Raw genomic sequence first — 144,179 nt, 5'->3', positions numbered from 1 at the left:
AGAAGAAGAAGAAAGGCCAACGGCAGCTCAGCAGAGCTGTGTGCTGCGTGCCCTCGCTGTTTCAATAGCAGAGCGAGGGCCCGACCGGGTGGAAGGTGGGTGGTGGCGGCGACTCCGGGTGGGGGGACTGTTAGCGACGACGGTGTCCCTCGCAAATGCGCAGTAGAGACCCTCTCTGTTCCGCCCCTGTCATCATGTATTGACACGGGGGCGGGGCAGAGAGGGTCTCTACTGCGCATTTGCGAGTGAGTACGACACTCGCCATTTATATATATTGATAAGCAGCATAACATGTATTGTATTGTTTTGGGATCTTGCCAGGTACTTGTAACCTGGCTTGGCCACTATTGGAAATGGGATGTTGGGCTTGATGGACTTTCGGTCTATCCCAGTATGGCAATACTTACGTACTTATGCAATGCCAGCTTCCTCCCACAACTCACTCAGACCCCGATGCTCAAAATTAAACGCAGGCACTAGAGGCCATTAGTGCCAGGCTACAACCCACATTTACCTGCGCAGAATGTTAAGAGCCCCGGAGCATAGGAACAAGCGAGCATGCAGACAGCACAAGTAGCATATTAATGTAGTCAAGCTCATGAAAATGAGGTTATTTTGAATTCCTCCCCGATGTTCAGAAAAGAGCGCCCAAAACAAAACAGTCTTGATGCTGCCAAAAATAACGCCAGGTCAGAGCACGCAATAGGATGTTGGAAAAGAGGATTTCTCATGATCCTTTCTTCACAATCTGCCAGTTTTGATTGCTTTTGAAAGCAGAAGGAAGCCTGTGCAAGCTCTTAAGTGCTGCTCGTGAAAAATGAATATGTACAAGTCACAGCAAAAAAAACAAGAAAACAACAAACCAAGCGGAAGATATCCAGAAGGACCAGACTGAAGCCACAGATGTTGGAAACCAGAATAATTTATTACGACCCAACACGGTCCGTGTTTCGGTCGAAAAGGCCTTCTTCAGGGGTCTAAAACAAAAATATAACATATATAATAAAAACATGAAGACACGTATCATATATAACAGTGGAAAGATTCACTTCAAGTCACAGCAAACCCAAGAGTGAAAACGTACATTGGCGTATTTAAATATAAGCGTCCAAGCTAAAAATAATTTTAAATGTTTACATTTACACCGCAGAAAATAGACACCAATGTGTGCTTCACGTTTGGGATTTTGCCAGGCGCATGCGCACAGGAACCGAGCTTACCGTGGAACTCCTCTGTGCGTGTGTCAAGCACAAGCCTCCCGCCAAACTCCCTAATGCTCAGTGCTATGAGTATGCCTATATTTGCATCTCATTAGTGTTGAGCATTAGGAAGTTGTTTATCTGACTGTTGTGGCAGTAGTTTTATGGCGCTGGCGCCTCCAGCTTCCACCCCTCACATACAAAAAGATCCATTATTTACAGCCAAGCCACAAGATACCACCGTATCTGCTCTGACCCAGGGGACAGAGACAGACACCTTGAAATCCCGACTGCATCCTTCGAACAGAGAGGCTACAACCCCAAAATAATCTCCAAGAATATTGCCTCCTCCCTCAAAACACCCAGGGAAAATCTGCTACAGTACAAAGAAAAAAAAAGCCACAGACAGAATCCCCCTTATAGTGACATACAACCCAGAGCTGGAAAAATTAAGAAAAATCATAAAAGATCTGCAGCCTCTACTCCAGGAGGATGAATTACTGAAAGAGATATTCCCATCCCCACCAGTGCTGGCCTTCCGACAGTCACCCAACTTAAAACACAAGCTAATTAGAAGTAAGCTCCCAACACAGACTCAAAAAGAAAAGAATGGCACACATCCATAGGCGCCCAGTATAAGAGGCTTGGAGAGGCTAAGCCTCCCCCCTGCTGCAGCAGAATGGATCAGCTGTGGAGTCCAGCTGCTCTGAGGGGATTAAATTGTTGATTTACCTCCATCCTCACAGCAGGAGCTGCAGTGAAAGCCCTCTAGCAGTTGTAGAAATTGGTTTATGGTTTGTTTACCTTACTGCTGGAAAAGCAGGGGGGTTGGCTGGAGGTGTCCTGGGTTGCCAGGGAGATATTTAAGGAGGATGACTTCCTGATTTGCACTGTGGACAGATAGCAGCAGAACGGATACTGGGCCAGCATGATCAGAAAAAAGTCACAGACAACAAAGGTAGAAAAGATCATTTTATTTTCATTATAGTGTTTGGAATATGTCTACTTTGAGAATCAGGTGCTCAACATTAAAAGTTTATATTTATTTATTTATTTATTTATTTACTTACTTATGGCATATTATCCCACATTAAACATGAATTAGGGTGTTTTGTGGCTCTACATGAGAATTGAGATATTATGATCCTGTGTTTCATATTGTTGATGGTCTGCATTTTCCATATGGGTGGTATATTGGTGTAATAGGTCTGCCCAGTGTAATATTTATGGTACAGTAAGGTTCTGAGTGTGTTTTTGGACAAAGTTGTGCATAGTGTTTTGCAGTTGAGCGATTGTGGTTAGAATATGCTTTGAGCAACCACTTTATTCTTTGACATATGATACATATCTAATATCTAAATTTAATAAAAGGTATTAATTGTGACTTTTATTTTTATCTATTTATTTTTTTCTGCGTATTATCAGACAATTATGGATTTAAGCTCCACCCCTGGCCCCACTCCTAACCCCGCCCCTTTAGCCTCCCCAAACAGTTGGGCCATAGACCGCCTATGCACACATCCTTGCAATATATCCAGCTGCAAACTATGCCAAAACATTTCACAGGACCCCACAGTCATTCACAAAGGAAAAATATTCAACATTAAGGAATCTTTCACGTGCTCATCTTCCAATGTGGTATATATCATTCAGTATAAAAAATGCAATGAAGGCTGCTACATTGGAGAAACAAGTCAGATGCTAAAGAAGAGATTTAATTTACATAGACACCATATGAAAAATGCTAATACCAATAAAGATGTCACGCCTGTGGGGCAGCACTTTACAAAACCAGAACACTGTACCAGTGACTTCATGGTAAGAATCCTAAAAGGGAACTTTAAAACAATACAGGAACATAAGACCTTTGAAGTCAGAATGATTAAATATTTTGACACCCACCAGACAGGACTTGACAAAGATCTGAGTTTTCTAGCCCATTATAAACCATAAAATTGTACTGCTTTGTCACCCTCCTGTCTCCATGCATATCTCCCTGTCCCTCATCCACCCGACTCTTCCTGTCTCTCACCTATCCACCCCCATCCTGTTAGACTGTCACTGGAATGCTTTGATGTTTCACTTATATATACTGTCATCCACCAACATTTGCTTATTTGCAATCTGACGAAGAAGGGCAACCTTCGAAAGCTAATCAAGAAATGTATTATGTCCAATAAAAAAGGTATCATCTTATTTTCTTTTCCATGTTTTATTTTGTTTGATTTCTATTGATTACCTTTAAAAGTGGACTAACACGGCTACCACACCTCTCTATTCATGGCGCTGTTTGGAACAGCACCAGAATTTTGAGCACCTGGGCCTCAGCCCTTGCTATAACAAGGATGGGAGGGCAGGCGCAGAACAGTGTACCTGAATGTAACTCACCTTGAGCTACAACTGAAAAGGTGCAAGCAAAATCCAAACAAACAAACAAACAAGAGGCCGAGCCACCTGGTTGGCACCCCCCATTTATCGCCCATCTGCTGCCCACCTCCTGGCAAGTCAAATCCCAAGGGCAAGTGGCTGCCACTCCTTCCAGGAAGAAGTTCCCACCCTGGGGAGAGATAACATCAACCAGTCACTCTTACCTTCCTGGGTGCTCCAGCCTAGGGGCTCCCTTTGTAAACTGTTAGTGAAATGATAAACTAACATGAAACCAAACAGGTAAGGAAAACCTGTTTGAAAAACTTACTATACTGGTTACCCATCCACTTTTGCATGAAATTTAAAATGTTAACTTTGATTTATGATAAGGGGGCTCCTTTTACAAAGCCACGGTAGTGATTAGCAGTACACCAGATACGACAAAGCCCATTCAATTCCTATCGGCTTTGTCGCATTTGACACACAGTAATCACTACCGCGGCACTGTAAAAGGAGCATGCATGAGGTCTTTCAAAATAATGTGTACTCTGTCACAAGCAATGGCGTAGCCAGACACCCAATTTTGGGTGGGCCTGGGCCCAAGATGGGTGGGCAGAAGAATCCCGCCCCATCCCACAGGTGATTTGGTCTCTCCTTCTCTCATCTGCATGCTATATGGTCTCTCAAAACATCCCCTCTCCTGCATATCTTTTAAATAGCAGATTTTTACCGGCAGTGAGCAGCAACTAATACACTCATGTTGGCCCCACAGCCTTCCCACTGACACAACTTCCTGTTTCCGCATAGGCAGGAATACGTCAGAGGGAAGGCTGTGGGGCTGGTGTGAGTAGTATGTATCAACTGCTGCTCGCTGCAGGTGAAGATCTGCTATTTACAAGGTATGCAGGAGGGACAGTTGTTGGGAGTTTTCAACTGGTGGGACTTCGGAATCCCTGCAAGCCACATCACAGGTGTGCTGCTACTGGGTGGGCCTGAGCCCAAAGTGTGTGGGCCTGGGCCCACCCAAGCCCACCCTTGGCTACGCCACTGGTCACAAGTGTTAAAGACTGACCGTCCTAACAGGGCCCTGAGATTAGAAGGAACCAGCATCTTCAAGAGTTCACTTTGCTGAAACTAGAGCTTTTTCATTTACAGGTCCACAAAAAGGGAACAAATTGCCAACTTAGCAGATATCTTTTCATAGGTTCTTGTTCCTATTTAGTATTGTACTCGTTTAAAGATTGTATATGTGAACTTGTTATCAGCCTAGGTACTTAAGTAGCTGAAGATCAAGAAAAGAAATCTCCTATGGAGAAAAGTACAGCCCGACGAAGTAGGGAAGGGACGAAGGTCAACCAAAAACAAGTAGAACTCCAGAGGTAGATAGACAAAAAGTCTTTATTAACAAAAAAACAAGTAAGATGGATTTGACACAGTCCCGTGTTTCGGCAATAGTATGCCTGCTTCAGGAGTCTTATGTATCTGTAGTACTGTCACAAAATCTTTTCACAGAAAGGATACAATACAAAAAAACAATGCTACAACAGTTAATCCTTATCAGCAGAAAAAACGCCAAGGTATTGTTGATAAATGCACTGTATATCCAGGTTTATTTCAGCAGACAACTGTCAAACATTAAAAAAAAAAAAAAAAATACACTGACCGTTGCCAGCTGAATACTGATAAACCCTTAAGAATAAAAACTCTGTGTAAACACTGGTCTGCTTATCCACTCCTGATGTCATAATGCAGGTTCCTTCATTAAGACAAGCAAAAAAGGAGGAGCAAACATCATGTGACTGTGAGTAACGAACCAAATAGTGAGGTGGAACCAAGGAGGATATCAAACTGCTGTGTTTTCAAAATGGGTGCTGAGACTTCCTGAAATAGTCTTGCAGGTCTGGACAAGTCTTGTGAAACTGCCACAGGGAGTCTCGGCCAGGGGCGTAGCCAGACGTCCGTGGGAGGGGGTCCAAAGCCCGAGGGGAAGGGGCACATTTTAGCCCTCCCCCTAGCGCCGCCCCCCCCCCCCCCCCGCTGCCATTGCCGCCCCCCACGTCTTTTCTGACCCCCCTCCCACCGCAAACCCTCCCCTGCCGCCGCCTACCTTCGCTTTTGCTGGCGGGGGACCCCACTCCCCGCCAGCCGACGTCCTCTCCGTCCTGGTCCTGCTCTTGTTGCATGCATTGCTGACGTCCTGCACATTGTACATGCAGGACGTCAGACTCAGAGAACAGAGTTCTGTTCTCTGAGTCTGACGTCGCACGTACAACGTGCAGGACGTCAACAATGCATGCAACAGCAGGAGCAGGATGGAGAGGACATTGGCTGGCGGGGAGTGGGGTCCCTTGCCAGCAAAAGTGAAGGTAGGCGGCGGCGGGGCTGGGTTCGCCGGGAGGGGGGTCCAGGCTGGAATCTACTGGGGGCCAAGGCCCCCTCAGGCCCCACGTAGCTACGCCACTGGTCTCGGCACCCATTTTTAAAACACGGCAGTACAGCACCGGGCAGAATAGCGGCAGTGGGCAGGAAAAGAGTGTTGTTCTTTTCTGCCCCCACAGAGGCCACAACACTGTTTCCTGCCCGCTGCGGCTATTCTGCCCTGTGCCGTACTGCCGTGTTTTAAAAATGGGTGCCGAGACTCCCTGCGGCAGTCTCGCAAGACTGTCGAGACCTGTGAGACTACCACCGGAAGTCTCGGCACCCATTTTGAAAACATGGCGGCGCCAGGCAAAATAGCGGTGGTGGGGAGGAAAGGGTGGGGTTCTTTCCTGCCCCTAAGGAAGCACTAGACCACCAGGGCTCTTCAAGGTAGGCACAGGAAGGGCTCACTGAGGCTCAAGAGACTGTAGTGTGCAGGAGGGGGTGGCAACAAATGGTGGGGAGGGGCTGTGGTGGCAGCATGGTAGCAGGCAGTGTCTCAGGGGTGGGGGCCCAATGACCTTTGCTGCCTGGGGGCCCAGATCACAGTCAGTCCATTTCTGCTCCTACTTTATTTCAGGAGAGGCGACCTGGCAGGAGGGCAACTTCAGGAGGGAAGGGAAAAGACCATAAATAGAAATTATTTTGGGGAGGGAAGCATTAAAAAAAATAAGCGAGGACCCACAAATGTCTGTTTGCCTAGGGTCCGATATAGTGTTAACCTAGCCCTGTGGGCAACATTCATCTTCTTTCAAAATGACAGAAACCAGTGCATTTTTTTCTAGCAAAAAAGGTGCCGGTACTCAAATGCCAGGCCACCCTTCAGGGGTGGGGTGATCAGTGAGGGACCCACCCCACCATAGCCAGGCCCCCCTGCAGTGTGTACAGAGCCTGAGCTCTTTCATTAAAACTTGGTGGACCGTGGGTCAATTTTAGCAGACAATGGAAAAGGTGCCGGTACTCAGTACCCCCAAGTACCTCCTCAAAAAAAGCCCTGACAGGAACAAAGTTCAAAGGGGGGCGTGGGGGGGGGGCAGGAGCAGGTGTTTCATTTCATTGCCTAACGAACATAGTAACATAGTAGATGACGGCAGAATAAGACCTGCACGGTCCATCCAGTCTGCCCAACAAGATAACTCATATGTGCTACTTTTTGTGTATACCTTACCGGTGGCGTTCCTAGGGGGGGGGGCGGTGGGTGCGGTCTGCCCCGGGTGCACGCCGCCAGGGGGGTGCCGCGCGCGCCTGTCCTCCGTTGTTCCATGCTTCTTCTCTGCCCCAGAACAGGTTACTTCCTGTTCCGGGGCAGAGAAGAAGCATGGAACAACGGAGGACAGGCACGCGCGCGCGCAGCACCCCCCCCCCCCCCCCGGCAGCATGCACCCGGCGGGGGGGTGTCCTTTCGCCGGGGGGGTTTCCGCGCTGCATCGGGGGGGGTTGCGCCCGGGGGGGCGGGGCGTATCGGCGATCCGCCCCGGGTGCCATCCCCCCTAGGAACGCCACTGTACCTTACCTTGATTTGTACCTGTGCTCTTCAGGGCACAGACCATATAAGTCTGCCCAGCACTATCCCCGCCTCCCAACCACCAGCCCCGCCTCCCAACCACTGGCTCTGGCTCAGACCATATAAGTCTGCCCAGCACTATCCCCGCCTCCCGCCACCGGCTCTGGCACAGACCGTATAAGTCTGCCCAGCACTATCCCCGCCTCCCAACCACCAGCCCTGCCTCCCACCACCGGCTCTGCCACCCCATGTACTAAGCTCCTTATGTTTTATCTTGTTACTTTCAGTCGGTTCTCTTCTCCACTTTCTGAATGATTGTTTAACGAAGCAAATGAATTCGTGTTCTAATGAAATGAAAACAACAAAAACCTCACGTCTCTAAAAGCTAGCTAGAAACAAACGAGGGCGGGAGGCTTGCTAGAGAATAGAACACTAACAAAAATTGGGTAAAGAGGGCATCTTTGTCTTTGTGCATGGCTGGAAAGAACTAATGAAGAGCTTTACATAGGCGATGACAGCTCACACAGACTAAGCAGTAAGTGGCTCTGCTTCTGTTTTTATAGAAGTGGACGCTAGTAGGGCTGGATTGTGGAGTTTACAGGCAGCGTGAAGAAGATTCCACTTCTCCGCCTACAAAGTGCACGAATCTGGCAAAATGTTTAAACGTCATACGGTCATCTTCTTGCAGAAATCACCATCTAACAAAGAGAGAGAGAGAGAGAGAAGCTGTGTGTCCGGGTGTTCAAACAGGCTTCTCTCTTCGTCACCAAAAAAAAAATCCATCCTGCTGTTTTGTATTTCTGTAGTCAAGCTCCACTCCAGATGTTCTTACAGTTAGCAGCACACCCAATGCCATTTGCATCCAGAGCACTTCAGTCTGGGTTACGCCCTCTGCAAACACAGTCTCTCTCTCTTTTTTTTTTCACTGCAGAGCCAATGGAGAGACGTTCAGCTCCCTGAGCCCCAGGCTTGGCAGAGCGGGGTCGTGTCTGAACAAGGAAACCAGTGTGAGAACATCTAGGACGGTCAACTGCAGTTCAGCAAACTTCCAGGTGGTAGAGAAGTTATGTGACAATGCAGCACTAAATAGCTTTCATTTTCTGAGATATATATGAATGCCTTTTATCCGAACTGTTAAAAGCTTTCTGGTTCATTTAAGCAGAAAAAAAAAAAGTCCAAACAGAAGTTCAGATTATAGAGTGATGTAGCGGGTCGTAAATCTCTTCTCCCACGGTGTTTGTGCCGAGGCCAGAGGTGCTGCAGTAAGCACATTTCTCATTTTTACCAATTTCAGATTTTTTTAATGCACATAGCACTAGCCCGCTCACCTGCTTCCAAAGCTCTTAAGTTGCAAACAGTGGCGTAGCCACAGGTGGGCTTGGGTGGGCCAAGGCCCACCCATTTATGGCTCAGGCCCACCCAACAGTAGCACATGTTTAGTGGTAACTGATAGGAATCCCAAGCTCCGCCAGCTGAAGATTTCCCCCTGATGGTAACGAAAACGCTACTCTCCATGACACCGGCACCTGCGCATGCTCAGTTTTCAGTGCATGCCTGCTGCCAAGGTGAAAAGAAGCGCTTTCCCACCAGCTGAGATTTTTTTTTGGGGGGGGGGGGGAGAACACTTGGTGCCCACCCAATTCTTGCCTGGCCCACCCAAAATCTGTTTTCTGGCTACGCCCCTGGTTGCAAATGCCTTTTGTACTTGTTTTGTGAACAGGGTCGTTTCCCATTGGGTAATGAGGTCTATATGCTCATTAATTTTCCATTTCATTTTATGGGGAAGGTATTCCAAGCTTTTGGCTTCATTTTTCAGGGTTCCCCCCTCCCCCACACTCACCCCTTTTTTATTATGTTTTCTTTAGATTTTGGTTCTACTGCTTGCTATTTGCAAATAGCATGCACTAAAAGCAAAACAGTGAATTCAGATTTTTTTTTTTTATTTCTTTTGCTCAATTTTGAAACGTAAATGCAACCAAAATGTTCATGTGCCTTTTATATTTATTTTTGTTACATTTGTACCCCGCGCTTTCCCACTCATGGCAGGCTCAATGCAGCTTACATGGGGCAATGGAGGGTTAAGTGACTTGCCCAGAGTCACAAGGAGCTGCCTGTGCCTGCAGTGGGAATCAAACCCCAGTTCCCCAGGACCAAAGTCCACCACGCTAACCACGCACACACGTAGCTAATGTGCAGGTGCACCGTGTGAGCGAGAGGAAATCGCTTTAGGACGACAGAAAGTGACAAAAACGAAATTATCCCTCAGTGACTTTCTCGGAATGGGTGAACATCATCCCTGCTTATTGACTGAGCAGAGGGTAAAAGTGCTTTTGGAAGGTTACAAAATGTTTCTTCAACGGAAAACAACATGTAGGACCAGCATTTTTCAAGCAGTGGGCCACGGAAGTTGGGCTACATTTATTTATAGAATGGAGAGTACCTTTTAAAGTTTTCATGTCTCTAGTGGTTGGCAAATTTCATGAAGCCTGCTCTCTCCAAGAAGATTTTGTGACAGAAGACGGTATGATGTAAAAAAGTTGAAGCCGTCTCCCCCATGCAGCTGTCATATTGTGTGACCTCAAACATTCACACAGATGCTAATGAAAACAATTGCAAACTTGTGAGGTTTATGATTGCCTATGTATGTGGGTTTGTTTGTTTTTTTAATTTAACAGCCTTTTTATTTATTTGAAAGCTTCCCATATGTAACCCGAGATTTGGGGGGGGGGGGGGGTTACCTGGGGGGGGATCCCCACAACTAGGCCCCAGGCTCAGGCAGAACTGGGGCCTTTCTTAAAGCTGCCCCTACAATAAGTGAGCCTCCCATGGATCAAAAAACAAGTCTGCCACTCCAGAGCACCCAAACCTGCAGACCGTGGCTCACGACCCAGAACTCCCCCCCCCCCCCCCCACCAACACAACAAAAAACTTTACAGAGGCAGTCATAAACCTCACAAATTTTCTATTGATTTCAATAGCATCTGCAAATGTTTTGGGTCACACAATATGGCAGCAAGCTCCACCCACTGGCTACAGTTCACAAAATGGGCTAGATAGGCTCATGCCATCTTCTGTCATAAGACCTCCTTGGCTTGCTCCAACCCCAGAGCCTTCTCTCTGATGCAACTTTCTGCTTCCGCATAGGCAGGAAGAAGTCAAGAGAGAAGGCTCCAGGGTTGGCACCAGCAGGTTGTATGAATTACTGATGACTGCCACCAACTGCCAGAGACAAGAAAACTTTTAAAAGATATGTGGTGGTGGGGGGGGGGGGGGTCAAGAGAGATAAAGGGATATTGCCTGGTCCTCAGCTGGAGATGGGACAGGAGGGACAGATGCTAGACAATTGCGGAGTGGAAGTAAAAAGCTGGACCATGTGGGGAGGGGAGGGAGAAGGTGAAATGCTGGACCAGGTGTAGGTGCAGGTGTGGGGAAGAAGGTAAAATGCTGGTCCATGTGTGGGCGTGTGTGTGTGTGGGGGGGAAGAAGATAAAATGATGAATTATGTGTGGGGATGGAGGTGGGGAAGAAGGTAAAATGGTGGACCATGTGTGGGTGTGGGTATGGGAATGGGAGAAAGAAGATAAAATGCTGGCTTATATGGGGTGGGAAGAAGGTAAAATGGTGGACCGTGTGTGGGGTGGAGGTGAGGAAGAAGGTAAAATTGTAGACCAAGTGGGGGATGGGGAAGAAGGTAAAATGGTGGACCATGTGTGGGGGTGTGAGATGGGGAAGAAAGTAAAATGGTGGACCGTGTGTGGGGTGTGAGGTGGGGAAGAAAGTAAAATGGTGGACCGTGTGTGGGGGTGTGTGCCTTGACAATTTTAGCACCATGTAAGTGTGCAGTGAAATGAAAAAGGTTCAAAAATCTCTGTGTTAGGCTATTTAGCCCGCCATAGTTAGAGTTTTGGGAACTGAGGAGTCCAATACTTGCAGGTGGCAGTAGACTGCATACACTGTATATAACGTGTTCTCTGGGGAAAATTAAGGGATTAAGCAACCCAAATTGTTTTCCTAGTCCATTAGGCTCACCACAGTTCAAAGAGCAACCAAGTCTTCTCCAGACCCTTATTACATGTCTTAGTTTACCATGTGCTGGGGCCGTATTTTAATAATACAAAGCTACCACTCATAGGGCATTTCTTCCTGTTTACTGATCTCACCCCAATCTAGAAGCATCACAGAGAATTAATGGTCTCAGTTTCTTCAAAAAAGTGTTCCATCAATATCCATGAAAATATAATTATAATTACTACCTATAAATGACACTGAGTCAGACAGGATAAAGTACCGTTTTAAGACCAAACCTTCCTATATGGATGTGTGTTTGGTCTCATAATGTTTGTCCAACTACAGAGAACACCATGCAGGGTGTGGTGATCTATTATACGAATTGTTTAAGTAGTTGTAGTCATTTGAATATTTCTTTTGTCTACTTGCAACTCAGACCGATGATTTAGCTATTATAGCTTCTGAAAACCACACCCTACCATCAAATAGTGCTTATATTTAGTGTCCAGGACTACATGCAAATGTATCCTTAAGTACAAAACACAGTAATTGACAAGACCTTGCCTGGAATACTGTTGAGTTTTGGAGGCTGTATCTTATTAAGGATATAGTCCAGAGAAAAGCAAGTAAAGTGGTACAAAGTTCGCAGCCAAGCCGTACGAGATAAAACTTGAGGACCTAAATATTTATACCCTAGCAGAAAAGAGGATGGGGAGATATGATCCATTCAGGGGCACAGCCAAGGGAGGGCCTGGACTCATCCACGTTCACCTCAAGATCACCCAGCAGTGGCACAGCATTCCTCTCTGAGCCCCACTACTACTACTACTTATCATTTCTATAGCGCTACTAGACGTACGTAGTGCTGTACACTTGAACATGAAGAGACAGTCCCTGCTCAACAGAGCTTACAATCTAATTAGGACAGACAAACAGGACAAACAAGAGATAAGGGGATATTAAGGTGAGGATGATAAAATAAGGGTTCTGAACAAAGTGAATAACGGTTAGGAGTTAAAAGCAGCACCAAAACGGTGGGCTTTTAGCTTAGATTTGAAGACGGCCAGAGATGGAGCTTGACATCCCGGCGCAGGAAGTCTATTCCAGGCACATGGTGCAGCAAGATAAAAGGAACGGAGTCAGCGGTGGAGGAGAAGGGTGCAGATAAGAGAGATTTACCCAGTGAACGGAGTTCCCGGGGAGGAATGTAGGGAGAGATGAGAGTGGAGAGGTACTGAGGAACTGCAGAGTGAATGCACTTATAGGTCTATAGGAGGAGTTTGAACCAGCTGAAGATCCAACAGTCCATCATCCTCCTTCAGAAAACTGTGACAGCCAGCAGCAGCGCTCTGAGCCACCAGATGCCAACCCTGTGGGCATGCTCATTCTTGCAAATGCTCAATTCATGTGCAAGCACGACGGGCCAGCTTTAGTGGTTCGGAACAGTGCTGCTGACTGGTACAGTTTTCTGGTCAGTGGGCAGCTGAGTCTTCAGATGGTGAGGCTTGGGGATCCCCACCAGCTAAGGTATTTTATTTTTGAGTTGGGAGGGAGCAGCAAGGGAAGAGGTAGACATGCTCATCCAACCTACCTGTTTGCCCACCCAAAACTTTTCTTCTGGCTTTGCCAGTCATACAGACATTTAAATGCTTGCAAGGTATTAATGTATAAGAAATAAATATTTTCCAAAGAAAAGAAGGTTCTAGAACTAAGAGGTAGGATATGAAGCTAGAAAGAGCAACATCAGGATATATATATCTTGAAAGGATGATAGCCTCCCAGAGAAGGTGGAGAAACCAAAATGGTGGTAGAGTTCTCAAAGGCAAGGAGTAAGTACAGAGGATCCCTTAATGGCAAGATGATGGAAACCAAGCCGTCAGACCATCAGTGACCTAACTTTTTTGGCTTCCACTTTACTGGGCAGACTAGATGGGCATTTCAGGATTATCTGCCATCGTCTACCTATTATGCTAGTATATTAGAATGGAAATGAATGAAACACATCAATGTTTTAACACTGCATAGCAAAAAATGATTTTTTTGTTCTAACTTTAATTTCAATACGAAGAGGGATTATGCCTACAAAATAAAGGCCTCATTTGCTAACGTGCATTAGCCAGTTAATATGGGTTAACTAACGCAAGCCCCTGTACCCTTGATAGGGCCTATGTACTAACTATGGTGGCAGTCTACCAGCCGTAGACCTGGTGTTAATGTGGGCACCTGCAGCAGGGACACATGGAACTTACAATATTTGGTAAATTATGCATGCAGGCGCCCATCAACCGTTTAGAGTTAAGAACAGTTTGCAAGGCTTTTCTGGCCTTTCAACACATTCTACAGACAAAAAAAACCGCATTCTCTCAGACAACATGACAATGGTGGCTTACATAAACAGGCAAGGAGACACTCTCAGTGCTCCTCTAACAACAGAGGCTTGTCGGCTCATTTATTGGGTGGAGACGCACTTGCAGCAGATCTCAGCAGCCCACATTGTGGGAACATTGAATGTTCAAGCAGACTACCCTCAGCAGGAACCCCTTGGACCTGGGGGAGTGGGAGCTGTCATCAGAAGTCTTCCACCTGATGATCCTTCAGAAGTGGGGCGCCCCAATTCTTGGACTTACGACTTTCTGTCGCAACGCCAAGGTCCCCAGGTTCTTCAGCAGAAGAAAAGAGTTTGGATCAAAGGGTCTAGACCAGTGGCGTTCCTAGGGGGGGGCGGTGGGTGCGGTCCACCCCGGGTGCACGCCGCCGGGGGGGGGGGGGTGCCACGCGCACCTGTCCTCCGTTGTTCCATGCTTCTTCTCTGCCCTGGAACAGGAAGTAACCTGTTCCGGGGCAGAGAAGAAGCATGGAACAACGGAGGACAGGCGCGCGCGGCACCCCCCCCCGGCGGCGTGCACCCGGCGGGGGGGTTCCTTCGCGGGGGTGTCCTTTCGCTGAGGGGGGGATCCGCGCTGCACCCGGGGGCGGGGCACATCGGCGATCCGCCCTGGGTGCCAGCCCCCCTAGGAACACCACTGGTCTAGACACTCTTCTCCAACCCCGGAACAAATACATAAAGAAGATGTGACTCCAGCCAGGGTTGGAGAAGAACATCTAGACCCTTTGATCCAAAAGCTTTTGAACTTATCTTTTTAGGCAAGGCTGACTGTTGCTGTTTTCATTGGATTTTAGCTCTATTGCGTGTTTGTGCCTTTTGGGAAAATAGGTATGTGTCCCTTCTCTTGTTTATTCAAATTCATTTGGTACAAGTTTCTATGAGTTGCCACATTTCGTAGTATCATAGTTTGATTTTTTATTGGTTCTTATGAGTTCTATCATATTTTGGCTTGATGGTCTGTTTACAGTTGGCGTGTACTAGTTCGGTTTAATGCAATATATCTGTGTTATCTTCAGTTATGCTTTTTTGCATATTATTTTGTTTAACATATTAGCAATGTTCCTTATGAGTTTCTGCTTTGTTAAGTAACCATGCTTTAATAGTATGTCTCTAAACCTTATACCTGTATGTTAGCCTTATCTTCTATAGGTTTGCTGTTTGACCCTGCCTCTAATAATGTATTGGTGGTTTGTTCACAACTCATGTTTTATGTATATTTTTTAATAGTTTTATTGTATGTTTTTATATTTCATCACACAGCTGTTTTAGCACCTGACACAGCCTCTAATGAGGCAAAATGTGGCCACATCAGGACATTTTTTTTTATAGAGTGGCACAAATAAAGCCTATTTATCTTACTAAGACGTGTATTCGGCTCTCCTTTGGACTACAAACGATTTAACTGGCCAGCAGTCGGCTAAATTGCTTTGAATATCGGGCCCATGGTCTTTATCTGCTGTCATATTTTTTTCTGTTTCTATGTAAAAAATCTGGAGCCAGTTGCCAACCATACTTATAACTCATGTTTTCCCCAATGACTTTACAAAATACAACAATTTCTTGAAGCGGTAAGAGTCTATTTTTATGAGAGGGTCAAGTATTTCATCTGTGTACCTGTGTACCATGTAAGGTGGCAACCAAATAATATAAAGAGTTGAGTAAATTTATAGCAGAAATGGGTATATTTCTTTTCACTGTGTATGTTATTGTTGGCTTTTTATATTGAGTTTCTCATACAGGGTTAGACGGCACTAGATAAAAAGTCCTTATTAGTTAAGGGTTCTTGTAATAAAAGAATTAATTGGATAGGAGCAAAAATACCTCACAGTAATACTTCTAGCACATGGAATCTACTTCATGTATCTTTGTTTTGCAATATTTTGTAGATTTTTTTTAAATTTCTTCATCACTTATATAATATGCATGTCTACTTTTTTTTTTCTCAACTGATTTCACCTTTCCAGTTGTCTTTTATTTCAATTAGATTAGAAGAGATCATCTTTGATCAGAGGAAGACATTTTTATTTATTGGGCTTTATTAACCTCCATTATGAAAAGATTCTCATTTTATTTTGTAACTCAGGTCCTTAAGAGTCCCCTACTGATGTGTCTTTCATTCTCCACCAGATACAATAAATGGTCATTAAATTTGGGCAATGTGAGGCCTATCCTCAAAAGCCTAATGAGCAGGAAAGATAGCCAGTAACTTTACCCAGTTAGTTTTATCCAGATTTACAGTTGAACCTAGCCAGCTTTTACTAAGCAGCAGTTGCGTTTTTAGCTTAAGGGTAAACACTGCGATGCCCATTATATTCCTACTACTAATTATCATTTCTATAGCGCTACTAGATGTACACAGCGCTGTACACATTATATGCAGGTACTTTCTCTGCCCCTAGAGGGCTCACAATCAAAGTTTGATACCTGGGGCAATGGAGGGTTAAGTGACTTGCCCAGTGTCACAAGGAGCTGCAGTGGGAATCGAACCCAGTACCCCTACACTAAACCACTATGAGCATCTTGGCATTTACCGTCAGCTGATTTCTACCATGAGATAAAAATGCTACCGTGGCTTAGTAAAAGACCCTCTAAGTTTACAGTACTTATCAACTTAAGCCACTGGGCCAAACCAAGATAATTAAATCCTGTAGAAGCATTAAATTATATAGAGCTGTTATGTAGCAAGTGTTTCAATAAGTCCAACCAGTGGTTATTCCTTCCCTCCCCTCCAAAAACCCAGAATGATTTCACAGTTCATGTACTAAAACAGTGATTCATAACCCACTCCTCAGGATACATCCAGCCCCAATTAATATGCATGAGAAAGACATGCATGGTATGCAAAATGATCTCATGTATACTCATTGTGGCTATTTTGAAAACAGGATTGATTGGGTGTGTCCCAAGGACAAACTTGAATACTAAAGTAATATATTGTGCTTGCAAATTACAAGACTTCAGTGTTTAATTAATTTGTCTGACTCTTTGTCAGGTTGGCAGCATTGGACTGGACACTACAATTAAAATTGTCAGTGCCTTTTTTTTTTTTCTTTCAAAACCAGGGGAACAGGTTCTTCTCTGGCAGATAAAGTCTGCAGCTGTACCAGGTGCAAAGCAAAGCAGGATGCAAGATGCACTGCTGTTGCTGCTGCACTGACCTCTCTTGCCTTGGAAAAGTATCTTCTAGAACTGAGCTATTGCTTTGGGTCGCTGAGCTGCGCTTGAATTTACAGAAGCATAGCCAGCGGGGGCCTGGACCCCTGTACTTTGGGCTCAATCACCCTCCGCTTTAATGGCTGACGGGGATGCCCGAGCCCTGCCAGCCGAAGACGTCTCCTGTGTGAGTCCCCATCTGTGCTGTCTGAGCACTACTACTACTACTATTTAGCATTTTTATAGCGCTACAGAGCGTACGCAGCGCTGCACAAACATAGAAGAAAGACAGTCCCTGCTCAAAGAGCTTACAATCTAGTAGACAAAAAATAAAGCAAGTAAATCAATTAATGTGTAGAGGAAAGAGGAGAGGAGGGTAGGTGGAGGCGAGTGGTTACAAGTCAAAAGCAATGTTGAAGAGCTGGGCTTTCAATCTAGATTTAAAGATGCTGAACTGAGCACGTGCGGGAGTGCTGGCATTGGCGGCTGCCAGGATTCACTCAGGAGATCTCTTCAGCTGCCGGGGCTTCGGCATCCTCACCAGCATAAATGTCTCCCTCAGTCTATTTTTGCCCCCTCCCCCTCAGAAAGGATTTCTGGCTACAATACTGGCTCGAAATGCACTCATTTCAGAGGAAGGCTACAGCAGTATCTTCTTATCTCACTGTTTAATTTTCCCGATTTCGGAGCTGAACTGATATGTGCTCAGTGTTTGGGCACAGCTTTCTATAGTCTTCTAAGCTACCGGTTGAATGTTGTCTCTTGGTCATACTGTACATAACTTTCCCATGGATTAAGGATGTTTACATGCCCATTGTTCTGGGTTTTCAGTTAATGCCACCACTAGGAAATCAATCTCACAAGTAAACAAAGCTTTCCCTTCCAGTCTGTATAAAGCCACGAGGCTGTTCCGAAAGCCCGAGAGGACTCTCACTGGAATTTTGGACTGGCTGGTTTTCAGAGGCTCTTATTCTTCACATTTAAAATCAGTACACAGACAAATATCACCAGATCATTTCTTTTCAAATTGTGGTTTTACTCTTTTAACTGACAGCCTCTTGTTTATGTGTCTTCTCTGTCAAGTCTTGACCAGATTGTAAGTTTCAGAAGTAGGGCCTGTCCATTATGTGTGTCTCCACAGCGTTAGATACATCTGATATGTGCTGTGCTAATGATTTAATACGGCATTTTATACCTCTTTAACCAGTTACCCAGAAAGCTGAAAGGAAAACAATTCAACAACCTTTAAAACTGCTTTTATCACCTGCAGCAACTATAAAATTTCTCTCCATTTATTCAAAAGATGAGCCTCTGCCTAATGGTCCATGCCATGATAACATCAGGACTGCAATGTCCTGTACACTGGTCAAATCCAAAAAGAGTTTGCACCTGCTCCAACTAATTCAGAATGACCGATAGAAAATACACTAGCTCCCAGTACCTTACAGAGCTAAATTTATAAGTACATAAGTATTGCCATACTGGGAAAGACCAAAGGTCCATCGAGCCCAGCATCCTGTTTCCAACAGTGGCCAATCCAGGTCACAAATACCCGGCAAGATCCCAAAAATGTACAAAACATTTCATACTGCTTATCCCAGAAATAGTGGATTTTCCCTAAGTCCATTTAATAACGGTCTATGGACTTTTCCTTTAGGAAGCCGTCCAAACCTTTTTAAAACTCCGCTAAGCTAACCGCCTTTACCACATTCTCTGGCAACGAATTCCAGAGTTTAATTACACGTTGAGTGAAAAAAAAAATTTCTCCGATTCGTTTTAAATTTACTACATTGTAGCTTCATCGCATGCTCCCTTAGTCCTAGTATTTTTGGAAAGCATGAACAGATGCTTCACATCTACCTGTTCAACTCCACTCATTATTTTATAGACCTCTATCATATCTCCCCTCAGCCGCCTTTTCTCCAAGCTGAAGAGCCCTAGCCGCTTTAGCCTTTCCTCATAGGGACTAGGGCTCTTCAGCCTATGCTTGATTTTCAAGGTCCTCAGACAAAATGGGCCAAACTACTTAAAGAAAAAATTAGCCCTCTAAACACCTTTGAGACCTCTGTGGTCCTCAGGGAGCTTCATTATTTGTATCCTCATCAAAAGAAATTGAACAATGTGACACCCATCAGGAAGCCTTCTTAGGGGTAGCCCCCCCCCCCCCCCCCCAGTCTGGAGCTTACTCCAAAGGAGCTATATCTAGCTCAAAACTACCTCTATTTCAAGAAGAAGGTGAAAGCTTTTTATACATGTGGAGATTGACTATCCACCCACTCCACATCTGGACAAGTTTGCTGCACAGACCAGTACTTCATATCTTATTTAACTATGCATATTATTTGGTTTCAGTTTAGCCACCCAACTAGTTATCCCAGTTGACTTTGTACTATCCATCTTGACTCTGTGGAGGAGTGGCCTAATGCTCAGTACAGTAGACTTTGAGCCTGGTGACCTGGGTTCAATTCCCACTGCAGCTCCTTGTGACTTTGGGCAAGTCACTTAACTCTCCATTGCCTCAGGTATTAAAACATTAAAAAAAAAAAAAAGCTTAGATTGTGAGCCCTGTAGGGACAGAAAAAGTACCTGCATATAATGTGTACAGTGCTGTGTACATCTAGTAGCACTATAGAAATGATTAGTAGTACTAATATAATGTTTCATTGTAGTTTAGGAACAGCATTAGCTTAAGTTCTTTTCCAGGACATCATTTCCATTTTCTGTTTCTTCCCTCTCCCTCTCTTCTTCCCTTCATCTCTCTCTGACATTGATCCTTCTGTTTCATCTTTTTTTTCTCCCTCTCATAAACCTTTCGCCAGATTTTATTTCTTCTTTGCCCCATAACCCTCTACTTCTTATTTCTCTAGTCCTCCCTTTCCACCTGCCTCTGATTTCAAACTTTCAGCCACTTTCTAATTTGCCATTTCTATGTGTTGTACTCATACCCTACTCAACCTCATCTACCTCTGTCTCTCTTCCCCTCACCAACCCTGTTCCTTCCCTGTCATTCATCCCCACTCAACCTCCTGACCTCTTATTAAATCTTGCCACCTTTATCTAGGCTCTCATTCCCCTTTTTAATTCCATTTCCTCTCTCTCTCTCACCTGTTTGAAAGACTTGCTTCCTTCCTTCCTTTATTTACTAGCCGTTAAGCCCGTTAAAATGGGCGAGATTTCCAGCTACCCTCCTCGCTGCCGCCGCTCCCTCCCCCCTCCGTATCAGGCCCCCTGCACTGACCTGACAGCGCCTCTCACCTTCGTGTGAAAGCGCTGCAGGCAGCAGCAGATCGCTCTGCTGCTGCCTGCAGCGCTTCCACACAGAGGTGAGAGGTGCTGTCAGGTCAGTGCAGGGGGCCCGATATGGAGGAGGGCGGGAGCGGCGGCGGGGATGGGGGGGAGGGTGGAGGTTGGTGCGCGCGATGTACGTTTCCAGGCGGCAGTGTTCGACAGTGACTCCGACTCCGTTTCCCTCTCTGTTCCGCCCTCTGACGTCATCACTTCTTGACGCGAGGGCGGGACAGAGAGGGAAGTCTCTACTGCGCATTTGCAGGTCAGTCGGTCACTTGCCGTTTATATGTTTGATATACCCTCTTCTTGGTAGAGACCAATCAAGATGGTGTATGTAAATTAAGAACAATACAAATCACATGAATAGAAAGCTATACAAATAATTAAAATAATACAATAAACCTCCAAAGGTGGAAAAAGAAAACTTTCCAGATCCTTTTTAAATTGAAGGACGGAGTTATCTCCTTGGTTGCTCACTTTCTTCCTAGCCCTCTGTTCCAGCCTCTGACTCCTCATTTCTTTGGCTGGTAGGGTCTGGGCCGCCCAACAACTCTGACTTTGGCCGGCGAGGCCTGGAAAGCCCTACTAATAGCTTTGTTTCTTGACATGAAATCAAGCTCTTTCCTCTTATGGTATCATCAGATCTTCTGTTGGCAATAATCTGAGTGTCCCAGCAGTACACAGAATAGAATGTGAACACTAGAATCTCGCTCACTAGAGAGTTAACTTTGCCCTATTCAAATGTCTTTCATTAGGGGCAGCCTCTTTATTTAATGTCACATTTTGTTGTTATCTTACTAGCAAAGAACACTTTTAAATTAAGCACCAGAGCAAGCCAACTGGTAGGCACAGAGATCAGGTATTTATTTATTTATTTACTGAAAAGGTTGAACTAGGTGAATTAGCTAAAGCTGACTGAATGGGTCAGGTGAGCCTTTTTCTCTATGCAGCCGAGTCTTAGTCAATGCAAATATTTGAATCAGCCCTCTGGATATTTACTACCGTACAGGCTCAAACTTCATGTTTGATTTGGAAATTAGGAAGCAGAGACCTAGACAGTGCTGAACCCAAAAATCCTACTTTTACAAAGTAATTCAAGTCACCAGAGATCTTATAATGCAGCCACATTTAACATGGGCTGTTCAGTGGCTCTGGGACCAATGCAGGCCATTCCCCAGTACCCTGTCAGTCAGATTTGCAGGATATCTATAGCAAATGTACACAAGCTATATTTGAATACGTCATCTAGTTCCCAACCCAATGTATGTAAATATCTTAGGCATCTCAAAAAAGATATAGTGGAATTAGAAAAGGTGCAGAGAAGGGCAACGAAAATGATAAAGGGGATGGGACGACTTCCCTTTGAGGAAAGGGTAAAGCGGCTAAGGCTCTTCAGCTTGGAGAAAAGGCGGCTGAGGGGAGATATGATAGAGGTCTATAAAATAATGAGTGGAGTTGAACGGGTAGATGTGAAGCATCTGTTTACGCTTTCCAAAAATACTAGGACTAGGGGGCATGCGATGAAGCTACAATGTGGTAAATTTAAAACGAACCGGAGAAAATGTTTATTCACTCAACGTGTGATTAAACTCTGGAATTTGTTGCCAGAGAATGTGGTAAAGGCGGTTAGCTTAGCGGAGTTTTAAAAACGTTTGGACGGCTTCCTAACGGAAAAGTCCATAGACCATTATTACATGGATTTTGCTCACACCTTTTTTCAGTAGTAGCTCAAGGTGAGTTACATTCAGGTACACTGGGTATTAGGGAGTACACACTGAATTGATTTAGGACTAGATTCAGTAAACAGTGCCTATATTTGGGCACCAAAAAAGTTAGCGCTGAGCGCTATTCTACAAACGGCACTCCGAGTTTGGCATTGTTTATAGAATAGTGTGTAGTACCAGGATTCAGGCCCAAAGTTGGGTGCGAGGATTTACACCTACTGTATCCTTGTGTAAATCCTCGTGATTAAATTAGGTGTGTATCCCCCAAATTCTATAACACTGTGCACGTCTTTAGTAACTGTCTCTGACCTGCCCATTCCCCCTCCCATTGCCACACTGTCTTTTCAGATACATGCTAAAAGATTTGCGTGAACATCTGTACAGAATAGTGCTTAGCAAGATGCGTGTGCAAATTCAAATTTCACCTTGAGCTACTACTGAAAAAGGTGTGAGAAAAATCTAAATAAATAATAATAATAGTAATGATGGGCTGTCATTTGCAACAATGTTTCCCATGTCATTGCATGCCACTGAAATGAAAACATGACATAAATGTGTTTTTTCATTTGCCAATAACAGTGCACACGTGCTCAAACCATCACACGTGCACACACAGGTATGCACTATCAGGAAAGAGCATACACTCTTTCCAAAAGTGTGTTCCCTCTTAATAATTAGTACACGTTCTTTGCAAAGGACGTTGCTCCCATAATGAAAAAACGGCCAGGAAAACCTGAATAAAATGAAAATTCCCCAAAACATCACAGGAAAATGACATGAAACAAAACTTTTCTGGCTGCCCATGTAAATAGGTCCTATAGCATAATATCTTATCTGTAATACACCACATGTTAATGCATATTTGCATGTGCTGAAGTGGTAATTACCTTTAACAGAATCCAGATTAGCATGGAATAAGCCCAGAGGATCCTTATTTATGAGGAAGTGAAGGTAAATCTGGGGATCAAGCATGCATTAACTCATATCCCATGCATCAGCATGCAACATTTTCCATCTTCAGAACAGGAATAAAAGTGGGGTTGGCATTTCACATGACAAATGTAAAATGAACAAAGCTGCCTGATGGATTCCATCATTTCTATTTTTTCAAAATGTGCAATAGGTACTAATGTATTTCTTCTTCATTTACAAAAATAATAAAGCACACTAACACCCCCTTCATACGTGAGCATCTGTTTTCAGTTTGTATCAAGTTTCAAAAGACAAGCAAGAAGGGACAGGGAGAATTGGCAGCTTGCAGATGACAAACAGCATAAAAGAGAAGAATGTAAGGGGCCCTTCTACAGAGCAGTGGAAAGCCCAATGCAGGCTTACTGCTCACTCTTTTGGGCCGGCCGAACGCAGCCACCGGCGGTAGTCCCGCCCCGAGCGCACACCATTTCCGGGGGAAAATGAGGACGTTATAATGCCTTTGTATCTCTCCATGTTGCGACCGCACCTTGAATACTGTGTGTAATTCTGGTCACCGTATCTCAAAAATGTTATAGTGGAATTAGAAAAAAATAAAGAGAAGGGTGACAAAAATGATAACGGGGATGGGACGACTTCCCTATGAGGAAAGGCTAAAGCAGTTAGGGCTCTTCAGCTTGGAAAAAAGACAGCTGAAGGGAGATATGACAGAGGTATATAAAATAATGAGTGGAGTGGAACAGGTAGAAAAGAATCGCTTGTTTACTTTTTCCAAAAATACTAGGACTAAGGGGCACACAATGAAGCTTACAAGGTAGTACATTTTTTTTTTAATCAGAGAAAATATTTCTTCACTCAACGTGCAATTAAACACTGGAATTCACTGACAATGTGGTAAAAGCAGTTAGCTTAGCAGGTTTAAAAAAGGTTTGGATTTCTTCCTAATAGATAAGTCCATAAGCCATTATTAAGATGGGAAAAAGCCACTGCTTATTTCTAGGATAAGCAGCAAAAAATGTACTGTACTATTTTGGGATTTTGCCAGGTACTTGTGACCTGGATTGGTCACTGTTGGAAACAGGATACTGGGCTTAATGGACCTACAGTCTGTCCCAGTATGGCAATGCTTATGTTATGTTCTTATTTGTGCAAGGGCGGCCCGGAGACAGAGTCAAGGCAGGACCGGAAGTTATCTTTATTGAGAAATTATGGCAAATCTTAAACTACTTGTGTTTATTGCTGAGAAGGGTTTTGTTGGGCTCAATTTGATATACCTTCTTGGTTGAAGATCCTAGTTTTTGAGGGGTATTTACATGATTAGTCAACCTTTTTGAAAAAGGTAAAAAAAAAAAAAAAAGAATTGTTTGTGAATAAAATTATTTGTACTGGATATTTTGATTTTTATTCTTATAGTTTATTAAAATGTGCAATACCGTGAAAACCAAACAAGTGGATCAGAGTGGACAAATGCTTCTTCCAAACAAAGTATGGGAACCGCACTAGAGGATAAACTATGGAAGACCAAAATGAAGCAAAGGTGCAGAAGGCCCTGCTTGGGGGAACTGAGTCAGGATAGGATCAAGGGAACCGGTGATCAACCTCGTAGATTTAAAGAGTTTAGTAAAAACAGTTATAGGACAATGATAAAATTCCCCTCACTGTTCTGAACAGTGATGAAAAATTAGTGCCTGAACAGCGCAGGGAATTAAAGCCCTGATGATCAAAACTAACAGCATGCAAATTTATGCACACTATTAGTTTTGATCATCGGGGACTTCTGCGGGAGGATTGTGCCTGGTATACGCCCAAAGCACAATCCTCCCGCAAAGCAAGGAGGGGCTGACCTCCAGACTTCCCAACCCCCCCCCCCCCCCGGAACATAGGGAAGCCCCACCCAGTGCGTCCCAGGATGCACTGGGCAGGACAGAACACTGCCATTTTGGAGGCGGCGCTGGAAGGAGAAGGGAGTGTTACCCCTCCTCTGTCTTCAAGGTATGGGGGGGTTCGAGGGGTGCTAGAACACTAGGAGGGCTGGAGGTCCTCTCTGTCTGGGGGGGTTTGGGGGGCCTGCAAGCATGCAGATGCATGCTGGACCTGAGTCCCCATTCCTCCCCAATGCTCTCCAAACCCTAACACCAGCTCCGAGCTGGCAGTTTGCCGCAGGAGTGGTGCCCTTATTTGGCTCGCTGCCCGCTGAGCATTGGGGAGGAATAGTTAAAGCCCTGATTAGCTTGCATTTGCATGCTACTTGCAGTCAGAGCCGGCAAGCTCATTGTTTCACATACTCACCGGCTCTGATCATGGGGCAGGATCAAACGTGGGCATGAGTGAATTACAGTATTACCATGAACCACATCAGGAAGAATCCTGTGCATCTTTGGAGCAGGTGAAACTGTTACCATTTTGATTTAAATTGTGAAAAAGGTCCAACCAGGTGAAGCACACATTACATTTATCTGGGACATGATGGGGGGGGGGGGGGGGGGAGGACAGATGGCCAGGACAATCACCAACCAGATTTTCTACTTTTCAAAGATCATGGGGGTGGTTCCTGGGCATTGTATCCTTTGTCTCCTGCAAGAAAGAGGCAAAGAGGGAATTAGGTTCCAGTATCCTCCCTGTCAAGCTGGCATATTCTATTAAGTTACAGGTTGGCGTGGCTCCAGTTTATAGACTCCTGAAGCAGGTGCTACTGGTAGATTAGGCAACTGGAAAGTAAAACAATAAAAGTTAGCATTTGATGTATATTTCTAAATGGTCTATGCCATATGATTCATTGTCATGCTGTGCATTCACATGTAGAAATAAAAAAAGGTGCCAATACTCAAATGCTAGGCCACTCATCAGGGGTGGGGTGATCACTGAGGGACCCACCCCACAATCGCCAAGCCCCCTGCAACCAGTCACAGAATCTATGACAAGGCAGAATTGGTGTGTAGAGCCTGAGCTCTTTCATTAAAACTTGGGATCCATGGGTCAATTTTAGCAGACAATGGAAAAGGTACCAGTACTCAGTACCCCAAGTACCCCCTCAAAAAAAGCCCTGGCATATCTTCTAAAACTTAAAAGCTAAGTTTATGCTAAGTTTAAGCTAGTTTAAGTCACATTTTCATATATTTTGTACATTATAAGAAATTAAAGGTATAGAAGTGTTTTGTGTCTGATGAGGATTAAGGAGAGTCATGCGCTAGTACGCATGTGAAACGAGTCATGATTGGAATTCGTTGCCAGAGAATGTAGTAAAAGCGGTTAGCTTAGCGGGGTTTAAACAAGGTTTGGCTGGCTTCCTAAAGGAAAAGTCCATAGACCATTATTAAAATATACTTGGGGAAAAATCCACTGCTTATTTCTATACCAGTATTTGTTTACGTCAGTCCCTCCCCTCCCTCCCTCCCTCCCCCTAGTCCTTTCCTTTTCCGCTTTCTCACCACCTCCTTTTCCTCTGCTTTTGTCACTCCCTTCTTCTCCTCCCCTTCTCTTACTCCCTTCTCATTCAACACTATTAAATGTTCAGGTCTCTGACTACCTCATGTGCCATGGGCTGGACTATAATTCTTAGAAGTAGAAGGGTGGAAACCTCCTCCAGCACCAGAACAAGTGGTGTGGGTCCCTTCTCATCTACACCAGCAAAGGAGGAAAACCTCTACCACTCTTTCTCTTATAACAAGACACAGTCCAAGGCTTCTCCTCTCTTTGAATGGTCTCTAACAGTGGCTTGGCTGGGTGACAAGTGCTTGGCACAGGGCCAGCCCTGCCACTAGGCAAATTTGGTGTCTGCCTAGGGTGACAAGATTTGGTGGGTGGCAGATGCATCCCTCACCTCTTCCCTGACCCCTATCCTGTGCCCTGCATTTCTCTCCCCCCCCCCCCTTTCCTGCCTCCACAGCTGCCAACATCCTACCTCTTCCTAGACTGGGGCCAAGCCGGCTCATGTCCTTAAAACACAGGCCCACAGAAGACGATGAATGGGGTAATGGGGTAATGGGGTATGCCAGCCACCTGGGAGGAGAGGAAAGAGAAAAGGGGGGATACTGGCCACCTGGAGGGGGAGGGGAGGGAAGAGGAGATGCTGGACTACAGGGAAATTAGGGCCTTGAGACACCTCAGGGGAGAGGGAGGGATGCACAGCTGAATGTTCACCTAGGGTGTAAGAAATCATCGGGCCGGACCTAGTCTGGTAGATATCTCTCTCATAGCTAATTTCCAGGGATAAGTGATGCCTTTCTGAAATCTGTAGGTACTTTGCACTCACTGTAAAATTTCAAATTGAAATTACATGCCTCCAATGTCTTCTACTCCGCCATCCAAAATGATGAGCAATTTATCAGTGGGTTAGATTAAGGCTGCCAACTGGATCCAGATTTGCAGGACAGGGTTGATCCAGTCCTGGGTTTACCCCAGTGCATGCTGGGGCTTGTACTTTTGCTATTCTTAGGTAATGCAATGGGGAAATCAGAACTACAAGTCCCTGCATGCAATAGGGTAAATCCAGGAGTGGATCAACCCTATCCTGCAAATCTGGATCCAGCTGGTAGTCTTAGGTTAGATTGAAAGCTGGACTTTGTATCTTTAAGAAGTGTAGTCTCTGGAATGTTTCACAGTACCTGCTTGACAAAAAAAAAAAAAAAAAGGTGCTCTAAAACCTCAAAAGTCAAATTATAGGCCTGGTTGAAATCCCAGGGACTAGAAGGAAAACAAACATACCAGGAGAGAACATGCCAACAGGGTGGAGCTGCTCTACAACTGCCTAAGCACAACACACAAGTCGCCAACTTTGTACCTCCGTTGCTGAAGCCTGTGGGAATTGAACGTCAACTTTAGATTCCCAGAGGAAACCACATGGGCTTCAATGTGAAAGAGAGACAAAAAAAAAAAGCAAGAGAGCAAAAGATATCGAGAACTGTTTACACTGCCACTCTGACTACCCTGCATAGGGTTACCATATGGCTCCAGAAAAAGGAGGACGGATTGAGCCAGCCGGGTTTTACTTCCATTGCTTTCAATGGAAAGCAATTGCGCCAGCCGGGTTTTACTTCCATTGCTTTCAATGGAAAGCAATGGAAGTAAAACCCGGCTGGCTCAATCCGTCCTCCTTTTTCTGGAGCCATATGGTAACCCTAACCCTGCACTTTGAAAGGTTTACGAAAGAAACGGGCAGATTAAAACATTTAAAAAGGTCCTCTGCAGCAGGGAAAATGTGCCAACAGGGATGGGAGTTCTTCCTGAGCTACAAGGTTACCCACTTCCAGGAAGGAGACTCTGTGGCCCAGTCCTGATTTTGGATTTATATCCCAATGCATGTTGGTATTGGTAGTCCCTGATACTTTTCAGTGTAATCACAGTGTTGGTACCACTACTACTACTACTACTACTATTTAGCATTTCTATAGCACTACAAGGCGTACGCAGCGCTGCACAAACATAGAAGAAAGACAGTCCCTGCTCAAAGAGCTTACAATCTAATAGACAAAAAAAAAAGTAAGTAAATCAAATCAATTAATGTGTACAGGAAGGAGGAGAGGAGGGTAGGTGGAGGCGAGTGGTTACAAGTGGTTACGAGTCAAAAGCAATGTTAAAGAGGTGGGTTTGTCAGAAATCCAGGACTGACTTAAATTTTTGATCCTGGAACTAGGTAGCTTGGCAGCTTTGCTGTTCACTAACAATCGTTGGGCAAAATTAACTGTTCTCCCTGGCACTACTTATCCTGTCTTCTATTTATTGTACCTTTCATTGTTTCAACAGTGAAAATACCACCTATGTCTAATATTGTTCCTCCTCCCCCTTCTGTTACAGGGGTGCAGACCGTGCAGAGCTGCTGTTACTCAGTTCCAGGAGGGAGACCTTTTGGCCACTTCTGGTTTTAAACTTACATACCAAAGCAGTGTGGTATTTGTAGTCCCTGACTGTCAGAAATCCAGGGCTGGCCTAAAGTCTCCCTCTTGGAACTGGTTAACTAAGCTCTGGGGGGTGTTCATTGCTGCCAAGTCACTCAGCTCCAGAAGCGTGTCTTTTTGGCCAGCCTTGGTTTTGAACTTACATCCCCAAATAATATGGTATTTGTAATCCCTGATTTTACTCACTTTAAAATTGGTGCTGCAGGTCCCATAATGCATCAGGTTGTAAAAAATCCAGAACTGACTTGAAATCTCACTCCTGGAACTGGGTAACTTTGCATATGGGTACTGGAGGCACAAGTCCATTTAGGGTCTTGTAAATATTGAAACAGCAGAGATGCAAGTTACCCAACTCCAAATGATACCTGGTAATCAGACTTACTCTTCAGTATAAACCAGAGTGTTACTTAAGTCTTACTTAAATTTCCACTAATTCCATACTAACAACTTTGATGAACTGGTCAGAAAGGGCAGGTAAAGACTTCAGAAGCTCAGCTATATAATTATTGCACTGAGCAATACCATCACCACTCATAAAACCCTTCCATCCTCCCTAAACCACTTATTTTTTTTTTAACTTAATTATGTTATTCAAAGTCTCTCCAACTTCTGTCACTCATATATTCTATTCAGCTGGCTGTGACAGTGTATAATTGCTTTGGCAATGTATATTTGTGTAATGGCAACTTAGCTTGCGACAGAAGACTCCGATCGATAGTATTGAAGGTGGAATATGCCGAAATGAAGTGGCAGTCAGTGGGCAGCATATGTAGCAGTTTTTGAACGACAGCTCCTGAAGAAGCAAGAGTGAAATGGAGAAACTCTGTCTCACCCAGATAGCAAATGCTGGACATAGCCCGATATTGAATATTCTATTCTATTTCACATACTTATAGCTCGCTTCCATCAACTAAGAATCTTAGTGGGTTACAACAAACATTTAATACCTAATCAAGAATAGAAATCTCAGTATATTACTAAACACTTAAATATTTTTCAAAAAGATAGCTTTTTAACACTTTACAAAATAATATACTGAAATAGTTAATACTTGCTCTTGTATTTTTTTTTTTTGTTACATTTGTACCCTGTGCTTTTCTGCTCATGGCAGGCTCAATGTGGCTTACATGGGGCAATGGAGGGTTAAGTGACTTGCCCAGAGTCACAAGGAGCTGCCTGGGCCTGAAGTGGGAATTGAACTCAGTTCCTTAGGACCAAAGTCCACCACCCTAACCACTAGGCCACTCCTCCTCTGAGTGACAGTGCTATTTATTTATTTATTTTATTTATTTACTGCCTTTTGAAAGAATTCACTCAAGGCGGTGTATGACTTGGAAGGGGCATAATCGAACAGGGTGCCCAAGTTTTCCTGAAGGCGTCCTCGCAGGACGTCCCTGTGAAGGGGCAGGGAAACCCTTATTATCGAAACAAGATGGGCGCCCATCTTTCGTTTTGACAATACGGTCGGGGATACCCAAATCTCAACATTTAGGTCGACCTTAGAGATGGTCGTCCTTAGAAATGATCGTCCACGGTTTTCGGCGATAATGGAAACCGAGGACGCCCATCTCAGAAACGACCAAATCCAAGCCATTTGGTCATGGGAGGAGTCAGCATTCGTAGTGCACTGGTCCCCCTCACATGCCAGGACACCAACCAGGCACCCTAGGAGGCACTGCAGTGGACTTCAGAAAAAGCTCCCAGGTGCATAGCTCCCTTACCTTGTGTGCTGAGCCCCCCCCAACCCCCCCCCCCAAAACCCACTCCCCACAACTGTACAACACTACCATAGCCCTTAGGGAAGAAGGGGGGCACCTACATGTGGGTACAGTGGGTGTGTGGTGGGTTTTGGAGGGCTCACATTTACCACCACAAGTGTAAGAGGTAGGTGGGGATGGGCCTGGGTCCGCCTTGCTGAAGTGCACTGCAGTACCCACTAAAACTGCTCCAGGGACCTGCATACTGCTGTCATGGAGCTGTGTATGATATTTGAGGCTGGCATAGAGGCTGGAGAAAATATTTAAATTTTTTTTTTTTTTTACGGTGGGAGGGGGTTAGTGACCACTGGGGGAGTAAGGGGAGGTCATCTGGTCAGTTCGGGCACCTTTTTGAGTCTTGGTCGTAAAAAAAATGGGCCAAGTAAAGTTGCCCAAGTGTTCATCAGGGACGCCCTTCTTTTTTCCCATTATCAGCCGAGGACGCCCAAGTGTTAAGCACGCCCCAGTCCCGCCCCTGTGACCTTTGGTCATCCCCTTGATGGAAAGCAGTTGAGGATGCCCAAAATCGGCTTTCGATTATGCCGATTTGGGCGACCCCGGGAGAAGGACGCTCATCTCCCGATTTGTGTCGGAAGATGAGAGAGAGAAAGAGAGAGAGAGAGACACACACACTATGAAGTTGTATAAGAACTTAAGAGTACCCATACTAGGTCACACCAATGGTCCATCTAGCCCACTATCCTGTTTTCCAAACAGTAGACAAGTCAGGTCACAAGTACATGGCAGAAACCCAATTAGTAGCAACATTCCTTGCTGGCATCCCCCATGTCCATCACAATAACAGACTACGGACTTTTCCTCCAGGAATTTGTCCAAACCTTGTTTAAACCCAGATACGCTAACCATCTAACTTCCTCAAGTGTCCTCTAGTCTTTGTACCTTTGGAACGAGTAAAAAAAAAAAATCGATTTACTTCTACTCGTTCTACACCACTCAGGATTTTGTAGACCTCATTCATATCTCCCCACAACTTTCTCTTTTCCAAGCTGAACAGCCCTTACTTCTTCCATTAAAGGCCTGGTTGAAGAGCCAAGCTTTCACCTGCTTCCTGAAGTAGAGAGATAATCTTGTGTTAAGCGGAGCCTTTCAGGGAATGCATACTAGCCCGATACTTCAATACACTATCAAAGATTCTGTTATAGTGAACTCCTTTGGCTGATGAAAAGCACAACAATAACGTAGAATGAAAACGAGAGCTCAGCCTAAAAGTTGGATAGGGCTATTAGATGCGTAAGAAATAAAGGACAGTTCCCTTGTTGTAGAATTCTAAAGATAACACAAGCATAAAGCCACCGTCAGCTGAACATTTACTCCAATGATTCTACAAGTGTCCACTTCTATTGCAGCTACTTTGCTGTATAGATAAGATTAAAATGAGCTAGAGAGCAAACGGCCGTACAGGGAACAGAGGAACGTGCAATTAGCATATGTAATGCCGTACTGCAATGTGTTCCACATAAACGGCGCTTAAGAAAGGATAAGGCGTAGGAGGGAAATGAGCAAAGAGAGAAAATGTAGGATATTTTATTGTGGCTTTTCTTGTGATTAAGGCCTTTGCTCTTCATAGCAGTGTGATATGTTCAGTGGACACAGTCACTGGAGTGGGAAGTAAACAAACAATATACTTACTGTTCACGACCCACTGTCATATAGAAAACATTCCTCTCCTCCATTTAGGAGGAGTACAATTTTGTCTCCCCTACTTAGGCTGCACGTTATACTTTTGCAATTTTGAACATGTGTGGCTAGTTTACAGAAATGTGCATTTTTAGGATTTGTTGTGACTAAGGGAACCAGATGTTTACGTTAGCCTTCCTCACTCAGACAAAAGGCAAGGGGTTAGGGGCTGCAGAGCAGATGTGATGCACCTCAGGACCTGGGCTCTGGTACTTGCAGCCGAAAAAGTAACTTCTAGTGCCTAATTTCAGTATGCAATGATTTTAAGCTACTCTGGGGGGGGGGGGGGGGGATTCTTAATAAGGTGCCTAAAGTTAGGGGCTGGGATGTGGAGCACTCGGCGCATATTCTGTAACGACAATTACGCACACAATTGCTGTTATACTAGCCTCACAGTTGAGCATCCAACTTTAGGTGTGGGCACTAATGCCCACTGTTCTGCCCCTGACAGCCCTATACTAGTCTCTATAGCAGTGGCGTAGCTACCTGGGGCCAGGGGGGCCTAGGCCCCTGTAGATTTGGCCCTGGACCCCCCTGCTGATGACTCTCTCGACCCCCCTCCCGCCGCCAACCCTCCCCTGCCGCCACCGTGGGCTACCTTTGCTGGCGGGGGACCCCAATACCCGCCAGCCGAGGAGGTCCTCTTCTTCCCACGAAGGCTTCATTCTGTTTCTGACGTCCTGCACGTACAACGTGCAGGACGTCAGACTCACAGAAACAGAACGAAGCCTTGCAGATCAGCCTTCGCAAAGGTAGGCGACGGCGGGGAAGGGTTGGCAGCAGGGGTAGTCAAAGTTGGTGCAGCGGGGGGGGGGGGTCAATAATGGCTGGGGGAGGTTGGCGGCGCTGAGGGGGGGCTAAAATATGCCCCCTTACCTCGGGCTCTGGACCCCCCTCCTGCCGAAGTCTGGCTACGCCCCTGCTCTATAGCATAACTCTATGTGTTTAATGCCTTTAATGTTCTCACCTCTTATGATTTTACTGCTATAGTCACTTCCTGCAATGAGATGTGAACAATGCATTGTGTGTAATGTAGCCTCATATGTACTGAACCACTCGTGTTTGTTTGTATAAGCTTCACTACTAGTGGTCTATTCTCCTGCAAAAGCCTCCTCCCTTGATTCCTTTGTTTACCTACTGTCATTTCCTGATTATTCCTACTATCTTTGTTCTGATGGATCAACAGAGTATGACCTTTCTCTCCAATCAAGGATGGCCCTCTATGACCAACTCTGCTACCTGGTCTCAGGTTCCGTCCCTCCCTTCCTTCATTCATTTATCTACTGCCTTTTTGAAGGAATTCACTCAAGGCGGTGTACAGTAAGAATAGATCAAACATGAGCAATAGGCAATTACAGCAGTCAAAATATTCAACAATACAAAGTATGTCAACACAATATGTAATAGAACATTATAATTGATAGTGAAGGGTAAGGCAAAGTTGTAAACATATAGATGGGTAAGAACGTAGGAAGAGTTAGAAAGTAAGGTGACTGATTTGAAGACAGTTGCACATGAGGACACCCCTCCTGGTCTTGTGGTCTTTGCCACTGCTTTTGACTCCTAACCCTGTCCTTTTATCCCCACCTCTTTATTCCCTTGCCTCTTAGTTGTTCTGTCTGTTTACCTGCCTTATTTATATTGTAAGCTCTTTGAGCAGGGACTGTCTTTTTGTGTATGGTGTATAGCGCTGCGTATGCCTTGTAGCACTATAGAAGTGATAAGTAGTAGTAGTAGTTCTTCGTCACCTCTCTGTCTCCACGAGCCAGACATTTTCCATCTTGACTCAGATGCACATGTCCCTGCTCTCCTGCAGTGAACTTGTCTTTAAACCTCTCTCACAATATTGCACAAACCCAGCACCCCATCTCTGAACTGCTTTCATCTGCCCGACAACTCTCCCATCTCTGCCATGAAGCTTCATTCTCTTCCAATTTCCACTTCCACCCACTAATACAGCTTTCAGAACTATGAAATCTTTTGCCTCGGGGCAGTAACTTCTGAGAATCTACCACCTCTGAGTATATTAACTACATTTATTCAATAAATTTCAGAAAAGAAAGAGACTTCTGGTGTATGCTGATGAGGTTATACTTCTTGGATATTAATATTATGGAGGAGTGGCCTAGTGGTTAGAGCACCAGTCTTGTAATCCAGAGGTGGCCGGTTCAAATCCCACTGCTGCTGCTTGTGATCTTGGGCAGGTCACTTAACCCTCCATTGCCTCAGGTACAAACTTAGATTGTGAGCCCTCCTGGGACAGAGAAATATCCAGAGTACCTGAATGTAACTCACCTTGAGCTACTACTGAAAAAGGTGTGAGCAAAATCTAAATAAACTAAAGCTTTAAAGATATTACACTTTAAGAAGCCTTGACACCCACCAAATGGCTGTTATAAATGTGGTGCCTAGCTGTGGATAGTTAGATGCGTAACTACTAGTATTCTGTAACACGTGCGCAGAAGTCTTGGTTTTGGCTTTTATCCCATACCTGCAGCTTTAGGATATGGTGCCCAAATTCACGAGTAGGCAGAAACAGAATATTAAAGTGACATATAAACATCATCTAGGAATAATTTGAGATATATTATGCCTACTGAACAAATTGTTAGGGGGCCCTGTTTACTAAGCTGCGAGAGCATTTTTAGCGCATGCTAAACACTAGAGACACCCATATATTCCTATGGGTGTCTCTAGAATTAGCACACTAAAAACGCCAGCACGCCTATAGCGAGACTTAGAAAACAGGGCCCAGGGCCTATATTCCCGTCCCCTGTTTTTACGTAAATGCTCGTTCGCTTTGTACTAAGACAAGTTTAGTGAAAGATTAATTGGGGGAATCTCAACCATGTTGTGTGTTTATAATCGAGACCTAGTTACATTCTTCATCTGACCCAATTTTAAATGTACATGTCCTGTGGAATATAAGCTGGTTTAATTGACCCGAGAGGGGAAACGGGGAGGAGGCACTGCTTTAATATTTTGAGATGTATTTACATTCACTTTGTTGGAGTCATTTATGTCTGCTGATTTGGAAACTTTGGCATGTAATTTTAAAGATAATTTTATAGCCATTTTATTGTATTGCCTTCCAGGTCTTTGGCAAAAGGCAAAGGATACTTTTTATGAGTTGATGTACCCATACATACCTCCTACCCACCCCCACCTTGCTAGACTGTCACTGAAATGCTTTGAAGCTTACTTATATATACTATCAACTAACACATTTGCTTATTTCCGATCTGACGAAGAAGGGCAACCTTCGAAAACTAATCAAGAAATGTATTAAGTTATGTCCAATAAAAAAAGGTATCATCTTATTTTCTTTTCCATGTTTTATTTTGTTTGATTTGTATTGATAACCTTTAAGAGTGGACTAACACGGCTACCACACCTCTCTATTTAACATGTAGAACCCCAAAGAGTAGCAACATTCCATGTAGAATCCCAAAGAGTAGCAAGATTCCATGTAGAACCCCAAAGAGTAGCAACATTCCAAGTAGAATCTCAAAGACTAGCAAGATTCCATGTAGAAGAAGGGCAACCTTCGAAAGCTAATCAAGAAATGTATTAAGTTATGTCCAATAAAAAAGGTATCATCTTATTTTCTTTTCCATGTTTTATTTTGTTTGATTTGTATTGATAACCTTTAAGAGTGGACTAACACGGCTACCACACCTCTCACATTCTCAAATAACCCATAATAGAGGACATCATTTAGATTTATTACATTTTACTGTTACTGATACATTATTTTCACCTATACAATTAATTCGGATTTCTTGGTCTCCTATTGTATGGTCAGATCATTATATGCTTAATTTTACAATCAATTGGGAGCAGAGTAGACAACGGAAATTTAAGCCAAGGGAGAAATATGTCTAGAGGGAAAATTGATTCAACTAAATTTTGCTCTCAGTTTTATCAATTTTCAATCGCTGATTCTCCTGTAAATTTTGAAGTTAGTTGGGAAGAATTATGTGTGAAGGTTTTAGATGAAATCATACCTATGCATACAAAGACTAAGAGCTCTTTTTTACTAAGGTGTACTGTAAAATGGCCTGAGGTAGTGTAGACATATGTTTTGGACATGCACAGATCCATTTTTCAGCGCACCTGTAAAAAAAATGCCTTTTTTTGGCCATAAATAGACGTGCGGCAAAATGAAAATTGGTGTATGTCCATTTTGGGTCTGAGACCTTACCGCCACCTATTCACTTAGCGGTACGGTCTCATGCGTTAACCAGGTGGTAATCGTCAATGTGCGTACGATGCTGTTTACTGCCTGGTTAGCGTCATGCGCCGGAAAATAACATATATTTTCAGGTGCGCGTAGTGGACGAGCGTAAAAAATTAAATTACCGCCCGGGCCACTAGGTAGCCAGGAGGTAGTTCCAAATTGGCGCACGTTGGGCGTCCTTAGGCGTCTACGCAGCTTAATAAAAGGGCCCCTAAGATTATATGCAAGCGTAACAAATGGTGTTCATTCAGAACTGCTCGAGTTAAAACAATTACGTAGGAGATTTGAGAGGATTTAGATCGAAGTGTAAAAAGAGAGTGGAAACAGGCAAATGTTATTTATAAAACTGCTTTGACTACTAAACGAAAGTTGTGGTATTCTAAGCTAATAGGAACTGATGTATCCAATGTAAAAGCTCCTTTCCAGCTAGTTACTAGATTATCTGATACTTCCCATCTCGTTCAATTAGATGATGATGTAACTCCTACAGCTGTCAAGTTGGCAGCTTACTTTCAGGATAAACTCTTAAAGGCTAAAGCCTGATTTTCAAATTCAACAGAGCTTTGAGGTCAAAACTAGTTCTCCTGAAATAGTGGCTGATAGGATTTGGATGGATTTTCTGCCTGGACATTATTTAAATCATTATTCTATAACAATTCTAAATCACACTGTTTATTTGGATCCTTTTCCGCCTTCTTTGATGAATACACCTCCTGTTGAGTTTTTGTTTGTCGTTTCATTGGAGTCAATATTTGCTTATCATTCCAGAAGATTGAGAGAAATTATAATAGCATCTAATACGAAGGATTTGAAAGAGTCTAGTGGTTTAATTTCTAACTACAAACTGGTTGCATCAATACCTTTTTTTGTTAAATCAATGGAGGATTTAGTTTATAATCAGCTTAATTCATATTTGATGAAACATGATATTCTCCATTTTATCCAATCAGGCTTTCAAGTACGGCATAGTAAAAAAACAGTTAGTGTCTATTTATGACACTGTTCAACATATACTATGCCAGAATGGTAGGGGTTTAATCTTACAGTTCGATCTATCATCAGCTTTTGATTTGGTGGATTATGATATTCTGCTTTCCGAACTTAATCAAATAGGTACAGATGGTAATGTATTGAAATGGTTCAGAGGTTTTTTGGTTTCTAGGTCATATAAAGTGGAACATAGTGGAACGTTATTGAATAGTTGAAGAAATCCTTGTGGTGTCCCACAGGGATCCCCCTTGTCACCTACACTATTTAATATTTTTTTACATTCTTTGGGCTTGGAACTTACTAGAAAGAGTTACAGCACTTATAGCAAATTCCAATTTATTCATCTTTAAATTCAGTATCATCAGTTGTTCAAAGATGTTTAACATTGATTGGACCCTGGATGTTACGCTATCAAGTTAAACACTGATAAGATCAAATTTTCACTCTTTGATAGGTTATCAATAGAAATCAAACAAAATAAAACATGGAAAAGAAAATAAGATAATACCTTTTTTATTGGACATAACTTAATACATTTCTTGATTAGCTTTCGAAGGTTGCCCTTCTTCGTCAGATCGGAAATAAGCAAATGTGGTAGTAGATAGTATACAGTATGTAAGAGAAACATCAAAGCATTACTTTGACAGTCTGACAGAGTGGGAGGGTGGGGGGTATGCATGGAGACATCAAAGCATTTGATGTCCCCATGCATACCCCCACCCTCCCAAAGTAATGCTTTGATGTTTCTCTTATATATACTATCTGCTACCACATTTGCTTATTTCCAATCTGACGAAGAAGGGCAACCTTCGAAAGCTAATCAAGAAATGTATTAAGTTATGTCCAATAAAAAAGGTATCATCTTATTTTCTTTTCCATGTTTTATTTTGTTTGATTTCTATTGATAACCTTTAAGAGTGGACTAACACGGCTACCACACCTCTCTACTCTTTGATAATAATCCTGACCCTTTAGTTGGCCATATAATGGTGGACCAAACTAGGCATTCGCCTTCCTCTGTAATATGTTGACTAGAATTTATCCTTTGACTCTCAACTTAATGCTTTGACCAAGAGCTCTTTCTTTCTTCTGAGGAACTTATGACGCATAAGAAAGTATTTTGAATTTGAGCAGTTCAGATTATTGGCACAGTTGCTTTTGTCCAAATTGGACTATTATAATCTTATCTATCCGGGTGTGCCTAGACAAGTTATCCAGCAGTTGCAAACAATTCAGAATACTACAATCTGATTAATTTTTTTAACTATAGAAGCAGGATAAAATTTCTCCATATTTTGCTGAATTACACTGGTTGCCTATATAGGCGAGAGTTATGTTAAAAGTTCTTTTGCTTTTTATATAAGATCTTAAATGATGAATTGCCAATTTATATAACAGATCATATGGAATTTATCTCCAATAATAGGGACACAAGATCATTTCATAATTCATAAAATGTTCGATAGACTTCTTGCAGTTCAAGCATCAAAGTTCTGAAGTAATTTTAACATTTGTTTTGCTGCCCAGTTGTCTTTTTTTCTTATTCAAGAAAAAATATGAAAACATCATTTTAAGAAATTTGTTAAAGTTAGCTCTTGAATAAGATTCTGGGTTATGTTTTTTGTCTTTTTTTTTTTTTTGCTTCTCAGGCGATTGTCTTTGTTTTTTTGTAAATTTGTAAACTGCTTAGAACCTGAAGGTATTAGCGATATAGAAGTACATTGTAATGTACTGTATTTTGCTCCCTTCTGACAGGAAGTTTACCTTGGAGGTGGGACAAGGCAGCACTTTATCGCAGGACTGTGCTTACAGAGCCCATGCAGCCCTCAATCTTGTTTAAGCTTCAGGCTGGCATGGGAGAAGGTGGGAGGCCCGGCAGGGGAAAGGTTTTAATATGTGCCAGACGCATATGGCCACCCCTCAAACTCTGCCACTCTAGGCTAATGCCTAGTCTGCCTAATGGCAAGGCCAGCCCTGGTCAGGGAAAGATCCCAGTGAGAAGGGAGCCTTTACCTGCAAACCAGCCAGAAAGCTAAAGCAGGAGAGAGGAAGACCAGATGGCTCCCACTGACACACCCTATAGCTGAGACTCTTTTATATTTTCCACGTCAAGCAGTTTCCAACATTTGTAGCGCATGCAGTCTTTCCAAACTAATGCTGGGGTTTACTAAGCTGTTAATGGGGCTGGGTGTGCATTAGTGCCATCACAGCCCATTCAAAGTAAACGGGCTGTGACAGCAACGCTGTGCGGCTTTGTAAACCAGGGGCGTAGCCAGACACACAATTTTGGGTGGGTCTGGACCCAAGGTGGGTGGGCAGAACCCCGCCCCATCCCGCAGGTGATTTGGTTTCTCCTTCTCTCACCTGCATGCCATATGGTCTCTCAAACATCCCCCCTCTCCCGTATACCTTTTAAATAGCAGATTTCCACTGGCAGCGAGCAGCAACTAATACACACTGCTCATGTTGACCACAAAGCCTTCCAATTGATGCAACTTCCTGTTTCTGCATAGGCAGTGGCATTCCTAGGGGCAGTGGCATTCATAGGGGCGCTGACACCCAGGGCGGATCACCGATGTGTCCCGCCCCCGGGTGCAGCGCCCCCCCGGAACAGCGCGACCCCCCCCCCCTGCGAAATAACCCCCCGAGTGCAGAGCGACTCCCCGGCGAAAGAACCCCCCCGGGTGCACGCCGCTGCGGGGGGGGGGGGGTGCCGTGTGCCTGTCAGCTCTTCGTTTCCATGCTCCTTCTGCCCCGGAACAGGAAGTAACCTGTTTCTGAGTCTGACATCCTGCACGTACAACATGTAGGACGTCAGACTCAGAAACAGAACAAAGGAAGAAGAGGACCTCGGCTGGCGGGGGTTGGGGTTCCCCGCCAGCAAAGGTAGGCGACGGCGACGGAGGGTTGGCGGCGGGAGGGGGGGGGTCGAGAGGGGCGTCGGCAATGGCGGGGGGAGTCAGAGGCACCATGGCTAAAATGTGCTCCCTCACCTCGGGCGCTGGACCCACCTCCCGCCGAAGTCTGGCTATGCCCCTGGCATGCATAAATCTTTCAGATGCACTTAGGCCTCTTTTACAAAGCCGCACTACCGATTCTCGGTGTGGCAAATGAGAGGAAGCCTATTCAATTCCTATGGGCTTCTTTTACAAAACCGTGTGGAAATCACTAGTGCAGCTTTGTAAACAAACAAAAAAAAGCCCTTAGTGCCCCCTATTGAGGAGGCACTAAGTGAACCCACACTAACTGTAAAAGTGATGATTAGCACGTGGTAAGTACAATGCACTCACTGCAGAATTCAGTCCACACCTATTCTCCGCTCATGACCCTCCTAGTTCCTGCTCCTCACACAACATGCAGTTAACCTGCGAATTAAAGTACACTGTCCAGTAACAGCTGCCTTGCATGTGAGGAAGCAGGTAACGTGCTAATTTGCATATTAACTGCTTAGCGCATGTTAGTAAAAGTGCCCTAAATGTCTTGCACAACACTGGTAACACAACTGCTACAGGCTGTTTTACAGCATGAATATTGCAGGTGGTGTGCGGAGTGTGAACCAGGGCTTTCTCTTCGAACTGTCCCGCCCTTCAGGAAACAGGAAGTTGCTGCTACTACTACTAATCATTTCTATAGCACTACTAGGTGTACGCAACACTGTGCACATTCTATGCAAGTACTCTCTCTGTCCCTAGAGGGCTCACAATCTAAGGGGCCCTTTTACAAAGCATCAGTATACGCAACGCGGGCTTACCGCATGCTATCCCAGAACTTCCGCTGGCCCAACACAGCCACCAGCAGTAGTTCCTGCTTGAGTATGTGCCCATTTCCAGCGCGCCTGAAAATATATTTTTTAATTTAATAGTGTGGCACTAATTCAGCAGTAATCTGGCATCGCCACGCACTGCCCGGTTATCACTGGGTTACTGTGGGAGCCCTTAACACCACCTCAATGGATGGCAGTAAAAGCTCTCCTCCGCATTCGTTGCCAGAGAATGTGGTAAAGGCGGTTAGCTTAGCGGAGTTTAAAAAAAGGTCTGGACGGCTTCCTAAAGGAAAAGTCCATAGACCGTTATTAAATGGACTTGGGGAAAATCCACTATTTCTGGGATAAGCAGTATAAAATGTTTTGTACATTTTTGGTATCTTGCCGGGTATTTGTGACCTGGATTGGCCACTGTTGGAAACAGGATGCTGGGCTTGATGGACCTTTGGTCTTTCCCAGTATGGCAATACTTATGTACTTATGCATGGCCACGCAGTAAGAGTAATCTTACCGCATGGCCATTTTTTTAGGGGCATTTTACCCGCTGGGGTAAAAAAGGCCCTGATGCACAGGGAAAATGGCCTTGCCGCTGTTGCAGGGCCCTTTTTCTTGCAGCTTAGTAAAAGGACCCCAAAGTGTTTTGTTCCTGGGGCAATGGAGGGTTAGGAGACTTGCCCAAGGTCACAAGGAGTGTGCAGGTTGCCACAATCACAGCCTGTTGCAATAACCATTGGCCAGTGCAAGCTGCAGGCAGCCTATCAGTGCCGCCGCTGCTGCTGGTGCTGCACGGTGAAGACTAGAGGTGATTTTAAGGTGCAGGAGGAGGGAGAGAATTACAAGAGCTTTGCAGGGCCAGGAAGAGAAGGGAGAGATGCAGAAGGGAGAAAGGAAGAGATGACAAAAGTGTGTGTGTGTGGGGGGGGGGGGGGGGGGGGGGTTGTACACAACACACACACCTTGAATGGTTACAACACTGGTACATTCAATTTTCAAATGTACACATATTTCGCCCCCACTTGGCTGCTCACGAAAACAGCAGGTGCAAGAGGCAGAAGGTTTAGCTACGTTTCAATGTAACTCATTTTCAAAATGAAGTAATGCAGGTGATTTTGCTTTGAAAGCTGGCTGTAGTATGCCCCATGGTGACCTTGACTATCTGATCAGGAAACAGCGCATACTGCGTAGCCACCCTGGATCTAACAATTCTTTCTTTTGCCAGCTGCAGACTGCTGGAAAACCAAAACAGAAATCCAAAAGTGAAAAAAAAAAAGAGACAGCCTTAATTTTTCTCACAAATTCACAACTGTACGTTTGCCAAAACAAATCGCATTGAATCAATTGAACTTGATTTAACATTTTGACGATTTTTAGCTGGTCTGTCACTGGTTAAGTGCTAGAATTGTACATAGGCCCTTGGCCTACGCAGATGTTTTTCTGAAGGCTCACTGTGGCGGTCCTGTTATATGCCAAATGTCAACGTGTGTGACTACATTGTCTGTTCAACAAAGAGAGCCCCGCTCCACCCTCTCAGGCCAGACATCCTGAGATCCATATTTCCAAGGGTGTTTGATACAGTTGCAGTCTTTCATCATTTTATTGGGGGGGGGGGAAGAGTTGCTTTGTTACTATTATTTATCTTTGCAGATTTTTACCTAAAGCAATCGAAATCAAACAAAATAAAACATGGAAAAGAAAATATGATACCTTTTTTATTGGACATAACTTAATAAATTTATTGATTAGCTTTCGAAGGTTGCCCTTCTTCGTCAGATCGGAAATAAGCAAATGTGGTAGCAGATAGTATATATGAGTGAGACATCCAAGCATTACTTTGACAGTCTGACAGAGTGGGAGGGTGGGGGTATGCTTGGGGACATCAAAGCATTTCATTGATATTCTAACAGAATGGGTGTTGGTAGGTGAGAGGAGGGTAATAAACAGAGAAATACAGCTTATGGTTTATAATGGGTTAGAAAACCCAGATCCTTATTGTGTGTCAAAATATTCAATCATTCTTATTTCAAAGGTCTTACGTTCCTGTATTGTTTTAAAATTACCTTTCAGTATTCTTACTGTGAAATCACTTGTGCAGTGTTCTGGTCTTGTGAAGTGTTGGACCACAGGGGTGGGGGCTTGACTGGCACCGGCTATTTTCATGTGATGTCTGTGCACGGCTACCACACCTCTTTACCTAAAGCAATTAATTCTTACAAGGTTATTTTTAATCATTAAGAAATATCTGTCCTACAAAGAAGAACCTTCAGTAAACTGCTCCATTAGTTTCACCTTGCAGACTGCTGGTTTTGTTTTGTTTTTCCAAATTCTTACCTGAACTTTTCTCAGCAGCTTAGAGAGCCCTGTCCTAAATTTTATTAAGCAGTCTTTACAGTAACCAATATTGCCTGATCCATCTGATGTGATGTCTGTGTTATTTTTCTGTGCAATATATTATGCACTTAACTATTCTATCAATTGAAAGTTGCACTTAAAAAAAAGACATATTGACCACCAGTGTTCTCTCTAAGGAGCGGCCTGCTGCATGGAAATCTTTTTCAAGTGCCAAAAATAGCCCAACGGCCCACAGCCCAAAAAGAGCAGCGGGGGTATCCCTCTGGGCTATCTAAGGAACAGGGGGGGAGGTCCTCCTGAGCAATCTAATTAGTAAATTTAGTATTAATTATTTAAAAAAATTATTTCTACTCATAATTTCACTGAATATTCAAAACAGTTTCTCTTATGACTTTTTTCAGTCTTCTGTAAGCTATGAACTCTTTATCATAAAAATTAAATATCAAATAAATACATTAAATAAATGCTTTAAAAGAGGCCAGAAATATACATTAACATTTTTAGAACCAAATACTAAACAAATTTTAAAACATACAGTGGTGGAAATAAGTATTTGATCCCTTGCTGATTTTGTAAGTTTGCCCACTGACAAAGACATGAGCAGCCCATAATTGAAGGGTAGGTTATTGGTAACAGTGAGAGATAGCACATCACAAATTAAATCCGGAAAATCACATTGTGGAAAGTATATGAATTTATTTGCATTCTGCAGAGGGAAATAAGTATTTGATCCCCCACCAACCAGTAAGAGATCTGGCCCCTACAGACCAGGTAGATGCTCCAAATCAACTCGTTACCTGCATGACAGACAGCTGTCGGCAATGGTCACCTGTATGAAAGACACCTGTCCACAGACTCAGTGAATCAGTCAGACTCTAACCTCTACAAAATGGCCAAGAGCAAGGAGCTGTCTAAGGATGTCAGGGACAAGATCATACACCTGCACAAGGCTGGAATGGGCTACAAAACCATCAGTAAGACGCTGGGCGAGAAGGAGACAACTGTTGGTGCCATAGTAAGAAAATGGAAGAAGTACAAAATGACTGTCAATCGACAAAGATCTGGGGCTCCACGCAAAATCTCACCTCGTGGGGTATCCTTGATCATGAGGAAGGTTAGAAATCAGCCTACAACTACAAGGGGGGAACTTGTCAATGATCTCAAGGCAGCTGGGACCACTGTCACCACGAAAACCATTGGTAACACATTACGACATAACGGATTGCAATCCTGCAGTGCCCGCAAGGTCCCCCTGCTCCGGAAGGCACATGTGACGGCCCGTCTGAAGTTTGCCAGTGAACACCTGGATGATGCCGAGAGTGATTGGGAGAAGGTGCTGTGGTCAGATGAGACAAAAATTGAGCTCTTTGGCATGAACTCAACTCGCCGTGTTTGGAGGAAGAGAAATGCTGCCTATGACCCAAAGAACACCGTCCCCACTGTCAAGCATGGAGGTGGAAATGTTATGTTTTGGGGGTGTTTCTCTGCTAAGGGCACAGGACTACTTCACCGCATCAATGGGAGAATGGATGGGGCCATGTACCGTACAATTCTGAGTGACAACCTCCTTCCCTCCGCCAGGGCCTTAAAATGGGTCGTGGCTGGGTCTTCCAGCACGACAATGACCCAAAACATACAGCCAAGGCAACAAAGGAGTGGCTCAGGAAGAAGCACATTAGGGTCATGGAGTGGCCTAGCCAGTCACCAGACCTTAATCCCATTGAAAACTTATGGAGGGAGCTGAAGCTGCGAGTTGCCAAGCGACAGCCCAGAACTCTTAATGATTTAGAGATGATCTGCAAAGAGGAGTGGACCAAAATTCCTCCTGACATGTGTGCAAACCTCATCATCAACTACAGAAGACGTCTGACCGCTGTGCTTGCCAACAAGGGTTTTGCCACCAAGTATTAGGTCTTGTTTGCCAGAGGGATTAAATACTTATTTCCCTCTGCAGAATGCAAATAAATTCATATACTTTCCACAATGTGATTTTCCGGATTTAATTTGTGATGTGCTATCTCTCACTGTTACCAATAACCTACCCTTCAATTATGGGCTGCTCATGTCTTTGTCAGTGGGCAAACTTACAAAATCAGCAAGGGATCAAATACTTATTTCCACCACTGTATGTAAAGCTAACATTGCATGAATATTATAGATTTGTTACAACTATCAACAAATACTTAAAAAAGTAATATTGGAAACCACAAACTTCATTAATAAAAACACTGGGAAAACATCATTTACAAAAAGTGTTTCTCAGTGCCAGATGCTGAAATGAGATATGGGCTAGCGCTGGTTCAAATATTTTGATACACTCGTCCTTAAAAAAAAAAACAATCCCTCAAATTGCAAGTCAGTTGCTGGAAGCAGGCAAGACTGACAGGCAAGGCATCAAGAGGAAGGCAAGGCTTTCCTTTAATAGTCCCCAACCTGTAAGTTCAGGCATCCCTCGCGAGTTCCCTTGGCATGCACCTGGGAGCAGACACACGCCTACCTGGAAGCCAGCGGCGGTCGATAGAAGGAGCAGCAGGGAAATGGATCACTGTGGTATCCTACTGGATGACTTGAGGTGCTTCAAGCCATCGGTGGAGGGGAAGATGGGAAGAAACAAGACATTGGTGAGTAAACGTTAACCTGAAGTGAGCGATGCTCCAGGTCTGTATGAGCGATTGCTCATGTGCTCACCTTAGAAGGAATACTGGTGACTGGAAGAGGACTGTGTCAGAGTTTAAGAAAGCATGGGACAAGCATGCGGGATCCCTTAGGAAAAGGAGGAGTTAAGGATTATGGAGGATGGGACATTTGGCCTTCATCTGCCGTCATATTTCTATGTTTACCTCAGACACAGCAACTGAAGCTAGGATGGGGAATACATTAGAGACAACTGAGAGCGTGGGGGCATGAGTGGATGTAAAGGAAGCCTTTAGAAATTGAATGTACTCCATTGTTGCAGTCTTTTACTGCGCTGGCATCAGTGCATGTTTTTGACACTCACGGAGGTCCCCTTTTACCACAGCAGGTAAAAGGCTGGTTTTGCAGCCATTTCAGAGGGAGCCCTTACCACAGCGTGCAGCATTACCCGATTACCGCCGAGTAAACACCGGCACTACAAAAATTAAAATATTTTTGTAGCACTGGAAATGGCACGCACTGGAGTAGGAACTACTTCCAGGTTGCTGCGGTAGGCCGTTGGTACTTCCTGTTTAGCAAGCGCTTATTTAAAGACCCCCATAGTGACTAGATAAGTGGATAGAGCCTACGGTTCTGCCCCCTGAGGGAAGAGTCAGAGCACCCACAATTGTGCAGCAGAGCCAGTGGATGTCCCAGTTCCAGCATGGCCACCCCTCAAATGAAGACACTAGACTGATGCCTGGCTTCTGTTTCCCCATTCTTCCTCCTCCCTCAGCAGTATCTCCCATTTCTGTTGGGAGTTTTCAAGCTGCACATCATTGTTTCCAAAAGGAGAGTGAAATCAAACTCAAAATGACTTCCAGCTCCTTTCAACGCCATCAGCTGAAAGCTGAGTCACTGCCCTTCTGTCATGTGCTTTAGTGCATTTGCACACTCATTGCACTGTGAGCTGGTGAGCTCATTATTTCACGCACTCGTCAGCTCTCAGAATTCGACGCTAGCAAATGTGGGCGCTAGTCTGACTCTATTGGCCTCTAGTATTCTGACGCTCATGGCCTCTAGCGCCCGTATTTGCTTCTAAGCAACGAGACCTCAGTATGAGGAGTTTTCAGAGTCAGTTTACATGAGTAAATCACTTTGAAACTTGAGAGCTATAAATCAAAGACAGCTCAAATGGGATTTAAAAGAAAACACGGATTATACACAGATTGACCTTTGACCTTGAGAGCAGTTTACAGTTGTTTTATAAAAACAGTCCTTTGTGTGTGTTTTTTACATCATATTTGGCCTTTTTGTTCAAGTCCAAAGAAAAGAATATTAAAGCCACTCATTGGTTCTTGTAATTTCAACAAAACAAGATGCCAGGGTCAGTTACTATTTGTTTAAAGGTCTCTCCTCTGGATGCTCACATGCAAATTTCACTCAAGCAAAAAAAAAAAATGCATATTAAGAGGAATTGTCATCTCATTTTTTGAACAAGAGGACAGTGCCAGGCAGACTTTGTGTCCCGCAAATGACATGACAAATTTGGATAGGCTGGAGTGGGCTTTGACTGCAACTCCAGTAGTTGGAATATAAGGACAGAGCCAGGTGGACTTCTATGGTCTACGTCCAAGAAACACCAATGAAATACCATGATCAATTATATAAGCTCACATTCATTGCTGATTTTAATCTTGACTTGATAATGAATGTGACTGTTGGGCAGACTGGATGGACCAATCAGGTCTTTATCTGCCGTCACTTACGATGTTACCACGTAACCTGCCAGTTGATAAATTTAACTCCACCCAAAATCTGAACTACAAACCTGACTGCCTGGCAAGTTTTAGCTAAAACTGATTTGGCGCTGATGCTGTAAGGAGTGGAGGAGTGGCCTAGTGGTTAGAGCAACTGTCTTGAAATCCAGAGGTGGCTGGTTCAAATCCCACAGCTGCTCCTAGTGATCTTGGGCAAGTCACTTAACCCTCCATTACCTCAGCTACAAACTTAGGATTGTGAGCCCTCCTGGGACAGAGAAATATCCAGTGTACCTGAATGCAACTCACCTTGTGCTACTACTGAAAAAGGTGTGAGCAAAATCTAAATAAATACATTAGAACTGTGCACTGATGGCTTTAACACACAGCTTCCTAACACAAGCATAATGTCAAATTGTGCACAGATGCAGTAAACAAACAAACTTCTGTGTTTGTACAGCGCTGCGTACACTTTGTAGCGCTCTAGAAATGTTAAATAGTAGTAGTAAGAGTTACACCTAATCACACTGACCACCCTTCAACATCTTCTGTCCTTCTGTGACTGTTCTCTTGTGCTTGACTGCTTAAATATTTTAAATTTAAATGCTTTACTTTTTGTCTATTAGATTGTAAGCTCTTTGAGCAGGGACTGTCTTTCTTCTGTGTTTGTACAGCGCTGCGTACACTTTGTAGCGCTCTAGAAATGTTAAATAGTAGTAGTAGTAGTGAATGCAAATACAACTTGTGCACCAATCCAGGAGAGCAGATGGGATGCATGTGCACATGGTTCTGTAATATTGCTATGCTCATGTCTGAGCCGAAAACCAGAACTGGCACACGTTTGTGCATGTGCTGGAATATTATTCTGTACATGAAAATTTTGCAGTGCCGGTATTCATGCTCTTCACTTCCAGACATCTCTGCATGATCTCCAGTCTATCTAACAGCAGCTTACCCTGCCCATCATGAAGGTGGGAGCCACACAGACAGTCAGGAAGCCAGGATAAGTGTGAAGGAGAGAGCAGGCACCAATGACAACCAAAGCTCAGGATGTCCTCTAGTCCGACAACAGCTCTGAGTTTTGTCACAATACAGCTTCCATAGCATGTTGTAGGATGCACTGTAGGCTGACACTTCAGGGATATAGTTTTTAAAGGGTTTCTCTATCGTTCCCAGATGGTGAAAAAATCAAGACTGTGTCTTTTGATACCTTCTTACTTTTACTTTTCCACTATGGTTAAGAAAACGGAGAAAGAAGGAAATACTACAAATAGCCCATTTTAGAATTTTTCTGCAGGGAATGGAAGTTGGTGTACTGCCTTTCTGAGGTTGTAATCAAAGTAGTTTACATTATTTTGTACCTGGGCAATGGAAGGTTAAATGCAGAGTCACATGGAGCTGCAGTGAGAATTTAACCCAATTTTCCCAGGCTGCTGCACTAACCACTAGGCTATTCCTTTGTTGTGTATTACGCTATTGCCCAAATAACCATCATATTCCCATTACCCTTCATATTTTTTCCAAAAACAAGACAACAATACCTCTTAATATGCATTTTTTAAACTTCTTATTTCAAACCTTAAAGCAGGGATACATTTTCAAAAGCTTATAGTTGCCTCCATATGTAAAATAAGGAGTTTGGGAGGTATGTTGACTGAATTTATTTATTTACATTTTTATACCTCAGACCAGATTTGCTCTCTACGCTTCACGATATAATAATTAAAAGTAATTTACAAAACATAGCTATCATCAGAAACTAGCCCCAATCCAGTCCCACCTACATTTAATCATAAGCATGTTTAAACAAAAAATGTTTTCAATCTCCTCTTAAACCTCACCAAATGAGCTTCACAATGAAGTCCCTCAGGAAGAGCATTTCACAACTGAAGCACCCTTACTGAGAAAGTCCTCTCACCAATCATACTTCCTTCACAATAAGAACATACAAAACGCATGCCCCTTGAAAATGTAGCCTGCAGCTCAGAACACAATCCTGGATCTTACTTGCAGATAGGCCTTGACCTCCTGGAACCTAGTCTTAAAATGCCAACATCAATACTTTAAACTGAATACGGTATTACACAGGTAACCAGTGCCACTTAGCTGTCGCCATCTTTGCTGTTAAGAAATGTCTGCCAAGCTGGCCCTGAGAAAGATTGTAGGGTAAAATACTCAGAATTTACAAGGAATGTGGGGGGAGAGAACGTCTCTGCCCTAGTTATCTGTTAAATGTGGAGGCTGGGGGAGAGATGAGATTGATAAGATGTTTTTTTGCTGTTATAGGGGTTGTCCTTGAGGAAGCTCGTGTAGCGAGCGAAACATGTCGGGCATTTGAACCCCTTGGTCCGACTAATGAAAGTCTTTAAAAGATAAGTAAATTAATAAATAATTATTGAAGGAGTTGAAAATAATGTGAGAAAAGTGTACCGGTGAAGATGATTGACGCTTTATGATACCTCCATGTAATTCCTGTGAGGGTGGTGGATGGTGAGTGTCACTGAGGTCACTTATGAGAGACTGTTAAAGAAAAATATATATATATTTCTACTTATCAGGAAGTTGAAATTTTGGGAATTACTCTATATTTATATGGAAGGATGGTGGATGAACCTTAACTGGATATAATGATGTTTGAATGACTTAGCTAACTCAGGCATAATCAAACTTCAATAGTCCTTCCACAATAACTGCTATAGTCTGAACCAGCCCTGGGTCCCTTTCTGCAGTAATCTCAACAGAACAGTGTTATAGTAGTCCAGATGGGGTCATATCAATGGCCATGCAACCACAATTAAGTCAAAACCTGCACTAAATAAGATCATAACTTATGAAGCATTCTAAACACCAAAAAAGAACCCTGTTCCAACTTCTAATCTATTTATTTATAGACCTCTTAACAATTGGTTCAAAGCCGTTTACAAAAGAGAAAAGAAGAGAAATTATTACAAAGCTAAATTAGATATCACCCCCAACTGAGAGTTCATTCACACTCATAAATATCAGCCCAGCTGCAGAAACTCACTCTTTTTTTTTATTACTACATTTGTACCCCACGCTTTCCCACTCATGGCAGGCTCAATGCAGCTTACATGGAGCAATGGAGGGTTAAGTGAGTTGCCCAGAGTCACAAGGAACTGCCTGTGCCTGAAGTGGGAATTGAACTCACTTCCCCAGGACCAAAGTCCACCACCCTAACCACTAGGCCACTCCTCCACTGTTGCTACTATTTGAGATTCTACATGGAATGTTGCTATTCCACTAGCAACATTCCATGTAGAAGTCGGCCCTTGCAGATCACCAATGTGGCTGCACAGGCTTCTACATGGAATGTTGCTAGTGGTTCCATGTAGAATCACCAATAGTATCTATTTTATTTTTGTTACATTTGTACCCTGCACTTTCCCACTCATGGCAGGCTCAATGCAGCAATGGAGTGTTAAGTGATTTGCCCAGAGTCACAAGGAGCTGCCTGTGCCTGAAGTGGGAATCGAACTCAGTTCCTCAGGACTAAAGTCCACCACCCTAACCACTAGGCCACTCCTCCACAATCATTACCCCAATTTGGAAAATCTGGGGGACTTATCAAATGACTTGTCTTAACCAAAGCAAAACAGTTTTCTTCAAATACAACTTCTACCATAAATCTGCAAACCGTCCCCTCTGCACCTCCATCCACAGGAGATGTACCCCATGGAAACAGTAAATTTACAACTGCTTCTTGCCTTGAGAGTGCACTAAAAGAGTAACAAAGAGACAGCACCTAATCTCGGAATATTTTGTTTTAAACTTTTTCTCCATCGCTAAACTCTAAGAAACAAGGAGTTTCTGAAATTGCTTCCATCCCTGCTAAAACATTTCACACACAACTGAGAACAAAATGTCAACTCCGGTGGCCTGCTCTTTCAGTTTCATTTTCAGACAACCTTGGATTAACTAGTTGGAAACCTATTGATCCTGCCTCTTTCCCAATCCCCCCCCCCCCCCCCCAAAAAAAAAAAAAAAAACCAAAATTCACCAGTCCTGGTCTGATCCACCTCCCCACCCCCACGGCCAACCTTGAAGCTTCTAGTGGTCTAGGTTGACATACAGGCAGGACTTGATGTCCAATCACTCATTCGCAGCACAGCAGCTTCTTCAAAATGGCCGTCACCTCTTGTAGCAACTTTTTTGCTTTGGTTAAGGCAAGTCAGTTGATAAGTCCTCCAGATTTTCTGAATTGGGGCAATGTTCAAACGGGTGAGTTTCAGCAGATCTTAACAGGGAGCGTTATATTGTGAAGCTGTTGCTAAACTGGATTCCTCCTAGTTTCTCATTTCTTTATGGCTTGCTGATGATAACTCTTTAGTTACAGGCTGTGCTATCTGAGGGAGGGGTCAGTGTGTGTTCCTTGCTGTATACTTTAGTCCCTGCAACAGGGGTGTAGCCAGACAGCAGATTTTGGGTGGGCCTAGTCAAGAAGTGGGTGGGCACCAAGTGTTCTCCCCCCCCCCCCCCCCCCCCCCCCCCAATGTGATGAGGCCAGTATCAGCAGCTTAGGAAGCTTAGACTGCTGAAGTGGAGAGCAGTGTTTTCAGCACCATCAGGGGGAGGTCTTCAGCTGGCGGAGCTTGGGATCCCCACTAGCTAGCACTAAATATGTGTTGCTGTTGGGTGGGCCTGAGCCTTAAGTGGATGGGCCCCGGCCCACCCAGGCCCACCTGTGGCTATGCCACTGCCCTGCAACAAGTAGCCCCTGACTCAGCTGCAGAGACTGTGAATAGATCCCTTTGGATTAACAGATGTGTTGTTGATCTTACCAGTAGGGGTCACTTTTGAGCAACAGCTGGGTCTCTGTCCCCAAGCCCGTTGATTGTAGCCTCTATGGCTTCCTGTATTCAAAGTGCCCAGTAATCCACAAAGCCATGCATACCTATTTTACTGAAATCAGATCTAGGTCTCCATAATAAAGCAAGGCATACTTACTTAACTGCTTTTACAGTATTTTAGAATCCTTTTCAGAGAAACAAGAGTACATTTTTATAAATATTTTCAATAACTCCAGGGATCTATGTTAATTAATGTTTTCTATTTGTGTGATATTTTACACAGTGTCGAGATTACCCACTTATACCTGATAAGCTTCTATTTCCTTTTAAGAGTTTACAATGGCATAGAAAATAATCACAGTACTAAATTTGAAAAAAAAAAATCTTTAAACTTTGCTTTGAGGAGTAGAGAGAATCTTAAACTGTGATGTAATTCATTGCAGAGCAATTAGGCCAGAAAAATTAAAGGCAGCCAAAAGTATCATAAAAGTTTGTTACCGATATCCCCAATGTGGTTTCTGTTAACTGGGTGTGTGTTGTGCATGTACCATGCCAGAAGCTATAGTTACTTTAATTTGAAAATAGTATTATTAACTTTTCTAAGTTGCTATCAAATAAGGTAGTATGAGATGGGAGTTTTGTGTACCTTCAGGGCTGTGACTAGGGCTGAGTGAGAGGGGCAGCCAGCCAGGGCACCCCCAGGAGGGTGGAAAACAATTGAAATGCCAGCCTGGCCTGTCAGTGGATAAAAATCCAGAAACGTGCCTACAACCAGGCATCAGAAATAGATAAAATATTCAAATTCCTCTGAAATTGACTCCCTTAATCCTCGGGGGAGGGGGAGATACACTATCTGGCTGATGCTCAGAACCTAACGCCTGTGTTAATCTGCACAGAATGTTCAGAAGGGCACAGGAAATAGCGTGCACACCAGAGATGGCCACAAATTGTATTTAAGTGTATTCAAAAAGATGTTAATGAGGTCTTTGGTAATTCCTTCCCAGTGCTCAGATAACATAAGACACAAGCATCGCCACACTGGGACAGACCAAAGGTCCATCTAGCCCAGCACCCTGTCTCCGACAGTGGCCAATCCAGGTCACAATCACCCAACAAGATCCACGGAGCAAAGCATTTTGTACTGCTTGTCCCAGGAATAGTGGATTTTTCCCTACGTCCATTTAATAACATTCTATGGCCTTTTCCTTCAGGAAGCCGTCCAAGCCTTTCTTAAACTCTGCTAAGCTAACCGCCTTAACCACATTCTCTGGCAACGCACAGAAGGATTGGATAGCTTCTAAAGCTGAAATATTAATGCCAGATCCAGAGCAGTGTTGTTCTGATGGAGAAGACTTGTTGAAGGTTTACTGGTTGGAACTGACAATTCATCTTGTTTTAGAATTTAAGAATTAAAAAAAAATGTGCTTTTAAGAATGAAACTGAAAGTAAAAGCGTGTGTGGCACGTGTGCGCTTGCCATGAATCTGTCAAGTACTGGATTTGAAACGTGCAATTGTGTACTTTTTTGTGCACCTCTACCTACAAAAAGAAAAAAAAATATGAATCAGGCACACACAAATGCCAGTGCATAATCAGAGCACGCAAAGAGACTGGTATGTATAACAAGTATTTCCACACTTTATGGCATGCATGTGAGCCAGAGAACTGCATTGCTCTGGGCTGTATCAGTGTATGAAAGGAATGCACATGCACTTCTCCCACTGCGCATATAATTTGAATGGCATTAGTTTTTAACATTGGAGAGTTATTTTTCAGTGCTGTTCCTGCACTATTTCCTGGGTGCTGTTCGCTATAGTGCGCTGGAGTTCGAGTATCATCCTACGTGTTAGTCTGGAGTAGCAAAAGTGACAGAAGCTTTGGCATCTAATTAGATTTTAAGCGCTCCAGGGACAGGGAAATACCTTGTGTACCTGAATGCAGCTCACCTTCAGCTACCACCTACACTTTTGTAGGTTCAATAAACCGAAAAGGCTATCGCCAATCCAGCAGAAGACAAAGAATATAGTAGGCATTGATGATAGAAAGAATAGGGCGTAGAGGGAAAGCGGGAAAGGTAAGAGGGTCCACAGTGGTCCAGTTATGTGCTGGTTTGCAGTACTTTAGGTTTTATGTTGGATCCAGGGGGTAGGCCTTCCGGAATAAATTGGTCTTCAGTAATTTCCTACAGTTGAGATGGTTTTGAGTAGTCTTCATAGCTTTTGGAAGCCCATTTCACAACTGGGTGCTAATAAACTAAAAAGAGGAAGCGTAGGTGGATTTATATTTGAGGCCTGCACAGGTAGGGTAGTGGAGATTTAGGAATGAACAGGTGGAAGATTGATGAGGTTATACATGTAGCCTGGTGCTTCTCCATAAAGGATTTTGTGGACTAGGGTGCAGATCTTGAAGTTGATTCGTTCCTTTATTGGGAGCCAGTGCAATTTCGCTCGAAGGAGCTTGGAACTTTCGAATTTGGGTTTACCAAAGATTAATCTTGCTGCTGTGTTTTGTGCAGTCTGAATAATAAACTGACCAATTTGTTATGGCAATAGCCATAACGGCAAATGTAAGCCACATTGAGCCTGCAAATAGGTGGGAAAATGTGGGATACAAATGCTACAAATAAATAAATAAAAATTGAGGCATGAGATTTACAGAATAACAGTCCACTTTGCATGACAGGAATGCATTTAGCTTACAGTGCATTGAGAGTAATGATCACACACCAGTATGACAAGCTTCAAATCTAGAGGGACCATGTGCTGGTGTTACTGTCATTACTACTACCACTACTTATCATTTCTATAGCGCTACTAGACGTACGCAGCGCTGTACACTTGAACATGAAGAGACAGTCCCTGCTCGACAGAGCTTTGTCATAAATCATGCTTACTGTATTTATTATTACTAATTTGCATTGTTTCTATTTTTGTCATAAAATAAAAAAGGAAGTTGGTAACATTATGGTTTATCCATTTGCTTTGTCATTTTTGCCTATGCCAGACTGCATGGTGATCTAGACAATTTTTATATTGTAAAGAGAACCTAAAGTTTAATGATGAATTGTTTAACATTTAGGATGGCAGCTAAGGTGTCTTCTATTTCTAGTGAAAACTCATTTATTTACTATAGCTTTTGGTGAGTATTGGGGGGGGGGGGGGTTAGGTGTTGGAAGGTGCCACCTTGGGGGGGGGGGGGGTCCAAGGAGCAGTCAGCATGTTGCTTTGTTTGAATGTACTTGTCTTTCTTATTCAATATATGGTGTTCTTTTCTTTGTATTTTATATATATTTTTAGATTGTTATAAACAATATTTTAATCCCTTTCATGTATATAAATTTTGCAGTATACCCCTCCTCTGAATTTTGTCATGTCCCCACCATCACCAGAACTGCCTGCTGCTTCTAGAATCTATGATATCATAAAGGGAATCACACTTAAAACAAAAGTTACTTTGGTTACTGTTAACCTAGAGCTTGCTAACATCAATCAAACTAGTCACTCTGTCTTAATTGTTAAAATCTGTGTAAATATGCACACGCAGTTATTGCTGTCTTGCTGAACGTGAACATTTTTGCCAGTTACAAAGAAAAACAAACATTTTTGAAGTGGTTGGCAAACCTACATCAAAGACCTTATATGAATTCTTACATTTGTCATTTCAAAAGGCTTTCAGTGTTCTCTAGTCTTTTCCATGTGTTGGGTAAACAAACACTGGGAGGTGTGGAAAATCTAAACCACTGATCTAGAAAAAAGTCCTTTAGCTTGTAAGTTGCTTGATAGAGCTGAACCCTAAAATGTTCTTACACACAAAACTAAATACGTGTTACAATAATGTCCTGGTCTTTTCCAATAAGTGACCATCAAGACTCTTGTTTACCCTTTGAAGAAATGAGTGGGCTTGTAGAACTGACCAGATTTCTCTCTTAAGGACTCTTATATTAAAGCTTAGTGTGTACTTGTTAGCATGCGAAGGAAGGACTTGAATACATGGTGCTAAACATTGAATGCCAAAAAACTTCAGCGCTAAGGGTCGGATTCTATATGTGATGCCTACAAACTCAATGCAGAAAAAAAAACATTTCTGCCTAAGCATATTCTATAAGGGATGCCTATATCGTAGACAAGGTATAAGAATATTCCCATTATCCTAGCGCCTAAAACTACGTGCCTCCATTTACACCAATGAAAATGTGGCATAAATCCCACCATGTAGATTTAGGTGCATTAGGCCATATTCTATAAAAAAGAGCGTACATTTTGGAATGCCCATTTCCCCACCTATAACCATGCTTTTTTTTGTATGCACTCATTAGAATTCAGGCGCAGTGTGTTACTGAATACGCTTAGCAAGTTATGCGAGTAATTTCTATTTATTGCCAATTATTACTCATTATTGCTTGTTAAGTTCTATTAACAATGCTGATTGGCTTGTTAAGCCAATTAAATTACATGCATTATTACATAATATGCTTGGATTTCAGCGCATAATGCTAGGCATACTATATAGAATCTTGGGGTAAGTGATATTCTATAAAGGGAGTGTACCCATTATAAAATGTTTGGCATGAATTCCATTCCTAACTTTTGGGTGCCACAATTATGCCAGCTAAGAGTAGGTGTAAATGCTGGCACTCAATTTAGGCACACTTCAGGAAAATTCTGTAAATCTGCACACAACTTTTTGGAATGCCTCCGACATCCCCTGGCCACACCCCTTTTCAGATATGTGCGATGGAACTTAGGCGCCATGCTTTATAGAATAGTGCACAGCAAGACATGCATGCAGATTTTTTAAGACTGCGCACAAAATAGTTGGGCGTGGAAATTTGGCCATGATATATAGAATCCTAGGGTAAATGCTGCATGTCCTAGGGTAAATGCTGCATGTCCTATTTTATGCCTATGGGTCACATGGCACTTAGCACTAAGCTTTAGTAAAACAGTTCTTTAGTGATAGCAGGCCCGATTAGGATGTGCTGACTTCAGCAGTTGAAGACTCATCCTATTGTCTACTGCCAGAAAGAGAGCATGGATATATTTGTCCTTGGAAGAGGAGGCCATTCTTAAGCGAGGAAAGGATTACAGTATGGCCAACAAGCCATTGAAGGAATGCATGAGGAAAAAAGGAATGCAAAAAAAAAACAACCCTAGAATTAAAAAATGAAAAATCTATAGTTCAAGTCACTAAAATGCATTTTGCAACCATGGGGATGACCTGAAAGGGGTAGGATCCAACGGCAAAACATCCCGTCAAAGCACATTAACCTTGTAACAAATTAAAAGTGCATATTAAGAGTGTGACACAATGGTGTATCTCCCCTTCATCTGTTTGCAAACTTATGCATTTCTGGGTGGGGGAATTGATGGAAATAGACGACCTGATGTGTGTCTTGTAAGGGTGACAGGGTTGGGTGGGAGGGTACATGGGGGCTGTGTCTATCTTAGGAGTGAGTAAGTAGGTGGATGGGTGTGAGAAATGAAGATCAAGGTGAGTGGGAGTGTAAGAGAGGAATAGAGTGGAGATGGAGGAATGTGGGGGTGAAAGGAAGAGGGAAGGTGTGGTGGTAGGGCGGGGGGAGTATGAGGGTGGGTGTAAGGTGGAGAAACATTGGTGTGTGTGGCAGATGCTTCAGCCCTTTTCCCCTGTGGCAGTAGCTCTCCCATGATACGTGCCAGCATGAGTTGGTACCTGCTGGCAGACACGAGCTCTTTCTCTCTATGGTAGTTCTCCCAGGCTTCTTGTGCATGCAGGGACTGGATACTCACCAGCGGATTCTGTAGCAGCTCTTCTAGTCAACATGGAATGCTTCAATGCAAGCACAAAGAAATCTGTGCATACAAATGGACGGACAGATGGATGAAACCTTCCAGATATTATTACTTTAGCAAAATGCACCCAAAAGGTGGACTCAGTAGACAGCTTGCAAAACTACAGCACAGATCAGTATGTTGTTTCAAGTGATGCTCCATGAATATGCAAAAAATAAGTAATTTCCTCTTGCCAGTAATCTGTAAGGGCAAAGACTGGATTTTTTTGGCATGTGACACAAAATATTTCGTATATCTTTGCTTAAGATGCCCCCTTCCCCTTTGCACAGTTTTTGCTTCTGCCTACGCAACCCTGCTTAAAGCCCTCTGCCCTGTCCAAAGTTCTAATATTGCTTCTCCACTTAGAAATGAAAAAATAGGAGTCAATCTAATGTTTATATTTATTTAAAAATTTTATGAATCAGCTTTATTAATGTGTAAATCAAAGTGATATACATAAAAAAAATAAAACTATAATAAAAGAATGACATTGATTAACAGGAAATATCACACTCATATCAAGACATACTCAACAAATAGCAGTATGTGTGATTGCCAAGTGGTGCCCTGCCTCCAGGATACCCCTCCTGGATTAAGCATAAGCACAGGAACACAAGTGAGATTTTAAGGATTGTTCAGATCTAAAGTCAAGGGGCAAGCTGTTCCATAAGAATGGGGCCATAAAAATAAAAGGCACTTTTCCACATAACCTCCCAATAAGACTGGAGAGGATTGGGGAGAACAAGTCTAAAATCATTCAACGATCACAAATTATGCACAGGAACATAAGGAATAGCAAAGGCTATAAATACTCTGGCAAACCAGTATGAATTGCCTTAAATCCTAACGCAAGAATTTTAAATTGAATTCTGTAGTGAATAGGAAGCCAGCGACGTTTTTGAAGCAGATTGGCAAAGCAGAGTAACCGTGCTGTGGCATTCTGAAGCGTTTGTAAATGCTTAAATTCTGAATTAGAAAGTCCAGCATAGATGGCATTGCAATCGTCTAATTGTGATGCAATAAACGCATGATATAATGTATGCAAAGTGTCAAAATAAAGCTGTTATTAATTATGGCATTTATGCCCCACATTATCCCAGCCACCCGAGTTCAATGTGGCTAACAACACAGTTAATGAAGGCTAAAGTACACAAAACAGTGAATACAACTACATCATATAATATTATAGAGAAATAAAATACACTACAATGCCTGGATTAGACAGGGAGACAGAAAGGTAAGAGCGATCAGATCAGCCTAAACAGGAAGATCAGGGACCGCTTCCTGAAATCTGCTAAAGAGGAAGGTCTTCAGCATCTTTCGAAATGTTATGTAATCACATTGACCACAGACAGATTTAGGTAAGGAATTCCAACATGTAGTGCCCTGATAAGCAAATCCCGCTTCAAGAACTGACTCGTATGCAATTTTCATACTGCTCGGATAGTGTAACTAAATAATTCCTAGTTCTTAGAACAGCATTACGTGGTGGAAGGTCAACAAGAGGTTGCATAAAGTTATAAAACATACCAAACAATATCTGGTAGATAAGGCCACAAAGTTTGAAAGTGTATTCTATCTCAGTTAAAACTATTTATTTATTGCATTTGTATCCCACATTTTCCCACCTCTTTGCAGGCTCAATGTGGCTTACAATACATCATGAATAGTGGAAATATTTAAGAAAGTAGACATTTAGTATTACAGAAGGATCTTGGGTAACATGATAATGAAAAAACATAATAGTAGTATAACAAGCAAATATTGTAAGACAATTCTGAATATAAGTGTAGGAGTTCACATTTGTTGATCTTTGTGGTATGCCTTGTTAAAGAGATGGGTCTTCTGTAGTTTGCGGATGTTCCCTGAGTGGTTCTCACATGAAATATTTGCTGTAGATCCAAGAAAAGCCACCTTTGGTGACAGTGCTATGTAGTGCCTTGTGGAATGACTTGGGTTTGCTTCTTACCTTAAGTACTCTGCTTCCTGGTTGCCCAGGGCTGATGATGCTGCAAAGCAGCATTCACAGTACTTGGGTGTAAGCTCAGGGGGAGGGGCAACATAATCATCATTCAACAGTGACACCTAGTGGACGGTTTAGGGCTCGTAATTGCAAAGTTCTGGAAGGAGCCCAGCTGCTTGGTCCCTACTTAAGTACTACCAAACCTGTTTGGTTGGGGTTTGAGATGATTTTGGTGGGAAACTGAGGCAGGAAAGTCTGTTGATCACAAATCTGAATTTTGAAATTTCCCACCAAAATTCAAATTTATGACCAACAGATTTTTCCCCCTCAATTTCCTGACAAAATCACCTCAAACCCCAGGCAATCAGGTTTCAGAGCCCACTATATATAAAGGTAAACTGCAGACCTCACAGCATATCCTGAAGAAAACCACAGCACAATGGCTGAAATATCAATTCCACTTACTCAAACGCAGCAAGATCCAAACAACTGCAACAATCATGACGCCAGCCGCAGGAGTCTAAGAGAACATACTTCTTATTCCAGTCATTGCAAATGGTAGTAATCAAGTAAGAAGTAGTGAGCAGAGATGTGAAAGTTACAGGACAAAGGGAAGGAGGCAGATAGCAACAGAGAGAGTCAGTTTTAAAGGACAGACATCAACATATGGTTTATCAACATTTATTTACATAATCCAATGTATCGCCAAATAAAAAAGTAAGCAGAGGACTGTTATATCCTTCAAAATGTGTAAGGCATAATGGCTGAATTTATACAAATCTGAGCTCAAAAAGAGTTGCATTCAGGTTCATAAGCATAGGCGCCCGGTATAAGAGGCTTGGAGAGGCTAAGCCTCCCCTGCTATACTCTGAGGGGTTTAAATTGTTGATTTACCTCATCCTCACAGCAGGAGCTGCAGTGAAAGCCCTCTAGCCTTGTGTAACCAGTTGTAGAAATTGGTTTATGGTTTGTTTACCTTACTGCTGGGAGAGCAAGGGGGGTTGGCTGGAGGTGTCTTGGGTTGCCAGGGAGATATTTAACGAGGATGACTTCCTGACCTGCACTGAGGACAGATAGCAGCAGAATCGGATACTGGGCCAGCATGATCAGAAAAAGTCACCAGACAACAAAGGTAGAAAAGATAATTTTATTTTCGTTATAGTGTTTGGAATATGTCCACTTTGAGAATCAGGTGCTCAACATTAAAAGCTTATATTTATTTACTTATTTATGGCATTTTACCCCACATTAAACATGAATTAGGGTGTTTTGTGGCTCTACATGAGAATTGTGATGATATGATCCCTTGTTTCATATTGTTGACAGTCTGCATTTTCCGTATGGGTGGTATATTGGTGTATTAGGTTCTGCCCAGTGTAATATTTATGGTACAGCAAGGTTCTGAGCATGTTTTTGCACAAAGTTGTGCATAACGTTTTGCAGTTGAGCGATTGTGCTTAGAATATGCTTTGAGCAACCACTTTATTCTTTGACATATGATACATATCTAATATCTAAATTTAATAAAAGGTATTGTGACTTTACTTTTTTTCTGTGTGTTATCAGACAATTATGGATTTAAGCTCCACCCCTGGTCCCACCCCTAACCCCGCCCCCTTTAGCCTCCCCAAACAGTTGGGCCACCGACTGCCTATGTTCATAAGTTATTACAATCTAGTTTACCTGGAGAAATGGAGGGTGAGATGATTTGTCTAAGGTCATAATGAGTCTTTGTGGGAGAAGTGGAATTTGAATCCTGACTTCTGTGGTTAATAACTCCCTCTTCTAAGCACTAAAGCTCTTCTTCCACTCTTTTCTGTGAAAATTATTTCCTGATATTGCTCCCCCTCTGCAACCTCAACTCATAACCTCTAGTTCTACCGCATCTCTGTCTCCATAGCCGCCGAGAGGGGGGGCGGGGGGCGGCAAAATTCCCCAGGCCCGGGCCTCCAAGGGGGACCTGCTGCTGGGGTCTCTCTCTTTCCTGCTCCTGACAGGACCTGAGTGATCGCGTCCTGACAGGAGCAGGAGAGAGAAAACTCCGGTGCAGCGGCCTGGCCCCCCTTGAAGGCTGGGGAGGACCCGGTCCGGAGTTTGTGCAGCGCTGCATATGCCTTGTAGCGCTATAGAAATGCTAAATAGTAGTAGTAGTAGTAGTAGTAGGAGCACCTCCAGTGCTGCTCTTTTGCACAGCTGAGTGGCTGCTTTTCCTCTCAGGCGCACATGAGCCTGAGAAGAAAAGCAGCCATAGGGGCAGGCAATCGACAGAAGAGCAGTTCTGGAGGAACACGTGTTGTGCTGGCGGGGCCTTGGAATCCCCACCAGCGAAGGTAATTGGATTGTGTGGGGCAGGCAACAGCTATCTGGGGGGGGGGGGGGGGGGTGGCTCTGCCCCAGTTCAGTCTCTGCTATACAGTCTTGGCAGCCCTGTCCGGCTCTGCTATATGGTCCATGAGGGTCATGTATGCAGTTTGTCACATAAGTGAGCATCATTCATCAGGTGTGTCCCGACTGAATGAAGGTTGAAAACCACTGTCTTATAGAGATCTTCCCATTGCTAAAACTGTTTAATTCTCTTTCATAATAAAAAAAAAATCCATGGCGACCAACAGACTAATAAAACAGTCCCATTATTCTATGGTCTGATGACTACAGCAGCTGTTCAGAGATGTAAACCTGAAAAGCTATTTTCCCATCTCTGGTTTCTTTCAGGCTCATGTACTTTTTCCATAATTTTGCTTTTTCATGCACATCTTTTTTCCTTATATTTCTGAGGTCCTCACGTTGTGCTGTTGTACTGTTGCTATCCCAACACTAAAGGCAGCACACAGAGGGAGGTTGGGACATTCCTATTCCAACTAATAAGAATGCTTGATGCACAAAAACTGATAAAAGAGAAGAACATGAAAATAGTACTGATAGAAGAAAAGTCAGCGTCAAGTGATTATTCTGTGCATTGTATGGACAGAAACACCCTCAAGTAGCAGAAATGTAGTCAGAGACCAAATAAAATGGAGAAGAAAGATATGGAAATATTTACCGTCACATTGGGTACCACAGGCTTGCTTTAAAAACAGTTTTATGAATTCCTCAATGGGTTGTCTATACAGGCACAGTGCAATTTTTGAAAAGTCATGGATGTCAGCATATAAACGTTATAGGCAAAACGTCTAGAGCCTTTGACATATTTTACAAACCCAAGATTAAACGTAGAAGCATAATGTAAAATCGACATATCTCTGCCCAAGGCATCCTAAAGACATTCAAAAACACGTGGCGGGGTATTTTCCATATGAGGTCTAAGTTGGACTTTGGACATTTTGCGCTAAACATCCCAAATCCGAACAGGAAGTAATGTCAGAGGGAGCAGGGACCCAGCAGAGCTGATAGCCACACGGCTGCTCCCTGCACCCCCTTGCAGCATGCACTCAGAGCAGACTGCTCTCACTGCCCCGCCCTTGGTATGCCACTGATACCAAATACTGCAGGTTGTCCCCTGCTTCTCTAAATTCTTCCCAAATAATGTCGATAAAATATATATTTGAATTAACTAAAAAATGTACTTGTAATTTTTTTTTCCAAAATCTCTATTTTCTAATATAAAGTGCCCAAATCACTACCTAGTAACCTTCTTCAGTAAACAAGCTCACCTTTTATTCATCATTATATGGACAATAACATTAATAGATAAAGAGCACTGATGAATAAAGGGTGATCTGTGTTTACAGAAGAGGGTTATATTATTTTCTGTTCTTGGCCTGAGTGGTTTAAATAAGCCAATGTTTTTGTGTATTTTAGGTGTTTGACTTATGGCTGTATTTCTTAACATTCCTGAATAAAGAAGAGATTTACTACTGAGCAATCTGGTCCATCCTATCTATATTAGTAGAGAGGTGTGGTAACCGTGTTAGTCCACTTTCAAAGGTAATCAATAGAAATAAAACAAAATAAAACATGAAAAAGAAAATAAGATGATACCTTTTTTATTAGACATAAGTTAATACATTTCTTGATTAGCTTTCGAAGGTTGCCCTTCTTCGTCAGATCAGAAATAAGCAAATCTTGGTAGATGATAGTGTATATAAGTGAGACATCAAAGCATTTCAGTGACAATCTAACAGGATGGGGGTGGAGGTGGATAGGTATGGGGACAGGAGAGTGACAAACAAAACAGTACAATTTATAATTTTATGGCTTAATATTTTGACACCCATCAGACAGGGCTTAACAAAGATCTGGGTTTTCTAGCCCATTATAAGAAAAAAATAAGCGGAGTGCCGGATAGGCTTGTAGTGAGCATTCTTAGGACCAACCTGTGTGAATCTAAGGAATGAAGTGATTAGGAAGGAGCGGAATTAGAAAAGGTTCAAAGAAGAGCAACCAAAACGATAAAGAGAATGGAACTCCTCCCATATGAGGAAAGGCCAAAGAGGTTAGGCCTCTTCAGCTTTGAAAAGTCAACAAAATCCTGAGTGGAGTAGAACGGGTAAAAGTGAATAAATTTTTCACTCTTTCAAAAAGTACAAAGACCACAGGACATTCAATGAGATTACATAGACATATTTTAAAAACAAATAGAAGGAAATATTTCTTCACTCAAAGAATATTTAAGCTCTGGAACTCGTTGCTGGCGGATGTGGGTTTAAAAAAGGTTTGGAGAAGTTCCTGGAGGAAAAGTCCACAGTCTGTTATTGAGATGGACATGGGGGAAGCCACTGCTTGCCTTGGCATTGGAACATAAGAATAGCCATACTGGGTCAGATCAATGGTCCATCTAGCCCAGTATCCTGTTTCCAACAGTAACCAATCCAGGTCACAAGTGCAGAAACCTAAATAGTAACAACATTTCATGCTACCAATTCCAGAGCAAGCAGTGGCTTCCCCATGTCTGTCTCAATAGCAGACTATGGAATGTTGCTACTATTTAAGTTTCTGCCAGGTACTTGTGACCTGGATTGGCTACTGTTGAAAGCAGGGTACTGGGCTAGATGGACCATTGGTCTGACCCAGTATGGCTATTCTTATGTTCTTATGAAAACTGCACCCATGATTTATAGCCACATGCTTTCTGTCGGTTAGTTTCTTGGCTCAGTTTTAGCTCTAGAGAATTACTTGATCACAGGATTGATGGTACAACTGATAATCATAAACTGATTTCTTTCAGACAGACAAGAACCAACCTTACCCTAGATTGACGCTATCATGATCAAAGTTATTTATCAAACAGAACTTGTCTTGTGCTTCCGCGTTATGGCTCCTGGGCTTTTCCGAACTGAGATTACGATACATACTGGATGTTGAAGAAATTACCATAACCAAACAGGAACTGTGCTATACAATTTCTTGACACATGAAGACTTAAGTTTTCATTGTGTTAGTGAAATAATTAATTAAGGGTAAAGGTCATGGATTTGGTACAACCAAAGCGGTTTACATTTATTATATGCAGGTACTTTCTCTGTCCCAAGTGGGCTCACAATCTAAAGGGCTAGACAGGCTGCTTTTGGAAATAAGAAGTCTCATTCATGAAACATTCTAAATGCTTTTCACATGGCAGTTGGCGAAAACAGTTTACAGATCCGTACAGTTTGGACACTTTTTAAACCAAGGCTCAAAAGCCGAGGAGGAAATCACGGGTACATTGTGAAATAGGTCCATAAACAAGCGTAGAATTTGCTTCCTGTCCTTATTTACCGAAAAGGAGCACCGTTTCAGGTTCCTCAACAAGAAAGCCTGTGATTGTTTTCACATTTCACCTGCCATGCTACCCACCATACATAATACAGTGCATTTATTAATTTTTATTTCTTACATTAGTTAGCAACCTGTTCAAAACAGCACCAAAGCACAGTACACAGAGACCTAAACAGATGCCAAAGTAGGAACCACATTCATCCTATCCATTCACCGGTTGCATCAAATTGGTTCCCATCCAAAATGTTTTGAGCAAAAACAAAAGGCCAGTTGGCTAAAAGCTAGGGATTCCCAGCTGTAGTACATGCTTATTTTGACTGTTTCCAAGAAAAATACAGCAACTTAAAAAGTCACGGTGTTATTTTTACTTTTTTTAATCTCTTGCCAAAAACAGATGGGATTCCTTAAAACTAAGCCACTGGCATGTCTTAGATTAACGAACCGCTTTGGGCAAACTTGATCCTTGACCCAGAGTCAAGTAGCTAACAAGTGCTATTCTATATTGGGGAACCAAATAGACAGATGGATTGAAAAAGGCACAATTCAAAAGCAACCAACCTGGACCCAAATACCTATCTTAATCCGCCAATCTTATATCCTCACAACGACTGGCCAACCAATAAGCTAACTCAACTCGACTGGTTGCGATCCCACTTGACTCTCTTCGCAATTTTCCAACAATGAATCAGCAGATATAAAACAACAAAGCAGAGTGGAATCAATGCATTTATTGGAACAATACCAGACGTGGCCACGTTTCGCCCTCAGGCTGCATCAGGGGTACAAACTATCAGAAGTGTATATAAATATGTCATACACACTTGTAGTAAGATAAAAACAATTGTTCCAGAAATCTAGTTCCACTTATCTGCTGCTCCCAACTTAACTGGAACAATTGGTTTTATCTCACTACAAGTGTGTATGACATATTTATATACACTTCTGATAGTTTGCACCCCTGACACAGCCTGAGGGCGAAACGTGGCCACGTCGGGTATTGTTCCAATAAATGCATTGATTCCACTCTGCTTTGTTGTTTTATATCTACTGTTTTGTAAGCAGTTGTGTGCCTTTTTTTTTTTGTTTTGCAACAATGAATCAGGCAAACCAAACTGAATCCCCTAAAGGGGCCACCTAATCTACTACTTCCACGAGAGACTTCTAGAACCTCTCACTATACCTATCGATTTGTGAACTCCACCCAACAATTGTTAACCCCACTTCTTATCTTGTAACCACCCCACTGTACCTTCCTATTATTCCACGTAAGCCACGTTGAACCTACCAATTAGTGGGATAATGCGGGATACAAATGTAATAAATAAAGCAGCCATACTACAGTACTACTACTACTATTTAACATTTCTAAAGCGCTACTAGGGTTACGCAGCGCTGTACAATTTAACATAGAAGGACAGTCCCTGCTCAAGAGCTTACAATCTAATGGACAAATGTACAGTCAGTCAAGTAGGGGCAGTCAAATTGGGGCAGTCTAGATTTCCTGAAAGGTATAAAGGTTAGGTGCCGAAAGCAACATTGAAGAGGTGGGCTTTGAGCAAGGACTTGAAGATGGGTAGGGAGGAGGCTTGGCGTAGAGGCTCAGGAAGTTTGTTCCATGCATAGGGTGAGGCGAGGCAGAATGGGCGGAGCCTGGAGTTGGCGGTGGTGGAGAAGGGTACTGAGAGGAGGGATTTGTCCTGTGAGCGGACAAATTAATATGCATGATTATACAACTTAGTTAACAGGCCATTTTATAGCAAGTTACTTCCTCTGGGATAGTGAGTATTAACGAAGTGTTAAACCAATTCTTCCTTTATTCTTTCCAAGGACTACTTGGTTCTCTTTGTTTGGGATCCATATAGAACTTTACGGTATTTGTGGAATGTAAGAGCACTTGTAATGTAATGAGTATTAGAATAATTTTACTGTATCTGTCACCTTCTTATCACTCTGACACATTGAATTCCTTTCCCTCTTCACACTGCTATTGTAATGCATTTTACTACTACTAATCATTTCTATAGCACTACTAGATGCATGCAGTGCTGTACACATTATACGCAGGTACTTTCTCGGTTCCTACAGGACACACAATCTAAGTTTTTGTACCTGGGGCAATGGAGGGTTAAGTCCAAGGTCACAAGGAGCTACAGTGGGAACTGAACCCAGGCTGTCAGGATCAAAGCCCACCGCACTAACCATTAGGCTACTCCTCCTCTAATTGTGATTCACTTGTATTTTCTGGCAGAATATTCTGTTTGGACCTGAAGAAGGGCTGTTAATCCCAAAAGCTGGTCAAGAAATGTCTTCAATAAAAAGCTGTTACCTTATAATATTATTTTTGCTCGTTTGTTGACCTTTAATTTCTGTGAATTAAAGTGGAATAGCATGGCATCTGCATGTTATTTATAAAAATGGCCTGCAAAGAATTTTGGCTTTTGGAAAATGTATTTCCTTTAAGCTTGGTAAGATCTTCCTTCTCTATCATAAGCTTCACACCATACATTGTACAGATAAGTAAAGGCAGCTGATCTTTAGATGTAGCCAACGAGCCGCACGCTGCTAGGGAAGGCTTTCCGCAAGTCCATGCACTTATCCCGATCTATATGGAGAGAGTTTTCCTTCACTTGTATCTCATGCTGCAGTTTGGCTTTCTCGAAGGAAAGCAGCTCCAGAGTTTCCTGAGCTTCACGGAAACGCTGCCTCAAAGTATCAACGGCCTCGTCTATGGCATGAACTTCTTTCACCAGTCTACAAGAAGAAGAAATAAATGACTTCTCAAATACCATCTTAAGGTTTGTTTTTTTTATTAAGCTGCGCTAAACACTAGCGTACATTTACCACAGGTTACAATGGCTCACCGCGGGATGCGCTCAAGCATCCTGTGGCATGTTTTGGATCTGCATGCGTAAAACCACATTGTAAAACGTTTTTTTAAATTTTTCTGGGAGGAAGTATGTCTGGGGGGTGGAGAGTGGGCGTTTTTGTACTAATCAGTTAGCACATCTACATTTCTGTGTGCTGATTAGCACAGGATTAGCGCATGAGCCCTTACTGCCTACAAAATAGGTGACGGTTAAGTGCTCGCACGCTATTTTTTTTTTAATGGTCATGTGCTAATGGCAAAATTAGCAGATGGCCATTACATAAATCATAAAAAAAAGGAACATTGACCACTTTCCAGTTGCGGTAAAAATGGTCTTAGTGTGCAGGAAAGACCCACATAAGGGCGCCACTTTATACCGCAGCTTAGTAAAAGAATCCCTTAGTGTTTTTTGAATCCACATCTAAACAGTTTAAATATTTTTATCATTAACAATACCAAGATAGGATGGAAAAAATATCAATGCAAAATTATTATCCAAACCACAATAATCCAATTATTATCCAAACCACAATAATCCAAATCTTCAAATAATACATATAGCATAAAAAACTGTACAACTGCCTGTCTAGTTGACTATGAATTTTAGGAGACTTTTTTTGGGGTAGGGGTGAGGATGAATTTTTACTTTTCTGCACAAAGCTACTAAACAATCCAGTTTAACCAAGCATCAAATGACTTTTTTCTCTCTTTCAAGGACTTCAACTGATCTACTTCTAAATTAATTGATCGGCAACTCATTTATCATACAGAATTACAGCCTGAAGGATATGTCAAGAAAGTACAGTATGTACTTACTTAAACTGTGGGTCATCACGGCAGAGCTCAACATTAGGCCGTCTTCCTCTCTCTTCCAGACACGTCTGAGCCACTTTCTTTGGATTCTCCTTCTCCCGTATTGCCTGCTTCAGCAAATCAACTGCCTCTTCCAGCTGCTTGATTTCGTGATCTGCCTGAAAGAGAAACAAGACCAGACAACGTTATTCCACTTAACGCAGAGCTTCCCAAACTCTGGGTCGGGATCCCAAATAGGTCTGCAGCCTGCATGATCTCTCCATAGGTGTATCATTATTCTGCACCTCTGGAGGAGGTCACACAATTTTATTTGGCTGGGAAAGAAAAAAAAAAAGTCACAATTAGTCTCCTATAAACCCACATGTAGAATAGGAAGAGAAATCCAAAAAAGTGCCACACTAAGTGTGAAGATACCACACAGAGTGTGGAGGTGCACTTAATCCCCACGAAACAAGCAGAAGGAAAACAGAGGGGGATGGGGAAGGTAGGCTCTTTCCAAACAATGGCAAAGACGTATGATTTTGAGTATAAAGTAATGTTTATTACAAGTGGACTCAACACAGCAGTGTTTTGGCGCCGTAGCGCCTTCTTCATGAGTCTTCCAAAGGTTTATCAGGTGCTTGAATAGTTAACACACCAAAAGACAATGTACTGAGGAATAAACAATTCCTTTTTCTTCAAAGACACTAGCAGTGCAACATATAACAAAAGTTGTCGTAATAGGAAGAGAACCCTGTGACGACACACAACTATGCATAAGAATTAAGGGGCCCTTTTACAAAGGCACGTAAGGGCCTAAGCACGTCCAGCGTGTGCCAAATCGGCATTACCGCCCAGCTACCGCGTGCCCCAGGCGGTAATTCTGAATTTGACGCATGCCGAATACACACGGTAGAGAATATTTTCTATTTTCTACCGCGTGGTGCTTACCCGGAAGTAAACGGCAGTTGGTGCATGCTGCATGCCTACCGCCCAGATAGCGTGTGAGACCTTACCGCTAAGTCAATGGGTGGCAGTAAGGTCTCAGGCTGAAAATGGATGTGTGCTGGTTTTTATTTTGCCGCACGCCCATTTTCTGGCCCTTTAAAAAAAGGCCCTTTTTCCAGGATGCAGTTAAAAACTGGCCTGGCATGCGCCTAAAAGACGTGCTTGCACTGCCGCAAGCCACTTTTTGCCGCGGCTTAGGGCCCCTAAAATGGCAAAATAGTGGCTTATCAATTATCAAATACATTGAAGATTACCTTATCACTCCAAAACATCACAACACTGAGGCCCTGAACATTCACATTCAAACTGCATTATCCAAAGAAATTCTTTAAATGACTAGTGCCTTGACTACTGCAACCTACTCCTCACTGGTCTCCCACTTAGCCACCTATCCCCCCCTTCAGTCCGTTCAAAACTCTGCTGCATGTCTTATCTTCCGCCTGAACCGATACACTCATATCACCCCTCTCAAGTCACTTCATTGGCTTCCGATCAGGTACCACATTCAATTCAAGCTTCTGCTTCTAACCTACAAATGTACTCGATCTGCAGCCCCATCTTACCTCTCAACCCTCATCTCCCCTTACGTTTCTACCCGTAACCTCTGCTCTCAAGACAAATCCCTCCTTTCAGTACCCTTCTCCACCACCGCCAACTCCAGGCTCCGCCCTTTCTGCCTCGCCTCACCCCACGCGTGGAACAAACTCCCCGAGCCCATACGCCAGGCCCCCTCCCTGCCCATCTTCAAATCTCTGCTTAAAGCCCACCTCTTCAATGTCGCCTTCGGCACCTAACCTCTACACCTCTACCCAGGAAATCTAGACTGCCCCAACTTGACATTTCGTTCTTTAGATTGTAAGCTCCTTTGAGCAGGGACCGTCCTTCTTTGTTTATTTTGTACAGCGCTGCGTAACTCTAGTAGCGCTCTAGAAATGTTAAGTAGTAGTGTCATTGGAAGATATAGTAGGTACTCTTATAATAAATCATGCATACAAATACCTATACCGATATACTCTTGTATTCTGCAACTACCTTACTGTTCAGTGTGGATAACATATAGTAAAGAGTTCAGACAATATCTGAAGAATCAAACATCAATCCCATAATAAATTCAACATTCTACTTGGTAACAAAATATTGATTAAAAAGATGTTTTTACATTTTTTTTCTAAAAACCATATAATCTGACATTATTCTAATTCTGACCTGAAGAGAATTCCATATTTGTGCTGCAAGATACTGAAAAGTAGTTGAAAAGGCTTGCTTTGAACACAATCCTCTGGGGCTAGGAAATTGCAACAAAAGAGGATTTCTGGTACTGGTATTCCTTGAATGCGACAAAAGGCTAATAAAATCTTTCATATATATGGGAGCCTTACCATAAAGTATTTTAAAAACAAAGGTACACAATTTAAAATGAAGCTGAGCTTCCACTGGTAACCAACAAAGCCTAATCAGCAATGGTGAAACCCTATCAAATTTATGGGCTGAAAATGTAAGGCGAGCAGCCAAATTCTGGATCATCTGAATCCTTTTCAGTAAAGACCTAGAGCATCCCAGATAGATACTATTACATATTACAGTAGTCTATCTGATCTATTATAAATCTTTGCACAATTAGCTTAAAAGCATCCAGATCAAAATAATTTCTTACCCTTCTTAATTTTTTTTATTACATAAAAAGTCTTTTTAACCAAGAGCCCTAAACAGGACCTCAAGGCTTGAACCTGTAAATCTGGACTTAAAGTACTGGTCAGGATCACTCCTAACATTTGCAGAATAGATTCAAATTTGAATTGATAGTTACTCTTAAAATACAGTCATGCCATATTTCTGAAGTGTGACCTATTAGAAAAACTCTTTGTTCAATTTTAGTAAACGAGAAGAAATCCATTAATCCAAAAGACAAATATATTGTGCAATCTTGTTTGAAATATCAGTTTCTTTTGAACTCAAAATAAGAATCATGATGTAATTTGCATACATGTATAATCTGAAACCTGCTTGACTTAAAACATAACCCAAAGAGCTGAAAAACACATTAAACAATAGAAGCGACAACGGCGAGCCTTGAGAGACTTCTTAAACGGGATTCCATGTACCTGATTTTGTGCTCTTACACTATCAGGCTTATTTTCGAAAGAGAAGGATGCCCATCTTTCGACACAAATTGGAAGATGAGCGTCCTTCTCACAGGGTCGCCCAAATTGGCATAATCGGAAGCCGATTTTGGGAGTCCTCAACTGCTTTCCGTCGCAGGGACAACCAAAGTTCACGGGGGGGGGGGGGGGGGGGTGGGGGGTGTTGGAGGCTTAGCGAAGACGGAACTTGGACATGCCTAACACATGGGCGTCCTCGACCCATAATGGAAAAAAAGGGCGTCCCTGATGAGCACTTGGATGACTTTACCTGGTCCTGTTTTTCTTACGACCAATGCACAAAAAGGTGCCCGAACTGACCAGATGACCACCAGAGAGAATCGGGGATCACCTCCCCTTACTCCCCCAGTGGTCACTAACCCCCTCCCACCCTCAAAAAACATCTTTAAAAATATGTCCTGCCAGCCTCAAATGTCATACTCAGGTCCATCACAGCAGTATGCAAGTCCCTTGAGCAGTTTTAGTGGGTGCAGTGCACTTCAAGCAGGCGGACCCAGGCCCCCCCCACACCTGTTACACTTGTGGTGGTAAATGTGAGCCCTCCAAAGCCCACCAGAAACCCACTGTACCCAAATCTAGGTGCCGCCCTTCACCCCTAAGGGCTATGGTAGTGGTGTACAGTTGTGGGTAGTGGGTTTGGGGGGGGCTCAGCACACAAGTTAAGGGAGCTATGTACCTGGGAGCAATTTATGAAGTCCACTGCAGTGCACTCTAGGGTGCCCGGTTGGTGTCCTGGCGTGTCAGGGGGACCAGTGCACTATGAATGCTGGCTCCTCCCACGACCAAAGGGCTTGGATTTGGTCGTTTCTGAGATGGCCGTCCTTAGTTTCCATTATCGTCGAAAATCAGAAATGGCCAAGTCTAGGGATGACCTAAATGTCAAGATTTGGGCGTCCCCGACCATATTATCAAAACGAAAGGTGGATGCCCATCTTGTTTTGAAAATACGGGTTTCCCCACCCCTCCACTGGGACGTTTTGCGAGGATGTCCGCAGCAAAACGTTGGCGTCCCTATCGATTATGCCCCTTCACATGATCAAAAGTTAAAAATCCCCCACACCAATTTAGCACATTTCCTGAAATTCCTATCCTGCTAAGGACTATCAACATATAAGCATGATCGACTAAGTCAAAAGCACAGGACAGATTGAATTGTAGCAGAATTGCCCTCTGTCCTTTACTAAGTAGAGTTTTACCTTCTGCAATAATAGCAGTTAAGACTGTTTCAGTGCTATGAAATTGTCTAAATCCCGATTGTGCCCCATGTAAGATATTATGTCTATCCAGGTAATTTTGTAGTTGTACCGTGACTATTCCTTTTAATAATTTGGTAAACAAACTCTCCTTACAATTTTTAGGTAAGTATAATATGACCTAATCTTAATGGAAACTCTCCTCTTGACAAATATTGATTAGACCATTTATACAAAGCCTATATTAAAAAACAGATGGTGCAGATGTTATAAGATAAGGTGGACAAGAATCCAGTTGACAGTATTTTGAGTTATATTTCCTAAAATATTTTTCAATTAGTTTTAAAGAACATTAATCAAAATCCATCCACAATATATCTGCTGGGAATACTTGATCTTCACAAACAGATGAAACAACTAACTCTATATTGGCCTTTTGCAACATGTCCTTTTGAATTTTTAAAACTTTATCTTTGAAATATGTCACCAATGCTTCTGCAGTCGGAATATTAGCCTCAATTGGTTGCAATAACTCTTTGGTATTCAATATAGAACTGACTATTTTAAAAGTTTCTTTAGAAGCAATTGAAACATCATTTATCTTATGAGAATAGTATTCTTTATTTAATTTTTTTTGTTTTTAAAAAATGAATTATATTGATGAATTGCTAACCTCCAATTATGTTTATCACAATCTAATTTACTCTTCCTCCATTTTCTTTCTAATAATTGTATCTGTCTAAAAGTTCCTCAGTAAACCACAACCTAGTTCTATTTTTATTTTTTACACAAGCTTTCATTGGAGCAATATCATCCAGTACTAATATACTACTGTTTTTCCAACTTTCTATTAATTCTATTCAACATTCTGTATCTGTCTTGGGTTCAATCTTAATCCAAAACATTTATTGAGATATCTTACCTCTAGTTTTACAAATATTTTTAGCCATTTCCTTTTTTGAGCCATTTGTTTCCACTGTATGACCAAATTTAGGGCCCTGTTTATTAAGCACTGCTTCAGAAACATATTGGCGACTCTAGCATTTAGCACGTGCTAAAAATGCTAGTGCACCTTAGTAAACAGGTCCCCAAGCATATAGTGGTCTGTCCAAATTATTTGGGACCATTTGAGATCCTTGACTACTATGGGCCTCTTTTATCAAGCTGCGCTAGTGGCTTCCGGTGCGGTAACGCCAACAACGCCCATTCACTATGAATGGGCTCCGTCAGCATTGCCGCACGTCTTGATAAAAGAGGCCCAGTATCGGTCTCCATATCTGAATAGACTACTAGCAGGGGCATTTTCGAAAGAGAAGGGCGCCCATCTTCTGACACAAATCGGGAGATGGGCGTCCTTCTCTCAGGGTCGCCCAAATCGGCATAATCGAAAGCCGATTTTGGGCATCCTCAACTGCTTTCCGTTGCGGGGACGACCAAAGTTCCCTGGGGCGTGTCGGCAGTGTACCAAAGGCGGGATGGGGGCGTGCTTAACAGATGGGCGTCCTCGGCCGATAATGGAAAAAAGAAGGGCGTCCCTGACGAGCATTTGGCCGACTTTACTTGGTCCATTTTTTTTCACGACCAAGCCTCGAAAAGGTGCCCGAACTGACCAGATGACCACCGGAGGGAATCTGGGATGACCTGCCCTTACTCCCCCAGTGGTCACCAACCCCCTCCCACCCAAAAAAACAATTTTAAAAACATTTTTCCAGCCTCTATGCCAGCCTCAAATGTCACACCCAGCTCCCTGACAGCAGTATGCAGGTCCCTGGAACAGTTTATAGTGGGTGCAGTGCACTTCAGGCAGGTGGACCCAGGCCCATCCCCCTCCTACCTGTTACACTTGTGGTGATAAATGTGAGCCCTCCAAAACCCACCAGAAACCCACTGTACCCACATGTAGGTGGCCCCCTTCACCCATAAGGGCTTTGGTAGTGTTGTACAGTTGTGGGGAGTGGGTTTGGGGGGGTTGGGGGGCTTAGCACACAAGGGAAGGGATCTATGAACCTGGGAGCAATTTAGGAAGTCCACTGCAGTGTCCCCTAGGGTGCCCGGTTGGTGTCCTGGCATGTCAGGGGGACCAGTGTAGTACGAATGCTGGCTCCTCCTCAGTGGCGTAGCAAGGGGGGGGGCGGGAGCGGCGATCCGCCCTGGGTGTCAGCTCGGGGGGGGAGGGTGCTCCCTGCCAGCCCCCCCCCTTGGCGCATCAACACCCCCCTCCCCCCCGACCAGCTCCCGCACCCTACCTTTATAAAGAATATCGGAATCCCAGGCGAGGCACAGCGCCTCGCGCCTGCCCTGCATGTAAAAGAAATGTGGACCATCGGGCCTTCCCTCGCTCTATCTGTCCCGCCCTTGCGGAAATAGGAAGTTGCGTCAGCAGAGGGCGGGACAGATAGAGCAAGGGAAGGCCCGACGGTCCACATTTCTTTTACGTGCAGGGCAGGTGCGAGGTGCTGCGCCTCGCCTGGGATTCCGATATTCTTTTTAAAGGTAGGGTGCGGGAGCTGGTCGGGGGGGGGGGGGTGTCGATGCGCCGAGGGGGGGATGTCATCGCGCTGCACCTAGGGGGGTGCAATGGCGAACCGCCCCGCCCCGGGTGGCAGCCCCCCCCCCCCCGCTACGCCACTGCTCCTCCCATGACCAAATGCCTTGGATTTGATATTTTTGAGATGGGCATCCTCGGTTTCCATTATCAGCGAAAACCGAGGTCACCCATCTCTAAGGCCGACCTAAATGTTGAGATTTGGGCGTCCCTGACCATATTATCGAAAAGAAAGATGGATGCTCATCTTGTTTCGATAATACAGGTTTCCTTCGCGGCACAGTCCTTAGAGATGGGCGCCCTTAGAGATGGTCGTCCCCATTCAATTATGCCCCTCTAGGTCTAGATGATGTCCTCTCTCATGTGACATCTCAAAGACTGGATAATACAGATTCAGAGTGTCAAGAAAATCAAGCAAATCTCTAATTTTAGAATCTAATCTATCTTCTAAGTGAAGGTTAATATCCCTAACCAATAAAAAATTTGTAGCTTCCAACGCAGATTTTGATTAAAGATTAAAAAAATTATCTATAGCTTCTAGCCATTTACCAGGTGAGCAGTAAAGTAAAAGACATGTCAAAGAACTTGACAACGAATGGTCTGTGACGTCACATGAAAAAATTTCTATTGCTTGACTAGACTATGAGCTATTCTTTTTTGAAAAAACTTTTTAGAAATACTACAATACTTCCCCTTCGTTTTCCTAACCTGGGTAAATGTAAAATCTTATATCCTGGGAAAATATCAGGAAAATCTCACACTCTTCTCCCTCACCCCTACCCCTGAAGAAATGACTTAGCACAATTCCTAAAATACCATGTCAAAATTCAGCCTTTATCAGGTTCTAACAAGAGAGACCAGTACTGTGGATTTAGCCAAGTGACCTTCCAATGATGGCTCCAGCACCTGGGTAAGATTTAAACTGTCCATGCAAAGGCCTTCAGAAGCGCGTTTTTAGTGCGTGCTAAATGCTAGAGACGTCCATAGGAATATGTGGGCATCTCTAGCGTTTAGCACAAGCTTATTTTTCCTAGCATTACCATTCCCAACACATTCCTGGTTCTGCATCCGAGAATCAAGTTGAGTCAAGGTAGAATCTATACCAGCCAAACAACCAACCTAGCAATGGCATCCCAAATGGTCTCAAGAGTGATCATATGAAGATTGACTAAAATCATTTGCAGTTGAGATTTACTGTGGAGTATCTATCTACCTGTTCCATTCCACTCATGATATAAATCTTTATCATATCCACTCTCAGCCATGTCTTCTCCAGCCTGAAGAGTCCTAATCTATTTGAGAATTTCTTCATATAACAGCCATTCCATCCTCTTTATCATTTTTCATCTCTTTGTACCCTTTCCATATTACATGTACTTTCCATTTTGAAGAGCAGTGTACCAGGGCAAAGAGTCCTATTGCAATCATGAATACAAAACAACTATTATTCACAAATATTGTTCCTGCTGCTTTTTAACACTATTGTTTTCAGTTAAAATGCAAGTAATGCATGCACAACTTACACTGTACAATGTTTACTTGCCGTTAAATTTGCATTTTAATTTTCACGGAATTAGAAAAGGTACAGAGAAGGGCGACGAAAATGATAAAGGGGGTGAGACGATTTCCCTTTGAGAAAAGGCTAAAGCGGCTAGGGTTCTTCAGCTTGGAGAAAAGGCAGCTGAGGGAAGATAAAATAATGGAATGGGTATTTGGATTTATTTACCGCCCTTGGCCTGGATTGGCCGCTGTCGTGGACAGGATGCTGGGCTTGATGGACCCTTGGTCTTTTCCCAGTGTGGCATTACTTATGTACTTATGTACTTTGAAGGAATTCACTCAAGGCGGTGTAGACATGAATCACTTGTTTACTCTTTACAAAAATACTAGGACTAGGGGGGCTCACAATGAAGCTACAAAGTAGTAAACGTAAAACAACCCACAGAAAATATTTTTTCATTCAACATGTAATTAAACTCTCAAATTCATTGCCAGAGCATGTAGTAAAAGCAGTTAGCTTTGCAGGGTTTAAAAAAGGTTTGGATAATTTCCTAAAAGAAAAGTCCATAAGCCATTATTAAGATGGACTTGGGAAAATCCACTGCTTATTTCTAGGATAAGTGGCATAAAATCTGTTTTACTGTTCTGGGATCTTCGCAGGTATTTATGACCTGGATTGGCCACTGTTGGAAACAGGATACTGGGCTTGATGGACCTTTGGTCTGCCCAGTATGGCAACACTTATGCTCTTATTAAATCCCAATACTCAGCCACCATAGGTGTCTTGTGCTATCCTACAGTATTATACCGTATTTAGTGATAAAATGTGCCATGAAAATTTATTTTTGCAATTTTGTTGCCAAATTCTGGATTTTGCATTCCTAACTGTCCTCCAGGTCACCACTAGATCAGATCTACAGCCTGGATTCCATGACAATTTTCAGCAGTGCTCAGGGGGGCAACAGGAAGGGGAAACTGGCTTACGGTAGTTTGGTTACGGAAGACAGAATATTTAATTCATATATCAGTTCCTCCAAATGATCCATTGAATAATATTACACATCCATAACAAAACATTCCAACCCAGCTGACATTTTGGTCTTCTCCATTACGGCTTTCAAAACCAAGCAACAAAGTATATTATCAGATGATAAAAATATTTCATGATGTGGTACGGTATTTTGTTCCTTTCGTACAGCATCAATCATGTTCAAGAGTATATAACACAAACAAAAATGTTTGGCATCCAGAGCATTGAACAAATATTGCTATAGGACAAGTTGCACAGGGTGGTGGACACTTGGCTTCTACCTGAAGCAGAATAGAGGATTAACCAACTTTTGACCTCATGCTAGATGTTGGAACATAACATCCCCTTTTCTTTCTAAACGGATCCTCATCTGTTTCCTGCCCATTTGCTCTTACAAACTCAAAGGAACACTTTAGAACAGGATATACCAACCAGACCAGATCATTCTACAGCAGTGGGAGACAATCTTATTAAAATAATTTTTTAGGAAAAAAAATGACAGACCTATCATAAATAATTTAGCCATGACTTGTTTCAGGCAGAAGAAAGATGAAGCACTGGAAATGAGATAAAATGCCATGACTCAAATGGCAAGTGTTGCTTATACAGTGGGGGAAATAAGTATTTGATCCCTTGCTGATTTTGTAAGTTTGCCCACTGACAAAGACATGAGCAGCCCATAATTGAAGGGTAGGTTATTGGTAACAGTGAGAGATAGCACATCACAAATTAAATCCGGAAAATCACATTGTGGAAAGTATATGAATTTATTTGCATTCTGCAGAGGGAAATAAGTATTTAATCCCTCTGGCAAACAAGACCTAATACTTGGTGGCAAAACCCTTGTTGGCAAGCACAGCGGTCAGACGTCTTCTGTAGTTGATGATGAGGTTTGCACACATGTCAGGAGGAATTTTGGTCCACTCCTCTTTGCAGATCATCTCTAAATCATTAAGAGTTCTGGGCTGTCACTTGGCAACTCGCAGCTTCAGCTCCCTCCATAAGTTTTCAATGGGATTAAGGTCTGGTGACTGGCTAGGCCACTCCATGACCCTAATGTGCTTCTTCCTGAGCCACTCCTTTGTTGCCTTGGCTGTATGTTTTGGGTCATTGTCGTGCTGGAAGACCCAGCCACGACCCATTTTTAAGGCCCTGGCGGAGGGAAGGAGGTTGTCACTCAGAATTGTACGGTACATGGCCCCATCCATTCTCCCATTGATGCGGTGAAGTAGTCCTGTGCCCTTAGCAGAGAAACACCCCCAAAACATAACATTTCCACCTCCATGCTTGACAGTGGGGACGGTGTTCTTTGGGTCATAGGCAGCATTTCTCTTCCTCCAAACACGGCGAGTTGAGTTCATGCCAAAGAGCTCAATTTTTGTCTCATCTGACCACAGCACCTTCTCCCAATCACTCTCGGCATCATCCAGGTGTTCACTGGCAAACTTCAGACGGGCCGTCACATGTGCCTTCCGGAGCAGGGGGACCTTGCGGGCACTGCAGGATTGCAATCCGTTATGTCATAATGTGTTACCAATGGTTTTCGTGGTGACAGTGGTCCCAGCTGCCTTGAGATCATTGACAAGTTCCCCCCTTGTAGTTGTAGGCTGATTTCTAACCTTCCTCATGATCAAGGATACCCCACGAGGTGAGATTTTGCGTGGAGCCCCAGATCTTTGTCGATTGACAGTCATTTTGTACTTCTTCCATTTTCTTACTATGGCACCAACAGTTGTCTCCTTCTCGCCCAGCGTCTTACTGATGGTTTTGTAGCCCATTCCAGCCTTGTGCAGGTGTATGATCTTGTCCCTGACATCCTTAGACAGCTCCTTGCTCTTGGCCATTTTGTAGAGGTTAGAGTCTGACTGATTCACTGAGTCTGTGGACAGGTGTCTTTCATACAGGTGACCATTGCCGACAGCTGTCTGTCATGCAGGTAACGAGTTGATTTGGAGCATCTACCTGGTCTGTAGGGGCCAGATCTCTTACTGGTTGGTGGGGGATCAAATACTTATTTCCCTCTGCAGAATGCAAATAAATTCATATACTTTCCACAATGTGATTTTCCGGATTTAATTTGTGATGTGCTATCTCTCACTGTTACCAATAACCTACCCTTCAATTATGGGCTGCTCATGTCTTTGTCAGTGGGCAAACTTACAAAATCAGCAAGGGATCAAATACTTATTTCCCCCACTGTATAAGCAACTGTAAGTGCAATTTGGGTTGCCCACTCCAGCAGCAGTGCCTCTAGCCACAGTTAAAGCTACAAAATTAAGGTGAGGAGTACAAGATGGCAGGAGATGCTCAACAATCGAGATTAGAAATGTGAGAAGTAGAAAATGACCCAGAGATGGGGGACACGCTGTTAACCACGGGGATGGGAAATATTTTGCCCGTGTCATTTTCTAAAACTTTGAGACTAGCCTTAAACAGGCTACTCCAACTAGATGGAATAGCATCTATAAAATGCTAGTTATTAATATGTAAAAATGTAACATCTTAGAAAACTGGCAACTGAATTTAATGATAAAAAACTGCAGAAGCTGCTTTTGGGTTTAAATGAAGCACTGTAAAATTATGTCATTTGTGTCTTGTCTGCCTTTGATGTGGCAACAAAAGTCTTGTCTGCTAATCACACTCCTACCATCTGCAAAATCCTTCCATCACATGCTTAGCTGCTCAATCATCTTACAATTACTACAACAGATTTATCCATTTATCCATCAAGGAGCATTTCCAATACTTAATTGACATATAGTTTCCTGTTCATCCACTACACGGTATTGGTTCTCTTCTATACCCACATCTGAAAGACAATCCAATTATCTTCCCAGATGATGTAAAACACAGCCTGGAAACCAAATCTTTCAGAATGTTGTACTAAACCAGATCAAAATGGAAGGCTAAAAGTCCAACAACATCAACAACTCAGGATCCTCCATAATCCACGTTCCCAGAAAGCATCACATTTGTCAAACAGCCCCCCTCCAAAACAATGAAAATGGATGTTAGCAGTTTTATGAGCGACTTTTATGGAATAATGCCTCCTTTGAAGGCTATTGTTAGTGAACTGGTTAGTTATTTATATTCAAATGATACAGACAATGATGTTTTGATTTTTTGGAAAAACAAGAAAAAGCATAGGCCAAAACTGGCAAAACTGGCACAGGGGTTCCTGTGTATTTCTGTTACCAGCAGGTCTTCTGAAAGGCCATTTTCTATTGCGGGAAGGACTGTGGAAGACGGGAGAGCTAGACTGAATCCTGAGATTGTTGATAACTTATTATTCATCCACAGATTAATAAAATCATAACAGTGCTTCATAGGGCATATTTCTCCCCCACTAGGGCATACAGAGCGGGTTGCATTTTGTACCTCTGAACATTTTAACAGGGTGGATTAGGGTTCCTTGTGGTCAAAGTATCAGATATTGTTGGGGTTGGACGGGTAGAGGGTGGGGGGGATTATTTCAGTTGCTCATTATTATTATTGGTTTCTATTTGTACAGAATATTGTTCCTTTTTATACTTTAATAAAAACATTTTAAAATAAAATCATGCGTTTGAGGCTTGTGCAGAAGAGGACAGAGCCCGCGGGGAGGGGCGGCTCTAGAGGCTGGAACAATTGATCTCTTGGGGGTACATGGGAAGGGCTCCCAATTGTTTATAAAGCAGTGCTGGTGGGGAAGAAAAGTATATTATGTCATTAGATAGGAAGGGATCCCCCTCCAACCCCACCCCACTACCTTTGGAGAGATGATGAGGGGTCCAACTTAATTTTTCTGCCTGGGGGCCCATTCAGTCCTAGCTACACTACTGCTTAAACCTAAAGATCAGATTGCCAATTGCAACAAAGGACAACAAACTATGGACAAGATGGTGCATATAAGAAATTGGTAAAACAAACAAAAGCAGATTCTGTAGCACTGAGGTGGAAATAATTACACATCCCATAGCTGGGTATGACATGCTAATATCAGAAGGCCTGTATATAATAAGGTAGTACATCTCACGTACTAGAAACTGTGTAAGGACAGGAAGTCCACCTAGGACTTCTGTGACTGTTCTCTTGTGCTTGACTGCTTAAATATTTTAAATTTAAATGCTTTACTTTTTGTCTATTAGATTGTAAGCTCTTTGAGCAGGGACTGTCTTTCTTCTGTGTTTGTACAGCGCTGCGTACACTTTGTAGCGCTCTAGAAACGTTAAATAGTAGTAGTAGTAGTAGTAGTACATCGAAATCCCACGGGACGACACCAGATATGAAGAGAAGTGGGAAATGGGCCAATGACTCACGATACCAGGACAACAGACTCTAAATATGCAATGCTTTATTGTAGACTCGACACAGATCTGTGTTTGGGCCACAGGCCTGCCTCAGGAGTCTGAAAGGATATTAAAAAATAATAATAAATAAATAAAACACATACAAGGGTATATAAAAAATACATATATACATAAAATGCCATTAAGTGTAAGGATACAATTAACCAGTAAGAGAACAATAACATGTATATCAAAAGTATGTTTGGAAACACTAACATTGCTTTACCAGAAAAATACTGGGATCATAATTCATGACTCATGGTTCAAACTGCTTGCCCTGGCATTTGTAGTATAGAGTGTTACCACAATTTGGGTTTCTGCCAGGTACTTGTGGCCTGGCTTGGCTACTGTTTGGAAAACAGGATACTGGGCTAGATGGACCATTGGTCTGACCCAGTATGGCTACTCTTATGTTCTTATGACTCTGATAGAATTGTAGAGAATGAAGTTGTGATCATCTGGACTACTCCAATCTCTTTTACTAAGTTGTGTTAGGCGCTAGTGTGCACCTAACGCAGGAAAAACAGCCGAACGCAGGAAACACTAAAGCAATCTGCGTTAGTTTTGCCATCTGCGTGTACTAAGCACATGATATTTATATTTTCTTTTTTATGAAGGGGACGTGGCAGAGGCAGAGAATGGGCGTGGATGTGCTAATCAGCTAGAATGCTGATATTACTATGTATGGGTTTACGTGCGCCCAAATGGCGTTACCGCATGGCTACCGCGTGGCCCTTGCGGTAATTTCATTTTTGGTGCGCACCTGCTACGAGCACTCAAAAATATGTTTTTATTTTCTGGTGCATGTCAGGTACACGCGCCGTGGCATTTGGCACGCATAGGTCATTACCACCCGGTTCCCACATGAGACTTTACCACTAGGTCAATGGCTGGCGGTAAGGTTTGAGACCCAAAATGGACACATGGCAATTTCGATTTTGCCGTGCGTCCATTTTCGGCAAACTTTAAAAAAAGGGTTTTTTTACAGGCTTGCTGAAGAATGGATTGGCGCGCCCAAAACCCACGCCTACACTACCGCAAGCCATTTTTCAGCGCACCTTAGTAAAAGGACCCCTAGGCATTTACAAATAGTCCAAAATACCGCTATTAAACTCATTACCAGAAAAAAAGAAATTCGACCACGTTACCCTTCTCCTGAAAGTGTCCCATTGGCTCCCTTTGCCCTACCGTGTCATCTACAAGATTCTACTTTTGGTCTACAAAACCCATCTTTCCAGTGATCCACCATATCTCTCTCATATGTTAACTTCATATTCAAATTCAAGAACACTGCGATTATCGTTCCAAAATCTACTGACAGTACCATCATTTCGAGAAATAATTCAACAACACACTAGGAAAGCAATTTTTTTCAGTTCAAGGCCCTGAACATTGGAATAAACTACCTCAGCCCCTCCAGCATCAGACATCTCTCCAAAACTTTAAAACTGAACTCAAAACCTTCCTTTTCTCCGATGCGCATTTGTAGTCCCTCTATTGCAGTCCACGGAAGATAAGCCTAATTAACCTGACAGACAAGTTAGACCCTTCCCTTCCCCCCTCTTTTTTATCCTATCAAAATTATAGTTTTGATAGGATAAAAACTATCCTATCAAAACTATAATTTTGATAGGCTAGTTGGTTAGGAGGCGGGGCTAGTGGTGAGCAGACTTCTATGGTCTGTGCCCTGAAAATGGCAGATACCAATCAAGGTCAGGTAAACACATAAAGTAGCACATATGAGTTTATCTTGTTAGGCAGACTGGATGGACCGTACAGGTCTTTTTCTGCCGTCACTTATTACGTTTACTCCATCCTTTCTTTTTCATGTCTTGCTATTGTCCTTTTCTTCTTTTGAAAATTGTAAGCCACCTAGACATGCTTATTAATGGGCGGGATAGTAAATCCTGAATAAAACTTGAAACTTGATATTACTGCTGCACTAACTGGTTAGTGCATCCATAACAAGGGAGCCCTTAGCACCTCCTAAATAGGAGGAGGTAAGTGTTCTCTGGTTAATTTTTCTTAATGGCTATGTGTTAATGCTAGCATTAGTTCATGGCTAGAAATGCAACAAATGGGGGGGGGGGGGGGGGGGAAGCCCTTCTTTATGGCTGTGCTAGAAATGAGCTTAGCGCATGGGAAAGGTGCAGTTTAGTAGAAGGGCCCCTAAGCTTAAAGCTCAAAGAAGTTCCTTTCAAATTACAGGGCCACAAAAAAAGTGCCCACCTTTCAGTTTTGGACATTAAAATATTTTCGACCCTTGGGAGAATCATTTTACACATATATGTGCAATTACTTCTAGCAGACTTGTTCCTTTTCCAACAGGAAACACTGATTTATGCAGCTGAATAAACCTCTTTGATGTGGTTGTTCATTTCTCTGGGGTTCACATTCTAACACTTCTAAGTTTGTTTCTGCTTTCCTCTTCCTGTGTATCTGGCTATCTCCGAGTGAACTACAGGACTACAATGGTCACCACAGCAATAAAGGAAACTTTTAGAATACCGTAGAACCGAGCATTCTAGGAGTCACAATGGTAGTAACTGAAAAATCATGGCGTAGAATCTGAGTCATAGAGAAAACAGTAAAACAGAAAAGTAACACAGGGTGTCCTTTTACTAAGTTGCAATTAAAAATGTCCTGCGGTAGTGTAGAAGCGTGTTTTTGGCGCACAGAATCATTTTTCAGTGCACATGTAAAAAAAATGACTTTTTAAAATTTTTGCTGAAAATGGATTGGTGTGCGTCCATTTTGGGTCTCAGACCTTACCGCAAGCCACTGACCTAGCGGTAAAGACTCACGCGGTAACCGGGCGGTAATGACCTACGCACATCAAATGAAATTTGGGACGCGTCCGATACATACGCCCAAAAATAAAAATTATTTTTCAGACTCACGTGTCGGACGTGCGCCAGAAATGAAATTACCGCAAGAGCCACGCGGTAGCCAGGCGTTAACTCCATTTTGGCACGCGGCTTAGTAAAAGGGTCACATAATTCTTACTCACAAGCTCCCCCCCTTTGGATTTATGCTGTGTCTTCAGTCACTGAAGGACAATACCTATATCTTGACCAAATGCCAGAATGTCATTAGACCGTTTTCTGAAGTATCACATTCTTAGTAACAGGCACAAAGACCAGGAATAACTAAAATGTGGGAGGATGCTAAAAGCTGAAACCTCCATTTCAGTAGTCTAAAGGAGCCCTCTCGTCACCTCAAACTTCCCGCTCACTTCCCTCTCCCCAGTTATCCTCGCCACTGGAATGCAGTAACCTGTTTCAGGACAGAATGCAGAGAGGGACAGTGAGGAAGCTGTCTTGCACAACATTTAAGAGGGCACCAAAATGAAAATCTCAGCTGGTCAGCTTATTAGATGGCCCATCTATAGGGGCTGCCTATATGAAGACTACTTTGTAAAGCTAAGTACGCGAGTAACTGTCTTTATAAAATACTAGCGCAAATGGCAGGCATGGGCATTCACCCCAGCCCTAGAGCTGATTTTATTTATTTATTTATTGCATTTGTATCCCACATTTTCCCACCTTTTTGTGGGCACAGTGTGGCTGACAATACATTATGAATGATGGAAATACAATTTGTTACAATTCGGTTATGGATTACATTGTGAAGAGTTATACGAGACAAAATCAAATGTCGTTAATGAATATAGCAATGGAAAAGAACAGTGAAACATTGGAAGGAAACAACGAGAAACTAAAGGGCAATATATAATAACAAGAAAACATATGGTATACATTCTTCTGTGAGTAACGGTATGAGTGTGGTGAGATTTCGAGGGATGAGAATTCAGAAGTGGATGTATTGATGCATTACTGAACAGTGAGTGTGGACTTTATGTGTTTTGGTTCTTTCCGTAAATTTTAGCAAAAAGATGTGTCTTCAATAATTTGCGGAAGGTGGTTTGTTCGTAGATCGTTTTCAGGTTGCGCGGCATTGTGTTCCAGAACTGCGTGCTCATGTAAGAAAAGGTTGACGCGTGCAGTGCTTTGTATTTCAAGCCCTTGCAGTTAGGGAAGTGGAGGTTGAGGAAAGTTCGGGATGATCTTTTAGCGTTTCTGGGTGGTAAGTCTATTAACTCAGACATGTTGGCTGGGGCTTCGCCGTGAATGATTTTGTGGACTAATGTGCATACTTTAAAAGTAATGCGTTCCTTGAGTGGGAGCCAGTGTAGTTTCTCTCGTAAGGGTTTTGCACTTTCATATTTTGGTTTTCCGAAGATGAGTCTGGCTGCTGTATTCTGGGCTGTTTGAAGTTTCCTCAGTATTTGCTCTTTGCAGCCTGCGTATAGTGAGTTGCAGTAATCCAGATGGCTGAGTACGAGGGATTGCACTAGGCTGCGAAAGACGGATCTTGGGAAGAATGGTCTTATTCTTTTCAGTTTCCACATGCAGTAGAACATCTTTTTGGTTGTGTTGTTTGCATGGGTTTCGAGTGTTAGGTGTCGGTCGATAGTGACTCCAAGGATTTTTAACGTTTCTGAGATTGGAAGGTTTAGTTTTGGTGTGTTTATAGCGGTAAATTCATTTGTGTTGTACTGGGAGGTATCAGGCATTGGGTTTTTTCTGCATTTAATTTCAAATGAAATGCATCTGCCCAGGTGTTCATGATGTGTAGACTTTGGTTGATTTCATTGAAGATTTCTTTGATGTCTTGTTTGAAAGGGATGTATATTGTTACATCATCGGCGTATATATATGGGTTGAGGTTATGGTTTGATAGGAGTTTTGCCAAAGGAATCATCATTAGGTTGAAAATGGTTGGTGAGAGGGGTGATCCTTGTGGAACTCCACATTCAGGTGTCCATGCGGCAGACGTGGCTGAATTTGATGTGACTTGATATGAACACTGGGTTAGGAACCCCTTGAACCAGTTTAGGACATTTCCTCCAATGTCAAAATATTCAAGTATGTATAATAGGATTCCGTGGTCAACCAGGTCGAAGGCACTTGATATGTCAAATTGTAGGAGGAGTATATTGTTGGCGGTTGCAATCATTTGTTTAAATTTAGTCATAAGGGTAATTAATACTGTTTCTGTGCTGTGATGCGATCGGAATCCTGATTGGGCATCATGCAGTATTGAGTATTTGTTTAGATAGTTTGTGAGTTGTTTAGTTACCATTCCCTCGGTTATTTTGGTTATTAGTGGTATGGATGCTACTGGTCTGTAATTGGTTATTTCCCTTGCACTTTTCTTTGTATCTTTGGGTATTGGGGTGAGTAAAATTTTTCCTTTTTCTTTTGGGAAAAGTCCGTTTTGTAGCATGAAGTTTACGTGGTTCGTTAGGTCTATTATGAATTGTTGAGGAGCTGATTTCATGAGGTTATTTGGGCATATGTCAAGTTTGCAGTGGCCTTTGGCATATCTTTTAAGTGTTTCAGAGATGAGGTCTTCTGATAGTGGTTCGAATTCGGTCCAGGTTCTGTCTGCTGGGTATATTCCATCTTCTGGGTCTAGACAATCTAGAAGTGTGGCGTATTCAATAGGGCTGGCAGGTATTTTGAGTCGTAATTGTATAATTTTCTCCTTGAAGTATTTCGCAAGGTTGTCAACATCTGGTATGTCTTTGCTGTTGTTTGTAACTGGTGTGGTGTCTAACAGTTTGTTCACAAGGTAGAAGAGTTTATGTGTGTCTTTGTAGTTTGGTCCTATTATTGTCTTGTAGTGTAGTCTTTTAGTCTGTTTTATGGTATATTTGTATTTCCTCCGAAGTAGTTTCCAGGCATTTAGTGTTTGTTCATCTCTCTTTTTGTTCCATGCACGTTCTAGTTTCCTGACTTGTGTTTTAAGTTTTTTCAGCTCTTCGGTAAACCATGGGTTTGATTTTTTTCTGTGTGATGTTCTGGTTTGGAATGGGGCGATTTTGTCTAATGTTGTTGTACATAAATCGTCCCATTCTTGGAGGAATTGGATGGTGTCAGCATTTGTTGACCATTCGTTCTGGTATATCTGTTGCCAGAATGTTGTGGGGTCTATTTTTCCTCTTGTGGTGTATGTTGTTCGCTCATGTTTATTGATTGTGTTTATGTGTGATGTAAATATCCGTGCCAATATTTGTCAAGTATGTGTGTAAATTGCAGTATTTTATAATCATGGGCATACTTTCATTCTCTGCCCAAACTCCACCCCTGTGCACGCCCGCCAGCAATGACCTTCATTTCAAAGCATGTACTTTTGCACTGTCAAGTACATGCCCACTTATAAAGTTTGTTGCACTTCAGTACTCTGGGAAGAGGCTCTGAGATGTGAGTTGTACAATCCTCATTCAAGTATCCTACCTAGTTTAGAAACCAACCATAAACCGTAAAATAACCCGTCTCCAGTCATCACAGACAGCGTTTATGACAACATCGAACCACTTTTCAAATGCATTATGGAAACATCAAATGAGGGCAGGGCAGCCTAGAATACATTTTACTGCAGTCAATCATCTACTATAATAAAACTCACCCTCAAAGTTCTGAGGACACTGACGTCAGTGAAGCCAAGCCCTGACTTCCTTCAAAAAGGTTCGAAGGTTCGTGGTGGTGAAGCCACCAAAATCGCTCCAGGCCCCGCCCTCGAGGGCGGAGCAATGGCAGAACAACGAAGGGGTTGGCAGGGAGGGAGGCAGGGATGGAAAATCGTTCCGGGCCCCGCCCTCGCGTCAAACGTCATGATGTTGGGGGCGGAGCAATGGAAGAATAACGAAGGGGTTGGCCAGGGAGGGAGGGGGGGGGTGTTGGCGACAAACACCTTGCTAGCGCCCGTTTCATTTGATCTGAAACGGGCCTCTTTTACTAGTAAGTACATAAGTAATGCCATACTGGGAAAAGACCAAGGGTCCATCGAGCCCAGCATCCTGACCACGACAGCGGCCAATCCAGGCCAAGGGCACCTGGCAAACTTCCCAAACGTACAAACATTCTATACATGCTATTCCTGGAATTGTGGATTTTTCCCAAGTCCATTTAGTAGCGGTTTATGGACTTTTTTTTTTTGTTGTTGTTACATTTGTACCCCACGCTTTCCCACTCATGGCAGGCTCAATGCGGCGGGCAATGGAGGGTTAAGTGACTTGCCCAGAGTCACAAGGAGCTGCCTGTGCCGGGAATCAAACTCAGTTCCTCAGTTCCCCAGGACCAAAGTCCACCACCCTAACCACTAGGCCACTCCTCCTTTAGGAAACCGTCCAACCCCTTTTTAAACTCTGCTAAGCTAACCGCCTTCACCACTTTCTCCGGCAACGAATTCCAGAGTTTAATTATACGTTGGGTGAAGAAACATTTTCTCCTATTTGGTTTAAATTTACTACACTGTAGTTTCATCGCATGCCCCCTAGTCCTACTATTTTTGGAAAACGTGAACAGATGCTTCACATCCACCTGTTCCACTCCACTCATTATTTTATATACCTCTATCATGTCTCCCCTCAGCCGTCTCTTCTCCAAGCTGAATAGCCCTAGCCTCCTTAATCTTTCTTCATAGGGAAGTCGTCCCATCCCCGCTATCATTTTAGTCGCCCTTGATTAAAAAAAAAGCACAATATTTAGTCTGCAAGAAAATAAATAGGAGAGTGCTTCCCAGTCTTTTATCTAACACTTGAAAGTTCACCTCCATGTCCCATCCATTTCTTTATCTACTCCCTACCCCCCAGATATGGTGACTAGAATTGAATGCAATGCTCAAGGGGAGGTCTCACCATGGAGCGATACAAAGGCATTATAGGTCTTATTTGCTGCCCGTACACTAGGTAAATTTCAGCATATTGTCTACAAAGACACTTAGATCTTCTTCTTGGCTGCTGACCCCCAAGGTGGAACCTAGCATCAGGTAACTATGATTTGGATTATTCTTCCCAATGTACATCACTTTTCATTTGTCTACATTAAATTTCATATGCCATTTGGATGCCCAGTCTTCCAATTTCCTTGAATAGTTTTGTGTCATCTGCACATTTAATCACCTCACTTGTCATTCTGCTTTCCAGATCATTTATAAATATGTTAAAAAGCACCTGTCCCAGTACAGATCCCTGTGGCACTCCACTATTCATCCTCCTCCATTGAGAGAATGACCATTTAACCCTACCCTCTGTTTTCTTTCCAAAAACCAATTCCTACACGACCACCTTGCAGCTTACTCCCAAAGCACAAAGCAAAACCACAGTATTTGTATTTGGAGCTGAAAGATACTAATTATGTGAAGTATGGCAATTTATATTTTTTAACACATTTCTGCTGAAAATTTAGGTTTCTAAGTTCAGCTGAAAATCTTTCTAAATTTAGATGCCAACAAGTGGGGAAAACATGTTCATTCATTCCTTTTCAACTTTTCTGCCTGTATGCATGCATGCGTGTGTGTGTTCTTTGACCTGGACGAAAGGAGGGGTGGCTTAAAAGAAATGGTACCCAAATAGTGTGATAGTTTGGAAAGAATAAAATGAAAACAAATGTAATATCAAACCACTGGTTGCTATGGTCAGATTTCAAAGGGTGGATTTTACAGTTTAACTAAAAGGCACCACTGTCCCATGGCAACTGGTATTAGTTGGCAGTACACACAGTAAGCATTATGAGGCCGATGCTCAAAGCCCGGGCACTAAAGCCCACAATGCAAACCCCATAGCGCAACAACAGCACAGAAAACTACCTAACAAACGCTCAAAGCAAATGACGTTCAAATTTTATGTGCAAATAATTCACGCTATTAAACTGAAAACAAGGAACCTCTGTCAAATGTGGGGAGCAAGATGCTTCTTATAAACATTGTGTCTGGGATTGCTCTATGATCCATGCTTTTTGGCTCAAACTTTGGACACATTTGAGCCAGATGTATAACCGCACCTGGGATGATATACAGTTCCGTACTGGATGTTATGGACCATATAGTGGAGGGGGCCGTTGACTCCGCTCTTTTTTTATGTAAGGCTTACTTGATTGCTAAACACTGTATCCTCCTCCAATACTGAACCACCATCTCTACTTCAATGACGTAATCAGATGTGGATGGAGAGACTCTCTATTTCTGACAGAGGGTATTCAGCTAAGTGTAAATTTCTCAAACTACGGACTCCTTATTTAGACACTCTGACTATGCACATCCGCTCTGCCCTCTTAAAATTATTTGCATTTATAAATATTCTCCTCACCCTGGAATACTCTGATTTTTGTTTTTGATATTTTTTTTTTTGGGGGGGGGGGGGGGGGGGGGGGGGGGAGAAGAGGGTTAGGCCTTATCAAGGACCATTTATACTACTGCCTATATCTGTATTTTCTATTATTGCTAGATAGTGTTGTTATGGTTTCATTCTGTAATATTCACATGTGTGGAGTGGAACAAGTAGATGTGAATTGTTCGTTTACTTTTTCCAAAAATACTAGGAGACAAATTTTCGTCACTCAACGTGTAATTAAACTCTGGAATTCATTGCCAGAGAATGTGGTAAAGGTGGTTAGTTTAGCGGGGTTTAAAATGGGTCTGGACGGCTTCCTAAAGGAAAAGTCCATAGACCATTATTAAAATGGCTTGGGGAAAATCTACTGCTTATTTCTGAGCTAAGCAGCATAACATGTATTAAGCATTTTTGGGATCTTGCAAGTATTTGTGACCTGGATTGGGCCACTGTTGGAAACAGGATGCTGGGCTTGATGGACCTTTGGTCTGTCCCAGTGTGTCAATACTTATGTACTTAGTACATTTGCTACTCCTCATAAAATAATAAAATATATTTAAACATTAAACCAAAAGCAAGGGGAGGAACGTGCCTGCTGCATGCGTACAAACGTTTCACGGTAAGCACAGCTCTTGTGCGTATGCCCAGACAAAACCAAAAGTGAAAGCACACATTGTCGTTGTTATTCTGTGTCTTTAAATATGAGCTTTTCAAAATTTGTTTGCACTTAAAATGTTGAAAAGCCCATATTTAAGCACAGAAAAACAGGCGCAGTTGTGTAAGACTCGCACACGTTTGTTTCTCACTATCAGCTCTTAGAAGCCTCATGGGCTTCTTTCTCTTCCAAAAGATGACAAAAACCAGCAGTTTAATGTCAGAAATCCTCTCCCCAAACCCTAAGTATTCGGTGTAGACTATCACTTGTTTTGGGCATTGCAGCGCTGCCATTTGAGCATTGTGAATGAATACTAACCGACTTCATTTGCATCCATTTAAATGTATTTCAAAATACAATTTGTTGCAATGTTTAGTGCACACATTAACACTCACGCTCTAGTATTCTGCACATAACAACATGTGTGCAAATCAAGCGTTAACCTATTAGCGCTGGTGTTCAGCATCAGCCCCTAAGAAGGCTATATAGTTCAATCACTAAGTTTCACAGTAGAATTTACAGCAAAGATGATGTAATGCACATCTGAATCACTAAGATGTTGCCCATCTGGGATAAGGTATGGCAGCACCTGGGGGGTGGGGAAAACATGCAGACCATCCTTGTGGAATTATTTCCAAACCCTGTGTGGATGGTGTGCTTTACAATTTTCCTAGTTAACAGGTACTCCCATAAACCACAAAAGTTGTCAAATGAGAAAACAATGCAGTTTAGGTTAATGGTCCCACTTGACTTATGACTATTTCCTTGTGTGACCTATGTAAACAGCATTTTAGATATTGCAATGCCAAGACAAACACATGTGGGAAATGTAAAGATCAGAGAAAACATATACAAACAATGCAGAAAAGAATTGCCTGATCAGCAGCATAGAAAGATCACTTTTACTTTCTTGTTTGATTGTTTCCATCCACCTCAAAACTGGCAACCTAAAAGACATACATCAAAAATACATTTCCCCCGATATTCAGCACCATTTAACCGGTCAGAACGGCTGCTGACCGGTTAACTAGCACTTAACCAGCTATCTGCCGATATTCAGCAGGGGATAACTGGCTATTCCCCGCTGAATATCCCCGGTTAGCGGCTAGCCAGTTATATTGGCCAAATATAACCAGCTATCGGCCAATTTTTTAACTAGGTTTCACAGCCATATTTGGCCACCTGAAAACATGGTATATCTTTGGCCGGTTTAAAGATAACCGGCTAAGTCTGAATATTATCTTAGCTCGTTATCTTTAAACCAGCCAAAATAAACCGGATATTCAACGCCAGTCAATGGAAACGGCCAGGCATTGGACATCTGGGCTTATTGCCAACCGCAGGAGTTAGCCGGTCTAACTTTCGCAGTCTGAATATCGCCCTCCCCCCCCCCATTATCTATTAGCCATGCAGTTTTGCACAGGAAAAAGGATTTTGGAAATGTCATTAAAATGAATTTCCAATCCATTTTTCTTACTGCTAAAGAAACTAAAGGCCAAGGTCACAGAACGAACAAATGTATTTACTTAGGGAGTCCTTTACTAAGCTGCGGTAGTGTTTTTAGCTTGCGGTAAACGCTGAGATGCCCATTATATTCCTCTGGGTGTCTCAGCATTTACCGCCACCTGATTTCTACCGCGACCTAAAAACGCTACCGCGGCTTATTATAAAGACCGTAGTCATTTATTATCTGCTTACAACCAGTTTCTGCAACCAGGAAGACAAAGGTGATATTATCCAGCTTATAATCGAAAGAGAAAAACGCCTATATTTCGACCCAAATCGGGAGATGGGTGTTTTTCTCGCAAAGGCGCCCAAATTGGTATAATCGAAAGCCGATTTTGGGCGTTTCCAACTGCACTCCGTATCGGAAACAAATAAAGTTGATGGGGGCGTGTCGGAGGCAGGACTGGGGCGTGGTTATCAGCCAACGAGAGATGGGCGTCTGTAGCTGATAATCGGAAAAAAAAAAAAAAGGCATAAAGTTGGGTCACTTTTTTGGACCTTTTTTTTTCACGAACAAGTCCCAAAAAAGTGCCCCAACTGCCCAGATGACCACTGGAGGGAATTGGGGATGACCTCCCTGGACTCCCCCAGTGGTCACTAACCCCCTCCCACCAAAAAAAACCCACTTTAAAAACTTTTTTCCCAGCCTCAAATGCCGTACCCACCTCCATGACAGCAGAATGTGTTCGATCCTCTCACAGCCTTTCCCTGGGTCAGATGTGGCTCTCGGGTGCAGTACAGGGTCACATCAGCATTGCATTGTGGTGGGTGTAGGGTATTGGGCTCCGTGATTTCATTAGCTTGTGTTACAGTCTCACGATGTTGGTAGTTGGTAGGCTCTTCTCCCATGGTGCTTTTCCCCCTGCCTACTGGGTCAGAGTGTGCCCTGTTGTGTTTCCTGTTGTAGTCCATGCGGTAGTGGCCATTTTTGTAAGCCAGTTTTAGTTCCCTTTCCTGTGTTAGCCACGTTAGACAACTTAGTTCTTCCCTTGAATGTGGCTGAAAGAGGGCATTGTACAGCATTCTGCCAGCTCTGACCTACTGCTCATCTCAGTACCAGGGAGACTCGCTGCCAGTGGGGCACAACCTCTGCAGTTAACTGTGAGTAAACGTGCTTATTCCAATAAAGGACATTTTCAGAGAGATTAGTCTTCAGGTGTCAACTGGTGTGCCAATGTTATACAGCAGCAACAAGTCCTAGAGGCCTGCGTTTATGCAGGTCCCTGGAGCACTTTTAGTGGGTACCGCAGTGCACTTCAGCCAGGTGGACCCAGGCCCATCCCCCCTACCTGTAACACTTGTGCTGGTAAATGGGAGGCCTCCAAAACCCACTGTACCCACATGTAGGTGCCCCCTTCACCCCTAAGAGCTATGGTAGTGTTGTACATTTGTGGGTAGTGGGTTTTGGGGGAGGGGGGTTGGGAGCTCAGCACCCGTGGTAAGAGAGCTATGCATGTGGGAGCTTTTTCTGAAGTCCACCGAATTGACCTAGGGTGCCCAGTTGGTGTCCTGGCATATCAGGGGGGCCAGTGTACTACCAATCCTGGCCTCTCCCACGACCAAATGGCTCGGATTAGGACGTTTTTGAGCTGGGTGTTTTTAGTTTCCATTATCGCTAAAAAAAAAAACCAAACGTCCAGCTCAAAAACGCCCATTTTTTTGAAAATACGGTTCGGCCTGCCCCTTCACGGACCCGTTCTCGGAGATAAACGCCCATGGAGATAGGAATTTGCGTTCGATTATGCCCCTCCACGTGTATTTTGTCAAAATATAACTTTGAAGTAGAGAGCTGTCTTTATAAAGTAGTGGATGGTGTTTTTCTAAACTATCCCAAAGGTAGCACATGAGGAACAGACTGAAGTAAAGCACCTGAAAACTGGACAAAAGGCGACTAGTTAAACAGCAGTAAGAACCCTCGAGCTCTCTGCTGTTCCCATCCTCCTTCCAATGGTTTGTCATAACAATTAATTCATAAGTGCTGCTTTTTACTTTGTTTCCAAACACAGCCCCAAGAAGGTAGTATAATTTTCTGCCTAATATAGTACAGATGTGTGTTTGCTTTTTTTTTTTTATATAGTATAATATGCTTTTCATTTCTCTATAATCTGATTGGCTGACGTTTTGGTTTTTTTGCTTAGATTTATGAACAAATTCCCGGATTTTGCTTGAGGCAATTTACAATTTGAGTTCAACAGTAATTAAATCCACAGCTCAAAATTACAATGTAAACATATTCATTGCAATAACAGACACATCCTCAACAATCATATACATTCAATAATGGACAGACTAAACATTTGTTACCTAAAGCAGTATGCATTACACACATGCCAAAAATTAATTCTATACTACTAGAAATAGTCAGTTAAAAAAATCTATTATACAGAAAAAAATGTCTTTACCTGGCGCTGTAGTACATGCGATTTCTTAAGGGGATAATAAAAAATTACTTTTCTTTGCATGTCACAAATCTTAAACCCCCTATACCTGTCGTTCGCTTAGTAGGGAAAGGTCTTTCCAGTCATATTTTGGTACATTTCTCTCTCCTTGAACTCCTTAACTGCATCTCCCACTCCCACCCCCGGCGCAGGTTCTAGTGGTTTGACATAAAAATGACTAAGTGCCATCTACTGAATAAGGCTGCAGGCCAGAACTCAGGATTTCATATGAGCAGCCAAGAAAAATGAGCAAAACCCGCACCCTGTTCCTGAAGCAATGAGTTTTATTTAAGCTCTACACCGAACACATCCTGCAGATGTGCAATCTCCACTACACAAAGATTTCAGTGCAGCATTGTGAGATCTCTGATACTACCTGCAAGTCTGCAAACCTGCATTCGTTCATGGAAATCCTCAAGTGATTACATATTTGGGTCTGTGAAGCAAATTCTAAGGTTTTCCTTTTGCACTGCCTTGACCTGAGTATAGTATGTTTCCAAATTGGTTAGCTTGGCATGCACCATGATCATAACGAACCTCATTCTTAAGACCCTTATCCCCCAAATTCTATATATGGCACTAAAAACTAAGCACACAAATTAGCACATCTGCCCAATTTGCGCATGCAATTTAGTTGAATGAGTCAACTAGTGCTGATAATTGGGCTCTATCAATTATCAGTGCTAACTAGCATTAATGTAAATTATGCACACATATTTACGCACCAGGATCTAAGGGTAAATTTTACATGCAGTTCTAAATAGGGGGTGTGGCCATGGTAGGATCACGGGCGAATCAGGAATGTTCCTGCAAATTACGCACACTGTTATAGAATAAGGGGGATCTGCACCTAATTTAGGTGCAAGAAATTTACATCAGGGTACAGTTGGTGTAAATCCTCACACCTAAAGCTGCGGATCCCGGCGCTAAGTGCTGTTCTATAAACGGTGCCTAACGTTGGATTCCATTTATACAAAAGCGCTTAGTGCTATTTTCTTCAGCGCCATTTACAGAATTTCGTCCTATATGTGGATATAATCTCCACCTCTCAAATTTACTGTTAATGCTCGCCTTAAGACACACATCATGCCAAACAGAGCTTCTTTCTGGAGTTCTCAGAGCACAAAACCTAGCCAGCGTAGGTAACTTATCAACCTGTGCTTGGAAATTTAGCAAAGATACATATATGTAGCAGATATTCTCCGAGGACAGCAGGCCTTATATTCTCACAATTGGCTTGGTCTCTGTCTACTCATGAGGAGTTGCTGACAGCGAAGAGGATCGTTCATGGGAGTCAGAGGAGGATCCAAGGTACTTTTCAGAGGATGAGGCCAACTGGCGCACAGACTCGGCCTACTCCAATGGGAGAGAATCCGCCAACTCCAGCAACTTGTGCACCAAGACACGCGCATTGAGGCCTGAAACATCTTCCTCCCAAAAAAGTCCAAAGTCCTGGCTTCCCTGCCTGGGGGCGCAGAGGCCTAAGTCTCTAGAACCCCTGGCTCTTTTGAGGGAGGATTCCACCACCATGGAATTGTGAGGCAACTGAGGCCTATCAAAACCAGGTGTGCTATGGATCCAATACATTGTGTCGATCATCTTGGGCAAGACAGGGAGCAACAGAAGGGACTCCCACGTCCGATCGAGGACTTCCTTGAGCACCTCATGGAAGGGGACAGTCATTGCCTCCCTCGGAGGGGATTCGTAGTCCAGGACCTCAAGCATCTTAGCCCTGGGCTCATCTTCCACTTCCAAACAGCCTCAGCCATTTCCTTTACAAAAGATAGGACTGAAAGGCTCTCCGGTGGAGATTTTCTCCTTTCCAGCGGAGGGGAGGGTTCAGAGGAGATGCCACACCTCTGAAAAGTACCTTGGCTCCTCCTCTGACTCCCATGAACGATCCTCATCGGTGTCAGTCAGCAACTCCTCATGAGTAGTCTGAGACCGCGCCAATTGTGAGAATTAATAGCCTGCTTGTCCTCGGAGAATGATTTTTATTAGGTTTGCGGCAGCCTGCTTGATGGAAATGTTTCTTGTCTGCTGTGAAACTGAATAGATTCCATTTTTTTCCTCCTAATTATGGTTGGACTGGTGAGATGGAAACACTTTCTTTTAATTGTAGGATACACATAAGGGGTGCAATAATGTTGAAAATGATATGATTTTAGGTATTTTAACACAACCACAGCAATATCTTTTTATGGCTTAAAATAATTAGAGTATATAAAGCTGACATAGTACAGTATTGGTCTCAGTCCCTTTATATTTTGGTTGATAGAGCTATGGGTCACATCTTCTGGGCTGAGCAGGCCACAGCTCTCTTCGGGTCTAGCATTGATCCTCTTTGGCACAGTAGGATGGGCTTTGCCCGGCCACCTTAGCAGCATTCCTCTTCAGGAGATACTTGGTACACTTGGCAGAAGTCTCCGTCACCGATGGGATGGGCTCACTACGTGCTTCAGCAGAAGTCTTCTCGCTTCTTTGGTGGGATGGACTTCCCCTGGGTACTACTGAATCAGCGTCTGGCATAAATATTCAGCTCTGATTCATTGGGGCACAGCAGCATTCAGTGGAAGTCCTTGGCTCCAGGAGGGCACTTGCACAGCAACACTATGTGAAATTCTTCTTCAATGCTTTGGCCATAATTATAGCACAAGGTACGCTTCTAGGCATGCAAAATATCTGACAGCCTTTTGGGCTCATTTTCAAAAGAGAAAAACGTCCAAAAAGTGACATAAGTCTGCATTTGGACGTTTTTCTCAACAAAAGAAAAGCATCCAAATCAGTATTTTTGAAACCTATTTTTAGACGTTTTTCTCTGAAGTCCGTCAGAAGTGCATCTAAATCTCAAGGGGGTGTGCCAGGGGCGTGTTCAAGGTGGAACTTGGGCATTCCTAAGACTTAGACGTCTTTCAGCTATAATCAGTGCTTTTTTTGTAGAAAAAAAGGTGCCGGTACTCATTATGAGCGGGGTCACCACATATGGCGCCGTCCCTATTATAGCCACACCCACATTAGCCACACCCCTTATACCAGCCATGGCGCATATAAACTTCCTGTTTACGCATAGGCAGGACTCGCAGAGGGAAGCTACGACGCTGCCAGCCAATCGCTGCCTGCACCGTTCACTTCTGAGTCCGACGTTGGCTGGCAGGCAATGAAGGAGGACGGCTGGGGGACGAAGAATCGCTGGATATGAGAGAGGTGAGGGCAGGGGAGAGACGGAGAATCGCTGCACGTCGATGGGAGGGCAGGGGAGAGGTGGAGAATCGCTGGATATCATGGGAGGGGAGGACAGGAGGAGAAAAAGGTGCCGGTACGCCGTACCGTTGCGTACCGGCACAAAAAAAGCACTGGCTATAATGGAAAAAAAAACAAAACCATCCAGGACTAAGACGTTTTGAGCTAGACCTGTTTTTATTACGAATAAGGCACAAAAAGGTGCCCTAAATAACCAGATGACCACTGGAGGGAATCAGGAATGACCTCCCCTTATTTCCCCAGTGGTCACTAACGCCCTCCCTCCCCCTAAAAATGTGTTGAAAAACATTACTTGCCAGCCTCTGTGCCACCCTCAGATGTTATACTCAGGTCCATCAGAATAGCATGCAGGTCCCTGGAGTAGTCTAGTAGTGGGTGCAGTGCACTGCAGACAGGTGGACCCAGGCTCCTACCTCCCCCTACCTGTTACACTTGTGGAGGAAACTACAAGCCCTCAAAAACTCACCAGAAACCCACTGTACCCACATACAGGTGCCCTTTCACCCGTAAGGGCTATGGTAGTGGTGTACAGTTGGGGGTAGTGGGTTTTGGGGGGGGGGGGGGGGGGGGCTCAGCAGACAAGGTAAGAGAACATTGGTGAGATGTGTACCTGGGACGTTTTTTACGAAGTCCACTGCAGTGCCTCCTAGGGTGCCCTATTGCTTTCCTGGGATGTCAGGGGAACCAGTCTACTAAAAATGCTGACTCCTCCTACATCCCAATGGCTTGATTTTGTGCGTTTTGCACTTGGACGTTTTTTGTTTTTCGAAAATGGACCAAAAAAACAAAACGTCCAAATCACAAAACCTTCTATTTTCGAAAACAAAAGATAGATAGATGTTTTCCTTTTTTTGAAAATGACCTTCTTTCCTATTCAGATTTTGCAGCGTCAGACTTAGAGGTCATATCGAAAATGCCCCTTTGTCTTATATTTTGATCAGTATGATATATCTTTCTGGAAGTAAAAAAAACAAGGAATTTCAGTAATATTCAATTTTGCTTGTTTGGGGAAAGGGCAACATTGGAACTTCCTGCAGGCTTCAAGACATTCCCTTTGAAAATCCCGCCTGTATGCAAAATGCAGGTACAAAGCACCTGTGTAGTTTGCATGTGCTCTGAAAAAAGTGCAAAGCCTTCACAGAGGCTTAAACATGCAAACCTTGCATATATGTACACTGCCTCTGTTCCACAACAAAAAAAAAGGAGGTGAAAACCCTCACGATACGGTGAGATATGAAACAAAAAAGTGAAGAAAACGAATGAGGATACCAAAAAATGCTTTATTATATAAAAAAACGACCCGACACGGCCGTGTTTCGGCCCAAAGGCCTGCCTCAGGGGTCTCGAACAACCTCAGATGGTATGGTGTAAAATGTACACTGTTGAAAATGTGCTACAACGAAAGCTTCTTTGGTCTCCTCTCTTCCAAAAAATATATAAAACGTCAATACCAGGAACAAGCCTGTTCTGCGTCTCTCCTAAAGGAACGTGTGTACAATTGCCAACTGACAGTTGAAGAGAGGAGACTTTTTTGTTTCATATCACACTGCCTCTGTTCACCAGACCCTGCCTACCTTTCACTGCAATTGAAGCTACATGCAGTGTTCACACTGCATGTATGTTTATCCACCTGGTGAGGTGAAGGCATTAATCAGACCATGACTGCATGTGAATAAACATGCTTCCCATATGAAATGTTTTGATTTTTTTTGCCCCTGCTGCAGGCACATGACACCTTTTCTATTTCATGTAAAAGAATATTTTAAATTGGGAAAGAAACAACATTGTGAATGTGCATACTATCTAACACAGGTCTGAACAAAGATCAACAAAAACTGCCTTACTAGGAAAAAAAAAAGTCAGCAATAAATAAACTGTGAAAGCAAAGATTTGAGCAAACAGCACCGAGAGACTTTTGCCTGAGGTTTAAATCTGGCTCTTAGTAGGCTAAGTAATTTCTTCAGGGCTGATTTAAACGTTTCCAGATGATATGTTTTGCTTACTCGGGAACTGAGGTTGGATGGAATAAAGGAATCTCAGATGAAAGGTGAGAACCTACAACGTCACCAAAAGCGTAGCAGATGCCTGGAATTATTTCCCCATAAAAGCGGTAGTAACTAACCCCCCCTGTTTGCTAAGCCGCGCGGCAATGCTGACACAGCCCATTCCAAGTGAATAGGCTGTGTCGGCATTACCATACCACCACAGCAGCGAGAGCGGTTTAGTAAACAGGGGGGTAAATCAGAGAGCATGAATTCAAGTACACCTGGGACAGGTAAAGAGGGATAAAGAGCGACGGAAATGAAGATTGAGCTGGGGCTCGGAAGGTAGACCAAGTCCTATAACTTGGTGCCCGAGGGCGTGTGGTAGGAGCACATTCTATAAAGGAACCAAGACACCTAGGTACTGTTAAACAATACTAGTGTAACCCAGTATCGGCACATCTAACATTTAGATATTTGCACTTACACCAACCATAGAGCTGGGGCTGAGTAGGAGAATAATAGAATAATGAGTCAATTAGTGCCAATAATTGGCTTTTCAACAAGCAATTATTGACAATAATTAGATTTAATTGGGACTTTCAAGCAAATTTACGAGTGGTCCGAAAAAGGAGTTACAGAAATGGGAGGGTCATGAGCGTGTCACGGTGATCAGGTATGTGGTTTTGAGCTATGCACATAATTATAGAAAAACGGTGCTCCACGTGTAAACTTAGTTGCGGGCATTTGCACCATGTTTTCACTGGTGCAAATGGTAGCACCTAAATGTATGCGCAACCTCTCTGCTTAAGCGTTATTCTATAAACTGTGCCAAACTTTAGGTGCGACTTATAAAATACCACTTAAGTGGGCTTTTTTCAGCACCATTTATGGAATTCACCCGATAATGGCTGTATAACAGAAATGAAACACAGAAGGAGGGGGGCAGGGGGGCAGAATTTCCCGGGTCTGGCCTTTAAGGGGGGGCCCGACGCCAGCAATCTTCTTCCTACCTGCCTGCTTCTGGGTCTGTCTCTCTGCTGCTCCTGTGTGCCAGCATGACCTGGATGACTGTATTAACGTGTAACCCGGGTGGCCCAGGTTATCGCATTAATGCAATCATCTGTGTCCTGGCACACAGGAGCAGGAGACGACAGACCAAGGGAGGAGTAATCAAACACAGAAAGGTAAGGGGGCGGTTCTACCCCGGGCCCGGCTGTGTCTCTTGGCGGCCCTGAAACACAGATACAGTATAAGTGCCAAACAAAGCAGAAGGTGTCCATATACCAATCCCAAGATGTCCTATTAAAAGGAACTCTCAAAACCAAACTCTCCCACCTCAGTTTCCAAGAGATTATAAAACCCCAAGACACCAAGAAAAGGCAATGTATCCAGAAGCAGACACTCAGCAGCAGACAGTTATGGTACCATCTACATCCAGTAGTACAAAAAACAGAAGAAACCAGTCTTCGCAAGGAAATCAACAAGAAACAAAACAGCGAAGATGACTAACAAAAGCAAAACACAAAAAATATAAAAATAAAAAATATATATTAAAAACGTCAAAATTTAAAATTAATCATAAAATATCAAAAAACATAAAGAATGTAAAACAAACAATGACGTATGGTCACGTAAAGAGACAATACAAAAATATTTAAAAAATATTAAAAAATATACGTCATTGTTTGTTTTACATTCTTTATGTTTTTTGATTTGTATAGACTCCTGACGCAGGCCAGTACGGCCGAAACACAGCTGTGTCGAGTCCCTTTCTCCCTGCTACAGTTTGGCTAATAAAGTTGATTCTTCATTTTTACATCCAAAGTGTCGTCTTTTTTATGTAATTTTTTGATTTTGATGGATTCATCTTTTAAATACATATTTTATAATTAATTTTAAATTTTGACGTTTTTAATATATATTTTTTATTTTTATATTTTTTGTTTTTTTGCTTTTGTTAGTCATCTTCGCTGTTTTGTTTCCCATCTACATCCAGTCACACCAAGATGAAATTAAAATGTTCAAAATTTAGACTGCCGCCTGGCCTAGTATTACCAATTGGTTGTTTGTTTATTGTTTTTTGAAATATCGCAATTCATATGTAACAAAGCAGTTTACATTAAAAAGTAAAGAAGAAACTGGAAAGGAACTCCATTTTAATTGACTAAACAGAAAGAGATAGGAAGAAAAGGAGGTCAGAAAATATACAGTGAAGAATAAGCCTGTCATATCAAATGCTTAAATGCTTTTTGTTTCCGATGCTGTTCTCTTGATCCAGGAGCACAAAATCTCTTGAATAATCCGTCTAGATCAGCCATCAGCAGACAGTGGTTACTGTCACAAGAACTGCAGCCAAAACACTCAGCAGGGTGAATGGAAACATTTGTGTAACAAAAACAGAAGAGGGTGCCACCAAAACAGCTTGCCCCTGCTTCCCGAACAGCAGGTTGTGTTATTCATTATAAAACAACTAGAATTTGGGGGGAGTGCAAAGGAAGTAACTGCCTCGGGGTGTCATTGCTTTTACCTATGTATCCCAAGGTGACAATTGCATGAGCACTTAGGGTTCTGCTCCAATGTCTCTAACAGCCAGTGCCCTAGTCTCATGCAGTGGAGAACAGCCCCCTGCTTCCTGCTCTAGCCTCTCCCTTCTCAATTAGGAACAGGAGACAGAGGATGAACAGGAAAGAAAGCTCAGTCTGCTCCCCATTCAAGGACAAGAAGGCAGGGAGTGGGTGGGTGAGCCTGGAGCAGACCAAGCACAGCAAATAGCAGCCATTCTGACTCATAATCAAGACCCTCCTCTCCCCTCCTCTCTGCAGGGAACAAGAAGGAGAAATGCTGGACAGCAGAATTCAGTGTTTGTCTTCAGATTTCTATTCTACAGTGTGTTTCAAAAAGAATTCTTTTAAAAATGTACAAAGCTTGTTTTCTGCATAGCTCTGTCAAAATTCACCAATTTCAATAAATTATGTGCTTTATCATCCTGAATAAATGTGCAATAAGCCTATACTCAGCTGGCCACCTTCACCTAAACGATGTCACTTCATTACCTGGTCCTTCAAATGTCTGATCATGCTCTGCCACTTCCTGACTGGCAATCCAGTTGAGCCCAGTGGCGTACCAAGGGGGGGGGCGGCGGTGGGGGCGGCAAAGATATAAACTGGAAGGAGTCCGTCCAGACAGTAGTTATTAAAATGATTAATGATCTTTGTCACAAAGCATATGGGGACTGACATAACTTTGGAAGAAAGGTGGGAGAAGAACATTTAAATATCTCCGTGGCATAAATATGTAGGGGTTAGGCCATTTCCAATAGTAAGGAGACACAAACTAGAGATCACGAGATAAAGGTAAGAAGGGGCAAATTCAGGAGATATTTCTTTATGGAGAGAGTGGTAGAAGCATGGGACAGCTCGCAGTGGAGGTGGAGATGAGGACTGTATCTCAATTCAAGAAAGTATGGACAAGAACAGAGGATCTGTGAAGGAAGAAAGGGATTACCGAGACCGTGCTTTGGATGGGCCATATGGTCCTGTTATTTGCCACCATTGTCTGCGTTTTTATCTTTCTAACTACAATTTTGTATTAAAACACGGTTTTCCATATTTGGTTTTATTAATCTGCAGAGTCAGACAGGGCTTCAGTTTTGAAAATATGCCACCATTGAAAAAAACAAACAGCTGCAAGATACATTAGTTTATAGCTGCATAACCTTCAGGCTGATTTTCAAACTACGTGAGTAGTTTGTTTGAAAATCCTCCTAAATTTAGGCGGGCACCTGATGTTAGGCAACTCGGCAAAATAATCCCTCACCAACTCATTATTACTACTACTACTACTACTACTATTTAGCATTACATGTGGAACAGCATTTTGGAAAGAACATTCAAATGGGAAATCAGAAGTCTAAGTCAGGATATCTGAAGTTCTCCTATTATTTTACATAGTAGATGACGGCAGAAAAAGACCTGCACGGTCCATCCAGTCTGCCCAAGAAGATAAATTCATATGTGCTACTTTTTTATTTGTACTGTCCTCTTCTGGGCACAGACCGTATAAGTCTGGCCAGCCCTATCCCCGCCTCCCAACCACCAACCCCGTCTCCCACCACCAGCTCTGGCACAGACTTATAAGTCTGCCCAGCACTATCCTCGCCTCCCAACTACCAGTCCCGCCTCCCACCACTAGCTCTGGCACAGACCGTATAAGTCTGCCCAGCACTATTCCTGCCTCCCACCACTGGCTCTGGCACAGACCGTATAAGTCTGCCCAGCACTATCCCCGCCGCCCAACCACCAACCTCTGGCACAAACCATACAAGTCTGCCCAGCACTAGCCCCGCCTCCCAACCACCAGCTCTGCCACCCATTCTAGGCTAAGCTCCTGAGGATCCCTTCCTTCTGCACAGGATTCCTTTATGTTTATCCCATGCATGTTTGAATTCCGTTACCGTTTTCATCATTTCATATTTTAGAAGAGGATCTGCTGATGCAGAGGCTGTTCTAAAATAAATGATGAAATGGACGTCTATGTGCCACTACATGGAGCAGGTACAGCCATTTAAGAAACAAACCTATCCAAAATACGAACAGTGAAGCAGCTGATACAGAGATGTCCATTTCACACCACCTGAACATATGTTTTGCATTAAGTCTGATTCCCCTCCTGACCCCACCACCGTGTTGTCTAATCCCCCTCTGGCCCTCCTCATTCAATGCCAATCCCCTATGTACCAAACCTCACACCAGTCACAAATGCAGGGGCCTCCCCAGAGCCCTAACCTCTCCCATTCCTCTAATCTTCTCCACACACCCAGTGGCTTACCCAGGCCATGGCAGTGTTGGCAGGCCAAAGCAGTGGTTCTCCTCTCCTGTGCAAGATGGTGCCTCTGCCTTCTAGCACAGAGGTGCCATCTTGGATCCTGACACCATCCTGGGCAGGAGAAGAGCACAGCTGCCACATGCCAACATTACCACGGCCATGGGTAGATCACAGAGGGGAGGTGTCAGGGGTTGGAGGGTGGGAGAGGATAGGGCTCTAAGGTACACAACTGTTGTAGCAGGGGCAGGGTATGGTATATGTGGGATTGACACTGAATGGGGGGGGGGGGCGGAGAGGGATCATACATAATGGGGGGGGAGTGGGATCAGATTTCTTCGTGGGTGCATCTTTGGACCTGCCATGGAGGCCAGAAGGAGGAAACACAGGTTTGGCTGCACCACCATGGATTTCAGGGGTTCTACGGGCTGTGAATGGAGTGGGTGCAGGATGCACTCTCTGCATATACCTCACAGGCTTTGCACTTACCTTATGTTATGTCTTTCTGTTAATACAGGATAAGTGTAGTTACGGATCCTGCCAAAAAAGGCCCCCTGGACATACCAGGTGGCTGGTCTAACTCCCAAAGAGTAGCTTTTTGAATATGGACAATCTTTCCCGTTATGCAATGAGGAATGAATGTCTGTATTTTTATGCCTGCCTTTCCCACCCATAACATGCCCAGAACACCCCCCCCCCCCCCTTGCTAGGTGCATATTGTGTACGTTTAGATGTTCATATCCTGGCTTTCTAAAATCTGGATTTAGACATCATGCAATATAGATATATACGTACCAGTTTATAAATGACTAAAACAGAAATAATGATTCTAAAATAAATACCATAACATGGCATATTTTACCAAAACAGCAAGCTTCTCATTTGATAACCACAAAACACCTTCTTTCATGCCTCATCCCTTACCTTAGACATGTGCACCTTCAAGCGATTCCTGGCCTCAATGATTTCAGAAATGCGCTTGGTGAAGGCTGAATTGGTTTTACCAAACTGCTTCCTCATTTCCTTAGCTGCAGTGTCCATCAGGTTTTCAGCCTCTTCCCGGATCTTGGCAGAGAGAGAGCGCTGATATCGAGAGTGAACAATGTTTCTGTTGGAATACTCAGCCCAGGTTTCAGGATCCGAGATGCTGAAAGAATGTGATACGTACAAAATTAGCCAAGGGGGAAAGAATAATTTCTGAACTGAACCAGCTAACAGTTCTGTGCAAACGGCAATGAATTCCAGAGCTTAACTATTCTTTGAGTGAAAAAATATTTCCTCCTATTTGTATTAAAAGTATTTCCATGTAATTTCATTGAGTGTCCTCTGGTCTTTGCACTTTTTTTGAAAGAGTGAAAAATCAATTCACTTCTACCCATGCTACACTACTCAGGATTTTATAGACCTCAATCAAATCCCCCCTCAGCCATCTCTTTTCCACCTGAAGAGCCCTAATTTCATTAGTCTTTCCTCATATGGGAGGCGTTCCGTCCCCTTTATCATTTTGGTCACTCTTCTTTGACTCTTTTCTAATTCCGCTATATCTTTTTTGAGATATGGCGAACAGAATTGAACGCAATAGTCAACATTAGGTTGCACCGTGGAGCGATACAGAGGCATTATAATATTCTTGGTCTTATTTTGCATCTCTTTCCAAATAATTCCTAGCATCCTGTTTGCTTTTTTGGCTGCACTGCACACTGAGCAGAAGATTTCAGCATATTGTCTATGACACCTAGATCTTTTCTTGAGTAATGATTCCTATTCCCCCCCCCCCCCCCCCCCCCCCCACTGCCCTTGGTATGCTAGAGGTTCCACTTACTCAGATGCGGCAAGACCCGGAAGATTGCAACAATCAAGATAATTTTTGCTTTAGAGTGCTGTCAGAGAGCTAAGCTTTGAATATTCAGATTATTGTTTGGTTTGATTCACCAATTCTAATCTGCTCGTACCTGTGGTCCTTCTCTTAATAACTCCTTGATAATGTGCTGACCTTACCTCCATCTACCCTATAAAGAAAAAGAAAAAACCCCTCCCTTTCTTTTCACTTGCAGAGGTTCTAGCCTCTAAAAGTTGCTATAGTTCTGTCTTCATCCTGACTCTATAATCCCTCCCTACCCACCCCTCTCCCTATATAGGAAAATCAAGAGATAAGTATCTTCAATACACCCTACATTGGTCAATCCTACTCATTCAAATCCCTTAACGCTGTTCACCTTTTCACACTTGTGAATCACATCAATATGACCTTCACTCAATGCAATACATGTTGTGCTTTAGTCCAAAGGCAAACCATCTGGTACTTTAGAGCTTGCCCCATCTGTCTCTAAATATCAGCTATGAAAGATGGAATCAACAACCTTCAACAACCTCAAGAAGGAATTGGCTACAATCAAGGAAGCATCCAGGATTACCCAATTCCAAGCCAATTTACCACCAGCACTGCCACACAGAATAAACCTCAGAGGAATAGATGGATCACAGTAGACCTGGGTAGATTACGACCTGTGACACAGGGGCAACTCACCCTCCCAACCTTTGTCAAGGGTCTGGTAGTTAAAATTTATCAAGCGATGAAGGAGCTGAAGGCTGATGAAACCATTGTCATCACTAGAGCAGATAAAGAGGGTGGGGTGGTAGATCAGGATAGAGGTAAGTATAGAGCCGAAGCAATTAGACAACTTTCAGATATAGAGTTTTATGTGGAGTTACCTCAAGATCCAACTATTTCTATTCAAAAGGAAGTAAAGCAAATATTGCTACACAAAAGGGGATCATTTCTGTGAGGGAGTTTTAATATCAATAACTTATACAACTCTGTAGTTATTGATTTGAAGGACTTGACCCCTGAGGAAGCTCTCCAGCCGAAACACAGACCATGTTGGGTCCTTTTTTACTGGGTCAGTTTTACCACTGGCAAATAAACTTTTGGATACTTTTTACCCGTGGTCAGCCTCGGTTACTGGGTACAGTACCACTTCCATCTTGCTGTGTTTTTTTTTGTTCTTTCCCTGTGGAAGGTGTGTGGATCCCCTTTTTTTTTTTTTTGGGGGGGGGGGGGGTTCTTTGACTGATTTACCCTATTTGAATCAGGCAGGGATGATTCAACAAATTATACAGAAGCTTTGGTTTCTGTTAAGTTTGCATCCGGGACTGGGAGAGAAACCTAGTTTTAAGTTCACAACAGCATGTAATTTAGGGGAAAATTTTTCTTTATTGGAGCAACACCCCATTAAACAAATAGGGGGACATGATAAATGCAATAGCTGTGTCTATTGCAAATATGCCCTTGTCACTCAGGCAGTAATTAAGTCAGCTACAGGGAAACCCTTTCTATTGAGATGTAGAACTGAGTCTGTAATTCCTCTCAGGTGGTATACACCATTTGTTACCCTTGCAACAAATGGTATAATGGACAAAGAGCAAGATAAAGCAGCATATACTGGCACATTTAAGTAATTTGCATGTGGAAAAAAAAAAGAGAAGCCCCATTAGTGGATCATTGGGAAACATTTCATCATTTAGAGGATGATTTGTGCTTTATAATTTTGATGTAAGTTAGTTTACCTAGGGGAGGTAACATTTCAGCAAATGTAATTAACAAAGAGCAAAGAATGATCTTTTTGTAGGATACAGTTGCCCCCCCGAGAGGTTTAAACAAAGACATTGAGTGGCTGATTACACGATTAGAGTAGACCAATTGCAGTGGAATGGTTGAGCCAATAGGGAGGTTTATTTGTGCATAGTGACCGCATGTGCTGGCGTTCTAAGAGAAGGGGGGAGTTGGAGTTGGTCGCATTCCTTCCCAGGTTAGTCGAAAGAAGAGTTACTACATTAGGATTTAAAAATGTATATTTTATATTTTAACAAATTTTAACAAAGAAGAGTTACTACATTAGGATTTTTAAAATATAAATATTATATTTTAACAATACAGGAGTGAAGTGCTTCTATGGATGAAAGAAGAACGAGACCTGGGAGTGACTGTGTCTGATGAACTTAAAAGTGGCCAAACAGGTAGAAAGGGCGACAGTCAAAACCAGAAGGATGCTTGGGTGCATAAGGAGAGGGATGACCAGCAGGAAAAAAAAAGAGGTGACAGTGCCCTTGTACAAGTCTCTGGTGAGGTCCCATTTAGAGTACTGTGTACATTTATGGAGACCACGCCTACAGAAAGATATAAATAGGATGGAGTCAGTCCAGAGGGTGGCTACAAAATTGGTAAGCGCAGTGGCGTAGCAAGGGGGGGGTGGGAGGGGCGGTCCGCCCCGGGTGTCAGCTCGGGGGGGGGGGTGCTCCCTGCCAGCTCCCCCCCTCAGCACATCAACACCCCCCCCAGTGCCCACCCTCCTCCGTCCAACCAGCTCACCCTACCTTAAAATATCGGAATCCGAAGCGAGGCGCAGCGCCTCGCACCTGCACGTAAAAGAAATGTGCAGCGTCTCATCGGGCCTTCTCTCACTCTGTCCCGCCCTTGCGGAAATATGAAGTTGTGTCAGCAGAGGACGGGACAGACAGAGCGAGGGAAGGCCCGATGAGACGGTGCACATTTCTTTTACATGCAGGCGTGAGGCGCTGCGCCTCGCTTCGGATTCCGATATTTTTTTAAAGGTAGGGAGCTGGTTGGACGGAAGAGGGTGGGCACTGGGTCGGGGGGGGGTGTCGATGCGCCGAGGGGGGGGGGGTATGTCATCGTGCTGCACCCGGGGGGGATGCAACGGCAAACCGCCCCGCCGCGGGTGGCAGCCCCCCTCGCTACGCCACTGGGTAAGCGGTCTCCGTTATAAAAACATAAAAGGACAGGCTTATGAACCTTAACATGCATATGCTAGAAGAGAGGCGGGAGAGAGGGGATATGATAGAGACGTATAAATACCTTAGTGGCATTAATGTACAAGAGGAGAGTCTTTTTCAAATTAAGGAAAACACTGGAATGAGAAGGCATAGGATGAAGTTAAGAGGAAACAGGCTTAGGACGAATCTAAGAAAATACTCTTTCACGGAAAGGGTGGTGGACGTGTGGAGGCCTCTCAGTGGAGGTGGTGGAGACAAAGACTGTCAGTTTTAAAAAGTGTGGGACAGGCACGTGGGATCCCTTAGTGGTTACTGAGAATGGGCAGATTGGATGGGCCATTTGGCCATTATCTGCCATCATGTTTCTAGCTTGTGGGGACAAAAAGAGTATGCTCCACTGATTTGGATACTCACTAATTGAGTTTGGACACTGCTACAAGCACCTTTATTCCTGCCACATAGATAAGTGATTTAAATTTTTTATTTTCATGGACAGTTTGTGCTTGGACTTTAAACTTTAAAATCTGAACTTGAAGGTCTGTTGGTTAAGCTAGCATTACTGGTAGGTAGGGAGGGTATGGTGCAATGATGGTAGGCAATGAGTGTCTGAACACTGCTGAGGGCTGGGGCCTCTAGTGCAAGCCACTAGTATTGCACTGTTCACTCTGAGCACCAAAAATTTTAAAAGCATTTATTTATTGTGATTTTATATATTGATTAGTTTATTGGAAAAGGTTCTTTTTGTGTGTAATTTAGTTAAAATTTAATGCCAGGAAGTGTAGAGTGATGCACTTAGGGTGCAGAAATTCAAAAGAAATGTACCAGACAGGAGGGGAGAGATTAGTAAATCAGCTCAGGAGAAGGACCTTCGGGTGATGGGGTCCGAGGATCTCAAGGTGACGAAACAATGCAACAAGATAGTGGTCGTGGTCAGAAGGATGCTAGGCTGCATAGAGAGGGGTATAACCAGAAGAAAGATGGTGTTGATGCCCCTGTACAAGTTGTTGGTGAGGCCCCACTTGGAGTATTGTGTTCAGGTTGAGGCCTTATCTTGCTAAGGATGTAAAAAGACTTGAAGCAGTTCAAAGAAAAATTAAAGAAAATGGTATAGGGTTTGCATAGCAAAACACAGAAGGAGAGACTTGCTAACCTGAACATATATATCCTGGAGGAAAGGAGAAACAGGGTTGATATGATACATGATACAGATGTTCAAATATTTGAAAGGTATTAATCCGTAAACAAACATTTTTTAGAGACGGGAAGGCAGTAGAACTAGAGTATATAAATTGAGATTGAAATGGAGTCTAGTCAGGAATAATGTCAGGAAGTATTTCTTCACCGAGAGGGTGGTAGATACCTAGAATGCCCTACCGCTGGAGGTGGTGGAGATGCAAACAGTAAGTAAATTAAAAAATGCGTGGGATAAAGGAATCCTGTTTAGAAGGAATGGATCCAAAAAAGCTTAGCGAAGATTAGGTAGAAACACCAGTAAATGGGAAACAAAGCCAGTACTGGGCAGACTTCTACGGTCTGTGCCCTGATCATGGCTGAATAGACTTGGATGGGCTGGAGTGGAGCTTTTCAGGAGCTTTGATGACAACTTCAGAAATGTTAGAACAAGGAAAGTGCCAGACAGACTTCTATGGTTTATGCCTTGAAAATGGAAAGGACAAATCAAGATCAGGTATACATATGAAGTATCACATATCATATGCAATGAATTTATCTTGTTGGGCAGACTGGATGGACCGTACAGGTCTTTATCTGTCATCATCTGCTATGTTACTATGTTAATTTCTCTCTATTTACTAGTTTCTTGACAGGATCACAGTCAGTTACTCTCTGTGTGCAGCAGGGGCGTAGCCAGACACCAGATTTTGGGTGGGCCTCGGCAAGAATTGGGTGGGCACCAAGTGTTCTCCCCCCTCCAAATAAAATCTCAGCTGGTGGAAAAATGCTTCTTTCCACCTTGGCAACAGGAATGCACTAAAAAACTGAGCATGCACAGGTGCCGGTGTTGTGGAGTGTAGCGTTTTTTTTACCATCAGGGGGAAATCTTCAGCTGGCAGAGCTTGGGATTCCTACCAGTTACCACTAAACATGTGCTACTGTTAGGTGGGTCTGAGCCATAAATGGGTGGGCCCTGGCCCACCCAAGCCCACCTGTGGCTACGCCACTGGTGTACAGTGTACTTCAAAGCCAAAGAAAAGTGAGAGGTGATTATTCTTCACCAAAATTGTCATAACAGTATATGCTTCTATCTTAAACAGCTCCTAACTGGCCCTCAGCAAAAAGGAGAGAGATTCTCGTTTTGGATTTGAAAGTACTTGTTCAATGTTTATCCTCCAAAACTTCAGAAGTTTAAGGTGTGTCCTTAAGTTTCTTCTTAAATGCCTCCCTATTGAACTATCAAGGATTAGCAGTTTTGCTTCTGGAAACATAATACAGCAAGGTTCTCTCACTGCAAGAACAGTGCCCTCTGCTGCACACACTTAGGTTTTCATCTCTAGTGTGCCCAACCTGACATCTACTCTTTCCAGCTTCAGTTCCGAGTCTGAAACATTGCGAAGCGCTAGGATTTTGTGGAACTGAACCTGTGTAGTTTAAAAGGTTGTAGGGTGAGCAGTTGCAATACATTTTTAGCTGATACATCCATGTTCAGAATTCAGGGGCGTATCTGCGTGGTGCCACAGGGGCCTGGGCCCCCGCAGATTTCGCCCTGGACCCCCCCTACTGCCGCCGTGGGTACCTTTGCTGGCGGGGGACCCCAACCCCCACCAGCCGAGGTCCGCTTCCTCCTGCCGCTGCGAGGTTTTTTAAGTTCATCGGGATTCGTCCTCCGTCACTCTGTGCTGCTGTTCAAAGAAGCTGCTAGCTGAATGCAGTTTTGGACTGAGTCTGACATCGCTGCTGCACGTTGTACATGAGTCTGACGTCCTGCACGTACAACGTGCAGCAGCGACGTCAGACTCAGTCCAAGACTGCATTCAGCTAGCAGCTTCTTTGAACAGCAGCACAGAGTGACGGAGGACGAATCCCGATGAAGAACTTAAAAAACCTCGCAGCGGCAGGAGGAAGCGGACCTCGGCTGGTGGGGGTTGGGGTCCCCCACCAGCAAAGGTACCCACGCCGGCGGGGGGGGGGGGGGAGAGGGGGGGGGTCGGAAATGGCGGCGGCTGGGGGGGGCTATAATGTGCCCCCTCACTCTGGCTTTGGCCCCCGCTACCGCCGACTTTCAGATACGCCCCTGGTTCAGATCACAGAACTCTGCAGAACAACAAGCCATGAAAGCAACTTTTCAGGTAACTCTGTTTTGATGTTAATCAAGGCTATTTTGAACATTGTACCTTTTATTTGGTTATGTATCTTTCAAAGAAAAATGCCACAAGAAGACTGCAAAATATGCAAAACAAGTCACACATTGTACAACAGCCAAATGTTCATATAAGAGAAGAAAAACAAACATTAAGCATTAGGGAGTTTCTTCTATTTTGAAGGCATGTTTTCCTCAAATCCTTCTCTAAATTTGTCTTCTTTGCTATTCTCCCCAGCGCTACCGTGTTGTAAAAATGGCTGCCGAGGCTCACTGCAGCAGTCTCGTGAGACTGTCGAGACCCGTGAGACTACCGCAGGAAGTCTCAGCAGCCATTCTGAAAAGATGGCACTGGGCGAGCAGGAAAGAGTGAGGTTCTCTCCTGCCCCCGAAGAAGCCACTAGACCACCAGGCCCTTCAAGGAAGGGGGGGCAGTAGCATGGGCAGTGTGTATGTTGGGGGGTCCAGAGTACTCTCAGTCTGCCCCTGTTATAAATGATAAATTCTAAAATACAGTAAAACAAAAGGAGAGTACACACATTAGCCCCTTTGGAATTTAATGTACATTAGAGTCCCTTAAGCAGTTTGAGTTAACACCTTTCATTCTTTTTTTATCAAAGCATCTTCCACCTCAACAGTTTGTTCCTTTTTCTGTGGTGTCCCCCAGGGTTTGCTTCTTTCACCATTGCTATTTAATATTTTTATTAGTCCTTTATTTACAACTAGTAAAAAAAGCCCCGTTTCTGATGCAAATGAAACGGGGGCTAGCAATGTTTTATTCTGTGTGCATGTGGGAGTGTGTGTGTCCCTGCCCTCTGGCATCTCTCCCCTCCCCCTCTGAGTCCTTCACTGTTACAGAGCCAGCGATTTGATTTCGTGCTCTGCTGTTTTCCTTCACTGACTGTGTTACAGAGAGGGCAGGGCAGACACTCATAGGGAAACCGGATATCTCGCCCCCTTCACACTTCCGGCTGGAGGCTTCATAGAACGTTGGTGTTGCCTTTTATATAGAGAGATAATTCAGGAACATGGTATCTCGTCATACCCCTATGCTGATGATATTTTGTTAGTTTGCACAGTTTCTCTTTCTTCCCCAGATTTTCTTAATCTCCAGGTTTGCCTTAAATCCACGGCAACTTGGTTCTCTAAAATCATTAAGAACAATTTTATCAGGACAAGACCACAGCCTGCTAGTTAATTGTCGGCTCATTCCGATACTTGAGCATAATTTTTGATCACACTTTCCTTTCACAAGCAAATTTCTAAGTGTTACAATTTGGATTTTTAGCACTTCATAGGCTATAGCCTCTAAAGAAACTATTGAACTTCTCAGCTTTGCACATGTTGGTTCATGCTTTTGTACTCTCCCAACTAAACTACTGTAATGTAGTCTATGCAGGTCTCCCCTCAGTCAGAATTAAAACGCTTACAAACATTGAACAATACAGCTGCCTGGTTTCTCTGTAACACTAACCAGTTTGATCATTGTTCATGTCTGTTGAAATCTCTTCACTGGCTCCCTGTACGCCAGTGGGTTCAATTCAAGATCCTGTGTTTGGCCTTTAAAGCCCTCCACTCTGGAACTCTATCCTATTTGTCCAATATGATCCTTCCTTATATTTCTGCTAGACAGCTTCACTGTTCTTTAGATGCTCATCGTCTAGTCCTTCCTTCGCCTAGTACTGCTTACTATGAATCCACTAACACATGGCCTTCTTCTTTTTATCCCCTAGCTAATGGAACTGTTTACCTCAACCAGTCCGTGGTTTACCTATTTTTAATTCTTGTAAAGGTAATCAATAGAAATAAAATAAAACATGGAAAATAAAATAAGATGATACCTTTTTTTATTGGACTAACTGTCACGTCTGTGGCCGTGACCACCCTCAGACTTACCCTGTTTCTGGGAGTCAGTGGCTGTGCTGGCTTCTGCTTGCCTCTGTGTCTGTCTCTGTCTTAGTTTCTCTCTGGCTCTGTGTGCTGATTGCCCTACTGAATCTCACCTGTGTGGGCTATGCCTCTTCCAAGATGGCTTCCGCCTCCTCCTCTATGCCAGTATCCAAGATGGCTCCCGCTGTTCCTTCCTGTGGGCTGACTTCTCTGTGTGTCAAGCCTCTGTTTGGATGCAAGGTGATTGCTGCAGCTGTGCCTCTGAGGTTGAGGGGCTTTATTAATCACTTAGAGACTACAGCCTGGGCCTTTGCATTTCGTCTAAGGGCCCTGGTATGTGGAGTGCTCTGTTCACTGCTACATTGTTTGCTCTGTGTGAGTTTCTATGTTTGTCTAGCTAGCTTGGGCACAGCTTTGCTTGTTAGCCTGTGTACAGCTTTGCTAGTTCTCTGTGTATGTTCCTAGTGTATGACTTGTTAGCTTGGGCACAGCTTTGGTTGTTAGCTGGTGTATAGCTTTACTAAGTCTCCTGAGTTTGCTCTGTGTATGTTTCCAGTGTATGACTTGTTAGCTTGGGCACAGCTTTGTTTGTTAGCTGGTGTATAGCTGTACTAAGTCTCCTGAGTTTGCTCTGTGTATGTTTCCAGTGTATGACTTGTTAGCTTGGGCACAGCTTTGTTTGTTAGCTGGTGTATAGCTGTACTAAGTCTCCTGAGTTTGCTCTGTGTATGTTTCCAGTGTATGACTGGTTAGCTTGGGCACAGCTTTGTTTGTTAGCTTGTGTATAGCTTTACTAAGCCTCCTGAGTTTGCTCTGTGTATGTTTCTTGTGTATGACTGGTTTGCTTGGGCATAGCTTTCCTATTAGCTTGGGTACAGTTTACTAGTCATTGTGTTTAGCCTGCTGGTTCTCCGTGTGTGTTTCTCTTGCTTCTGGAGCTTCAGCCCTTGTTCAGTCTGTTGCCAGTACTCCTTGATACTGAAGCTCCAGCCTTAGTCTTGTTCCTTGACTTGACCATTGCTTTAACCTGCCTACTGCCGGAACCCGGACATTCCCAGCCTGTCTGCCTTGCCTTCGCCTAGGTGCCAGGGGGCACTCCTGGATCCTCATTCCTGCTGTTCCTGCTTGCAAGTTCCAGTTCCGGTTTTTCCTGTAAGCCCTGCCGGCCGCCCGAACCTGAGGGCTCAACCCTCGGGGAAAGGTGGTTAAGCGTAGGTGAAGCCTAGGTCCAGTGTGTTCCAGTCCAGCGGGTTTCACTCCTGTATGTTCCAGTCCAGTGGGGCCACTCCAGTGTGTTCCAGCCCAGCGGGCTCCACTCCAGTGCGCACCCGTCTGGTGCGTTCCAGTTCCGTGTATTCCTGTGTAGAACTCCAGTCCGGGGTTCCGGTCCAGCCTTGTCTCATCTCTACCTTGAAGGTGATCTTGCCTGCCACTGCCACTCCACGGTAGTGGCCCAAGGACTCACGAACCCAGTGCTCCCGGGGAAGAAGCCTGACAGTATGCCAAGGTCCTTGAGCACGCGACACTAACTTAATACATATTTTGATTAGCTTTCAAAGGTAACCCTTCTTCTTCAGATCAGAAATAAGCAAATGTTGATAAATAACAGTATACATATAAGTGAAACATCAAAGCATTCCAATGACAGTCTCGCAGGAAGAGGATGGGGTGGGTAAGGTGAGAAACTTGGGAGCTGGGTGGATGATAGACACGGAGAGATGATTGGTGATAAGAGGGTGAAAAAGCAGTAGAATTTTATGGTTTACAATGAGCTAGAAAACTCAGATCTTTGTTAAGACCTGTCTGGTGGGTGTCAAAATATTTCATCATTCTGACTTCAAAGGTCTTATGTTCCTGGATTGTCTTAAAATTACATTTTAGTATTCTCACCATAAAATCATTGATGCAGTGTTCTGGTTTTGTCAACATTTGCTTATTTCTGAAGAAGAGGGGTTACCCTTCGAAATATCAAGCAATTACCACCAAACACCCTTCTGGTCACGATGGATGTAGAATCACTATACAGCAACATCCCACATGCGGATGGCATAGCTGCATGTGGAAGACTCCTAAAAAAATCCACATTGGACCATCAATACTCACCAGAAACTATTACAAAATTAATCAAATTCATTTTAACTCACAACTACTTCTGCTTTAACAATGATATCTATCTACAAATAATGGGCACTGCAATGGGCACCAGGGCAGCACCCCAATATGCCAACCTTTTTATGGCTGAGCTGGAAGAGACATTTCTGAATACATACCAGACCAAACCTCTAAAATACTACCGGTACATCAATGACATTTTTATGATTTGGACAGAGGGGGAAGAAACTCTGAAACAATTTTACTATTCCTTCAATACATACCATCCTACAATCAGATTCAAAATTGACTACTCCCCAGAAAAAGTCAATTTTTTGGACACCACAGTCTCAACCAGTGATGGCTGTATACAAACATCTATATACAAGAAACCCACAGACAGATGCAGCTACCTCCACAACTCCAGCTTCCACCCTTCACATACAAAAAGATCCATTATTTACAGCCAAGCCAAGATACCACCATATCTGCTCAGACCCAGAGGATAGAGACAGACACCTTGAAACCCTGACTGCATCCTTCAAACAGAAAGGCTACAACCCCCAAATAATCTCCAAGAATATTGCCTCCTCCCTCAAAACACCCAGGGAAAATCTGCTACAGTACAAAGAAAAAAAAGCCACAGACAGAATTCCCCTTGTAGTGACATACAACCCAGAGCTGGAGAAACTGAGGAAAATCATAAGAGACCTACAGCCGCTACTCCAGGAAGATGAATTACTGAAAGAGATATTCCCATTCCCACCAGTGCTGGCCTTCCGACAGCCACCAAACTTAAAACACAAGCTGATCAGAAGTAAACTCCCAACACAGACAGAAAAAGAAAAGGGCACATTTCCCTGTAACACAGCCAGCTGCAAACTATGCCAAAACATTTCACAAGACCCCACAGTCATTCACAAGGGAAAAATATTCAACATAAAGGACTATTTTACATGCTCATCTTCCAATGTGGTATATATCATTCAGTGTAAAAAATGTAACGAAGGATGCTATATTGGAGAAACAGGCCAGATGCTTAAGACAAGATTCAATCTGCACAGACATCACATGAAAATAGCCGGTGCCATTCAAGCCCCCACCCCTGTGGGCCAACACCTTACAAGACCAGAACACTGCACCAGTGATTTCATAGTAAGAATACTGAAAGGTAATTTTAAAACAATACAGGAATGTAAGATCTTTGAAATAAGGATGATTGAATATTTTGACATCCAACAAACAGGACTTAATAAGGATCTGGGTTTTCTAACCCATTATTTAAACCATAAAGCTGTATTTCTCTGTTTATTTCTCTGTTTATTACCCTCCTCTCACCTACCAACACCCATCCTGTTAGAATATCAATGAAATGCTTTGATGTCCCCATGCATACCCTCACCCTCCCACTCTGTCAGACTGTCAAAGTAATGCTTTGATGTTTCTCTTATATATACTATCTGCTAACACATTTGCTTATTTCCGATCTGAGGAAGAAGGGCAACCTTCGAAAGCTAATCAAGAAATGTATTAAGTTATGTCCAATAAAAAAGGTATCATCTTATTTTCTTTTCCATGTTTTATTTTGTTTGATTTCTATTGATAACCCTTCGAAAGCTAAATCAAAAAATGAATTGTTAGTCCAATAAAAAAATACCATCTTATTTTCCTTTCCATGTTTTATTTTATTTCTATTGATTACCTTTAAAAGTGGACTAACATGGATACCACATCACTCTAATTCTTTTAAGAAAGCCCTAAAGACTTACTTTTTTTAGCAGGTTTTCACTTGTTTTTAACGCTGGAGTAATTCGGAGCAGTTTACTGTGATTGAGTAACAGTTCCATTTCCTGTCTTTTCTTTTAGAATTTAGTATATTGTGACTGTACCCTGTTTTTAATTTTACCCCTTGTATGAATGATTTCTTTGTACTTGTGCTTCAGTCCTATTTATATTATGTCGTTCTTTTCTGTTCTATTTTTGTCTGTACACCGCTTTGACCTTGTTTTGGAAAGGAGGTATAGAAAGTCTTCATTAAACACTTTTGGGCTCAGAGTATACGGTAGTTAGAGGAGATGAATTGTTACAAACCACAGAGTTTTACCCCAGGCCTGTAGACAACAGAAGAATCCATTCTGATTGCGAAAAAAGACAAAAAGAGATGGTTTGCAATGAGAGATGCCTGACTAAAGGAAAATGACTTTGCAAAGTACAACCAGCTGGAACCAGCTTCACACAAAAATGACAGAGCTAAATGAAAAGAGAAGAGGGGATGAAGAAAAAAAGCCTACCATTGGCGGACAACACTCAGAGTCGAGCCCCCAACCCCAGACATAAAACATGTGGTTTTAACTGTTTTGAGACCGATTGCAGATGTCTAGTGCTAGTTCACGGAGTCATCTTTTTGCTATGGAAGGCCTTCCCAGCCTCATTTCTTGGTAGGCACCCCTCACACACACACGCAACACACCTGCCCGCCATCAGCTAGATAGCTTTCACCCACCCCAGCTCACATCAGCACCCTACCTCCTTTAAACAACAGTGAGAGCATGCTGCTTGGTTCTTGTTGTGCTCTCCTCCCCACTCTATGGTCAGAACCACCGCAGCTATAAAACACAAGGACAGACAGTACCTGTTTTTGCATTTAAACCTGCAGCACTGCAGGCGGCTGCCCAAGAGAAAGCAAAGCAACATGCTCTTGCCACTGTGAAGAGTGAACTGTTGAAGCAGACTTTCGGCACCCTTCAGCCTCGGCCTTACCCGATTCATATCTTAAGCTGGCCCTGCAGATGTCTGGCGAAATATATGGCTACCAGTTCTCCCCCCTGTGCAGGTGGCAGCTGGATGGTCAATTATTATTATTATTAACATTTGTATAGCACTACCAGACGCACGAAGCGCTGAACACATGACATAGAGAGAGACAGTCCCTGCTCAACAGAGCTTACAATCTAAAAATGAGACTGACATAAAGAATGACAGGACCCTGCAAAATGTAAGTCATATCCATTCACCCAGAAGCATCAACCGCCCCCACCTTCCCATGACTACACATGAGCAGAGCCTGAGATCTGATTTAGCCAGTGCCTTCAGTGAATATAGAAATGTGCCATAGAAATATGAAGCAGAAAATGAGTAGAAAGGACAACATGAAAGAAGGGGAAAAGCTGCGACCAAACAAACACTACCATGAGGAGGAAGAATTCAGAGAGTTCCAGAAAAGTCTGCCTGGTACACTTCAAAGTCTTGGGACATCCTTGGAGGACACAAATCCATGACTACATATATTTTGGGGGTTTTGATTAGTCATATCTGTCTTTGGAAGTGTCAGAGTAACTATTTCACCAAAAATCCATAATATTTACCTCTGCTGTCTATCACCCTATCTATTATAATATTAAAGACAGGGGATGGGGATATAAAGTGAAAATTTGATGGCAATCTGTTGTAAATTAACAAATAATCTTTTGATGAACATTTATATTGTTAAAGTTATGTATACATGGACAATGGCATGTAATTTATTGAACTGTCATCAATAAAAACATTTAACAATAATTGGTAGAAGTTGGATTATAATTTGTCAGAATATGTTCCTGATGCCAGAGATGAACCATAATGCAGTATTTTATGGAAGGGCAATTCCCAAAGTTGCATATCCCATATCCTTCTGCAACAATGTCTGCAAAAGCAAGTTACTATTAAAAAACTCCATAACCTACCTGGAGTGAAATACAAAGCATCTATGGGCCCCCCCAAAACTGGATCTGTGCCCCTGGTTTGGCTGGCACGGGCCCCAACCCCTGCCAGATGAAACGTTTTTTTCCGGCGCTGGTCTCCATTGCCACCATATTTCCTGCCCTGCTCTCTCTTCCCCTCACGTCTAGCACCCAAGTTTTAATGAAACTGAGCATGAGCGCATGCTCAATTTCATTAAAACAAGCATGCCAGACATGAAATAAGGGGAAGAGAGAGCAGGGCAGGAAATGCGGCGCTGCCGGAGACCAGAGTGCTGGAAAACGCACTTCAGCTGGCGGGGGGGGGGGGGGGGGGGGGGTGACGGCAGTGGCGGTGCTTGAGCTGGCGGAGGTTGGGGACCCCCACCAGCCAAGGTATGTGTAGCAGCAGTGGCGGCAGTGGATGGGTGGAGGGCGGCGGGGGAGGGGGACCAAAATGTGCCCCCTCACGCTGTCTATGGGTCTGCAATGGAATGCTGAGTGAGAGGCACCCTTGGTATTTCATTTGAGTGAAATGGGTCACCCTATCTGCTCACACTTTGGGATGACCATTCTAATCCAGCCCCTTTGAGAGATGGTGCAGCACAAGATACTGTTAAATCATCAACCTATTTCTATTTCCAAAATGTATTTTGAATTGGATTGGAGTTATTAACTTGATATGCCGCTTAATACCAAAGTTTGGAAGCAGTGCACATTAAATTAAAAAGACAACAAAAGATAACAACATAGTGATATACGTTAGATTAAAAATAAACAAAATAATAGCAACATAGGGGTCCTTTTACTAAGACGCAATAACGATTAGCATGCGCGAAATGATAAGACACCCATAGCAATATAATGGGTGTCTTATCATTTAGCATGTGCTAAATCTGTTAACGCACATTAGTAAAAAGGACCCCAAAGTGTTATACAATCAGTGCAATTTTTGTAGAAAAAAAGGTGCCGGTACTCATTATGGGCGGGCTCACCACATATGGCTCCACCTCTATGATAGCCACACCCACATTAGCCACACCCCTTATATCAGCCATGGCGCATATAAACAGACATCATTGAAAATATACTAGTATAGGAGAAAAACAATAACTTGTGATTTTTTTTTCATTATAAATCATTTCTGTAAGATGTTACAGCTCCAGTATACCCAGTGCAAAATAAAACAACAGATGTAAATTTTCAAATTGGACAAATTCCAAACACTAAAATGAAAATAAAATATTTTTTTTCTACCTTTGTTGTCTGGTGACTGTTTTCTATCCATACTGGTCCAAGTGTCTGATTCTGCTGCTCTCTATCTGTTCTCTTAACTCCGTTTCCAGGGCTTCCTTTCCATTTATTTCTTTACTTTTCTCCTTTCTTCTTCCATGTCCAGCATTTCTCCTCTCTCCACGCCAACCCCTCCATCCATCCATGTCCAGCAATTCTCCTCTATCTCCTGCTCTGCTCTCCTCTCCATCCATTTCCAGCATTTCTCCTTCCTCCCCTGCCATCCCATCCATGTGGATCTCCTTCCTATCTTCCCTCCCCTCCATCCATGTCCAGCATGTCTCCTCTCTCCCCTGCCCTACCCTCCCATGTACAGTGATTCTCCTCTCTCCCTTGCCCTCCTCTCCTATCCAAGTCCAGCAATTCTCTCTTCCCTGCCTTCCCCTTCCATCCATGTCCAGCAATTCTCCATTCTCCTCTTTCCCAGCAATTCTCCATTCTCCTCTCTCCCCTGCCCTACTATCCCATCCCCTCCATGTCCAGCGATTCTCTTTTGCCCCCTATCCTCCCCCTCCCTTCAATGTCCAGTGACTCGCCCCAGCCTCCACCTGCCCCCGAGATCATTCAAACCCCAGCCACATTTGCCCAGCCCCACTTGCCCATACACACATACCCCCAGCCCTACTTGCCCACACACACACCCCCAGCCCCACTTGCTCACCCTCCCCTGCTCGCTCCCTGCTGTTTGCACCCGGCCGATCCATGCCTCGTAAAACTTTTATTTTTTTGCGAACCGGCAGACTGAAGAAAGAAAACAAACAGCAGACAGGCTTGCCTCCTTCCATCGCGTCGGCCGCTTCGTTTCCCTGCATTCTCAGCGCGTCCCACCCTCCTCTGATGTCATTTCATTTCCTCGAGGGCGGGACGCGCTGAGAATGCAGGGAAACGAAGCGGCCGACGCGATGGAAGGAGGCAAGCCTTCCATCGTCTGCTGTTTGTTTTCTTTCTTCAGTCTGCCGGTTCGCGAAAAAATAAAAGTTTTACGAGGCAGGGATCGGCCGGATGCAAACAGCAGGGAGCGAGCAGGTGAGCCCCAAAAGAAAGGTGCCGGTACGCTGTACCGGCACAAAAAAAGCACTGTATACAATTAATTACTAATAATACAACAGCAATTCACACAGAACAGAAGCAAAACATATTGAAAAACATTTTCAAAGATGCAAGTTTTCAGAGCCTTATGGAAAGCAGAATAATTAAATATGCTACTAACATTAATAGGTAATGAATTCCACAAGGATGGTCCCATATAACGGAAGGCTGTTTTTCTTGTGGAAGTCAGTTTAACCATCTGCAGTGAGGGAAGCTGTAATAAACAGCTTTGAAAAGAACACAGAAAATGCTGATATTCTTGTTTAACTAATTTATCGGAAAGGATATAAATGGAACAATTTAGATTGGGTAATAGCGGGAGATAGAATCCCACCTCTAATACTCACGTTTCATCTACGTTTTCCACATTTGGGTAGAAGTCGATTTCTTTAGATGTGTTCCTCAAGTTGTAGCACTTGTCGTCAATATTTTGAGCTAAGTGCTTGTCATAAACATCTCTCTCCAGCTCAAACTGGATGGCTAAGTTAGCGCTGCAAAGAAGATGACAGGACTTAGCTGAAGGACTGATCAATAAATGAGTTTTCAAAACAAGCCTGCCAACTAGAACTGGAGGAAGAAGGGGCAGATATCAGCCAGACTGCAGGCAACTCAAGAGGTAAGGTAGTCTGTCTTAAGTAAATACTGAAACCACTAGTCCTTCTTGGCCTCTGACACATAGGCCCAGATGCATCAACCGTACGTAAAAAAATCTAAAACGTTAAAGAAGTTACCGAATGTAAAAAAACGAAGAATGCACGAAGGACAGGGAATGCAAATGAGCTGTTCGTTGCAGCTCACTTGCATTCACTAACCGTTCGGTACAAACGTCCGTAATCGGCCCGTAAGGCATGCGCAGAGCAGCCAAGCGTTATGCTGGCTGCTCTGTGCATGTCCCAAAACGTCAAAACAAAAACAAAACAAAAAAAACCCAAAACACGTGTGTTTCAGGAGGGGGCAAAGGCGCTCGTCAGGAGAGTCCTTTATGAGCGTCCTTGCCCCCCCCCAACCACCCGAGGTCGCTGCTGCTCCCCGCTTGCCAAAAATCCAAAGTTTAAGCTGTCCCGGCTCGCCCCTCCCTTCCTTTCCAGTTCCGCCTCCCGCTATTCTCCGCCCCGTGCCCCGCCGCCCTCCCTGAAGTCGTCGCCGCCGTCCCCCCCCCCCCCCCGACCGGTGCCCCCCTCCTTGCTACTGGGCCGTGCAGCGCCTCTCACCTCTGTGTGAGGGCGCTGCATGGGGAAGAACAGCTGATCATCTCCTCTGCAGTCTCCGACGTCTCTCCTCCCTCCTGGGTCCGCCCTCGTCTGGTTACGTCAGAGGAGGGCGGGCCCAGGAGGGAGGCTGTGACCACTACCTGTGAGGCATCCCCAACCCCAACAAACCCAGGGAATGAAAGACCTGATCCAGGAATCAAATTCAAGTCCTCCAAAAGGCAGCATATAGGACTCCCACTGAGACTTCTCCATCATCCTCAACATATAATCATCAATCCCAAATTCGTAAATACGTTTCTGTGCAAAGTTCAACACAACTTTCTATGAAATCATTCAATTAAAGTGCACAAAGTCCAAACATTTAAAATGCAAGAAGAGAGTCCTAACACACCTCCCCACATCACATCAGACTTTAGCAGAAAATGCCAAGCAAGCTTCTTCATACATTCCCCAGGATCAAAGAAACCCTAACTTCAAACTGGTGGTTTTGTACCCAAACACGAGGGTTTTTTTTCTCACAACTAGTAATTACATCATCTGAACCAGCAGTTGTTTCCTAACCTCCAGAGTCTGTGTTTTGTCAGAATGCCCGCCGCAGGGCACCATCTGTGGTCTGCCTGAAACACTGATATCCCAGACTCTACAGATGACTGCTTTCATTCAGGCAGCAATGGCTGCTCTCTTTCAAATGCCTGCAGTACCGCCATGAAGATTTAAACACAGACACTGTGACTATGTTACCACCTCTCAGCTGTCTCCAGTAATCCAAAGTAGTTCAGGCATTGTACACACAAATCTCTCAATACAAATTCATAGATACTATTTTTCAGTGCGTTTTTTCCTAGCAAAAAAGGTGCCAGTACTCAAATGTTAGTCCACCCTTCAGGAGTGGGGTGATCACTGAGGGACCCACCACCCCACAATAGCCAGACCCCCTGCAACCAGTCACAGAATCTATGACAAGGCAGAATTGGTGTGTAGAGCCTGAGCTCTTTCATTAAAACTTGAGGTCCTTGGGTCAATTTTAGCGGACAATGGAAAAGGTGCCGGTACTCAGTACCCCCCTCAAAAAAAATAGCCCTGCTACTTTCTAAAGGCAATCCCCCTCAATATTCAAAAGCATTTAAGTTAGCAGGACCTGCATCTGGCTAGTTAAATGCTTCATAACCGGCTATTTGGCGATATTCTGGCTATCTCCCGCTGAATATTGCCGGTTAGTGGCTCGTCCGATATAACTGGCAATCCTCCGATTTTCAGACCCACTTTAGCTGCTATATTTGGTCACGTGAAAACAAGGATATCTTTGGCTGGTTTGAACATAACCGGCTAAGTCAGCATCAACTTAGCCGGTTATGGTCAAACTGGCCAAAAATAAACTGGATAATTCAATGCCGGTCACCGGAAATGGCCAGGCATTTGGATATCTTGGTTTAGCGCTGACCAAAGGAGTTAGCCCGGCTAACAACCGTGGTCTGAATTTCAGCCCCATGTGACTAAATGAACCAGTCAAAGCACACACCCTAAAAAGCTCCCGCTAGATCTCAGAGATTAAGTCATAAACGTATGTATTATGTAGTAATTTACCAGAGAAGAAAAGCTCAAACATCATGTGTGTTATAGAGATCCCTTAAATCAGTGGACTCTCAACCCAGTCTGAACCAGTCAATCTAGTTTTGATATCAGAGATACAAAGTCTGGCCAATTAGTGTCAGGGCCGCCGAGAGGAGGGGGCAGGGGAGGCAAAATTCCCCGGGCCTCCAAGGCGGGGGGAGCTTTTTTGGTTGTGTTGGGGGGGGGGGGAGGGAGTGGGGGAGAGTTTTGTTTACGGTTTTGGTTTCTGCTCACCCCTAGTTATAGTCATGATGTAATTTTGCAAATAAAATACTGAACTTGAAAATAAAAAAAAAATCTGGAAAAATAAATTCTGGATAGATGATTGTTATCACCAATTATTGTTAGTTGACTCCCTAAGTTCCGTATCATCATCTCCCTAAAGGACTTCTCATTTATCCCTTTATATTTTGTCATCACTTGTTCTTTCTGCACACAGTTTGAGCAATATGACTGGCCAAATGCACAAAGAAGTAAAAAAATAATACGGACCAATACGATTTTCACTCAGTCTGCAGGAACTTCACAGTAGGGAAAGGTGTCAGAGCATGTCCGTTGTACTGCTTTGTTGGCACCACAAGCCTGTTAAAAACTTGGGAGGAGGCATTTCCTTTCTGATGATCTTGTGATATATGACAACAGTATATGCAAAGCTGGCATAAAGCAGTGCCAGATTAGGACAGCAGGTATTTTATTTATGTTGTAGCAAATAGCAGAACCTCTATGCCAGGGGCGTATCTGCTTGGGGCCACAGGGGCCTGGGCCCCCGCAGATTTCACCCTGGACCCCCCTACCGCCGTTAGCCCTCCCCCGCCTACCGCCAACCCTTTCCCCGCCTACCGCGGTCGCCTACCCCCGAGGTCCGCTCCTGCCGGTTTTTTAAAATATTACTTCAGCTGGCGGGGGGACCCCAACCCCTGCCAGCCCAGCCGAGGTCTTTAACTTTTTCATCCTCGTGCTGTTAAACCTGCAATGCATCCTTCCAGTTGGACGGAGTTTGACGTCGCAGCACGTTGACGTCCTGCACGTACAACGTGCTGCGACGTCAAACTCCGTCCAACTGGAAGGATGCATTGCAGGTTTAACAGCACGAGGATGAAAAAGTTAAAGACATCGGCTGGGCTGGTGGGGGTTGGGGTCCCCCGCCAGCTGAAGTAATATTTTAAAAAAACGGCAGGAGCGGACCTCGGGGGTAGGTAACCGCGGTAGGCGGGGAAAGGGTTGGCGGTAGGCGGGGGAGGGTTAACGGCGGTGGGGGGGACGGCGGCCGGGGGGGGGTTATAATGTGCCCCCTCACTCTAGCCCCTGCCCCCCCTACCGCCGAACCTCAGATACGCCCCTGCTCTATGCTATACTAATGTCATTGAAGTGGCAGCAGACGTGTCAGGTGCAGCAAGACTCAGGATGGGAAGGGGAAAAGAAAGGCAGGTGCTAAAGATGGGGTGGGAGGTGTAAGAAGTAGGGCAGCGGAAACAGGCTGAGAGAGGATGCTTGGGGAAGGAGTAAGAAAAAGGAGCAGAGCAATCAGGAGGCAACACAAAGGTAAGGAGGCAGGAGGGCAAAATAAATTAAGTGGACGGAGCGATATTATATAAAGACTATCTTAAAATATAAATTTGCATAATTGGATATGCAAACATATGCATATACCTCTCCTCCTTCCCCCCATCGGCCCACTTAATATACATTTTTTTCCAATGCAGCCCAACATCAAAATGAGTTTCACATCCCTGGACTAGTACTGACAATCCTTAATCTTCCTCCAAATGATCCAGGTTCAAAGAATGCTGCCCATCTAGCATGAGTCTCTCTTACCCTTTCCCAAATTCTACTACTTATTTCAACAGCACTACCGGGTGTACATAGCGCTGTCTCTATATCGTTTCCTAAACTAATCTTAAAACAACAAAGGAGTGGGACTCGATTTCCAATGAGACTGAAATACAAACTTACTGAATCTGTGCCTCAACAGTATCTGTAATTCTTCTCAGTCTTTCTTTAAAAGCTTTAACTATCTCAATTTCCTGTTCAAATAAGCAGAGGAAAGAACACATTATAATAATACTAGTATCCTTCTTATCTGAGCTTCTGTTTTGTACTTACTCCTAACTATCTTAGAGAACTGTGTATGAACCACAACTCTAAAATAAAAATATAGCAGGACTCTGTTAAAGTGACATCCCTGAAAGGAAAGCAAAACAGCAAAAGTAGAGGCTGACAAATGCGCAAACCAATAGGGAGATAATCTCAAAAAACAGTTTATTCAGAATATTCATATCAATATCAAGGACCCGACACGGTCCGTGTTTCGGCGCCAAAGCACCTGCCTCAGGGGTCACAATCAGCTTTCTCTGAGAAGAAGCTGATAGGCTTGAATTCCTTTATGTATGCAAGTTAATCCACAGAGAGAACAAAGGAACAGCCAACCGATCAGCAAACACCATGTGATCGGTTGGCTGTTCCTTTGTTCTCTCTGTGGATTAACTTGCATACATAAAGGAATTCAAGCCTATCAGCTTCTTCTCAGAGAAAGTTGATTGTGACCCCTGAGGCAGGTGCTTTGGCGCCGAAACACGGACCGTGTCGGGTCCTTGATATTGATATGAATATTCTGAATAAACTGTTTTTTGAGATTATCTCCCTATTGGTTTGCACATTTGTCAGCCTCTACTTTTGCTGTTTTGCTTTGACTTTCCGTGGAGGCTCCTCCTGTCTTCTTGGATTTGCTCTTCACCTCCAGGTATCCCTGAAAGGAAACCACACCTGATCCGCTACCTGGTGGATATACTTTTGTTGAACAAATGCTCTCCTGCAATGGTAAACCCAAGTAGAGTAGCTAGTTGCCTGGAAATCGCTTTGAGCTTGTGTTTGTAAGGCAAGAGGTAAATGCAAGCAGCATATCTATGTTATTCAAATGATCTAATGCATGCTTGTTAGATGTTTCTTTGGTAATATGCTGATATTATATCATGTTATTCGCATGTTCTTCCATGCTGACTACTATAGTATCATTTGTATTATATGACATTTATTATATTCTTGTTATGTGATTGTTTTACTATATTGTTATTAAGATGCTGTGTGGCTAAATTCCCCAGCCCCTGCTGTGTGAGGGTGTTGGATTAAGAACAGACTCATATCTGCAGGGGCAGTGACTCCATTTCAATTGTAAATGTTTATTTTCTTTAGGCTTATTTGCATTAAAGAACAACTGAAACTGGAGTTATGAGTCTCTTCTTGGTGATGTTAAAAAAACACTGGCTTAGCTCTCTGTCAAACACTGTATTAAGCACTTCTGTGAGAGAGAAGAGTGAAAATACAATTAATTTTCCTTCAGGAGGTTTCAAAACAAGTAGGCTTATAGTATAGCCTGATATGTGACATTCTCTCAAAGCATCATTATTTGGTGACAGAGGAATGCTGGCATTTCTATAAAAGCAGATCAAGTATAGATTACAATTGCCTCAGAAACACTCATTTTGTGAACATAACTCTAAGAATTGTGAACGGTTTATTAATATGGCAATTTTTAGCTATGCACTGACTTCTACTGTGAACCGCTGTGTTTGGCTTCAAGCCAGAAAGGCAGCATACCAAGTGATGTGAAAAAGTAAGTAAGTAAAATGTTAATATTCTGATACTGCTTCATGTAAGCCCTGCTTCTAGGATTCAAGTTTTCCTCATTGACTGTATTCATGCTTATCTTTGGTCATTTTATTATTGTTATGCTGATAACAAAATTGTAAGTTTTATGTTAAACTGCACATGCTGTACATCACCTTGGGTGGATCTCTTCATAAAGACAGCTATAAAATATTTAATTTATGTATTTATTAGAATTTTTTAATATTCAACATGTATCATTACCACCTGATTTTGCAAATGCGCACTTAGGGCATCTTTTACTAAGGCACGCTCACGTTTTTACTGCACGCTAAACGTTAGAGACGCCCATAGGAATGCATTGCCATCTCTAACATTTAGCGTGCACCAAAAAACATGAGCGCGCCTTGGTAAAAGACCCTCTTAGTCCAGATAAAGAGTTGATAAACCACTTTGATATCATAGTTGATAAAACCAGTATAAAAAATAATAAAACTCAAGTAAAGCATAAACCATTCTAAGTGAATTTGAATTCCAGATGTCATTACTCATCATCTTCGCAACTCTAAGTTCAAGGCCATTTCCCTGACCACGAAGGCTTACAGTCTAGGGGCCCTGTTTACTAAGCCGCGCTACAAGAATGCTAAAAAGTTAGCACACCTACAGCGTGGCTTAGTAAACAGGGCCCTAAGCTTTGTACCTGAGGCAATGGAAGGTGAAGTGACTTACCCAAGGTCAGTAGGAACACCAGTGTGAGAAGCAGGATTTGAATCCTAGCTTTCCTAGATCTCAGCCTGCTGCTCTGACCACTAGGCTGTTCCTCCACTCTTGCTGGAGACATATTTTTTTTTAATTCAAAACTGTACAGCAAAGGGGAAAAGTGTGCTTTGGCTAATACATGTTTCCTAATTCTGAAAGTAGAGGAGTGTGGTAGCCGTGTTAGTCCACTCTTAAGGTTATCAATAGAAATCAAACAAAATAAAACAAGGAAAAGAAAATAAGATGATACCTTTTTTTATTGGCCATAACTTAATACATTTCTTGATTAGCTTTCAAAGTCAGAATGATTGAATATTTTAACACCCAACAGAAAGGACTTAACAAGGATCTGGGGTTCCTAGCCCATTATAAACCATAAAGCTGTATTTCTCTGTTGATCACCCTCCCCTCACCTATCCACACCTATCCTGTTAGAATAACAATGATATGCTTTGATGTCCCCATGCATACTTCCTACCCACCCCCCTCCTCCCACCCTGTCAGACTGTCATAGTAATGCTTGAATGTTTTCACTTATATACACTGTCAGCTAGCACATTTGCTTATTTCCGATCTGAGGAAGAAGGGCGACCTTCGAAAGCTAATCAAGAAATGTATTAAGTTATGTCCAATAAAAAAGGTATCATCTTATTTTCTTTTCCATGTTTTATTTTGTTTGATTTCTATAGATTCTACATGGAATGTTGCTATTCCACTAGCAACATTCCATGTACAAGTCGGCCCTTGTAGATCACCAATGTGGCCACGCAGGCTTCTGCTTCTGTGAGTCTGACGTCCTGCACATACGTGCAGGACGTCAGACTCACAGAAACAGAAGCCTGCGCAGGAATGTTGCTAGTGGAATAGCAACATTCCATGTAGAATGTCCAATAGTAGCAACATTCTATGTAGAATCTCCAATAGTATCTATTTTACTGTCATAGTAATGCTTGAATGTTTTCACTTATATACACTGTCAGCTAGCACATTTGCTTATTTCCGATCTGAGGAAGAAGGGCGACCTTCGAAAGCTAATCAAGAAATGTATTAAGTTATGTCCAATAAAAAAGGTATCTTATTTTCTTTTCCATGTTTTATTTTGTTTGATTTCTATTGAAACAACTTTGGAAATTCAATTATTTTCTATCCAGAGCAATGCTGGGATCTAAGTGGATGGTAAATGAAGCATAAAGGGGCACAGGAGATGTATGTTCTAGACTACTTTATTGTATTCACGCAATCAAAATGCTCAGATTAAAAATGCCTATGGGATTTTAGTTAGGATGTTAAAATCGTTTATGTTCCTGAGTAATTTATTTTATTGAACTGTAAGGAACAATTTTGCAGGGAGGAGGGTAAAAACATTTGAAACAAAACTTAACAAATTTTGCCCCAGTGTTTTACTCCAGGTTTACACTGACATTTCTTTCTCTATGATAAATTCACAATATTGTGTTATTTTCATTGATAAAAATGGATTAAAAAATCCTTATTTCTTCCTCCACTGACATACTTTGTTAGGCCACTTTTTTCTTCTTTTATGACAGTTTTATCCTGCCCCTTTGGGCTTCCATATCAAATGGATTCTGGGGCCATGAACTTTCACAACTACCAGGAGTTCCCCCCACTCCAATTTATAAACCTTCAGCTAGCCCAGCCAGTGCAGCGATGGTCACTGGACAGGTGCAACATACAACGAACCTCTTCAAAACCCACCACATGAGCACCTTAAGACCAGAGCCAGCAATGTCTGAGATTTCATATTCCTTCATCTCCACCCCCTACTCTAGTGTAATAAAAAAAGTGTCTCAGCAGCATCCCCAGCTGGCCCAAGCAGCAGTATCTGGACCCAGGAATCTAATCTATGTCTTCCTCATGGCAGCATGCATGTCATTGTAACTTGCACACCCATATAAATGACCATTCTAGCCTACTAGAGCATACGCTCATTTCTTTCCCATAAATACATATAAATAGTGCTTACCTTTACAAGATTTCTTTCCACATCATCATAAACCAAATCAATTCCCATCCGCTTCTCACGATGATACAGACATTCATAAGCTATCTGTAAATACAATTTTGAATATTACACTTTCATTATAACATTATTTTTTTATATATATGTATAAGTAAATGATTCACTGTTGGTAAAATGATTCCCTGATATATTTATGGTATTCACCAAAACATAGTCCCAAAATGTTGGCTACTAGGTTAAGGAACACCTTTTGTAGTAAAATAACCAAAATAATAGAAAAACTTATTGTCTAACTTGATTTAAAAAAACCCACATGAAGGTGTAAATATATTTTCCCATTAAACAGGTATCAGCAAGCCTTAAATATAGACAAACAACTGTTACTGGCTGCATTGTCATGGTGTCATACTATTCTGATCTTTGGTGGAACAGGGTGGGACAAATTGATGTCAAGGTCACTGAATGCTCAGACACAAATAGGATGTCCCTAGCACCAAGTTAAAAGGCTCAGGAATCCACTGATCTGGGCGGTTAACAATACATAACTAAAAACATAAGCCTCATATAGCAAAGGGAAAGGAATGACAAATCTGTAACAGGAAAAAAAAGGCAAGAACTACAATTTCAATCAGGAAAGCAGAAAGAATAAATTAATAAAAAAAAAATAATATATATATATATATATGTGTGTGTGTGTGTGTGTGTGTGTGTGTGTGTGTTACACAGCAGAGGTTGTCAACCACGGCCTCAAGTGCCATAACCCAATTGCGTTTTCAAGATTTCCACAATGAATATGCCCGAGATCTATCTGAACACAAAGCAGTACATGCAAATCAATCTCATGCATATTCATTGTAGAAATCTTGACACCAGACTGGCTTGGGGTTCCCTGACGACTGGGTTGAGAAACCCTTATAAAGTATACACATTTAGGTCCTTGTGGAAATCTTGAAAACCCAGCTGCTTTATAAGGACCTAAATATGTATACTTTATAAGGGTTTCTCAACCCAGTCCTCAGGGAACCCCAAGCCACAATGAACATGCATACTTTAGATTTGCATACAAAGGAAGCAGTACATACAAATCAATCTCATGCATATTCATTGTGGAAATGTTGAGAACCCCACTGGTTTGTGGCCCTGGAGGACCATGGTTGGCCACCGACCTCTGTATATACACTTTGACTACCACAGCTCTGCCGTAACAGGTGCAAAGCCTGTGAAAGCTTCTTGCCATCGATTTTCCAATTTTCAAAGCACTTAGCCTTCCAAAGTTCCATAGGTTTCTCAGTGGCGTTCCTAGGGGGGCTGACACCCGGGGCGGATCACCGATGCGCCCCGACCCCGGGGTGCAGCGCCCCCCACTGGATACAGTGCGCCCCCCTCGGCGAAAGGACACCCCCTGTGAAAGAACCCCCCCTGGGTGCACGCCACTGGGGGGGGTGCTGCGCACGCCTGTCCGTTCGTTCCATGCTCCCTCTGCCCCAGAACAGGTTCCTGTTCCGGGGCAGAATGGAACGAAGGCCAGGCGCGCGCAGCACCCCCCCAGTGGCGTGCACCCGGGGCGGACCGCACCCACCCCTAGGAACGCCACTGAGGTTTCTATGGAACTTTGAAAGGCTAAGTGCTTTGAAAATATGCCTGCAGGTCTTCAAAGGGAAAGTAGGCGTGTGCTTTCCCTTTCAAAAAACTGCTCAAGGGTAAATGCAAGTATCCCCAGACTTGTGCACCTGCTTTTTTTTTTTTTTTTTTTTTGCAGAGTCCTTTTGGCCCTAACGTGCTGGGGGGGGGGGGGGTTAACAACACTGCAAAACGATGAGGAGAGGCGTCTGTCCACTCTCCTCCTGGGAAAATGTCATTTTTGCCCTTCTGGGCCTCCTTTAGCCCACCTGCAGCGGCACCTCGCCCACATCCTGCAGGATGTTGACGAGCCGCTGCTGGATCTGCTTGAGGGCGGCCGTCTCGCTGAGCAGCCGCAGCAGCTCCTGGTTGACGGCGGACTTGAGGCGGTTGAGGTCGGTGAGGCGGCGGCTGATGCTCTTCCGGCTGTCGTCCTGCAGGCTGCGAGCCAGCAGCTCCTTCTCGTGGATGGTGTTGGCCAGGTCGGCGCGGTAGCGGGCCGAGCGGTCGGCCGCCAGGTCCAGGCCCTTCATCTGCTCGGCCGTGTACTCGTACCATTCCTCGGGCGAGGTCTTGGCGTAGTGCGGCGTCTGCAGCTGCGGCGGCAGCTCGGAAACCATGTAGCCGCCCGAGCAGGCGGGGGCGGTGCCCGGAGGGCCTCGAGGGCAGCCCTCCGTCTGCGCATGCGGCGGCCGCTCCGACGGCTTGTAGTAGTTGCGGTAGCTGGCGTGCGTGACGCTGACCGGCTTGAAGCCGGCCGGGTTGGGGATGTAGTAGGCGGCGGAGCGGGTGGTTCCGAGCAGCGACATCGTGGAGCGGAACGATTTAGGAAGGAGGAGGGAGTTGCGGTGAGGAAGGGGCAGCTTTCTGGGGCCACCGCTTCAGGGCTGATGAGGACAAGAGCTTTGCCCCCCGGATCCCCTGCTGCTGGCATCACTGGGGCTGATGAAGACATAATGTGAGCAGCGGAGAGAGGGTAACACTAACCAGCTAAATCGTTTCACTTCATATACATACACGCACGTAATAAAGAAAAACAAACTTGCATTGGTCTTTCTTGGTGGGTCAGGGAGAATAATCAGTAATCGGCAGCGTTAAATAACATAAACAGAGAAAAAAAATGCGGAGGATAGATGTAAAATGTTCATATGTAAACACGACTGCCAAAAAAAACCATGAAGTTTTAAAAGTTTTTTGATCGGATCCGGGAAGATCCCGAGGATCCCGCTGTATCCGTTTTTTACCTTTTGCCTGTGACACCTTTTCTTTGTCGAGAAGCGACTCTTAGAGAGAAAAGTGGGGTGTCACCAGGGGTGCGAGCCGAACCAATATTGCCATACATTGCGACCATTTGGCTGAATAGAACGCCTTTGTGTTAGGGGGTCCAACATTCGCTCCCAGCCCCTCATATTCCTAATCTCTCGCCTTGCTCCAACATCAGACCCTTCTGCCATCCCCATTATCTGCAAGTGTAAGGCCCCATTTTCCATCTCGGCCCCAACTCAATCCCTAAATCTAACCCAAACCCAGCCCCCTTCTCCCACATCAATCCACAGCCTCTGCATCAGACCCAGCTCGCCTTCCTCCCAGTGGTTTATTATTTACTAGTAAAAAAAAGCCCCGTTTCTGATGCAAATGAAACGGGGGCTAGCAATGTTTTCTTCTGTGTGCATGTGGGAGTGTGTGTGTGTGTCCCTGCCCTCTGGACTCTCTCCCCTCCCCCCTCTGAGTCCTTCACTGTTACAGAGCCAGCGATTTGATTTCGTGCTCTGCTGTTTTCCTTCACTGACTGTGTTACAGAGAGGGTGCGGCAGACACTCATAGGGAAACCGGATATCTCGCCCCCTTCACACTTCCTGCTGGAGGCTTCATAGAACGTTGGTGTTGCCTTTTATATAGAGAGATGTCCCTTCTTCTGTCCCTCCCTTCTCTTCCACACTAGTCTGTTATTTCCCGTCCCCCCCCCCCCCCCCCCCCACACACACACACACACAGCAGGGAGCAAGATGCTGAACTGTTTCTCTTTCTCTTCCCAATCCCTTCCAAGGTAGCACCGATGCAGTAGTCACAATGTTCACAGAGGGCTCATTTTGGCAGCATGGGGATCTTAAACATCCATGCATGCTCAAGGGCTGCTGTGCTGGCTCCCATCCCCCTTCATCCTTCCTATGTTGGAGGGCTGGAAGTATGTGCAAGATACTTAAGACAGCACCAGTTGTGCTGAGCCTTTTCTGGACATTTGATTGCTGTGTCAGCACCACCCTAACGGTTTGGAGGAGGCACAGCTTAAAACTTGTGGCTATGGAGTTGTAAGTGCCACTCTTTTGCAACATCTACAGGACACACCTATAGTGGAAGGCAAAGATTGGAAAGAACTAAGCATCCACATGGAAACGGTTTCATTGGTTTGTTTTGCTTGCCCTTTTCTACCATTTCATATGCTAAGTTTTTATTATTTTTTTAAATTATTTTATTTATTTGTAGCATTTGATGAAGAGGAATACTTTATGGTATTACACGAAGGTTCCTGAGTGATAATTGAATTATAACATACAGTGGGGGAAATAAGTATTTGATCCCTTGCTGATTTTGTAAGTTTGCCCACTGACAAAGACATGAGCAGCCCATAATTGAAGGGTAGGTTATTGGTAACAGTGAGAGATAGCACATCACAAATTAAATCCGGAAAATCACATTGTGGAAAGTATATGAATTTATTTGCATTCTGCAGAGGGAAATAAGTATTTGATCCCCCACCAACCAGTAAGAGATCTGGCCCCTACAGACCAGGTAGATGCTCCAAATCAACTCGTTACCTGCATGACAGACAGCTGTCGGCAATGGTCACCTGTATGAAAGACACCTGTCCACAGACTCAGTGAATCAGTCAGACTCTAACCTCTACAAAATGGCCAAGAGCAAGGAGCTGTCTAAGGATGTCAGGGACAAGATCATACACCTGCACAAGGCTGGAATGGGCTACAAAACCATCAGTAAGACGCTGGGCGAGAAGGAGACAACTGTTGGTGCCATAGTAAGAAAATGGAAGAAGTACAAAATGACTGTCAATCGACAAAGATCTGGGGCTCCACGCAAAATCTCACCTCGTGGGGTATCCTTGATCATGAGGAAGGTTAGAAATCAGCTTACAACTACAAGGGGGAAACTTGTCAATGATCTCAAGGCAGCTGGGACCACTGTCACCACGAAAACCATTGGTAACACATTACGACATAACGGATTGCAATCCTGCAGTGCCCGCAAGGTCCCCCTGCTCCGGAAGGCACATGTGACGGCCCGTCTGAAGTTTGCCAGTGAACACCTGGATGATGCCGAGAGTGAGTGGGAGAAGGTGCTGTGGTCAGATGAGACAAAAATTGAGCTCTTTGGCATGAACTCAACTCGCCGTGTTTGGAGGAAGAGAAATGCTGCCTATGACCCAAAGAACACCGTCCCCACTGTCAAGCATGGAGGTGGAAATGTTATGTTTTGGGGGTGTTTCTCTGCTAAGGGCACAGGACTACTTCACCGCATCAATGGGAGAATGGATGGGGCCATGTACCGTACAATTCTGAGTGACAACCTCCTTCCCTCCACCAGGGCCTTAAAAATGGGTCGTGGCTGGGTCTTCCAGCACGACAATGACCCAAAACATACAGCCAAGGCAACAAAGGAGTGGCTCAGGAAGAAGCACATTAGGGTCATGGAGTGGCCTAGCCAGTCACCAGACCTTAATCCCATTGAAAACTTATGGAGGGAGCTGAAGCTGCGAGTTGCCAAGCGACAGCCCAGAACTCTTAATGATTTAGAGATGATCTGCAAAGAGGAGTGGACCAAAATTCCTCCTGACATGTGTGCAAACCTCATCATCAACTACAGAAGACGTCTGACCGCTGTGCTTGCCAACAAGGGTTTTGCCACCAAGTATTAGGTCTTGTTTGCCAGAGGGATCAAATACTTATTTCCCTCTGCAGAATGCAAATAAATTCATATACTTTCCACAATGTGATTTTCCGGATTTAATTTGTGATGTGCTATCTCTCACTGTTACCAATAACCTACCCTTCAATTATGGGCTGCTCATGTCTTTGTCAGTGGGCAAACTTACAAAATCAGCAAGGGATCAAATACTTATTTCCCCCACTGTACATTAGGTCATCGACAATGGAGAGACCATATTCGATATAAGGATTGAAGTGATAGTTCTTGTTCAGTAATAGCTAAGAGGTTAATCAATCAGGTATGATTAAATAAGATTTCGGTAGAATCTGGTTCGTTTATAGTCTTATTATGTCATATTTAAGATGGTTATTTATTTTATTTATTGCATTTGTATCCCACATTTTCCCACCTATTTGCAGGCTCAATGTGGCTTACAGAGATTTGTTATGACATAGTCATTCCATTAAATGGAATGTGAGAAGCAATTCTTCCCACTTTTGATACTAATACTGGGCATTTCCATTCAAGATTTATAAAATGTGTAGCATATATCAGCAGCAAATGCAACAGCACCCTAAGGTACCAAGATTAGGGCAAAGTGGTATGGAATGGAATGACCACCACAATGCAAAGGAAGGGGGAATATTTAGTTTTCAAACTCACTTGCCAATATGTCTCAAGGGATCAGAGCTTTATATTAATTTTCAGAATGCTTTGTAGCACATGAAACAATTGATAACACCAAAGTCTTCTTTCATGAGGCACATCAAAAACAGTTTTCAGAGATCTGTTTGAGTAGAACCTAGGTGGAAAATTCCCCTGGTGCAGCCAGAAGACATCTGACAGGAAAATCATCAGATCAGCTATGTCAACTTTAAGAGGGAAACCATGTTTGCATTGCAATGCAAATCTGCATTGAAAGAGAATGGAGAATGCTAAAAATACAAACATAAGAGAAGGAAGTAATGAAACAATAAATATCAGTTTTTCTTCGGCAGGAGTTCTTCTCCCCTTCCACCCCCCCACCCATATAAGTACATAAGCACCGCCACACTGGGAAAAGACCAAGGGTCCATCAAGCCTAGCATCCCGTCTCCGACAGTGGCCAATCCAGGCCTCAAGAACCTGGCAAAAACCCCAAAACAAAGAAAAATTTAAATTAATCATGTTCAATGGACTTTTCCTTCAGGAATCTGTCCAAACCCCTTTTAAACTCAGCAAGGCCAACTGCTGTCACTACATTCTCCGGCAACGAGTTCCAGAGTCTAACAACGTGCTGAGTAAAGAAAAACTTTCTCCTATTTGTTTTAAATCTACCACATTCTAGCTTCATCTTATGTCCCCTGGTTCTATTATTGTTAGAAAGTATAAACAAACGCGTCACATCTGCCCGCTCCATTCCACTCATTATCTTGTAGACTTCTATCATATCACCCCTCAGCCGCCTCTTCTCCAAGCCCTAACCTTCTCAGCCTTTCCTCATAGGGAAGTCGTTCCATTCCCTTTATCATTTTCGTTGTCCTCTGCACCTTCTCTAATTCCTTTATATCTTTTTTGAGATGTGGCGACCAGAATTGGACACAATACTCGAGGTGCGGTCACACCATGGAGCGATACAACGGCATTATAACATCCTCGTGTTTGTTTTCCATCCCTTTCCTAATAATACTCAACATTCTGTGCACTTTCTTAGCCACCGCAGCACACTGAGCAGAAGTTTTAACGTCTTATCAACGATGACTCCCAGATCCCTTTCTAGGTCCGTGACTCCTAACGCGGAACCTTGCATGACATAGCTGTAATTCGGGTTCCTCTTACCCACATGCATCACTTTGCACTTGTCAACATTAAACTTCATCTGCCACTTGGACGCCCAATCCCCCAGTCTCGCGAGGTCCTTCTGTAATCTTTCACACTCCTGCGACTTGACGACCCTGAATAACTTTGTGTCATCTGCGAATTTAATTACGTCACTAGTTACTCCCACCTCTAGGTCATTTATAAATATGTTAAAAAGCAGCGGTCCCAGCACAGACCCCTGCAGGACCCCACTAACTACCCTTCTCCACTATCAACCTACTACTTGTTCTCCTTTGGTCACAGCACAATGGCTGATTCCTCAACCAGCATTTCTTGTTTGGTGATAAAGTGATTTATTGAAGACTGTGGCAGGTATCCTGTAAACACCAGAAAAACTCCCTTCATCTAGCTTAAGCCAGACTGTGGTTGAGCATTGCTTGACTAAATATCATTGAGCCCCAGTGACATCTTTCTGGCATTTAATAGAATGTTGGTATGGGGAGATGTGCTAATCTTAAAACAGCTTGTTCCACAAGAGATGACAGCTTTAACCCGAGTCCCTGAGGAAAGAAGTTTGAAACCCACGGTGTTGGGCGCTTCCATGGGAAGGTGGTCGGATATTCATATTCGTTTCTGCTCTTTGACTCATTGGAGCATGGAGTCAGTGAGAACGCTGATATAAAGGTAAGTTCAGTTTCTATGAATGACGTGGAGGGGCATTTTCGAACGGGGACGCACATCTCTAAGGATGTTCCGGCAAATGGGCGGGGAAACATCGAAATAAGATGGGCGTCCATCTTTCGTTTCGATAATACGGTCGTGGACGCCCAAATCTCAACATTTAGGTCAACCTTAGAGATGGTCGACCTTAGAGATGGTCGTCCCCGGTTTTCGGCCATAATGGAAACCGAGGATGCCCATCTCAAAAATGACCAAATCCAAGCCCTTTGGTCATGGGAGGAGCCAGCATTTGTAGTGCACTGGCCCTCCTCACATGCCAGGACACCATCCGGGCACCCTAGGGGGCACTGCAGTGGACTTCACAAATTGCTCCCAGGTACATAGCTCCCTTACCTTATGTGCTGAGCCCCCCAAAACCCACTCCCCACAACTGTACACCACTACCATAGCCCTAAGGGGTAAAGGGGGGCACCTACATGTGGGTACAGTGGGTTTCGGGTGGGTTTTGAAGAGCTCACATTTACCACCACAAGTGTAACAGGTAGGGAGGGGGATGGGCCTGGGTCTGCCTGCCTGAAGTGCACTGCACCCCCTAAAAACTGCTCCAGGGACCTGCATACTGCTGTCATGGAGCTGGGTATGACATTAGAGGCTGGAAAAAATGGGTTTTTTTTGGGTGGGAGGGGGTTGGTGACCACTGGGGGAGTAAGGGGAGGTCATCCCCGATTCCCTCTGGTGGTCATCTGGTCAGTTTGGGCACCTTTTTGAGGCTTGGTCGTGAAAAAAATGGACCAAGTAAAGTCGGCCAAATGCTCGTCAGGGACACCCTTTTTTCCATTATCGGCCAAGGATGCCCATCTCTTAATCACGCCCCAGTCCTGCCTTCGCTAGTGTCGACACGCCCCTTGAACTTTGGTCGTCCCCGTGATGGAAAGCAGTTGAGGGCGCCCAAAATTGGCTTTCGATTATGACGATTTGGGCAACCCTGAGAGAAGGACGCCCATCTCCCGATTTGAGTTGGAAGATGGGCACCCTTCTTTTTTTGAAAATTCCCCTGTATGTCATTTAAAAGTATTGGTGAATGATCATAGTTGGTGCAGGTGCAGCAAATGTATCACTAAAAGACACTAATAGCACGTAGACGGTGTTAAAAAGAAGAGTAGCCCAATGAATGAAGTGCTATACCACCAGTCAATAGTTTA

At 43.4% G+C, this 144,179-nt stretch overlaps 1 protein-coding gene across 1 annotated transcript; it reads right to left on the bottom strand.

Moving 5' to 3' along the window:
• Positions 1-68,464: 68,464 nt before the first annotated feature.
• Positions 68,465-137,217, bottom strand: TEKT5 (tektin 5). The gene is made up of 7 exons (XM_030212003.1): positions 136,824-137,217; positions 134,938-135,021; positions 130,545-130,615; positions 126,117-126,260; positions 108,505-108,727; positions 69,998-70,152; positions 68,465-69,066 (listed from the first exon to the last, which is right to left on the bottom strand). Exons 1-7 carry the CDS (start codon positions 137,172-137,174, stop codon positions 68,850-68,852), a joined length of 1,245 nt encoding a protein of 414 aa, XP_030067863.1. The 5' UTR covers positions 137,175-137,217; the 3' UTR covers positions 68,465-68,849.
• Positions 137,218-144,179: the final 6,962 nt, after the last annotated feature.

Source organism: Microcaecilia unicolor, chromosome 8 (genome assembly GCF_901765095.1).
Source record: "Microcaecilia unicolor chromosome 8, aMicUni1.1, whole genome shotgun sequence".
Taxonomy (NCBI): Eukaryota; Metazoa; Chordata; class Amphibia; order Gymnophiona; family Siphonopidae; genus Microcaecilia; species Microcaecilia unicolor.
The sequence above is the reverse complement of the archived record's forward strand: the minus strand, read 5'-3'. Positions and strand labels throughout refer to the sequence as shown.

Coding starts and splice junctions, on each gene's coding strand:
- TEKT5 (XM_030212003.1), bottom strand. CDS start 137,174: ATGGTTTCCGAGCTGCCGCCGCAGCTGCAGACGCCGCACTACGCCAAG. Junction 126,261..130,544: donor ACTGTTGAGGCACAGATTCA/GTAAGTTTGTAT, acceptor TCTTCTTTGCAG/CGCTAACTTAGCCATCCAGT. Junction 108,728..126,116: donor GTGGAAAACGTAGATGAAAC/GTGAGTATTAGA, acceptor ACATTCTTTCAG/CATCTCGGATCCTGAAACCT.